The sequence below is a fragment of the Lactuca serriola genome, chromosome 8, assembly GCF_051521515.1.
Source record: "Lactuca serriola cultivar US96UC23 chromosome 8, Lser_US96UC23_V15, whole genome shotgun sequence".
NCBI lineage: Eukaryota > Viridiplantae > Streptophyta > Magnoliopsida > Asterales > Asteraceae > Lactuca > Lactuca serriola.
Window position 1 is genome coordinate 229,821,515 of NC_136415.1, and position 144,179 is coordinate 229,965,693.

The 144,179-nt window shown below is 37.3% G+C and overlaps 1 protein-coding gene across 1 annotated transcript; it reads right to left on the minus strand.

The window, feature by feature from the left end:
• Positions 1-47,892: 47,892 nt before the first annotated feature.
• Positions 47,893-48,733, minus strand: LOC145071388 (uncharacterized). The gene has a single exon (XM_079018285.1). The coding sequence runs from the start codon at positions 48,390-48,392 to the stop codon at positions 47,958-47,960; it is 435 nt and encodes a 144-aa protein (XP_078874411.1). The 5' UTR covers positions 48,393-48,733; the 3' UTR covers positions 47,893-47,957.
• Between the last annotated feature and the right edge of the window lie 95,446 nt (positions 48,734-144,179).

The following is a 144,179-nucleotide window of genomic DNA, read 5'->3' on the forward strand; positions in this document are numbered from 1 at the left end:
GGGAAGAAGATGATACTCAGGTGGGTTTTTTTGGTTTGAGAGAGAGAGAGAGAGAGAGGTCCTATATTTTTTTATTAATAAAACTTTAAATTAAATAGAAAAAAACATATATATATATATATATATATATATATATCAGAAGGGTATTTTAGTCTTTTCAGTTACCGAAGGACCATAATCCCAAGCAAACTACCTCAAAATGACCACCAATCCAAAAAAGTCATGGTTTAGACTAAAACCCCAAAAATATGCATACCACAGGGACCATTTTTGCAATTTTGTCTAATTAAATGGGTTGCATCATGTTTGGTGACTCATTGACAATTTTAAAAAAATTATTGATATTGAGAAAGAAAGATGTGAAAACAATGTAAGAGAAAATATGTTATGATTATTATCCTCCCAAAAGCTACCATCGATAAGGCAAGATATAACCAGCTAACACTAAGTTAATAACATAATTTTATCTTGTACATTTATATGTAAAAGAATAGAAAACCATCTCAATAATATTTAATGTTACTATCAATTAATAATAAAAAGGGAAAATGACATAGCATTCCTACAATGTTTTGCACATTATTCAGTCTCTTATGTTACTTATGTGCCTTTTAAGAGAACAAAGTTATTAATGTCTTTTTTTTAAGTGCATACATTTAGTAGCCAATTTCAGTCCCTGTTACGCAACATTTTGCCATTTCAAAGTCAATTTGAGAATGTAAACGTCAAAATCACGGAATTCCAATTTTGCAATCGATATTATCAGTCCTAATTTTGAGGTTATTAGTTCTGATTATCAGTGTACTTTTGATTACTTGTTGGTGTCTTCACTAAGAGGAAAGAAGGAAGTTGATGAAAATGAGATTATCATTTCTGAATTTGCAAAAAACCAAAAAAATCCAAAGGAAATTCGGTCCTAACATACATCAAATTACAGCTTGTAAACAATCATGCCAAAAAAAACCACACTAAGCAGTAAGCAAATCATCAACTTCCGATTTTTGGTTACCATCTCCTTCAAGCAAATCTTCACGCCTCAGTTTTGGAATACCACTTCCCACAAGGTTTGATTTTGGACTTCAATAGCATGCTCATGATTTCCAGCCACATCAACCCAGGAAAGAAAGCCACTCCTAGATCCTTGCAAATTTCAATATCATCAATTAGCAAAATTATGTTATAATTGAAAAAAAAAAGTTTCTTGAGAATGGAGTACCACATTCGGGAAATAATTGTATTTCCTACCAGTATTCTTCTTAGTGGTGGAAGTCCTTATGATAGAAAGATCAACTATATAAGTTCGTTTAAGTAAAGTGGTTTCATCTTTCTTAGTTATAGTGAAAAATTTTATTTTAGTATCTTTCATTTTCGCTTCTTTTGAATCAGATTGTTTTTCTTTGTTTTTATTCTTAATGAATTATTTCTTAACTTTCTTAGGGTTAGTAGTTGATTTCTTGGTTTGAGTTTCAGAATATGAGACTAACTTTCCCTTTCCCTTGACGTCTTTGGGTGAAGCTTTTGTGGGTTGAGAATAATGAGATTTTGGTGTCTTAATGGCCTTCTTTGTGAGAAAAGGTTTTTGACAAAAGTTCCCTTTGGGTCTCTGTGGACTGCTGGAATGACAGTACGAACATTTACTAGGATTCTCATGCAGACGAGATTCCGCATTAGAAGATTTTTCTGTACGAACATATCTGGAATTTTGGGATTGCCAAAATTGCTTCCTTTCATTGAGATTACTCTGATATCTCCGATTTCTTATACGTTTTTGCTCTGCAAGTTGTTTAGAGGACTTGTGAATATTCACTTTGGGTTTCGCTTTTCTTGCATGATATTCGTCCTTTTGGGGTTCGCTTGAATCTTCCTTTGTTCCACTTGGACTTCCTTTCTCATAGCTGGAACGGTTTTTCAGTGGTTCTACCACATATCTTCCCTTCACTCTCCATGAGGTTCTTTCAAATAGACCCTTCGTTTCGTCTGCATTGTAAGTCCCTAATTTGCCTGTGTCAGTCAGATCCGTTTGATGGTGCGGAATCCCAATCAAACGGATGATGTCAGATAAAATAAAAGAGAAGGAGAAGAAGAATTAATATGAATCTTGTATGTATTGATATGAATTATGATCCGGATACAAGAGATTCACACACACATAAAAGCTCCTGTTTCTCTCTGGCCGTAAACTACTTCGTGTTCATCAATCTCTACTCCTCACCCTAACACCTCTATTTATACTAGGGAACATGGGCCAGAAACAAATGGGTCGTAAATGAGTTTACGGCCGTAAGGTGTTTACGGCCGTAAACTAGACCATAAATTAATAAAATATTACATAAAAATAATTGCCTAGAAAAGTAAAGTATATACCATATTTTGACCCAACAATCTCCCGCTTGGTTTATAGCTTTCTTTTCTTAATGACCCAACAAGCTCCCCCTAAAAAGTAGCTGGCTCTTCTTGTCAATCTTCAATGAGAGCTTGGCTTCAGCTTTAACCTTCGATTTCTTCACAGCATCAGGATGAACATATGAATCTTCAATAATTGACTTCATCTTGAGCGGTTGGGTTTTTCTTCAGAATTTGACATTGAATGCACGTTTGGTGAGGAGGCTTGATGTACTGATTCTTGAAAGATAGCGCTTTCAGCTTGAGAATCTTCAGAGAGAACATCAGAGACAACAAATCTTTTGGATCACTTCAGCAGGTACAAAGATAGCAGCGGACTGATTGAGGAGGCTTCAATACAATCCGTCACATATTCTTCAGTTTAAGCTTCACCTTGCTTCTGGGGTTGAAAGATTGAATGTCGAAAGAATAATCTTCATTTCTTGCTCCTTTGAATGATAATTCTTCGATGCTCACGGACGAGGCTTTGGCTCAGAAATCTTCAACACAAACTCCATGAGTCTTATCTATACCTGAAATCACTTTTCAAGACAAAACAAAACTAAAAGAAAACTTAGCACACAAATTAAAATAGAAACAAAAAATATTTTTGGATTTTTGATTTTTTTTTTTGATTTTTCTTTGATTTTTGAATTATTTTTGATTTTTTTTAATTTTTTTAATTTTTAATTCTCCCATAATATTTAAATTTGAAGAAACTATCACAAATTTAACAAAAATAAAATTGATATCTAACTTTAAGAGTGATTTGGGATCAAAGTTTTTAGACAACCTTTATCCACTTGTCGGTACCTTCCATATTCACATCTTTGTCTGGTCGATCGTCGGTATTGTGGTCCACTTAAACACGAAAAATTTGTGACAGATTTAGGACATACTATTTGTTACAAGACAGGTGAACTTAAGTTCCTAAAAAAATTATATCTGATCCTAATTTCTTAGATATTATATCTTAAGGACCATTCATCTGACGACGACCAGGGATATTGTTGTCCACCTAAATTGAGCAGCGAGATCTATAGACAATCTGTATGAGTTCAATTTTAAGTGTACTGGAACGTGTTTCCCGCTTCCTGATATGCCCCAGCCATCAAGAACTTCCAGAGTACTCCTTACACCGGGTGAGCAGACAACCATTCAGAGAGAGAAGAGATTCAGAATTCTATTGCTAACTACTTCAGAGGGGTTGAGAAGAAGAAGGTTGCATATGCTGTGTACCAGGTCAGATTAGAAGTCGCGCAAAGGAGACAACATATGGCTAACAGATGAGAAGTATTTCACACATATATATATCCTGTAGAGAAATAGAGTTGCATATGTTGTGTACCAGGTCGGATTGGAAGTCGCGCAAAGGAGACAACATATGACTAACAGACGGAAAGAAAGAAAATGATATTCTACAGACCTAATTTATCGGAATTTACCAGTCGCCCCATCCAACTGGAATTAAGGACAGAATCCGCACATCAAGGAAAAGTTAAACCATGATTCCAAGTACGGGTTCATTTAGTGTGACGAGTAGATTCCCATATATATCTACCTGCTCAACCTATCCGAGCGTCATATTGTCAGGCTGAATGTATCTAACTAGGTCAAGATTTGTCAAGTCTATAAATTTCCTAAGTTCAACTCTCCCTAGTCATGTCCATTTTAAAAATTTTCATGCCTACCGACGCATCAAACCAGAGCATACACCCTTCAACTTCAGGTACATTACGCAGACTCAGGTTGCCTGTTATCACTTGATAATATCACTTCCCAAAACATCTCCCTCAAACACATTTCATTTACAGCATATATTTTTTATTTTCTGATTTTCTGATGTTTTTGGATTTTTGAAAATTTTCTAATTTTTGTTTTGTTTTTTATTTCTCCCCCTAAATTTGTGCATAGGAGAGAAACAAAAGTTAATGCGCAAATTTAAACTATCCTAAAACAAAAATTTGTCTTTAAAGCGAATCAGCTTAAGAAAAAAACAGGAGTATAGAGAAGAAAACGCAAACCGTAAGCCACCGATTGAATCTGCATTTAGAAGGTCTGAGAATAGCACGCATAATCTCAGAACAGATCCGAAAATTCTTCATGTCATTAAGCACTAACCCCATGTGATCACTTCTTTTCTTCCCTTCCCGCAAAGGACACATACTCTCAAGCAAAAGTCTGAATGTTGTACAGTTGAGAGATGTCCCCAATCATATGTCAGGAGCAGCCATTACCAACAAACCGAAGTCTGATGATATGCCTCCATAGCTGCTCCGACACAGAGCGGGATCAGTTGGTCTTTGGAACCCAGTCCATTTTGAAACTGGGTCGACCTTTGTCATCCTTGCACGGTACTCTCTCCCATGACATGTCCTGCGTATCACAAACAGAAGATGTAGAAACGTTACAAGAATTAGGAGATTTGGGAGAGTGAGCCTTTGGAACCCATTTGTAGTTGGGTTTAACCCATTTCTTTTTCGATCCTATGGGTGCCTCGGCACTTGATTTGGAACTTGAAGCCGTCTGCCTAGATGACTTTGACCTAACCGGTCTTGGTTTCATAGGAGCATCTCTTGGATTGGACTTCTTGGCCGACATTTCCTTCTTTCCCTTGGGATTCAGATTCTTGGCCTTGGGAGTTGGATGCTTGGCCTTGGGAATTTGATTCTCGGCCTTCTGCGCGTTCTAATCGCTATTGTCTGAAAGTGACCTTGAGGGGTTTCTTTTGGCGTATCTCCCTCTTGGTGCGTTCTGCCAGCCTTGTGCATAGTAAGGAACGTATTCGCGATTTGGACAGTTTCTGGCAATGTGTCCAGGTGTTCCATAGTGAAAACAAGTCCTTTTCTTCACTGGGAAATTGTTTCTTCCTGCCCCTGGTGGCGTATCTTTGCCTTGTTTCTTATTGTTCCCACATGCACACTTGCGACAGGCACTCTGTTGGGCTGGAATTGGAGGCCTGTATTTACCAACAGCAGGTTTGTTAGAAGCAACAAATTTAGAGTTCAAGGGGTCGTTTGTTTGTTTAGAAGAACTCTCCTTGTTCTCATCCTCTGCTACTTTACCTGCACAAGAAGTAGCAACATTAGTATCTTCAATATTAATAACTCCTCCTGACACAAATCCAGCTCGTTTGCCATATTGAAGATGTGGCTCCCTGTCAATTTCTTTCTTTGTCATAGGGATGGATGTGTAGTTATGATTGAAAGGAGGAGGTACACTATCATACCCTAGACCCTTGTTTTGATTTCTTTTAAACTACATGCTTTGGTCTATCATATTTGCAACCACCTCACTTGAGAAATCATATTTTCTAACATCAAGTTTGGCGGTTTCAAACTTTCCTTTCAAAGATTCAACTTCAGCCACTAGCTCAGCATTTTGTTTGACTACATAATCATAGTTTTCACATTTGTTACTGTAGTATTCCTGAAGTTTCCTAAAGTCCTTGGTTTTTGCTTCTAACTCAGCCTTCAGGGGTTTCTGTCCTTTCCTGAGTTGATATCCTTCATATCTCAGGTCCTCAACTTCTCTTTTAAATACATCAATTTGTTCTCGAAGAAACTTAATCGTATCTTCACATGATTGAGAACATGAAACTTCACACGAATGAGAGCATGACACTTCATTGATCGGAAGGTTTACAGAACTCTTTAAAGCGTCAACCTCTTCAATTACTTCAGCAATACTAAGACGATTGAGATCTTTTGTCTTCTTGATGACAGCTACGTTCATATCCCACGATTTCGGAAGTGAATTTAGCAGCTTTTTGTTTATCTCTGATTTGGACAAGAAGATCCCGGCTATATTCATCTCAGTAGTGAGTGTAGTAAATCTCTGTAATTGAGTTTCGAGGGTTTCTCCAGGGATAAAATCGAAAAAGTTGAAATTTTGTCTTAACGTCTCCTGACGACTCTCTTTCATGTTTTCAAATTCCCTCGTAGACCTTAAAATCGATTAAAAAAAAATACAACTAGAAGCTAAAATAAAACTTAAAAATCGAATTTAAAATGCCTTTTTTTAAGTCAACCTTAAAATTCAAATTTTAAAAATTAAACTCAAAAGTCAAACTTGAAAAGTCAAACCGAAAAGTTAAATTCGAAATTTTAAAGGTTAAACGAAAAAGTCAACGTTTAAAATCAAAGGTCAAACTTGAAAGACAAAACCAAAATTTTAAATAAAAAATCAAAAATCAAAAATAAAAGTTTAAAAAATAATTTTTTTTTTATTTTTTATTATATTATTATTATTACTATTAATTTTAATTAATTTTATTATTTATTATTTTATTATAATTTTTTTTTTTATTTTGAATGAAAAAGGAATTTAAAAATAAAAGAAATTGAGTTTTTGGGTTAAATTTGTCAAAATTTCGAAAGTTTTGTGCGAATGGTAGTGGTTAAGTTTAATATTTCGGAGATAAGGAACAAAGTCGTTGCTGGTGGAGTTGGTAAAGGCGCTGTGTTGCTGAACCGGATGTCGTGGGATCGACCCTTGCAGCCTTCAAAGCCGTCGTTATTTTTATGAAGCGCACGCAGGAGCCGCAATTCACTGAGCCGAGCCGTGATCCGAGCCGAAGCCTTCAAAGCCGTCGTTATTTTTATGAAGCGCACGCAGGAGCCGCAATTCACTGAGCCGAGCCGTGATCCGAGCCGAAATCCGAGCCGAGCCGCAAATACCGGAAACCCTAGCCGTAAACGCAAACGCCGCCGCCGGCCGTGAACTGATTCCGGCAGTAAGCTCCAGCCGAAAACCCTTCAACACTTACGTGAAAAACAGCGATTTTTCGACTTTAAAGCTCCAAAACTCAATCAAAAACCTTTTTTTTATGAAAAACACAAAGAAGAAACCCCCCCTTATTTTTTCGAGATCTATCCAAAAACGCAAAAATATTTCGAAAATAAGATCAAATATTGCACCAAAATAGAGTTTACGGCCCAAGAATCTAGACTTCACGGTTGAAGAAATTGACTAGTTTGCGGCCGTGAACTCGGTGTTTACAGCCGTAAGCTTGGACCGTAAACACAGAATATTAGATTTTTGGATGAAACAATAAATCCTTTTGACTGATACAACTTGGCTCTGATACCAATTATAAGTCCCTAAATCTGCCTGTGTATCAGTCAGATCCGTTTGATGGTGCGGAATCCCAATCAAACCGATGATGTCAGATAAAATAGAAGAGAAGGAGAAGAAGAATTAATATGAATCTTGTATGTATTGATATGAATTATGATCCGGATACAAGAGATTCACACACACATAAAAGCTCCTGTTTCTCTCTGGCCGAAAACTCTCTACTGTTCATCAATCTCTACTCCTCACCCTAACACCTTTATTTATACTTGAATATGGGCCGGAAACAAATGGGCCGTAAATGAGTTTACGGCCGTAAGGTGTTTACGGCCGTAAACTCAGCCGTAAACTAGGCCATAAATTCATAAAATATTACACAAAAATATAATTGTCCAGAAAAATAAAGTATAAACCATATTTTGACCTAACATGCATTATCTATTGGAGCGGACCAAAAATAATCATCGCAACCCTCTTTGTTGTCTTTGTTGACGATGGATGTTAGTTCTACAATTTGAGTGTTGTCCAGTCCTTTAGTAGCGAATACTTGATTAGGAGTAGTTTGTACTTTGTGAAAGACGGTTGCCTTCGCTTTCAATGTTTTTGGTTTATTTTGAGAAATACATGCGAATTCAACCAAATTTTTAGAAATCAAATCTTTCATAAGTTCAGGTTCATTTTTAAGAAACTCTGAGCAATCAACCTCATCTTCTACAGAAATTTCGCTCATATCACTGTCCTCATCGAATGCAGATGTGCTTTCAATATTTATCTTATTTTCTGAACTCAATTTGGCACTCAATGAGTCGAATTTCTGTATAGTGTCAGATTTGATTTGCTTCTTATCGTTTTTCATCTAAAAGCTGTTTTAACATGTTTTTGTGGTCTTCGGACTTAATGTATGGTTCAATTCATTCCGGTCCAACTCTGTATGCATCAAAAGTTTCGTCTGACGAAACTATGGATTTTCATTTGTAACAGTCGACGTCTATCTTATCTTCCTTTAATTCAAGAAATGGTAAGATCAACTTGTGAATTTTCTCACCAATTCCACAATCAAGGTGCAACTGAGTAATGTTAACATAAATCCTTTTAACAATTAAACAGAAAATGTTACGTTGTTTCAAAAGCATCAAATTGTCTCGTTGCAAATAAATTAATTGATCCCTAGACTTAGATAACTCCGACTCGATCTTCTCGATCCACATTCTCCGCTCATCGCTTTTCGACGAAACCTTACTGATTTGATCAGTTAGGTTAGAGTTTGTCAATCGAGTTCTTTTTAAACTGTCGCTAGTGTTTGAAAAAGTAAATTTTACGTCGTTTATGTTTACCTTGTTGATCAGCTGTTCACACTCATTGATTTGTTCGGGAACTGGTCTTGCGGTGAAGCAACTGTCATCCCTTCTTTCACTCCCAGCAGAATTCTCCTGCATTTGTGAACCCATCATTCGTCACCATCAAACACGTTCCTGCAAACTGCGAACTCTCCTCTTTCACAACGAACGCCCTTCCATGAGTAGGCTTATGAACCTCATCTTCCTTCGAGTCTGTTGACTAGATTTCAACTCCTCCAAACTCGTTTTCAGCAACATTTTCCTGCACAATCAAAGCAGCCATAGAGTTATCGGTAACCTTTTTCTTCTTGATCTCCTCTAACTTTCGCATGTAGTAGGCCTCGTCATCTTCTCCTTCTTTCTTTTCATTTAACCTTCTTAGCATGCATTCGTTGGCCAAATGAATTTTGCCATGTCAATAGTTGCAGTCATAGCCAGAATCACCCACAAGTTTCTTTTCCTTCTTTTCATCCTCCTTTTGAGAAGCGCTTTTGTTCTCCTCTTTCACCCTTTCGGAGCTGTAGTTGCCCTGCCAGTTTCGATTCTTGTTTGATGGGAATTTCTTCCTTGCGAACCTCTTGGGATTTGAGACCATTAAAGCAAACTTCTCATTTGTAAGAACATACTCAGAATGATCAGACTCAGACTCTTCCTTTGCAACAGTCTTGCCTTTCGCGACAAGAGCTAGAGACCCCATACTAGAAACAACTTTCGCTTCTTTTGACACCTTGCTTTCATGTGCCTTAAGAATTCCAACCAGCTTGGCTAAAGATTAGCTTTTAAACTGCTCGTGCGCTTTGAATGTAGAAACAACTGCCATCCACTCAGATCTAACCCCATTCATAAAAGTAACCTTTTGCTTGATCACCTCTCGTCCAATACCATGTTTCGTCATCCTGTTGAGAAGATGATTGTAGTGATTGAATTTCTGGCTCAGATTCTCTTCTGGCTTCTACGCGAAAGCACCAAACTCTGAAAGCATAAGTGTTTGTGTAGAATGCTCAAGATCCGCATCAGTGGAGTAAAGTTCCTTGAGCCTTTCTCAGATAGTTTTCGCAATATCACATGAGATAACCAAACGGAAGGTATCGGCCTGTAAAGCGAATCCGATGATCCTCGTCACTTTGACATTGCTAATTAGTTTCTCTTTCTCGTCCTAAGGAACATCCTTCATGTCAAGAAGCATCTAGTTGTATTCTTTCTGAGTTTTGATAGTTCTTTTGGTTTCGGTATGAATGAACGGACTAAGAGTAATGGCTTCCCATATTATATAACCATTATCGTCTGAACCAAGAACATAATCTTCAAAGTGAAGAGCCAAACTTCATATTCATGAGGGAAAAGAATTGGGATCGTTGTAGTTGAGCCAATATTGCTTGAGATGTTAAAGGAGTTAATGTGAGAATCGCCGTGCTGCATGATGTTGATTTCTTTGATACTTGTTATGAATTAGATGTGTAAACTAAAACATATAATAGGGTAATATAAAGATCACTGTAAGCCTTCAGAAGCACAATAAAGACAACTAAACAAGATTATATTTTAACGGAAACCCTAATAACTCAACAAACAGAAGAGATGCGTATAGATTACACAGTCTCATGCTCTGATACCAATTGTTAGGAATGAATTCCTTAAAGATCGATGAGATTCAAAAAAAGTAAAGTAAGAACACAACGATGATTCAAAGGTGTTGAATGATTAACAGTCACGCCTTAGAAGAACTCTATGAAGAATTGCTGTTGTAGAGGCGTGATTAGGGTTACAAAATAAAACATGAGAGTTAACTAAAATACGATGCATGCAAGCATCTTAAATACTCTAACCCTATTAAATACAGTGGACAGGCCCAAATGTTTACATAAAAGACTTTAATAAAATCCCAATGATGCAACACTATAATCCCAACAAGGACATATTCCAAGAGCAATATAAGCAAGAATGATTCGAGATCATTATATCCTTGATGGAATGTAATCATGATGGAACTTCTATATGTACACGTATTCAGAAAATGAATTCGTACATATACATATTAGAAAATATATGTTTGTAGTTTCCTAAGGATTTGGCCACTAACATGGTTCTCAACTCACTTTCGAATTCGTACCACCAGTTCAATATGATCTATAATATAACCAATCTGGAAAAGACCTTGATAGAGCTTCATGCCATGTTGAAAACTATCAACGCAAGTATGCTTAAGAGTAGAGGCCCCACCACTTCTGCTCCCGTCTTGGCCATTGGCCACAGTCATCCTGCTAATAAGAAGAATGTTTCTCATCCCTAGGGAAAAGGAAAAGACCACGGAAGGAATGTACAACCAAGGTCTTAAGAGAAAGGTCGATTCTGACATAACTCCAGCCACTGACCTGGAAGAAGCCATATTCTACTACTAAGAGAAATTATATTAGAAACATAACTTCCCAAAGTACATTGAAGAATTGAATAAGAACAAGGCTAAAGGCTTTGGCACTTCATGTATTTTTATGATTGATATCCATAGTATGTCAACTTCCAACTCTTGGGTTCATCATACTCGATGTGGTACTCACATTTGTTCGGATATGCAGGTACAAAAGGAAAGTAGAAATCTGAAGCATTGAGAGCTCAACTTGATCATGGTAAATAGATGCACTGAACTTGTTACAAGTATTAAGGATTATGAGTGCATGCTAACTAGTGGTGTTTCATTTAATTTATTAAATTGTTGCTATTTGTCTAATATGGATCAGAAAAGTATTTCATTTATGCATTGTACAAGGATGGATTTTGTTTTTTCGTTTGATAATAATAACGGTGAAATTATAGTTTACAAAAGTAGCTATTTTATGTTAAAGTTATTATTTTCAATGATATATATATATATATATATATATATATATATATATATATATATATATATATATATATATGAAAGTGTTGTTTGTGTTGGAAAATCTAATAATCTAATGTCCTAATGTTAAATGTTGATTCTTCCAAGGGAATAATGAATAAATCATGTTCATGGCATTGTCTCCTTGGCCGTATAAACAAGAAATGCATCGCCAAGCTCCAAAAGGATGGGATCTTGAAATCATTTGACATAGAGCTAGATGATGTATGGGAGTCTTGCTTACTTGGGAATATGACAAAGACGCCATTCATAGGTAGTTATAAAAAAAGGCAAAAACATGTTAGACATCAACCATATAAATATGCGTGACAGTTCTAATCTACCACAAGCCATGGTGAACGATACTTTGTGACTTTCACTGAAGATCTAATTAGATATGGCTATATATCTATTTAATCAAGCATAAGTTAGGAACCTTTGAAGTGTTCAAAGAATTTCAAGATTCTTCGCTCCGATAGGAACGGAGAATATTTATGTCTTGAGTTCATCAATCATCTAAAGGACTGTGGAATGGTTTCACAATCCCTCCCCTATAATGCTAAAAATTAATGTTGTTGTTGAGAAATGAAATTGAATGCTATTAGATATGGTTCAATCTATGATGAGTCAAGCTATAGTGCTACATTTCCAATAAGTTTTTAGGGTTATTCCCTAGAAACAACAACCGACATATTAAACCTCGTTCTAACTAACAAGGTTGCTAAGACATACTCTGAAATATTGAGTGGGAAACCTCCCTCTCTTACATATTTAAAATTATGGGTTGGAAAGTTTCCATTCGTTGTAAGAGTATTGATAAACTAGAACCTAGATCAGAGAAATGTCACTTCATGTTATCCACATAAGTGTTTTGGATACTTGTTCCACAAGCTTTCCGAGAACAAAGTGTTTGTAGCGAAGAGGCATCTTCCTTGAGAGGGAGCTAATATCCAAAGAAGCTAGTAGGAGCCAAATAGATCTTGAAGAAATTTAAGTGTCAAATGAAGAAGAACCTGTAGTTGATTCTAGCACTCAACCCGAGGTTAAACAACCTGATAAAGAAACTAACATAACTCCAAATCCTCTTATTCATAGATCCAATAGAGTTCGTCTTCTTCCTGATTTATATGGTTTCCATATTGCCATAGAAGGAGACATATTAATCGGTAATCATACACTAGTTGGTATGGATGAGCCATCCAACTATAAGGAATCAATGTTAGGCTCATAGGCTACCTAATGGAAGGAGAGAGAGAGAGAGAGAGAGAGAGAGAGATTCAGTCCATGTATGACAACCAAGTTTAGAATTAGTTGATCCTAGACTCAACCTTAAAGCCCTTGGGTACAAGTGGATCTTTAAGAAGAAGAACAACGACATGGACGGGGATGCGCACATTCAAGGCTATGTTGGTTGTGAAGGATTATACTCAAAATCAAGGAATTGATTATGAACAAACCTTATCACAAGTAGATAAGATCAAGTCTATTAGGATACTACTTTCCATAGCTTCCTTCTACGACTATGATGTATGACAAATGGATGTTGAAACTACTTTCCTTAATGAAAAACTAACAAATGATGTGTATATGGCACAACCTGAGAGTTTTAAAGATCCTTAGTATCCTACAAGAGTGTGTAATCTTGAGGGGTCCCTCTATGGACTCAAATAATCATTCCACAGATAGAATCTTTTCTTTCATGAGAAGGTCAAAGAGTTTGGTTTTTCTAGAAGTGAAGATGAGACGTATGTGTATGTGGAAACTAGTAGGAGTACTGTAGTTTTTCTGGTGTTGTATGTCGAGGATATACTCCTTATAGGGAATCTTATCCCAACATTGCAAAGTGTAAAAGACTTGGCTTGGGAAATGTTTCTTAATGAAGGACCTAGCAGATATGACTTATATATTATTTATAAGGATCTATAGGGATAGATCAAAGCTTCTAATAGGAATTAGCCAAAGTAAATGAAAGATCATGTATGCCCAAGAGTCATTATAGAATGATATTGTTAATAATATATGATCCTATAGGGTCACGCCATATAGAAAGTTACTGTCAATTGATTATTTATTAGTAAAATTTGATTATTAATAAATATATCAACACTTGTATTTAATTGGAAAATTATTATTTCATGGAAATAATATTTTACAACTTATGAAATATATCATAAAGTATGATTATTTATAAGTTATATTTATATATCTTAATAAACTAATTCAATTTATACAAAATCTAGTTTTATATAAAATAAGATATTTATATATTCATATTTATATCTTTACAAGCTAGTTACAATTTATGTAAAAGGTAGTTTTATATAAAATAAGATATTTATATATAACTAGTTATATATATATATATATATATATATATATATATATTGGGAATTCTTTATAAATATGATTAATTTTTATAAAGATAACATGTATGTGTATATAAACTAGCCATGAGACATTATTTGTCTTCTTTTGTGCATTCCTTTTACAAAAAGTAAGAGGAGACCAAACATGGTCTTCTTTTGAATTATTTAATCAATTCTACCATGATTGTAAGAAGCATATCCCATGTTCCTTTTGCTTTATGGTCTCCCTTTGCTTTTTAGCCATTATATAATGGATGGAATGGAAGGCATTAGAATCAAGTTCTAGCATGATCTTATTCTTCATTTTGGCTATGTAAACCGAGAGCAAAGTGCTCCCAAAGGGCTACCAACTTTTCAGAATTTGAAGGCTTCCCTCTCCTCCATTCTCTGTCATTTTGATGTCAAAGAATGTCCCTTTGTTGCTTCACCTTTGAACATATATTTGGTATATATTTCAAAGGCTTATGAACAACAAATTACAAGTTAATACTAGCATGTTTTGATGGTTCTACTCTTTCTTGGTGGATACTTCTAGAGAACTCTTGTTTTAGAGTTTCATGTCACACATCATCAACTTCCAACCTCCTATGAGGATCAAAGTCTTCAAAGGTTGTTATGCTTTCCCTTCTATGGTTGTTTTAATCTTTCTAACTCTTGCAAAATGATCCTTGATGGGTAAAATAGTTTTAGTTTTATTCAACATGTTAAAGCTTCCATTTGTCATTTTTACCAGTTGTGAAACCAAATTTTTGAATAGAAATCCAACATTTAATTCTTGAATAAGATCTTGGAAATGTTCAAGATTCAAGATTCCAAGAAGGGTTTCTACCCATGCAATATGGAATAAAATTGATTAAAGATCAATGTCCTAGTACTACTGATGAAGTAGACAAACTAAGTCGATTCTCATGTGTGTATACTATATAAGCGATCATGTATGCCATTATATGTACTAGACATAATGTCTCATATGCTTTGATTATGGTGAGTCGATATTAGTACAACCCTGATGGTAGGCATTGGACATCGGTAAAGAATATATTTAAGTATTAAAGGAGAAAAAGATATGTTCTTAGTCTATGGAGGTGAAGAAGATTTGAAAGTAACTAGTTATTGTAAGGTCACACCTTATGATCTGATGAGTTAAACACAATTACACGCTGACCACCAACGCCAACATCATCTCCAAAATGATCAACGTCAACGTGAAGTCCATGATCTTAGTGATCTTTGTATATTAGGAATATATCTTTGTATATTATGTAGTTATACTATGTAAATATAATATAGATAACATATCCGATATCTTAGTGATAAGGATTTATTTATATGTAGATTAGATGCAATATCTTGATTAAACAGATTCTATAGATTAATTTAGTATATATACACACACACACACAACATTAGGGTGAAACCCTAAAGCAAACGACTTGGTGTCGTCATGTCTTGGTGACTATCTTTGTGACAACCCATTTTCTTGGTAAAAATAAACCCTTTATTGGTGAAAAAAAAATCGTGATTATCCGTGTTCTTCTTTTTCTATTTAATCTTTACTTTGTTTGTTTGTCCGTTGTTTCTCATACTTAAATGTATCTAATCGATTCAAATCTTCAATTATGTTGATGTAAGTTTCCACACTGACAGAAATGACTTGTGTTCATAGTCAGGATGGGTGTTCTTGATCAACGGAGGAGCGGTAACTTGGAGAAGCTCCAAGCAGAAGACAGTGGCAGACTCTACGTTCGAGTTTGAGTATTTAGCTTCCAGTGAAGCTACGAAATAGGCTACATGGTTGCATAACTTCCTAGGTGATCTTGGCGCCATTCCAAGCATCAAGGATCATATGGAAATCTTCTTTTATAATCAAGGTATAGTCGTATTGACTAAAGAAACTAAGGATCATGGAAGTAAAAAACATATACGTCAGGAAATACCACTACGTCATAAAGCCATTATCAAGACCCAAGCATGATATCATACTATATCACTAGTGATATGGTTTGAAATTTTAGTTAATACTTTTATTAGTCTTAAAACATATAAAAATATGAATTGTAACCAATTTGGTGTTTATTTTGTGGTGGATTAATAAAAAGCTAGCGTTGCTACCATTCTTGTGTTCGTTTATTTTTTTTGTTTCACTTTTGCATGTTCATAACCCACCTCCCAAGTTTTAATTTCGTCAAGCCTCTACAATCAGTCATACTCTTGGAAGTAAGTAGTGATTTAAGATTGCCATGAATGTTAGTGGATTGTTCATAGAGATTGGACATAGCATAGAAATTGTGCTAACATTCATGAGTACTTAATAAAGATTTAAGTATTGGAACAACCCGCACTTAGATATTACTTCATGGATCCTATCACGAGTAATTCTAAGAGTATAATATCTCTTATTCTTCAAACCGAGATGCATGTGAGGTTTTTATAAACTTGTTGTGCGTTGGTCTGCTCCAACATTATCCTTAATTAGTAGTAATAAAGGGAACGTTCATGTATGATATGGTGAGTGAACAAAAACCATGTATTCAAAGTTTGTTTGTTCCTTTTATCTTAATAGGAGAAGCGATATCTACGGGCCCTTCGATGGTTTGGTGCTGACATCTAATGTGCTTTGTCGGGTCATGACTGAAATTGATGTGTTCAATCTAGTAGTCAGATACAGTCATCACAAATCTTTGTCGGCAAATATAATTTTGAAAACTAAGATCGATCTTATCCATTTTTCAGGTTCATACATATATCTAATAACTGACCACTTATCTAAGGACCGAATCTTGATTAGATTAGAGTTTGGTAGTTACATTGGATGACACACTCTCTATTGATAATTAGGGAAGTAATGGACCACATATAGTTAATAAATTATCCAAGTGGGAGACTGCTGGACCACATATAGTTAATGAATGGTCCATGTGGGAGGCTACTGGATTGAGTGACCAATGTCATTAACTAATTTATAATATTTTAATAATAGTAGGATCTCTTTGGGTTGCCTTCATAACCCAATTAAGCAATAAGGAATTAGGAGAAAATAATTTATTAAATTATTATGATCTAATAAATTATTGGAAATTATTTTTGAATTAATTAAATGGTTTTAGTTAATTAAATGGGTTGAATATTACATAATTCATTAGTAATTAATAGAATATTAAAGAACCTCCTAGAATAAAGAAGAGATTTCTTTATCTAAGGATAAAAAGATATGGACTGATTTAAATAACGATAAGGAATATCCTTGGAGATTTGAAGTAAACTGGAAACTATAAATAAACTGTTAGAGTGGGGTTCAAACCCTGATACTTCCTTGCCTCTCAGTTTTTCATCTGACTCTCCCCTCTCACTTATATCTACGAAATCAATAACCCTTCTAGTGTTATTGTGATTTTAGAAATACACCCTCTCTCCTAAAGTTCCCTTTTTCCTATTGATGTTTTAGGTATGATTCTACTATAGGGATTCCTAGTTTGGGTCCTTGTTGTCCTTGTAATTTTGGCTGTCTTCAGATCTCAATCGAGAAACTAAGAAGAAAAAGAGCTTAGTAAGTTTCTTATTTAAAGTATATTACTATTACAGACTTGTAAAACCTAGACCCTTAGGATGTTGTACACATAGGGTTGAAATTATTTAATCTTCTGCATAAACTAGTGTGTATAGATTGTATCAATTCCCAACAATTAAAACATAATAGTAGATAATGATCTTTAAACACTAACATTGATAAATCAATGAAATTAATTCAATCACCAAATCCCATCTCCATACGAATAAAACTATCTCATACCTATCAATATTTCTCTTGTCAAATTTTTGTATCTAAGAAAAATAAAAACAAACAATAACTTGAATTTAAGACAAATATGGGAATTATTTCAACCCAAATTCAAAACCAAATAATAATACTTAAATCGAAACAGTTGTTGGTTTTTGGTTTAGCTCGATTAGTAGTACGAGGCTCACCAAGGCTTTGTGTGGATGGTGCTTGGCACACAACTACAAAGAGGGAATCAGAGCTTGTGGAATGAGAGGGTGTCGTCCACCTGTGTTCATAAATATGGAGCTGTCGGTGCTGATTCCTAAAGTAAACAAAGATGGGAAGAATATTAATAGGAAAGATAGATATGGTTAGAAGGCGATGACAATGGTGATTAACAACACAATTTAGCAAGAGAAAGATGATAGAATGGAGAGAGGATGGATTCCTGGGAAAGAAATGGGGGGGGGTGAAATGTCCTATTTTTCACAACCAAAATTTTTCATTTTTATTAAGGTAAAACTTCCGAATTTAGAAAAACCGTTTATTCCAAATTACAGTTATCAAAAATCAGAGTATCATAGAAAATGCGAAATCCTCAATGCTGTTGACGAGTGTGTATAGTCCTTCTTTCTCCTTCCTATAGCCATCGATGATACCTGAAACAATAAATAATTGGGTAAGAATAAATATTAGTGAGTTTCCCCCAAAATACCACAGATAACTAAACAAATAAATGAGCAATGGTCCTAACCAATCATCGGGCTAGAATACCCAACTATACCGGGTCTGTTGGGCTTACCACCTCAACCCAACCGCTCATCCCAAGCCTCTGTGCCTACGGATTATAGATGGACCACACTAGGTATCGTAGCCTTCAACATAAATTAGGACCACCTCAACCCATCCAAACACAACATGTCGACATGTAAACAATCAAGGGTCAAGTAGGCACATAATACAGGCAAAAACTCAATCATACAACTCACTACTACCTACTATACTCTCACATCATACAGTCTCGCTACCAACTAAACTCCATGAAATGCATAACCATAAGTAACCATAAGTGAGATAGCCACCCGAAGAGATGATCCTACTCTAGAGCCACAACCAAACAAGGAACAGGCAAGAAAGCCTAGATCAAGAGTTCTCAGGCTATCCTACATGACTACAGACAGTTTCTTGGGCACTCCACTAGATGATAACTAACAAGTACAAATGACACACAGATCTAACAAATCAACACAACCTAACGTCATACTCGATACTAGGATACCGGTCTAACAGATTACTACAACATAGCAACATACTAAATATCAACAATCTAAGTAATGCATGATCGTATATAATCAGAGGTGAGATAGGCAACCGGACAGGTGATCCTACTCTAGAATCACAACTAAACAAGGAACAGGTAAAAGAGCCTAGATCAAGAGTCCATAATCTATCCTACATGAGTACGTATATTCCCTAGACATTCCTCTACTAAAAGATAATCAAAACTAGTGGGACGACATTAGTGCCTTCGACCCACAAGTACAGTGAGGCGAAACTCACCTCGATATGCATGTACGTCACCACCATAGTAACAAAGAACTCTACTAGCTTCAACTCACTTCCAATCACCTACAGAAAGATACTTGAGTCAATCCCTAACCACAGGTCATAGTTACTTGCAACAGTGACTACTTCACATGAAATGACGATTAGGGTTCCACATGAAATGACTATTAGGGTTAAGTAAGGACACTTAACCCATTAATGACTTAACCAACTAAGAGTAGGGTTGATTAAGGTTTGACCTAGTCATTCTCGGGTATAATAATAATCCAAGCAACAGCCCAAATACGTGCTCTGATCATTGTCCAAATTAGGGTTTCCCGATTCTAGGATTTCCCACATAAAATCATGACTAGGGTTAGTGTTCCACACTTAACCCATTAAGGACTTAATTCATTAAGTCCAATACTGTATTAAGTTAATACTTAATCATAGGGCATTATCGAGTAAACTTAAAGTCCAATTAACAGTTCAACAAGGGTCCTAACAAATCTTCAAAACTAGGGTTTTCTTGACATTAGGTTTTTCTAAACCCCAGTTAGGGTTTCCAATCCAAACATGTGCCACTCGGTCTAAGGTTAGATGCTTAGGTTATTTATTATTGAGTAAGTCGGACACCACCCGCTGCTACCTCAGGCAATGGTGGTTGGCGGCGGTTGATGGCAGCAGCCACCCACTCGCGGCGATGGTGGTGGTTTTGAGTTAGAATCCGACCAAATAACTCCCACTACAACAACCATGCAGAAAACCACTCATACACATAATATTACACACACAACCACCTTACACGATGACTGGTGGTGGCAGGATTTGGCAACAAAGCAATAGCCACCATGGTTGGCTACCATGGTGGTTTTCTTCGTTATATCGGCCAACCAAGACGCACACATACACACACACGCCTCACAACTTGTAGCATCAAAACACAAAAACACACACGTGTGAAAAACACAAACATCACCGCTACCAACTTCTTGGAGGAGAAAGACAGTCGGAGGAACAATAAAAGGGACAGCCGCTCGGAGCAGCGGTAGCGGTGGCGATGCTATCAATTGGCAATATCGGTGGCATGGCAGAAAGCTATTTAGAGAAGAGAAAGGTTGAGCGACCCCAACCAAGAACACAACATCATCCACGAGCTTTCGTTCTTCCAATCTCCCCACTGTTACGATGTCGACCTCGTCTTCGCCGGCAGCAGTAGCGGCGGTGGTTGCTCGGTGGTTCAAGACTATGACAAAGGTGATGGAGGCGGTTGGAGATTGGAGGGATAATGTGGAGGCTGAGAAGGTATTAGGGTTAGGGTTTGTTTAAATGAAAGGTCAAGGGAGGGGTGTCGGGTTTTAGTCTCGACTCCTACTTTCAAACTTAAACTCGTTTTTCCACTTTTAGCCCCCCTGCCACAAACATTTTCAGATTAAGTCCATTAATTACCAAACATCCCCCCAGCTTCCATAATTCTATTCATAACTAGTCTGAAAGTTACACTTCAACCCTCGATTTCCATAATTTATAACATCTAACTCCTTGAGGCTAACACTTTCATAAATTATTACAAATTTAGGACTACAATGATATATATATATATATATATATATATACATCTTGGTGTTTTAGGGTTTATTTATTTACTGTTTTATTTATTTATTTTGTTTATATAAATGGGATGTTACAGGAGAGAGAGAGAGAGAGAGAGAGAGAGAGGTCTCATGTTATTTTCTATTATTAACAAGGTATAAATAAATAAAAGAGAAAAGAAAAAGGGTATTGGAAAGGGTAAAAAAATCTTTTTATATGGATAAGGGACGGACATTGTAATTTCTTTAAACCATAGGTATGCGAATTGACAACTTTTCAAATTATGGACAAAAAATGTGAATTTTACCAAAATACAAGGACCAAAGTTCTAATTAACTCTTTTATTTATATACTAAATTTATAATTAGACAATTGATTAAGTGATTCGATGGGTAAAGTGATAATCAACATGTTGTATGTTGTGTGTTTTGACAACCACATTTGTTAATTTAATATTCAAACTTGTTGATGTTTTAAATGTGATTTATTGAATATAGAATTTGCAAAAAGAAGGTTTTAAAGTTGAAATTATAAAATTCCATCAAACAATTTTGATGACGATCGAAGAAAACCTTCTAGATAAAATCCTTAATCAAGACATAAACAAAATCTTTATCTCAGTGAATGACAGAAGGATCACAATCTTCAAATGGAAGTAAGGTCTTTTTCTTATTTTATTTTGCATTCAAAAGATTTTACATTGTTATATAGAAATTAAAAAGAAATGCATATAATTTTATAATTTGTTCGCTTTGCTACTTTAGGGGTCCAAATTTAGTAACTCATATAGGGCCCCGTAAAATGTTAGAGGCGGGCATGTGCGCATATGAAACAATTGAACTGTATCAATATGGCGTGCATTAGCACCATACACCAAACAAACATCAATAGTTCCATTCAACTGTCGCAAGAACCACTTGACCACTTCCCAATGAGCTTTTCCCCGATTGCCTCTAACCACCAAAGAAGTACCAACAAGTTCAGACTGATCACAATAGAATGACCGCAAGACTTTCTCAAAGTTATGAGAAATGTAAAACCGTCCTGCTCTTCTATAACTCCAAATCTCCATCCTTGTTATCTTCCTTTCAGCTCCTAAATCGTTCATCACAAACTCATTCTCCAGAAGATTCTTCAAGTTGTCTTTCCTGGCATCAACATCACTAGACACTTCTTCTAGGGGTTGAACAAGGGATTCATCATTTCTATGTTGTTCCATGCCACCATGTCGTTCCCCATTTATCACAAAAATGTTTGGGGTTTCTGATTCAAACTCCACCTTCTGGCTAGCATCCTGATCATTCATCGCAAGACTTGTACCACCTCCTCTCTGGTTACACATAGTAGATTCAAAGGTCACATCTCTGCTAATAAAGAATTTTGGAGTTTGATCTTCTATACACCACAGACGATGACCTTTCCCTCTAGATGCACATTCTAGAAATATGCACTTCATTTCCCTACACTCCAGTTTACCATCATCCACACGAGCATAAGTAGAGCATCCAAACATTCATAAAAAGTTTTCTTAGAGGGTTTCCAGACCACACTTCTTGAGGACTCTTAAAATCAATTGAAGTTGAGGGAGATCTATTTTCCAGATAGCAAGAAATGTTGACTGCTTTTGCCCAAAATTGCTTTGATAAACCAGCTGATAATCGCATGCACTGAGCATGCTCCACCAGTGTTTGGTTCATCCGTTCTACCAATCCGCTTTGTTGTGGTGTTAGTCGTACAGTGTGATGCCTCACTGTACCTTCTGTATTTCAAAAGTTGTCAAACGAAGCCTTGCAGAACTCCAACCCATTTTCTGTTCTGAGTGAACTGACATGGTTCCCGATATGTTTCTCAACCATCGTCTTCCACTCCTTGAGCTGCCAAAACACTTCATCTTGGTCCTTTTTCTTCAGAAAGTACACCGAAGTCTTCCTTGAGTAATCATCAATAAAAGTCACAAAGTATTGACATCAACCATGAGACTCCACATGAGAAGAACGCCATATATATGAATGAACACACTCGAGAATCTCCTTGCTTAAGTGTTGAACCTAACTAAACTTCACCCTGCTTTATATCTCTTGAACACGAGCTTTACCAGCTTCAGCTTTTCCAGTTGCATCTCCGCTCGCTCTGGCCATCGGTCTGAGGGTCGTATGTTGTATTGAAATACAACTGAGTACCCAAGTCCTCATTAAACTTCCTCTAGAACATGGAGGTGAAACGATCATCTCGGTCAGAGACTACCGAAACTGGCACTCCGTGCCGAATACCACCTCCTAGACATAAGTATCAGCTAACTTCTTTGTGGATATGCTGCCTGCAATCGGTATGAAATGTGCAATGTCGGTTATTGTATCTATAATGAACCAGATAGAATTAACACCATGTGTCGTCCTTGGCAATTTCGTGATGAAATTAATAGTGATCTCCTCCCACTTCCACATAGGAATGGGTAACGGTTGCACCCTGCCTTGGGGTCTCTGATGCTCGCCCTTGACTTTCCTGCAAGTTAGGCATTGCTCAACAAACCAAGCTATCTCCCTTTTCATACATGGTCATCAATAACTCAACCTCAAATCATTGTACATCTTCGTGGCCCCCGGATGGATAGAAAAATTTGACTTATGCACCTCTTCTAGTACCGTATGTCTCACCCCACCTAATGTCTTGACCCAAACCATACCACATTGAGTCAAAAATCCATGACTATCCCTGATAAACAAGGGAAATTGCCCCCCCTGATCCGCTTGACCTTCCAATTCTCCTTTTTCAAAACCTCCACTTGAGCTTCCTTGATCAAATCCATCAGAGGCGAGGTGGGAACCATCCTCAAGAAAACATCTCTGACAGGAGTACACACCGCCTTGCGGCTCAAAGCATTAGCTACCACAATGGCCTTCCCAAGGTGGTACATAATCTCACAATCACAATCTTTTACCACGTCTAACCACCTCCATTGTTGCATGTTCAAATTTGGCTGGTCCATCAAATATCGCAATGTGGTCGGTGTAGATAGTACACTAGACCCCATACAAGTGCCTCCAGATCTTGAGGGCAAAAACAACGGCCCCTAATTCCAAATCATGAGTGAGGTAGTTCGCCTCATGAGGCTTCGTCTGCCTTGAAGTGTAAGCAATCACATGCCCCCTCTGCATAAGAATAGCTCCCAAACCCGTAAAAGAGGCATCATAGTAAATCACAAAATCATCCAAACCCTCAGGGAGTGCAAGAATCGGAGCCTCACACAATCTATGCCTCAGAGTCTCAAAAGCCAAATGCTTATCAGGCCCTTACCGAAAGGTCACATTCTTCTTTGTTAAACGGGTCAATGACACAACAACCTTGGAGAAATCCAGAATAATTCTCCGATGGTACCCCGCGAGACCTAAGAAACTCCGAATCTCCGAAGTGGTCCTCGGGACCTCCCAATGCATCATAACCTCGATCTTGGTCGGGTTGACCAAGATTCCTTTTTGGTTGACAATGTGCCCCAAAAACTATACCTTACATAACCAAAACTCACATTTGGAGAATTTGGCATACAACCTCTCTCTCCTTAGCATCTCCAACAACTCTCGTAAATGCTCCTCGTGCTACTCCTTGGTCTTGGAGTAGATCCAGAATATCATCAATGAAAATAATCATAGACTGATCCAACATCACCCTGCAGACATGGTTCATGAGATCCATGAATATTGCTTGTGCATTGATGAGCCCGAAAGGCATCACCACAAACTCGTAATGACCATAACCAGTTCTGAATTCTGTCTTCTGCACATCCTCATCCCAGACTCTGATCTGGTGGTATCCTAACCGCAAATCAATCTTGGAAAACCAAGATGCATCTTTAAACTGGTTAAACGAATCATCAATCTTTGGGAGTGGGTAACGGTTCTTCACCGTTAGCTTATTCAATTCCTGATAGTCAATGCACATCTTGTGTGACCCATCTTTCTTCTTCACAAATAGGATCGATGCTCCCAACGAAGAACTGCTCAGACGAATAAAACCCTTGTCTAGCATCTCCTACAGCTTCATAGACAACTTTGCATCTCAGGTGGTGACAGGCAATACGATGCTTTAGCTATCAGAGCCACACTAGGTACCAAATCAATCTGAAACTTGACCTGCCTCTTGGGAGGCACTCCGGGAAACTCCTCGGGAAAGAAATCAGGAAAATTTCGCAGCATAGGTACCCTTCTCAACTCTGTGGCCTCAACCCGCGTGTCATAAACATAAGCTAAGAACCCATAACAACTCTACTGCAGATATCTCCTGACCCTCGTAGCAGAACAGAGAGCTGGCCCATGAAAAGCTCTCTCACCAGTAATAACCAATTCTCCCCCCACTTGGGGTTCAAACTCTCACCAGCTACCGCTCACAATCAATTACGGCCCCATTGGGGCTCAACCAATCCATCCTGATGGTAACATTCGATCCTATCAAGGGAATCGACACCAATTCAATAGAGAACCTCTCGCTAAACATGTTCAGGACACACCCATGGAAAACCCTTGAAGCAATCATGGTATGGTCATTCTCAATCTCTACCTCTAGAGAGGAATCCAAATTCATCAGAGTGTCTCGAAACTTCTTGCTAAGTGCATGAGATACAAAGGATCGGGTAGCCCCCGAATCGAACAGAACGTGCCCAGTGAAACCATTGACCAAAAGGTCCCTATACAAGATCAATATAAACATAAGCATAAACAAGGAAAGCGATAAAAGATAGGGTTAGAACACATACCGGTAACTACATCCGGAGCTGTACGGGCCTCTTCGGTGGTCAGCTAAAAAACCCTGCTCTTCACCACAAGAGCCTCCGCCTTGCCCCGACGGCCATCGATAATCCTCAGGGTGGCTGGTGCAGATGTCACCACTGCTTTCCCAGACAACCTCGGACAATCATCCTTTTTATGGCCGGTCTAATTGCAATGAAAGCAAATCAGAGCCCTCTTGGGTCAATCCTTGCTCATGTGACCCGACTGGCCACAACTGAAACATCATGAACCTGCTGATCGGCAAGCTCCACTATGCGGCTTGCCATACTTGGCGCATTGGCCCCGACCCTGCTGGCCTCTACAGCGGGTATCGGAGATCTTGGGTCTCTTAGCCTGACCAACAGCTGTCTGAACCTGCTCCGGCTTTCGCTCCGTCTGGAGCTCCAACTCAATCTCCCGCTCGTGGAATTCTCGATCATATCATTCAGGGTCTTGCACCCCGAGAAACTCACAAACTCCCTGATATCATCCCTCGGAATTTCCTGATATCACTTTTTCCTCATCTCCTCACCCACAGGGTACTGCGAGACCAACAATGCTCTCTCCCTAAATTTTGCGGTAATCTCCGCCACAGTCTCTATAGTCTGGCGAAGGTCCTGAAACTCCCTCGCCAGATGTTGCACCTTGATAGCTGGTGCAAACTCCCTCAGAAACCTCTGAACAAAGTCTTCCCATGTCATCATAGCCATTGATGTTGTCCCTACTGCTCGGGTAACCTCTTCCCACTAGTAATGCACTTTGTCCCTCAGCAGGCAGGATGTGAATCCCAACATTGCCCCCCTCAGGGCAAAAGCTCATACATTGAGCATTCTTTATGTCAGCGATCCAACGACAGTTATTGATGGGGTCCTTTGTTGGATTAGGTGTCTAAGTTCATAACTATTTCTGGAATGTACTTGACCCGGTTAGCATGGTCTATTTGGGTTGCATGGCCTTGCAACACTTAGATAGACTAAATGAGAGAAAGGACACTTAAGGTTTATTAATATATTATAAGTTCTAATATATTAATAATATTATTTAATTAGTATTGATCAAAGAAGTAATTTGGAATTAATTAACTGATCAAAAAGAAACTAATTAAATATATGGGGTTGACTGTGTAAATCATCTATTCTTGTATAGTGAGCTAATGATCCATGGTTTGTATGGATTAGGTTAAAACCCATAAGGTGCTCCATGGATAGTCCATGGAGGTTACAAACCCATGGATCATGGAATATGGAAAGCCATGAAAATTAGGGTTTCCATGGTGTAACCCTACTTGTGTCACAACTATATAAAGACCCCTTGACTAGCAAAATCGGACTACTACAAGAAAGTACAAGAGGGCTAGCCGAATTTTGAATGTTAGTGAACTTCTCTCAAGGTTATTCCAAGTGTCTTGGTGTTGTGTGAGACATTTGAGGCATCACACTTGAGGTGCTAGGCTCACAAGGCTCACAAGGTTCAAGTTCCCCATGCTATGCTAGATAGGTTAAGAACCTTGGAAATCAAATTTGCATGTATCTTAGTAAAACATAGATCCAAGGTTTCTAGGGTTTCTAAGGTTGCATGTACACCTTAGGAGTGTTAGAATGCTCAAAACCCTTCAGTGGTATCAGAGCCCAGGTTTGTTTTCTTGATACTTGATGCAAACTTGTTGGAAAAATTCAAAAATGTGCAATCTGCTGAGTGAACTCGCCGAGTCCATGGGGGGACTCGACGAGTTCATGTGAAAAATCATCCTACTCGTCGAGTAGGTCCGTGCACTCGAAGAGTAGGGGCCCCAGAATGCAGATTTTCGTGTTTTGCTGCTGGAAATGGACTAGAAACATTACCCTAAACTGTTTTGGTGTTATAAAACTTGTTTTAAATGGTGTAATGGTTATGCTAATCCATTTTCAAAAGCTATTATAAAATTTTCAAGTTTTATATGGTTTATTTATGATTCTTGAAATTGTTGATAAATGTTCATAAACTTATGAGTTTAGAAGATCATAGGAATTATTTGTAACTTGATTTTTAGTTTGATTCTTGATCATTATTTGTTTTAATGGAATCCATAATTTGTCCTCAAGTTATGGATTACCAAAAGTCACTCTTTTAAAGTCAATTATGAAACGCATCGGTTACATAAAATGAAAAGTATCTCATTTTAATAAACCATTAACTCATAAGTTATGAAAGATGAAAAGTTTTGAAAGTTACAAAACTTACCCTCAAGTTTTGGAACATGTAAAGTCATTTTAAAAAACTTTAGTTCCAACCCCTAGAAATTTAAAAGTTAAAATTCAACCCTTATACTTTATAATATTATAAGTTTAATAATAATTATATATGTATAAGAACAAGTCGTTTTACCGTTAGTAGGCCTCATTCAAGAAGCCAATCTATAAGGGGGTATAAGGTTACCACCTATTAAATGGTAGCTTAATGGGTGTCCACTCTCACCCACCACTTCCTTGACCAGTGGAGGGTTGTTAGCCGAACGGGTAGGACAAGGACTTTAAATCCTCATTAAAAGTATGATGAATGTAAAGTAACTAAATGTTTTTATAAATTCCCAATCTTGGTTACTTTAGGAAAATGTGAATAAGGTGCTAAGCCATGAAATTACACTTTTCAATTTGCTTAAGTCGTTAGTGGAGCGTATGTGGTTAACCGGTACACTAACCTGGACTTAACAAGGTAGGAAAAGGGTGGCTTAAGGTTTATCATAGGTCGGTGGAGCGCGTGTGGTTAACCGGCACATCGATTGAGTAATAAACATTAAGAGTACCAAGTAATTTGCATGGTTACTTCACACCTTGTTTTGTTATCCTCGGCATCCCAGTTACAAAACACGAAGGGAACACTCGAGATTGAAACATGCCATTGAAAAGTTCAATGAATCTCAAAGAATCTAGGAGTTTCAAAACCAATTAAAAAACCTATAATTTACTTCGTTTTTCATGGTGGAAACTGATGAATCGTCATTCACCTACCTTCAAATATTTTATAGCTTGGATTACGGCATCCCTCTTCTAAGTTATAAACTATTGTGTTGGGTCGTAGCCTTAATATTACATCTGGGTGTCTTATTAAAGACTATCTTTATGTCTAATCTAAACTTGTCTTTCTTCCTTTTTATATGTCTTCCAACAATGCTGCTTCTGGCTCAAACCCTACCGGCTCCTTCTCTATCATGAACCTTTGTGGGAGAGTCATCTTTAATGGATCCAACTTTATGGATTGGATCAGGAACATCAGGATGGTCATGAGGACAAGGAATATGTCCTCGACAAGGAGCTTAAGGAATTTGATTCGTCTGCTACTCCTGAGGAGATCGCTGAATACCAGGCACATGAGAGAGATGCTACCAAAGTGGCATGTATCATGTTGGCCATAATGACAACCAACCTCAAAAGTCCTATGAGGACTACTACCCTTTTGAGATGCACCAGGACTTGATGGACCGCTACCATCAGAGTGCTCGTCAAGAGTGGTATGAAATCATCTCATCCGTGATAGCAACCCGGATGAAGGATGGTGAAACCATCACAGGCCACATGCAGAAAATGAAAAGGTATGTGGACCATTTGCTGAAACTGAATGTGAACTTTCCCGAGGAGTTGGCAATGGACATCATTTTGCACTCCTTACCTTCGTGTTATGATAAATTCCAAATGACATACCTCACGAACAAGGAGGAAGTTACACTCAGCAAACTTCAAGGACTCTTGAAGACCGCCGAAAGTGGTCTTAAGAGTAAGTCGGTTGTTACTACTCCTACTCCTACCACGGCCCCTATCTTGGCAATCGGGGAAGGCAAAGGAAAGAAAAGGAAGAGCCCTTCGAATGGTACCAATGGAAAGTCCCTTGATAGCTCCTCTTCAAGTGGAACGAAGAAAGGATTCATCACTCCTTCTGCCAACCCTAAAGAGGTTGGATGCTTCTATTGCCATGAAAAGTCGCACTGGAAGCGAAACTGCCCGAAGTACCTGCAAGACGTTAACGATGGGAAAGTAAAACCCAACCATGCAGGTATTTACACTATATTGTCTAATAACTTACCCCATTCTAATTCTTAGGTCCTTGATACAGGTTGTGGCATTCACATATGTACTGATTTGCAGGGACTTAGAAGAAGTGATAATGTGGAGCATGGGAAGATAAACTTGATCGTAGAGAATATGAAAGCTTCACCTGTCACCAAGATTGGAGTTTATTCTTTGTTTCTAAGTAGTGGGTTAGTGTTAGATTTGAATAAGCTTTGTTACTCGTCCGAAATGGCGAGAAATATTATTTCCTTTCATGGTTTGTACAAACAAGGTTTTACCTTTTCGTTTGATAATGAATGTGGTGGTATTAATGCTTTCTTTAATAATGTTCTTTATTTTAAAGCATTACCTTGTGATGGTATGTATGAAACTGTTTCGGTTATATATAACCTAGGAAATAATGGGTTGTGTATCGATTCTTCCACTAACTTGGATAAAGCATCACTATGACATTGTCGTCTTGGACATGTAAGCAAGAAACACATAGGCCAACTCCAAAAGGATAGAGTCTTGGAGTCATTTGACCTAAAGTCGGATGATAGTTCTGAATCTTGTTTGCTTGGGAAAATCACAAAGTCACCTTTCACTGGTTCTTGTGCTAGGGGTGAGGGATTGTTGGATCTCATACACACTGATGTGTGTGGACCCTTCCGAAACCGCCACAAGGGATGCTAACCGCTTCTATGTGACTTTTATTGATGATTTTAGCAGATATGGATATGTCTACTAAATCAAGCATAAGTCAGAAACCTTTGAAAAGTTCAAGGAATTTAAACAGGAAATGGAGAATCAGTTGGGCAGGTTAAGATGCTTTGATCCGATCGAGGTGGTGAGTATATTAGTACAGAGTTCCTTGACTATCTTAAGGAATGTGGGATTGTCTCACATTGACACCTCCTAGGACACCACATCTTAATGGTGTGGCTTAAAGGCGCAATCGAACCTTGTTGGATATGGTTCATTCCATGATGAGTCAAGCTTCACTACCAATCTCATTTTGGGGGTATGCCTTAAAGATTGCCGCCCATATCCTTAATCTAGTCCCTACCAAAAAGGTTGCCAAAACACCTCACGAGATGTGGATGGGAAAAGTTCCCAATGTGGACTACGTTAAGATTCGAGGTTGCGAAGCTTTCGTGAGGTGCGAGACTCACAATAAGCTCGAACCTCGAAGTGAGAGGTGTATTTTCATCGGCTACCCACAGAAATCCTTTGGTTACATCTTCTACAGACCCAATGATAATGTGGTCTTTGTAGCAAGGAGAGGAGTCTTTCACGAGAGAGAGTTCAAAAGCCAAGGAAACAGTGGGAGGCAAATTGAACTTGAAGAAAATCAAGAGTCAAGTGATGAAGGAACCTCAAACCCTAGCAATCAACCTGAGGAGGAAACTCCCATTGATCCGACGGGAGAGTCTGTACCTCTGAGGCGTTCCCCGAGAGTTCTAAATGCACCTGAGCATTACTATGGTTTCCATATTACTGCGGAAGGTGATACACTTATCAGTGATAGTACACTGGTAAGTTTGGATGAACCTAACAGCTACATGTAAGCCATGGCAAGCCACGAGTCTACTAAATGGAAAGAGGCTATGGACAGCGAGATACAGTACATGTATGACAATCAAGTTTGGAACTTGGTTGAAAATGTCCCAGGTCGTAAGACAGTCAGGTGCAAATCGATTTCCATGAAGAATATCGACATGGATGGTAATGTACACTTATAAGGTGCGACTGGTTGCAAAGGGCTTTTCTCAAAATCCCGGAGTTGATTATGATGAGACCTTTTCACCAGTAATGAAGATTAAGTCTATTAGGGTTATGCTAGCCATTGCTGCATTTCACGATTATGAAATATGGCAAATGGATGTCAAAACCGCTTTCCTTAATGGAAAGTTTGCTAAGGATGTTTACATGAGTCAGCCAGATGGTTTTGTCAGTGCAGAGTACCTTAATAGAGTGTGTATGCTTGAGAAATCCATCTATGGATTGAAACAAGCACCTCGCAGATGGAATCTTTGTTTCGATGAGAAAGTCAAAGAGTTTGGTTTTTCGAGGAGCGAAGATGAGTCCTGTGTATATGTCAAGGCTAGTGGGAGTATAGTTAGCTTTTTGGTATTGTATGTAGATGACATACTACTCATAGGAAATGACATCCCAACTCTGTAGGAAGTGAAGTCCTGGCTTGGGAAGTGTTTCGCTATGAAGGACCTTGGAGAAGCTGTCTATATCCAATGGATAAGGATTTTGAGAGACAAGAGTAAAAGACTAATTGGAATTAGTCAGAGTACCTACCCGGAGAAGGTGTTGAGTAGGTTCAACATGCAAAATTCCAAGAAAGGAGAGTTATCGATCTATAGTAACGCCAAATTGAGTAAGACTCAGAGCCCGAGTATAGAGGATGAGATAGAAAAGATGAGTCGAGTACCGTATGCTTTCGCTGCAGGCTCGATCATGTATGCTATGACTTGTATTCGTCCTGATGTGGCCTTTGCGTTGAGCATGGTCAGCAGATATCTGGGGAACCCTGGCAAGGGTCACTGGACTACGGTAAAGAACATTCTCAAGTACCTACAAAGGACTAAGGACTGGGTCCTTACCCTCGGTGGGAGTGATGACTTGAGAGTATTAGGGTATAGTGATGCCAGCTTCCAGACTGATAGGGATAATTTCCACTCTTAGTCAGGCTAGGTCTTTACCTTAAACGAAGGAGCAATTTCTTGGAAAAGTTCCAAGCAGGAGATAGTGGCTGATTCAACTTGTGAATCAGAGTATATAGCGACAAGCGAGGCAGTAAAGGAGGCTATATGGCTAAATAACTTCATTGGAGACCTTGGAGTTGTACCAACTATAAAGGAGCCTATAGAGATTTTTTATGATAGTGAAAGTGAAATTGCCTTAGCCAAGGAACCAAGGGATCACGGGAGATCCAAAAACATCAACATAAAATACCATTTCATCAGACATCAAATAGAAGAAGGACTCCTTGTGGAAAAGAGGGTATCATCGGATGAGAACCCAAAATATCCCCTCACGAAGGGACTGGGTAGGGTTAAGCATCTCCAGCATGCGAGGTGCATAAGGCTGAAGGATGATATTAGTTTTAGTAGTTAGATATCTCGGAAATGTGTAAAGTGTAATTGACATTTGATGATGAATAAAGTTGTTGTTTATTTATGAGTAAAGCATTTCTATCTTTTGTCAATCGTTTACTATCGTTTCATTTTTCATGTTTTGACTTCCAGAGTAATTATGTTACGCTATTTCATATTATTCAAATTCTCCACAGTCGGTCATATGTTGGAAGTAGATATGAATCAAGACTGTCATGTAGTTGGTTGTAGATGTTTAAGATGTTGGACATAGCAAAGTGTTGCTACAACACTCATAAGTGCTCATAAGTTATGAGTATTGGATTCAACCCACGCTCACTTGTATCACTTCATGGAATTTATCTCGAGTGATCGTGAGACGGTAATATCATATAAGAATTCAAACCTAGAGATATGATTTGTTGCCTATGAGTTGGTTATACATTGATTGTACGAAAACGCATTAGTAACTCGATGTTATAAAATGTGCCTTTGTGTATGATTCAACAAGCAGTAGAACAAGCATATGAGTCGAAGTTTATCTATTCCTTCTTGGATTAGAAGCGATATATGGACCCCTCGATGATTTTTTTTGACCTATGTACCGGGCCCGGTCAGAACTAAATTGATGTGTTTGATTAAGTTCTATGTCAAACAAATCGGAAATTGGGAAAAAAACTACTGGACAATAAGTAAGACTATGTGACATGTATTTGTCCGGCTGATATATAGAATAGAGGATTATATGATCACTTATCTTAAATGACGGATCATCATCATCTCAGTTCCGCGAGACCTTGAAAGAGCTACGATTGCTGATCGGTTCTTGAAGTCATTCTTGCAGTTATAGTTATTAGACTTATCCAAGTGGGAGACTGTTGGATTAGGTGTCTAAGTTCATTACTATTTCTGGAATGTACTTGACCCAATTAGCATGGTCCATTTGGGTTGCATGGCATTGCAACACTTGGATAGACTAAATGAGAGAAATGACACTTAAGGTTTATTAATATATCATAAGTTCTAATATATTAATAATATTATTTAATTAGTATTGATCAAATAATTAATTTGGAATTAATTAAGTGATCAAAAAGAGACTAATTAAATAATGGGGTTGATTGTGTAAATCATCTATTCGTGTATAGTGGGCTAATGATCCATGGTTTGTATGGATTGGGTTAAAACCCATAAGGTACTCCATGGATAGTCCATGGAGGTTACAAACCCATGGATCATGGAATATGGAAAGCCATGACGATTAGGGTTTACATGGTGTAACCCTACTTGTGTCACAACTATATAAAGTCCCCTTGACTAGTGAAATCGGACTATTACAAGCAAATACTAGAGGGCTAGCCGAATTTTGAGTGTTAGTGAACTTCTTGTAAGGTTATTCCAAGTGTTGTGGTGTTGTGTGAGACATTTGAGGCATCACACTTGAGGTGCTAGGCTCACAAGCTTCTCAAGGAATCCAAGCAACAAGAAAGGTATGTTTTTCTTACTAGCTTTATGATTCAAGTAGCCCATGCTATGCTAGATAGGTTAAGAACGTTGGAAATCAAATTTGCATGTATCTTAATAAAACATAGATCCAAGGTTTCTAGGGTTGCATGTACACCTTAGGGGTGTTAGAATGCTCAAAACCCTTCATCCTTAACTTCAAAGAACTTTGGTGCTCTACACGCCTTAAACTCCCTATATGAGGGAGTTCACGCCCCAATTTGCCATGAAGCAATATTGGCTCGAAAGGTCGTGAGTTGCTCCTCCAGGAGCTCCAAAATCCCCTACTTAACGGTACCAAAAAACACAGGGTAGCATTAAGAATACCGTGAGTAACCTCGACTGCAATAAACTCACGCAGCCTCTCATCAATCGGTTATGAGCCAGAGCCAAAACTTGATTCTGATCTAGAGTCAGATTCTGTATGTTTGACTTTCGTTTGGCCCATAAAACTAACTTCGAATCCAAGAAGGAATAGATAAACTTCGACTCATACGATTGTTCTACTCCTTGTTGAATTATACACAATGGCACGTTTTATAACATCGAGTTACAAAAGCGTTTTCGTACAATCAATGTATAGCCAACTCATAGGCAACAAGTCATATCTCTATGTTTGAAGACTTATATGATATTACCGTCTCACGATCACTCGAGATAAATTCCATGAAGTGATACCGGTGAGCGTGGGTTGAATCCAATACTCAGAACTTATGATCACTCATGAGTGTTGTAGCAACACTGTTCTATGCCCAACAACTTAGACATCTACAACCAACTACATGACAGTCTTGATTCATATCTACTTCTAACATATGACCCACTGTGGAGAGTTTAAATAATATGATATACCATAACATAATTATTCTGGAAATCAAAACATGCAAAATGAAACGATAGTAAACGATTGACAAAAGATAGAAACACTTTACTCATAAATAAACACAAATTTTATTCATCATCAAATGTCAATTACACTTTACACATTTCAAAGCTATCTAACTACTAAAACTAATATCATCCTTCAGCCCTATGCGCCTCACATGCTGGAGATGCTTAACCCTAGCCAGTCCCTTCGTGAGGGGATCTGTTGGGCTCTCATCCGATGATACCCTCTTTGCCACGAGGAGTATGTATTCTATTCGATGTCTGATGAAATGGTATTTTCTGTCGATGTGTCTGGATCTCCCGTGATCCCTTGGTTCCTTGGCTAAGGCAACTGCACTTTCACTATCACAGAAAATCTCGATAGGCTCCTTTATAATTGGTACAACTCCAAGGTCTCCAATGAATTCTTTAGCCATATAGCCTCATTCGCTTCCTCGCTTGCTGCTATATACTCTGATTCGCAGTTTGAATCAGCCGCTGTCTCCTGCTTGGAACTTTTCCAAGAAATATCTCCTTCGTTTAAGGTAAAGTGTAACACCCCAATTTTTGAGTCCAAAAATTTCGTTTGTAATTAAGTAAATTATATATTCGTTTACTAAAAACATTGTCAATATTATGTCAACCCATAAACCATCATGAATAAGTCTAGATATCACAACATCGAACAGTAGTATAAATCAGAGTACAATCCCAGAAAACTCAATGCGGAAATCAAATGTGTGTGTGATGCGTTGCTACGCCGCCGACTCCTCCCCCTTGGATGAAGGGGTGCCTGAAACCAAAACTGAAACTGTAAGCACAAAGCTTAGTGAGTTCCCCCATCATACCACATACCATACAATCACATAACATACATACTGTTGGGCAATTCTGGGGTGCCCGACCTACCAATCTCAAGCCATTCTGGGGTGCTGACCTACCCATGTCAAGCCATTATGGGGTGCTGACCTACCCATGTCAGGCCGTTCTGGGGTACCGACTACCCTCTGGTCTATCTCAACCGACATCGGGGACTATTTCACCCCTACCTCTATCATACTATAACAAAATATAATCATACGGTTAGTCATATTTGGGGTACTGACCTACCCTTCGGTCCTAACGACCAAGTCAGGGAAAAGCTATTCCCTGCTACTACCACTAACTTACATAGCATATCTCATAAGCATATCTCATAAGCATATCACATAAGCATATCTCATAAGTATATCACATAAGCATACCAAGATAATTATCACAAAGACAATTATCTACCAATTGCCCTTGTTGGTGGGCCGGCATTGTGGCCTTAGACCCACCCCTACTGGAAGGTATCTCACCTTGATGTCGTGTAGCGTCTGCACTGTCCTCGGTGTGAAAGTTGGTTCTCCTCGACTCCTCAATCCCTACACGACAACCCTTTTAAGTTATCAATTTGTACCCACAACCCCTTCAAGGGTCAAGTTGAATCCAAATCAAAGTCAAAGTCAAAGTCAAAGTCAAAGTCAAAGTCAAACCTTGGTCAAGTCAACTCTTTGGTTTACCAGACTCGCCGAGTTGGTCCGCCAACTTGTCGAGTCCCTTCGTCCACATAATACTACAAACCCATCCCCACTCGTCGAGTCTAGAAAGAGCTTGACGAGTTCACCTTCAACAACACTTCAGTCAATCTTTAACCAACTCGGCGGGTTCTTCCTTGAACTCGTCGAGTTCATCTTTAGCATATGAATGCGTCCAGTCTATGACTCCTCGAGTTGTAAGAAAAACTCGTCGAGTCCATCTTCAAAGACTGGGAGATTGCCTTGGACTCATCGAGTGTGTGCTAGCACTCGTCGAGTCCCATGATTCTCACGTCCCTTAAGAGCCTAAACAACTGAGGAACCATCCACACTATCATCTGGTCCTTCGACAGAAGGGATTTGGTGGTCATTACATCTCGACTCGTCGAGTCCAAAGAATGAATCGCTGAGTTCATCCTTGACCATTACTATACAGTCGATTTAAATGGGTTTTAACACATCAGAACTATAGATCTGGCCTCCTAATTTCCATTTTACACGTAAATTCGAAAGCTTGATGCACATGCATGGGATCTTTGGCTCAAAAAGCCATAACAAATGGTCTAAAAGATGCATGGGGTGTTTATGGCAACAAAGTTGGCATCTTTATGCCATAAATACCCTCAATGGCCCCAGATCTGAAGTCATAACTTCGTATTACACTTCACAACCCAACAATGGCTTAGAAAGCCCTAAATATACCAAGATCCAAGCCCTAAAGATGATTATTTACATGGAAGATCAAGATAGGAGCTTTTTACCATAAATGAGTTGGAAATGGAACAAAATCTCCGGATCTCCAAGCTCCCCCTTGAACTCCCAAGTTCCTTTCCTCTTCTCAAGCTTCACAAACCACCAAAATGCACAAAATGACCTTAGAACACTCAAACAAGGCTAGGATTTCGAGTTAGGGTTTGCTCTGGACGATGGGGGATGAGTTGAGGGGTTATAATGTGTTTAAATAGGGTGCAAACCCTCAATTTTGGGTTTCACTTAAACAGCGTCTACTCGCTGAGTCGGTCTCCCGACTCGTCGAGTAGACTACTTAAACTTCCCACGGATCACGACTCTACTCGACGATTTGGTCCTCCAACTCGTCGAGTCCTAGAGAAAAACATAGTAAATACTTGAATTAAAGGCATACCTGAAATTGGGTGTTACATAAAGACCCAGCCTGACTGAGAGCGGAAATTATCCCTATCAGTCTAAAAGCTAGCATCACTATACCTTAATACTCTCAAGTCATCACTCCGACCGAGGGTAAGGACCCAGTCCTTAGTCCTCCGTAGGTACTTGAGAATGTTCTTTACTGCAGTCCAATGAGCCTTGCCAGGGTTCTCCTGATATCTGCTGACCATGCTTAATGCAAAGGCCACATCAGGATGAGTACAAGTCATAGCATATGCGATCGAGCCTACAACGGAAGCATATGGTACTCGACTCATCTCTGCTATCTCAGCCTCTGTACTCGGGCTCTGAGTCTTACTCAGTCTAGCGTTACTCTAGATCGGTAACTCTCCTTTCTTGGAATTCTGCATGCTGAACCTATTCAGCACCTTCTCCAAGTAGGTACTTTGACTAAGTCCTATTAGTCCTTTACTCCTTTCTCTCAAAATTCTTATCCCTAGGATATAGGCAACTTCTCCAAGTTCCTTCATAGCGAAACACTTCCAAAGCCAGGACTTCACTTCCTGCTGAGTTGGGATGTCATTTCCTATGAGTAGTATGTCATCCACATACAATACCAAAAAGTTCACTATGCTCCCACTAGCCTTGACATATACACAAGATTCATCTTCACTCCTCGAAAAGCCAAACTCTTTGACTTTCTCATCGAAACAAAGATTCCATCTGCGAGGTGCTTGCTTTAATCCATAGATGGATTTCTCAAGCTTACACACTCTATTAAGGTACTATGTACTGACAAAACCCTCTGGCTGCCTCATGTAAACATCCTCAGCCAACATTCCATTAAGGAAAGTGGTTTTGACATCCATTGCCATATTTCATAATCATGAAATGAAGCAATGGCTAACATAACCCTAATAGACTTAATCTTCGCTACTGGTGAAAATGTCTCATCATAATCAACTCCCGGAGTTTGAGAAAAGCCCTTTGCAACCAGCCGCGCCTTATAAGTGTGTACATTACCATCTATGTGGGTGTTCTTCTTGAAGATCCATTTGCACCCGACTGTCTTATGACCTGGTACATTGTCAACCAAGTTCCAAACTTGATTTTCATACATGGATTGTATCTTGTTGTCCATAGCCTCTTTACATTTAGCAGCCTCAGGGCCTGTCATGGCTTTCGTATAGCTGTTAGGTTCATCGAGACTTACCAGTGTGCTATCACTAATAAGTGTATCACCTTCCGCAGTAATTTGGAAACCATAGTAATTCTTAGGTGCATTCCTAACCCTCGTGGAATGCCTCAGAGGTACAGACTCTTATGTCGGATCAACAGGAGTTTCCTCCTCATGTTGATTGCTAGGGTTTGAGGCTCCTTCACCACTTGACTCTTGAATTTCTTCAAGGTCATTTTGCCTCCCACTATTTCCTTGGCTCATGAACTCTCTCTCGCGAAAGACTCCTCTCCTTGCTACAAAGACCACATTATCACTAGGTCTGTAGAAGGGTAACCAAAGGATCTCTGTGGGTAGCCGATGAAAATACACCTCTCACTTTGAGGTTCGAGCTTATCATGAGACTCGCACCTCACAAAAGCCTCGCAACCCCAAATCTCGATGTGGTCCAGATTGGGAACATTTTCGGTCCACATCTCATGAGGTGTTTTGGCAACCTTCTTTGTAGGGACTAGATTAAGAATATGGGCGGCAGTCTCTAAGGCATACCCCCAAAAAGAGATTGGTAGCGAAGCTCGACTCATCATGGAACAAACCATATCTAACAAGGTTCGATTGAGCCTCTCAGCCACACCATTAAGCTGTGGTGTCCTGGGAGGTGTCAATTGTGAGATAATCCCACATTCCTTAAGATAGTCAAGGAACTCTGTACTAAGATACTCACCAACTCGATCGGATCGAAGCATCTTAATGTTCCTGCCTAACTGATTCTCCACTTCCTGTTTGAACTCTTTGAATCTGTTAAAGGTCTCTGACTTATGCTTGATTAAGTAGACATATCCATATCTACTAAAATCATCAATAAAAGTCACATAGAAGCGATTAGCATCTCTTGTGGCGGTTCTGAAGGGTCAACACACATCAATATGAGTGAGGTCCAACAAACCCTCACCCCTAGCACAAGTACTAGTGAAGGGTGACTTTGTCATTTTCCCAAGCAAACAAGATTCACAAATATTATCTGACTTTAGGTCAAATGACTCCAAGACTCCATCCTTTTGGAGTTCTCCTATGCGTTTCTTGCTTACATGTCCAAGACGAAAATGCCAGAATGATGCTTTATCCAAACTAGCGGAAGAATCGATACACAACACATTATTTCCTAGGTTATCTACAACCGACACAGTTTCATATACACCATCACAAGGTAAAACCTTGTTTGTACAAACCATTAAAGGAAATAATATTTCTCGCCATTTCAGACGAGTAACAACACTTATTCAAATCTAACACTAATCCACTACTTAGCAACAAAGAATAAAATCCAATCTTGGTGACAGGTGAAGCTTTCCTATTCCCCATGATCAAGTTTATCTTCCCATGCTCCACATTTTCACTTCTTCTTAGTCCCTACAAATCAGTACATATGTGAATACCATAACTTGTATTAAGGACCTAAGAATTAGAATGAGGTGAATTATTAGAAAATATAGTGTATATACCTGCATGGTTGGGTTTCACTTTCCCATCCTTCACATCTTTCAGGTACTTTGGGCAGTTTCGCTTCCAATGCAACTTTTCATGGCAATGGAAGCATCCAGCCTCTTTAGGGTTGGCGGAAGGAGTGACGAAACCTTTCTTGGTTCCACTTGAAGAGGATCCATCAAGGGACATTCCCTTGGTACCCTTTGAAGGGCTCTTCCTCTTTTTTCCTTTGCCTTGCCCGATTACCAAGACAGGGGCCGCGGTAGGAGTAGGAGTGGTAACAACCGATTTACTCTTCAGACCACTTTCTACAGTCTTCAAGAGTCCTTCAAGTTTGCTAAGTGTAACTTCCTCCTTGTTCATGTGATATGTCATACGGAATTGATCATAACACGAAGATAAGGAGTGCAAAATGATGTCAATTGCCAACTCCTTGGGGAAGTTCACATTCAGTTTCAACAAACGGTCCACATACCTTTGCATTTTCTGCATGTGGCCCGTTATGGGTTCACCATCCTTCATCCGGGTTGTTATCATAGAGGAGATGATTTCATATCGATCTTGACGAGCATTCTGATGGTAGCGGTCCATCAAATCCTGGTGCATCTCAAAAGGATAGTAGTCATCATAGGACTTTTGGAGCTTGATTGTCATTGTGGCCAACATGATACATGCCACTTTGGTAGCATCTCTCTCATGTGCCTGGTATTCAGCGATCTCCTCAGGAGTAGCAGACGACTCAAGTTCCTTAAGCTCCTTATCGAGGACATATTCCTTGTCCTCATAACGAGTGACCATCCTGTTGTTCCTAATCCAATCCATAAAGTTGGATCCATCAAAGATGACTCTCCCATAAAGGTTCATAAGAGAGAAGGAGTCGGTAGGGTTTGAGCCAGAAGCAGCATTATTGGAAGACATATAAAAAGGAAGAAAGACAAGTTTAGATTAGATATAAAGATAGTCCTTAATAAGACACCCAGATGTAATATTAAGGCTAGGACCCAACTCAATAGTTTATAACTTAGAAGAGGGATGCCGTAATCCAAGCTATAAAATATTTGAAGGTAGGTGAATGACAATTCATCAGTTTCCACCTTGAAAAACGAAGTAAATTATAGGTTTTTTAATTGGTTTTGAAACTCCTAGATTCTTTGAGATTCATTGAACTTTTCAATGGCATGTTTCAATCTTGAGTGTTCCCTTATTGTTTTGTAACTGGGATGCCGAGGATCACAAAACAAGGTGTGAAGTAACCATGAAAATTACTTGGTACTCTTAATGTTTATTACTCAATCGATGTGTCGGTTAACCACATGCGCTCCACCAACCTATGATAAACCTTAAGTCACCCTTTGCCTACCTTGTTAAGTCCAGGTTAGTGTACCGGTTAACCACATACGCTCCACTAATGACTTAAGCAAAGTGAAAAGTGTAATTTCATGGCTTAGCACCTTATTCATATTTTCCTAAAGTAACCAAGATTGGGAATGTATAAAAAAATTTAGTTACTTTACATTCATCATACTTTTAATGAGGATTTAAAGTCCTTGTCCTACCCATTCGGCTAACAAACCTCCACCGGTCAAGGAAGCAGTGGGTGAGAGTGGACACCCATTAAGCTGCAAGTTAATAGGCAGTAACCTTATACCCCCTTATAGATCGGCTTCGTGAATGAGGCCTACTAACGGTAAAACGACTTGTTCTTATACATATATATATATATATATATATATATATATATTATTAAACTTATAATATTATAAAGTGTAAGAGTTGAATTTTAACTTTTAAAATTCTAGGGGTTGGAACTAAAGTTTTTAAAGTAACTTTACGTGTTCCAAAACTTGAGGGCAAGTTTTGTAGCTTTCAAAACTTTTCATCTTTCATAACTTATGAGTTAATGGTTTATTAAAATGAGATACTTTTCATTTTATGTAACTTATGTGTTTCTTTAATGGACTTTAAAAGAATGACTTTTGGTAATCCATAACTTGAGGACAAATTATGGATTCCATTAAAACACATAATGATCAAGAATTAAACTAACAAGCAAGTTACAAATAATTCCTTTTATCTTCTAAACTCATAAGTTCATGAACATGCATATCAACAATTTCAAGAATCATAAATAAACTATATAAAACTTGAAATTTTGATAATAGCCATTCAAAAATGGATTAGCATAACCATTACACCATCTAAAACAAGTTTTACAAGACCAAAACAGTTTAAGGTAATGTTTCTAGTCCATTTCCAGCAGCAAAACTTGAAAATCTGCATTCTGGGGCTCCTACTCGTCGAGTGCACAAACCTACTCGATGAGTAGGATGAATTAACTCATGGACTCGTCGAGTCCCCCCATGGACTCGGCGAGTTCATGTTGCAGAATGCAGAAAACTGAGTTTTTTCAACAAGTTTGCATCAAGTATCAAATAAACAAGCCTAGGCTCTGATACCACTGAAGGGTTTTGAGCATTCTAACACTCCTAAGGTGTACATGCAACCCTAGAAACCTTGGATCTATGTTTTTCTAAGATACATGCAAAATTGTTTTCCAAGGTTCTTAACCTATCTACCATAGCATGGGGAAATTTTAAATATAAATGCTAGAAGAAGAACATACCTTTTGTTGTTTGGATTCCATGAGAACCTTGTGAGCCTAGCACCTCGAGTGTGATGCCTCAAATGTCTCACACAACACCACAACACTTGTAATAACCTTGAGAGAAGTTCACTAACACCTCAAAATCGGCTAGCCCTTTTTCTTGCTTGTACAAGTGCCGATTTTGCTAGTCTAGGGGTCTTTATATAGTTGTGGCACAAGTAGGGTTACACCATGTAAACCCTAATTGTCATGGCTTTCCATATTCCATGATCCATGGGTTTGTAACCTCCATGGACTATCCATGGAGCACCTTATGGGTTTTAGCCCAATCCATACAAACCATGGATCATTAGCCCACTATACAAGAATTGATGATTTATACAATCAACCTCATATATTTAATTAGTCTCTTTTTGATCATTTAATTAATTCTTTGATCAATACTAATTAAATAATATTATTAATATATTAGAACTTATAATATATTAATAATCCTTAAGTGTCCTTTCTCTCATTTAGTCTATCCAAGTTTTGCAATGCCATGCAACCCAAATGGACCATGCTAACCGGGTCAAGTACATTCCAGGAATAGTTATGAACTTAGACACCTAATCCAACACCAACAACACAATAATGCACTCTGATGGTGTGCCTAGGGCAGCACAACAGAACCGCGTCCAAGCCCTAGAGCCGGCACACCAGCCAGACTCAGCCCAGCAGGCTCAGCGCCTGCTGGCGCCCCCGGGAGCGAAACGGACAGGCGGAAGGCTCGCGCCCGCCAAGTAACGCTCCTTGCTCTAAGACAAAAGATACGGTCAGGAGACAAAGGGCAGGATCAAAGCATTACCATCGGAGCCAATGAGAGCGCTCTAGCAGTTGAGGGAGCACGACCCTCCAATCAGCGCCTCTGACCTTGTCTCCTCCAAAAGTGATCATGTCTGGTACGGACCAGGCAGGAGCGCTAGGTATAAAAGGATGTGCACAAAATACCAGCGAGGTAAGCTCTCTAACCAATCCTGAGAGAACAAACACAAACCCTAAAGTCATCCTAACTTGACCGTCGGAGCGTTCTCCCGGGAAGAGGCTGACGGCCCTTGTTCTTTGTGATCTTGTAGTTATAATCAGGCAACCAAGAAGATCTCATCCCAGAGTCATAAGCAAGGTCTCATCCGAGACAAGTTTCCATCACACTCCAAAGCCCAAAATGGCCCAAGTTATGCAACAAACAGTCCAAGCCCCAAAACATAACTAAGGCCCAAAAGTGAATGGTCCAAACTCCAACAATTGGTCCTTACATTGTGACTAGTTCATGGTCACGTCGTAAGCACCAACTCGACCCAGTCCTGACTCAGCGGGTCAACTCATCCTCTCAATACGATTTCGATTCTTGTCACATCGCGACCACACCCTGAGTCACATATTGACCTAATCCGGACAAATAGTCGGGAAGGTAAGTATTCTCTCGACGCGACAGGCTTAATCCTCACGTTGTGAGACTTGTACTAACCAGCTTTGAGCATTAAGCTCTTATTCCTTACAAATATATCTTGGGAATTTTCATAGGGTCTTCTATTACCCAAAGGATGATAAAAATCTTAGCTTTTTAAGTCATGCATGTCCAATGCATGACTCAAGCTCTTATTAGGCCAAAAGTGGGAAAAATGAGATCTAGACTCATGATTGGAGTCTCAAACTATACCAAAACTCAAATCCACAGAATATATTATAAAGAATGGCTCAATGATCCATAAAGTTGCCAACTTTATGGATCCCAACCTTGCAGTCCAATACAAACATGCAAAAAGAAGCATATAACTTAGATCTAGCATGCAATAGGTAGAAAGGTCCAAGCTTTAAGACTTACAATGGTCCAAAAGCTCCCAAAGATTGCAAGGTAGAAGCCAAAACGCCAAAAAGTTGCTCAACCAAGGTCTTCTTCCACTTCAAAGAGTAATTAGTCACCAAAGAATGCTTCAAGGATCAAAAAAATGACTAAGGACTTCTAGAGGGTCGAGATTAGGGTTTTCAAGAGGCAAAAGAGTGCAGGAGGCTAAGGATGGGCAACCCTAGTCCTCTCTTTCCATTAAATACCCGAAATATTAGGGTTTTGTCATCAAGCCTAACTCACATCATGATCATTCAAAGTCTCACGTCGTGATAATCAAAATTACGGGTCAAATAGTCAATGGCATTCACGACATGACCTTTATGTTTCACGTTGTGACCTTCAACCAAACCTAAAAAAATTCAAAAAATTAAATACCTCCATGATCAGAGTGTTACAATCCGACCTCCTTATATTTTCACCAATTCATGAACTTCTATGTAATGGTCATACACAAGCAAACACATAATTGATTATTCATGATAATTAGCTATATAAGATATATCTAGGATCATTATCTATGATCAATATAAATTACCAAGCAAAATTATAATCAAATTATGCTTCTAACACAGCTAAATTTGTTACATTTATTACTTTTTGTAAGATGCTATTAATCCCGACTTTAATAGTTTAATGATCATAAACTACTAGGCAATGAAGTTCATTCAATTCAAATCATCATTAAACTACACTTAACTTGAATTAAAGCAACAGAGATGTAAACTTTAACATGCTAGGTAATGATAATCAAACACATGCATTAACCAACTTCATAAAATCCATATATAAGCTAGAACTGACACATAGTATTAGGGTTCATCTACATTAAACGAAAGACTAATGATTAGCTACCCATAGCAGAAAATAAGCACACAATCACATAAGATTTAGACATGTTTAATCAATTGCAAACCGAATGTAATGTGTATTCTTCAAAATCTTTATCTTCAATCCATCTCCTCTTCAATAGATGTTTTTCACATTTTTTTGACCTCTGAACTCGATTATCTCTCCAGAATATCCAATTCAACCTCTTAAAATCGAATATGTAAAGGAGTATTTATAGTTTCCTTAAATCACATCTTAAGTCGTGAGAGATGGGGTCTAACATCGTGAGATCAATAGATATTCTAAATACACAAGGAAACCCGCTTCCTATGTAGTTATCTTCTAAAATAATCATTCTCATGTTGTGAGCTTATAGTACTCATGTCGTGAGCTATATTACAAGGCCACAATTTTAGAATCTTGTAATTGCAGTTGTTCGCATTTCAAATCCCTTTTGGAGCGAGCACACTTTCGCATCCAATCGCCTTTCACTCCGATTCTTACATTGGTTTCGATCTTCCTGTCACATTGATATTTATTTTCACATCCAATCGCAGTGATATTCATTTCCGCATCCAATCGTTGTGATATTCATTTTCGCATTGAATCGAATCGACGCTCCTTCCATTCACATCCTATCTCCTTCTATTCACATTCATTCGCATCTATGTTCCACATTTACAGCTTCAGTCCTCCAGATTCCAAGTTTTGTTCGTTTTGACCCTTTTTCTTCAAGAGTGTTCCGTTTAACTCCAAAATAGAATTTAAACATTACAAGTACCAAATATCTTCATTATTAACTAAAATGTAGCATAAGTGTATTAAAATAAAGCATAAATATATGAATACATATGACAATATCAGATGTTCATATTACATCCTTATGAACTAATTTGGACAGTTGACATTACATCCTGATGAGCTGACAACTCCGAGCATCTTCTATATGGTCATTGAACTGTTTTTCAACTAGCCCATATGATAGGTGTTTCAGTTTGAGCTTGGACCTAATCAATCTTTCATATACTGTCGTAACTCATTCCTTTGACGTCGGAATTTCATTAAACAACGAGATCGGTCCTAAAACATCAAACCATTTCTCTAGTGATGTGAATAAACTATTGTAGAAAAAGTTAATGGCTTATAAGGGTAAAGTTTAGGTTTTGTTCATTGGTGAAAACAATAAAAGAGAAAATGAACTTGAATAACCCACCTAACTGATAAGTTACCATGATTTTTGTCGACAAACCTATAAAGTAGTTATTATCGATTAAAAGATGGTGCAAGATAAAAAAAAATCGATATTTAATTAGTAAAATTATGCTCGGTAATTGGCTATAAAAACACAATGAAATAAGTGTTTGATGATTTGTAAAAAACAAATTAGTCAATGAACATTTTTATAATTCCGATGATTTTGTGAATAATAAAAAAAGAATATAGCACTATTTTTGTAATTTGGATTCAATTTCAATAAAGCAACGATATGTTTCAATTATAAGTTTTTTTTTTTTTTTTTAACTATTAATATATACATGAAAAAGATTTTCACGCTATAAGCCTATAAATATAATACTAGTTCTTTTATGATAAACATTTTGAGGCCCTAACTATAACCAAGCCCTAGAATGTTGTACAAAGTTGTCTATTAATTGGGCCGGGCCTTTAAAAAAATCCAAACTTGTTCTTTAGTTCCTTTGCTAAGATCCACTTTCCTTTAGCCCAATACTTATCACAACCCACATACGATATGGATTTGAATCCGTCTCTTTTACAAAACTTTTGCCCAAAACTTCCCTATAAGTAATTCAAGCCTGCTGTCTTTAGATATCAACCCTAAAAACGAATTCTTTCATTCACACAAACTTCATTTTAAAATTTGAAGACATCTCCTTACAAAATTCTCATGAAAGAAAACATATATGATAAATGGTCGTTTCAAACCCACACAAAATTTTGGTCCTAATCAGCCATGCACTCTCGTTTCCCAACAATATCAAATTATCAATACTTAATTCAACATGTATTATAGTTTCTTGACATTAAGGATTTTATAAATTTCACCATTACTACAATAAATGTAGAAACATTCTAATCGTACTTTTCTCTCCAAGAATACACCAAAAAAGACAACCAAGAAGTCGCAAGGAGAGTATCGCCAACGACTTGCTTAGGCCAATCGCTAGCCAAATCTTCAAGTTTCCTCTCAAAATAAATTCTCCACAGAGCCATTGACAAGTGAAGAATCACACACCCTTTCGCGAAAAAGCTTTGAAACTCTCGATCTTTAACGAATGCAACCATGAAATAGATCAATCCAATGCCACAAAGAAGCAATCCCACGAAAGAATGAGAAGTCTGTATCAACAGCTGATCATGTGGCGTCGATCCGGATAGTTTCCGAGCAGTCTCGATTCCATGGCCGAAAACCGAGATCTCATTTAGGTAAAACATGATCAAGCCACCGCATGATATGGCGATTGAGGAATGGAGAAGACAGATTATGAAGAAACCAGATGATTCCATCGATCGGAAACAAATACCCAGGTTCCTGATCTTCAAATTGGGGGAAAATTGTTGGAGAAACTGCTGGGTTTATCAATGTTGACTAGAATCGTGTTGATGGGAGATGAAGATGGAGAATACGATACATGGCGATAAAAGGAAATCTGGGGTTAATTGTGGAAACATGTACAATGTATATTAGTATATAGAAGGAGATGATAAACCCTAGATTTTGATTTTGGGTTGTTTGTGATGTGATCTGATCTGAAATAGGGATTGGAGAAAGGAATTGGATGTATCGATGCGAAGATGATGGGGGATGGGAGTCGTGTTGGAAGGCGTGCATTGAAAATCACTAAATTGGGTCGGCGCTCTGTCGTCTATTATATTTTCTACCAACTTGCACAAAATGGTCTTCCAATGCTATGATAATATTCAAATTTTAAAATAGTCTTCCAATGCTCCGATAATATTCAATTTTTATATACTACTAAAAATAATATAGGGATAATGATTTAAAAAGGTAATATATATATATAGTCACTGACTTCTTTTTCGTTCACATTTACCTTTTCAACTTGCTAAACCGTACATATTTAGTCCTTATGACCGACAACTCCAAAGTAATATATTTCTCATTTTGTATACATGTAGTCATTAATATTTTTGTACATATTTAGTAATTAATATATTTTTTGTCGCAAAATAAGTCACTTTTGTTTTTATATTCATTCAGTACTTATTAATGATTTCTTTAGTTTTTTCTCACGACATCTGATGTGGGATAGCCATATGGTGGTGGGATAGGTTGAGGTGGTCCTGCTATATGTTGTTGGTTAAGATACTTGATGCGGGCCGACTATAAGCTGTAGGCATGGAGGTTCGAGAATAGCGGTTGGGTTAAGGCGACATGCCAACAAACCCTGGGTATTCCAGTCCGATGACTGATTGCACATGTTGCATGTTGGCATTCCAGTTCGATGACTATTTGGGCCAAGATATTTCAATCTGATGAGTGTGGACCCATTATGCATGATAATACGTCTGTTATATTGGGTATTTTAGGGAAAACCCACTAAACTTTGTGCTTACCCAGTTGTTTATGTTTTCAGGTTCTATCGTTGATTGTGGAAAGGCAATGCATGACTGTACACACTCATCAACAATATTGACGATTCCACGTTTCTTATATTACTCTGATTTTCGATAAATGGATTTTGAAATCAACGTTTTTTTCTTAATAATGGATTTACAATTATGGAGTTTTACCTAATTTAAAAATGACATTTTTTGTTGTGAAAATGAGATATTACACATAAACATCAACGGCCCCATATACTTCATCAATGATTGTTCCACGTAAGATGTCGTGAGAAAAACCTAAAAAAAATATTCATAAGTATTGAATGTGTACAAAAATAAAAATGACTTATTTTGAAACAAAAAATATTAAGGACTAAATTGTATACAAAAATATTAAGGACTAAATTGTGTACAAAAATATTAAGGACTAAATATGTACAAAATGAGAAATATATTACCCTATTAAGTGATTTTTCCCCGCTAACCTGGAGTAACTGATCATAAGGACTGAATATGTACAATTTAACAAGTTGAAAGGGTAAATGTGGACGAAAAAAAAAACTCAGTGACCAAATGTGTACAAACCGAAAAATATATTACCCTTTTAAGTCATTATCCCTATAATATATGTTAATTTTAAAAATAATATTAAATATGACGGTTTATGTATTTAAAAACTTTAAATTTAAAACAAAATAAAAACAATAATGTATTATTAAATTTAAAATATATTTTTTTTTATTTTAAACAAATAATTCAAATAAATAAATAAAAGAAACTAATGAACTTTAAATTTAAAAATTTAAAATTAGAAGATAAATATATTAATGAAATTGATATCCATTTATTATTATATTTATTGTATTTTTATATTAAAATATTATATGTAATTAAATAAAATAGGAAAACCGATAAAATGACATTTGAAAAAAGTTAATTCAAAATAAAATAAAATGACATTTGACAAATTAAATAAGAGTGTGACACGTGACAAAAAAATATCCATTTATTAGAGTATATATTCATTAAACTATGCTTATTTGAGAAGAAATATATAATTAAACAAGTTTAAAAGATTTATATTATAAGTTAGGAAGTTGAGTAATATAAGACCAATGAAAGTGGCTAGGATAGAGGCCACATGATTCCTGTCACATCATCACAAACACCGTTCCTCTATTGTGGTTGAGTGCAATGGAGGCCGCACTACGATACCCCAATGAAGCGTTCATCTCTTTCGATTTCCATTCCAATTGACCGTTAACGGTCAGATTTAAAAAAAAACGTTTTTTTTTTCTTTTTATTTTTAACATTTAACCATTCCTATTTAAACCTTTTACATCTTTACATTTTTTTTTTATCTTTCGACTATATTTCCTCTCAAAAAAATTAAAAAATATCGTCTGATTCTTCTAGATTTTTTTAATGTGATGTTTTTTTAATGTGACGTAATGTAATGTTTTTTTTTAATTAATGACATTTTATTTTTGATTAAAAATAAAAATTTTAATTTTTTTTTAAAAAAGGTTGAGTGTGACACCACTCATTGGGTGTGACATGAAACCAGACTTTTGTTGTAAATGATAATGTGTCGCCTACGTGGCACTGATGTTTTATAAGGGAGTGGGACACCACTCCCCCGGCCTAATAAATATAAATGTCTTGATTGACAAATTTATTTATTTGTTTGTTTTTGTAAAATAATCATAATGTATGTAACAATGTATAGTTGAAATCATGAAAAAACATTTTGGAGTATGTTTTTTTAAATATAAATTAATAGTTGGTTATTTGTGGTGTGCCTATTTTTATGTTTAATTATGATTAATTGTAACATTGTTAAAATCACGATCTTGATTGTAGGATCATACAATCATATGATAAATCTCATGCATGAAAAAAAAATCAGATCGTATTTATTGTAGGATCACAAGTAAGATAGTAGAATTTATATGTTTTTTGAAGAAAAAAAAGATTGTGCTTGAAAAACATATAAAATGAAATTATTTGAAAACCATTTAATCTATTGCAAAAAAATAATAATTACATAAACAATATTTAAATAACAATATAAGTCTAACGAGCCCTTATTTTTTCTTTGTGCCCTATACAATCTCTGCAAATCTCCTTCAATATGGCTTGGCCTAAGTTTTGGTTGAACCTTCTCTCCTCACAGGTTTGCCAGCGATCAACCTCTCACGAACCAACATATGGATACTCCACAATCAGTTTTATTGCTAGACAATTCTGCTATGTCTTTACTGTTGTATTAAGTATCTAAGGTCATAGCTAAATTAATATAATCTTAGTGAATAGAAAAAATTAAAGCCCTTTTCGGTTGCCCTTATAACCAAGAAAATAGTTAGGATTGATATTTAGGGAGATAAATAAAATGTTTATTAATATATAATATGATTATTATATTAATTAAAAATAGTTAATAATTAGCTAAGAATTAATCAGAATTAATTTGAATTAATTTTAGGTTAATAAGAATTAATTAAGGGTGCAAGTGTTGAACTGTTATTGTTTAATAATTGATCAATGAATGCAATTATAGAACCTCCTCCCTATGAACGGTTTTGAGGAGGGTTTGGAAGAGTTTTGGAAGCCTCCATCAAACAAGGAAACAATATTTGAATCAGATTAAAATACTATTATTTTTGTAGCGCCTGTAGATTCGGGCTAGTCAATTTAGAGACGATAAGCGTCAAAAATGAGTTTTTTTATAGATGATTATTTAGAATAAATAGTATTAACTAATTTGTAGTATATGTCACAAGGTTTCTGTATATATAAAGAACATTAAAATCCAAGTTATAACGAAGAAGTTATAACCTGTAGAAGTTTCGCGACAAAACCGGAACGACACCGGGAATCGTAAAAAGTGAGTTTATGATAAAGTACTTTCTAGCCTTGGGGTCTAAACTAAAGTTATAGAGTAGGTCTCCACCTACGTGTGGATATAAAGAACGTCAAAAATGGAGCTCGTATGCAAAAGTTATGGCCTTCCGAAGGTACAACTGTCTAAGAGCATGACATGTATCAGAAACCCTAATCTGACTTGACTCACGACGTGAGCATTAATTCTAACGACGTGAGGAGTCAAATGAATACTAATCAATCCTAGAAAACACATGGGAAGTCTGCAAGATGACTCTTGGAATCTCACGACGTGAGCATATCATTCTCACGACGTAAGAAGTTGTCCGGACATCATTTGGAGCTATAAACACATATGGCAAGTCTACCAGATGATACAGCCATGGGTCACCACGTAAGCATTGGTTCTCACAATGTGAGAGGCCAAAATTCAGCCTATAAATAGCCATTTCGACCCTAAGCTTCTTTACACCAAAACCTCTTTCCTCTCTTTCTCTTTCTCTCCCTCTCTCTCTCTCTCTCTCTCTCTTGTTTGCTGAAACCATTTCCCTTACCGAGCCTGATAACGGCGAACTGCTGACCGTTGCTAGTTATATTCTATCCAATCATGCTTCTAATGTGAGTGCACAATTACTTTGATCTTACACATAAATATGAAGTATTCAATATAAATTATGTGCTATGTGTGCACATTATCTAGATACTTGCTATCTATGTTGGATGAACAATTCTATATGTTGGGTTTTGAGCATTCTAAGACTCCTAAGTGTACATGCAACCCTAAATACATTGGATCTATGTTTTCTCTATTATACATGCAAATATGAATATTCCAAGTTATTACCCTATCTAGCATACAATCTTTGATACTTAGGTAAAAAAATAGATAAAATACATACCTTGTAGATGTAGCTTGTCTTCATGAAGCTTGAGTGCCTAGTGCCCCAAGTGTGACACCTCAAATGGTTCACACAACATCAAATGCACATAGAATAACTTAGAGAGAAATGATACACTTCATGAAAATTGGCTAGCCTTTTCTATCACATAAAGTGGCCGATTTTCCCAAGAATAAGATCTTTATATAGTGTGACAATTAGGGTAAACCCTAATTGTCATGGCTTTCCATTTCCTTGGATCCATGGATTCAAATACACCATGGAGCATCCTATGGGTTTTAGCCCAACTTGATAATCCATGGAGTCTTAGCCCACTATAAAAGTATGGATGATTTACACAATCAACCCATATATTTAATTAGTCTTTTTTTGATCACTTAATTAATTCTAGATTAATTCTTGATCAATACTAATTAAATAATCTTATTAATATATTAGAACTTATAATATATTACCAAACCTTAAGTGTTAATTCTCTCATTTTAGTCAATCCAAATGCATGATGCCATGCAACCCAAATGGACCATGCTGGGTCGGGTCAAGTCTTACCAATTATAGTTATGGACTTAGACATTAATCCAACAGTCTCCCACTTGGATAAGTCTAAAACTATTATTGCGTAGGACTTCAGGAACCGATCAGTAATTGTAGCTCTCAAAAACTTCTGTTGAACTCTGACCTTATCGATGAACTCTGACCTTTGTCAATGACCTGTCCATTAGATAAGGGATCATATATTCCTCCATTCTAGATATCATATGGACTGGGACATGGATTATAAATCATTCTCTCTGTCCATTTTTTGTTTCGCGATTTCCGATTTATGATGACTGACTGATTGAACAGATCAAATAAATCTTGGCTTAGCCAAGCACTCACATGTATCATCATTAAATCATCGAGGGGCCCACATATATCGCTTTTATCCCAAAGGTAAAAAGAATGGATAAACTTCGACTAATATGGCTTGTTCTACTACTTGTTGAATCATACAGAAAGGCACGTTTTATGACATCGAGTTACCAATGTGGTTTCGTGCAATCAATGTATAACCAACTCATAGTAACAACTAATATATCTAGGTTTGAAGAATATAAGATATTATCATCTAATGATCACTCGTGATAAAATCCATAAAGTGATTCCAATGAGCGCGGGTTGAATCCAATACTCAAAACTTATGAGCACTCATGAGTGTTGTAGCACCACTTTGTCCAACATCTTAGACCTCTACAAGCCAACCCATGACAGTCTTGATTCATATCTACTTCCAACATATGACCAACTGTGGATGGTTTGAATAACTTAGTCATTCGGGAAGAATGACCTAGTTTATTCTGGAAGTCAAAACATACAAAATGAAACACAAGAATAATTGAATATGATATGGTATCAAAACCTATGAATATAAATAAAACACCTTTTATTTATCACCATACTGATTACTCATTATTCATTGTTTCAATTTTATCAACTTTATACTTGAATTAAAAACACTAGTTGTCCCATGCTCCAAGCATGTACATTATGTTTTTCTAAACAATAGCTTTGCCATACACCAAGTATGCACTCTATGTTTGTCTATGATCCTTACTTTGTGAAATAAACCTATTGAGCAAACTTTCAATGATTCTAATTTCACACTCCCAAATCGAAATCTGTTAGATTTTAAACTTAAAAGCACTACCCTCCTGCAATGAATGTGTACAAAGTCACAAAGACTTGTCAACAACAATTACAGGGTATTCCAATGAAGACCTACTCCATTGACACAAAGCCTTGTGTTCAAAGTATGCATTGCTTTGAACATGCTTCTTGCACTAAGTTTTTCTAATCTTATAGTGATTGCTTTTATCTATAGAGACAAATCCATATTCCCATTTTGACTATCATTTCTGAACAAGAGTTGCCTCTTTTAAGAATATGTCAATATGGTCCTTCCAAAAATTAACAACATACTTCCAACTGTCCCTGAGCAACCAATCTTTGGTAAACCTTAGATTGTCCTCGACAATTGCTTAATCATTTTAGTCATATCCAATTCTAGATCTTTTCCCTCTTAATGCCCCAGACATTTGAAAAATTTAGAAAGGAAAAATATTATAGCACATGTAATCGATCTTGTACCCAAAACAAATGGGACACGATTCATGATGTCTCATATAAAAACATGATTCTAGACCAGTCTTTTGCTACAATATTTTTTATTTGCTATGTTCTCAAAAGTTGACTATGAAGAGGGATGCCGTAATCATAATCGAATTTTGAGAACGCAATGTATAGAATTTTCTTAAGTTGAACCAAACCAACATAAAATATATATATATATATATATATACACTTGACTAAGATGATTAAAATCTCAATCTAAACCTTTTAGAATTTAAATGAAGTATAATTTCCTCTCCCTTAAGTATAGCAAAACAACTTTTTTCCCAATTGAAACTTTTTCTTTTCTATAATTAACATTGCTAACTTGCAACCTTTATCATAATTATCATGCTCCAACTAACATGATGAGTATTAGCAATAACACTTATGCTCCTACTAGCTTTGACATATACTCAAAAATCAGCTGAACTTCTAGAAATCTATACTTTATTGACTTTCTTACCAAAGTTCAGATTTCTGAGACGAGATTGCCTTGATAAGACTTTATCAAAATCATACACCTTATCTTAGATAGCTCACAGGTGTGTCTAAACAATTTCAGAACTATGAAAAGGGATGTCATAATCATATTCCCAGTTGTTTGGACCTTTGCTATCTGCTTCAAATCTACTTGGTGGAAGTGTTTCCTCACCATCATTTTCATGAATCGGAGAGAAACCTTATAACCCTTAGATTTTATGGTGTATGTGTTCTCATCCATGTGAATTGTCAAAACCATAGTCACAAGACAAGGATAATGAAAAATCCAAACACAAATGGACTGAACTCAATCTTAATTTCTTGCCACCTGACAGCTCAAGGGCCTGCCATTGCTTCCAAGTTGTTATGCAACCAATTACGAACTCTAAGAACTCATATGCAAAGCCAACTGTTACTGGAATGGGCACAGAAATTGAAATATGTCAACACGATTGGTTATAAACCTCACGTCGTGTGCTAGTGTTAAACTACATGTTTTTATTCTTGATTAGATCTTGAAATTCTTTTCAGGATCTTTAAGACTCCCACTGTCCTCTTGACATATAAGTCTATCTTGCCAAATATTCAAGAGATAGTGCAGATTCTTTATCAAGACAAACACTTCACACAATTGGCCTGAGTTGGTCTTTTTTTTTATCCAAAACATCACAACTTACCAATTTCAAATGTACAAGAGTAGGACACACTTTACTCTTACATTTGACTAGTGTTAATAAACCGTCCTTTAAGATATGTCACTCAAGTTACAATCTTGGAGTATGATTCTAAGAATTCTTTTTGGAATGAGGTATGGATCATCTTCTTGAGAAACTCTTATCCTTCTGCCTAATTTGATTCTTCTCATTCGTTCTGCCATACTTCGAAAATTTTCCAATGTATCAGAATTACACTTAAGCTTATAAGTGTAACCATATTTACTAAATTTTAGTAAATCATGACGAATAGTCTTATAGATCTTTTGTGGTAGACTTGATCAGTGCACAAGAATGTGTACTCGATCCCTTAGTCCTTCACTTGACTCACATATAAATGTGAACAATTAACTAGTCTTAATTTTCCAAAGCTGAAAGTTCTCATTCATCATACTATACAACTTGTATGATTCCAAGTTTCTATCGAACTGAAAACATGGGTGATGACAAGCTTTCCTTATTTGGTAAATTTAGACACTACCATAAATGAAAGAATCAAATTCATATTGCTAGAAACATACAAACATCATGTTTTCATAAATGCCATTGCAAGGAGATATAAAATAATGTAAAACAAAACTTTTTATTTATTTGTAAAATGCGGAAATTTTTTTTCCTTACAATGCAACTTTAAATGAAACTATACTATTACATGTTTCCTAGAAATCTATCATAACTCCTAAGAGTAGCTCAAGAATCCGATCTTCAATCAAGCGATAGAAATCCATCTTCGCGATCAGATTCAACATACTCTTTCTTTAAGTTTCCTTCACTTTTTGCTTTTGATTCTTAAAACATCAACATATGACCCAATCACATCATGTAATAAGAATCTCAGAATAGAAACTTAACAGAGTTAGATAGTGGACTTTACCTGAAGTAGAGTCAAACTTATTGACTTTAACATCGTTAGGTAAAATTGGCAGCTTCTCAACTAATGCCCCTTCCTTTGGCAAGAGCAACATATGGACTCTTTGGAATGGTACATGAGACTATCGCAGACTTAACCTTTCTCTTTACCATTTGGTCAACCTAGTTGACTATGGTCAATCCCTTTCCATTGGGAAGAGAATGCTTTTTCTGGATTTCCAGTGTCACCATTGTCAATGTCCATAAAGTTTTGGGAAGTTGATCTACTAATCAAATTTGCTTTACCAAAGCTCCAAATCATTGTTGATACAGCAGTACCAAGCAAATAGATAAGATCATTAAGGGTCATTTCATAGTCTATTTCAAAGTAGTCCCAAAGGTAACTCACTATGTGACTTAGAAAGTGAATGAACATCAAACTTTCTTAAGACTTTGACACCCAACTCTCCTGGCTTGTCCATATGTGACTTCATCTCCAAGATGTGAGCACACATAGACTTTGCTTGCCAATAGGTCTTGAGTGACCTTGAACTTGTGGGTTAGGGAGAATAATTGGAGGAGATGAAGGAAGTGAAGTTCCAAGAGATTTGGGAAGATCATAGATGTCGAAATTAGATATCTTTTGGGAGATATTCAAGATAGATGATTTAAAGTCCTTAATATAACACCCAATATGAAATATTAAGGCTAGGACCCAACACAATATTTTTATAACTTGGAAGAGGGATGCCGTAATCCAAGCTATAGAATATTTGAAGGTAGGTGAATGACGATTCACCAATTTCCACCACGAAAACGAAATAATTTAATTAGGTTTTACTTGGATTTGAAACTCCTAGATCTTTTGAGATTCATTGAATTGTTCAATGGCATATTTTAATCTCGAGTGTGCCCTTTAGGTTTTGTGACTGGGATGCCGAGGATCACAAAACAAGGTGTGAAGTAACCACGCCAATTACTTGGTACTCTTAAGTGTTTACCACTCAATAGATGCGTCGGTTAACCACACACGCTCCATCGATACTATGATAAACATTAAATTACCCTTTGCCTACCTTGTTAAATATGAGTTTGTATGCCGGTTAACCACACATGCTCCACTAACCGACTAAAACAAAGTGCAAAGTGTAATTTCATGGATCAGCATCAAATTCACATTTTCCTAAGTAACTAAGATGTCATACCCCAAAACCGAGAACGGCGGAATACGTTCTGGGGTGGAGGATGTCATGTACAATATCATAACAATTGCATAATAGTAAAAACAAGCGACAACAACCACTGTATTTATATAGTAAGTTTAATTACAAACGTGTTCTGTAAAGTTTAATAGACACCAAAAGTATAAAAAAAATAAAAGATGGGTCTTGTATGTGCTCCATCTTCTCCAAAAGCTGCACCAGTACCTGTCTATCTTTGACCTGAGGATACAAGTTATTTTGAAAACGAGTATCAGCATAAAGCTGGTGAATTCACAAGAATTTAGTGTCGTTGTTTGTGTAAAAGAGTTTTACGAACATATAATATAAAAACTAAAACTTATGTTTGTGAGCAGTAGAAATCCCTAGAAAATCCTATATTTTCCAGAAATGTACATTTGTAAGTTAAATCCTTTGAGTGTTTAAAAGTATTATCATTGAAACCTTCAGTTATAAAAGTACAGTAATAAATCTCATTTGAGTAACATAGCTGAAGAAATGTTATGCCTGCTAACAGTAGTAGCGGTGCAACTTCAGTTAGTAATAGGTATTTAATTACTTCGGGATATTAGCTTAGACTTTAAGTCTTAGTGTATTAATTTGGATATAGGTGTAACCCTTCATGTAACCAAATCTATGATAATAGACAACCTGATGACCTTCCCGGTCATACGTAGTGTAGTGATGTAGTGCCACCCCTGGGCCTGGTCGGCTCAGACTGTAGTTAACAGTCGGGATGTAATAACGTCCGTCATGTATAGATCTATACACGTAGTGTTGCTTCCCTTCACGGAAGCCCTGGTCACATGGTGTAAGCGCGGTAGAGTGCCTTATAGCGGGATAGTGTGTTATACTCTGGATTAGTGTATTCTCTTGTGTTATAGTATAGTAGACTTTTAGTATAGTTCATAGAGTGTTGCCTTATACGTGTATTAACTTGTAATAATAGCAGTTATAGTGTGTGTAATAGTAGTAGAGGTAACGATCAGTAGTCTTAACTATACCTATTATAGTTAAGTAGAGTGTATGATTTCATGCCTTTGAATAACAAAGGTATTGTATAAGACGAAGACTTTCGTATCTAACACAAATATATATGATATATAACTAAGAAATCAACGACAGTCGGACGGACAACAGATACCCTAAGACCACATCAAACAAGAATAGGAAATAAGGCTAGCTATCGGTCCTAAGTCCTTTAAGTCTTACTTATATAAATATATTAGTGTAGATATATTTTAAAAGAAAAGTAGTTTAAACATAGTTTTGAAAATGGTTTATCAACAATTAAATCTTAAAAATGCATTTGATAATTAATTAAAACAATTTTGTTGGTGAGTAGCTAAAAGTGTAGAAAAATCCCTTTTTGATGATAAATTGTGAGTCAAATATGATTTGATAATAAAAATTGTAGCATTATACTTGTACCCCCCCTAAAACATGTAAAAACATTTAAAAAGGTTCATTAACGGGTATGAACTCACCTGCAATGAGTAGATCGGGTGGATGTGTCGGATGAGCGTTTGGTGTCAAGTAGAGACTTGTACACCCTTTAAGACCCTAGTAACATATGAAGAGATATGTTTACAAGTAATTAGTGATTTAAACTCTAGTTATACACATATAGACATCCTAATGTGATTAAAAGGCTTATGGTTGAGTGCTAGAAGACTAATGGGTTGCAAGGAAAGAGTATAAGACCTCACCATGGAGTTTACTCTTCTAAAACTCACCTTGAGTGAGTTTATGGTTGGGGGACCATTTCCTCCATGAGTTTACGGCCGTAAACTCATGGAAGAAGTGGGTTTGAGTGCTAAAAGGGTTCATACACAACTAGGGGTAGTTGTAGGGCTTAATCCGAGGCTTAAGGGGGTGTTTAGGGTTAAAGGAGGGTAGTCCCTTGGAGTTTACGGTCCAAGGACCACTCCTTGGGAGTTTATGGCTGTAAACCCCATGGTTTACGATAGTAAACTCTGGGACACCGTCCATTCTTTGATTTCGAGGTCCTTGGCTCATTTCTAACAATTTCTAGTGAGGGGAATAAGGCTTTTTAGGGGTTTAAAGGGTCATTTGGCATACTTTGAGGGAGTTTACGGTCTAAGCATATGCTTGGGCCGTAAACTCTAGTTTACCCTTCAAATGATGACGTTTAGGTGTTCCAAGTCCGAAATAGTAAGTCCCTAAGTCATATCTAAGCCTAAAATGTGGTTTGGAAGTGTTTTGGGCTTGATTTGCATGCTTAGAGGGAGTTTACGGTCTAAGTATATGCTTGGACTGTAAACCCTCTTTCAAGCCCTCAAACTTAAGGATTTATGGCTCAAACACTTCAAGGTTTAACCCAAAATTAGTTTCTAAGCCAAAAGGAGAGATTTAGGGCATTTTGGGCAAGTTTTTAGGGGTTTACGGCCTAAGGTTGCTCTTACGCCGTAAACTCCTTTTCTATGGCCTTCTTGAATGATTTTTGTGCTATATCAACATACAATGGGTTGTAGAACAAGTTAGGGTAAGGGAACTTACGTTTTGGAGGTGGAAACTTGCGGTTTTTGGAGAAAAACGACCTTGAGGAGAGAGAGTAGAGAGAGAAAGAGTGTCTAGTGTTGGTAAAGAGTCCAAAGGAGTGTCCACTCACCCTTATATAGGGATTGAGTGTTGTACCCGATATACAACTACCCGATACTTATGTTTAACGAGGTTTAAAGTTTTTTCCCGGTTAAAAGGTCGTAATTAAAAATAAACTTTTTCCAGTTAAATGGAAAGATAATTTACGCGTTTTTATTTATTTGATTATGACGATAATAACATAACATGAAAATAAAATAAAACATTTATTTATTTGTCGACCCGAAATTAACAGAACTTTTATAAAATAGAAACGGAAACGGGTTATAACGACGGAATAAATTTTGGGTTGTCACATCATCCCCCCGTTATGGAAATTTCGTCCCGAAATTTAGAGTTCAAGCAACTAAGTTATTACAGTACTACTAAGCAAAGAGATGGGGATATTTGAGTTTCATTTGATCCTCGCGCTCCCAAGTGAACTTCGGTCCTTGTTTGGTGTTCCATCGAACCTTAATAATTTGGATGTGGCTTTGTTTCGTTCGTTTGACCTCCCGATCCATAATCTCCGCAGGCTCTTCCACGAATTTGAGGCTCTCATTGACTTCGATCTCGTCGAGTGGGATTACGAGAGTCTCGTCGGACAGGCATTTCTTCAAGTTTGAGACATGGAAGGTAGGATGCATGTTACTTAGCTCGCGGGGTAGGTTGAGTTTGTAAGCTACGGGGACGATTCTAGCGAGAATCCCAAAAGGCCCTATGTAGCTTGGGTTCAGCTTTCCACGCTTTCCAAAGCGTATCGTGCCCTTCCAGGGTGAGACTTTCAAAAGGACTCGGTCTCCCACCTGGAATTCCAAAGGTTTTCTTCGTTTGTCTGCGTAGCTTTTCTGTCGATCCCTAGCGGCTTTTAATTGTTCGCGAATCTGTACAATCTTTTCGGTCGTTTCTCGAATGATCTCCGGACCCGTGAGGGTGCTTTCAGGAAATCGTCCTTTAGCTAACTGAGTGTCACCCACCTCAGCCCAGCACAGAGGGGATCTGCACTTCCGACCGTAGAGGGCTTCAAATGGAGCTGCCTTGATGCTTGTATGATAACTATTGTTGTAGGAAAACTCCACAAGGGGTAAGTGTGTATCCCATGCTTTACCAAAGTCAATCGCACAGGATCACAACATATCCTCTAAGGTTTGGATCGTCCTCTCACTTTGCTCGTCAGTCTGTGGATGGTAGGCTGTACTCATGTCCAGCCTCGTCCCTAATGCTTTTTGCAGTGATTGCCAAAATCCCAAAGTAAACCTTCTTTCTCTATCATAGATAATAGATACAGGGACACCATGCAGTCGTACTATTTCCTTAATGTATGTTCTTGTGAGTTTCTCCATCTTGTCTATTTCTTTGATGGGTAGGAAGTGTGTGGACTTGGTCAGTCTATCAACGATGACCCATATGGTATCTAGCCCACCCGTTGTCTTGGGTAGCTTAGTTATGAAATCCATAGTGATCCGCTCCCACTTCCACTCCGGTATCTCCGGTTGTTGGAGAAGACCTGATGGCTTCTGATATTCGACCTTGACCTTTGCGCAAGTAAGGCACTTACTCACGAAGGAAGCAATCTCTGCTTTCATGTTAGGCCACCAGTATAGCTTTTTGAGATCCAGATACATCTTATCTGAATCTGGGTGAACGGAGTATCGAGTGTTGTGTGCTTCCTTCATGACCAAGTCTCTGAAACCACCGTGGCGCAGAGTCCAGATTAGGTCCATGACATAATAGGCTCCGTCACCCTTGACCTCTAAGTTCTTATCCATTCCACGCAGGGGATTCTCCCGCCACATTCTCAGGCTTTAAGGCTTCGAGCTGAGCCTCCTTAATCTGTGCGGATAGATGCGATTGGATAGTCATTGTTAATGAATTGACCCTTCGACCAAAATACTCTTTTCTACTTAGGGCGTCTACTACCACATTGGTTTTCCCCGGGTGATAGCGAATCTCGCAGTCGTAATCATTGAGTAGTTTGACCCACCGTCATTGTCTCATATTGAGCTCCTTCTGGTTCAATATGTGTTGGAGGCTTTTATGATCAGTGTATATTATGCTCTTCGTTCCATACAGGTAATGTCTCCAGATCTTTAGAGCGAATACAACCGCCCCTAACTCGAGGTCGTGAGTGGTGTAGTTAACCTCATGTGTCTTCAGTTGCCTTGAGGCATAGGCGATGACCTTACCTCGTTGCATCAAGACACAACCGAGCCCTTGGTTCGATGCATCGCAGTATACCACGGAATCTTCTGTCCCTTCGGGAAGGAATAATACCAGTGCGGTGCATAGAGCTCGCTTTAGGGTCTGGAATGCCTTCTCCTGTTTCTCTTCCCAGTCAAATGTTACGCCTTTCTGTGTCAATGTGGTAAGAGGTTTCGCAATCCGGGAGAAGTTCTGAATGAATCTGCGGTAGTAGCCAGCGAGGCCCAGAAATTGACGAATTTCTGTAGGCGTCTTCGGTGCTGACCAGTTCTCGATAGCTTTAATCTTGGATGGGTCCACGTGGATTCCTTCCTTACTAACCACGTGTCCTAAGAATTCAACTCTTCGGATCCAAAATTTGCACTTAGAGAACTTTGCGTATAACTTCTCCGATCGTAGGGTTTCTAGGACTCGTCGTAGATGATTCCTATGTTCTTCCTTGCTCCGAGAGTAGACGAGTATATCATCAATAAAGACGATGAAGAACTGATCTAAGTATGGATGACACACCCTATTCATCAAGTCCATGAACACTGCGGGTGTGTTAGTCAGTCCAAAGGGCATCACTACGAACTCGTAATGTTCGTAACGAGTTCGGAAGGTTGTCTTCGGAACATCCTCCTCAAGCACTCGTAACTGGTGATACCCGGACCTAAGATCAATCTTGGAAAAGTAATTCGCCCCTTGTAGTTGGTCGAATAGGTCGTCTATACGTGGAAGAGGGTAGCGATTTTTGACCGTGAGTTTGTTAAGCTCCCTATAATCGATGCACATACGAAACGATCTGTCTTTCTTCTTCACGAACAAGACCGGAGCTCCCCAGGGTGAGAAGCTCGGTCTTATAAAGCCCTTGCTGAGCAGCTTGTTAAGTTGGCCGGATAGTTCTTGCATCTCTGCAGGCGCTAAACGATAGGGCGACTTAGCTACGGGGGTAGCTCCTGGGACTAGGTCGATTCTGAACTCAACCTAACGTTTGGGAGGTAAACCTGGAAGCTCCTCTGGAAAGACATCAGGGAAATCACATACAACAGGGATGTCTTTTGGATTTCTCGCTTTCTGGCTTGTGTCGACGATGTGTGCAAGGAAGGCGCGATATTCCTTACGCAAGTATTTCTGGGCTTGAATACTCGAGATGATACGAAGGCTCGTACCGGGTTTGTCTCCGTAGATCAACAGAGCTTTGTTATTCGGTGGATTTAGGCGGATGGCTTTGTCGAAGCACAGGATATCGGCGTGATGAAGACTCAACCAGTCCATGCCAACAATGACATCAAAACTCTTGATCGAGACGGGTATGAGATCGATTGGGAATGAATGATCGTCTAATGTGAGGGTACAACCTATGTAAATTTCGTTAGAGCTTTCGGTCTTTCCGTTAGCCATTTCTACGACAAATGTTTCTTTTAGTGGTTGCAGGGATTGCTTAAGTAAGTGTTTAAAGTTTTGGTTTATGAAGCTTCTTTCTGCACCACTATCGAATAACACACATGCATAAGAGTTGTTGAGAAGGAACGTACCCGTGACTACTACGGGATCCGCTATTGCTTCGTTGTGGCCAATAGCGAGTAGTCTTCCTATTCCTCCCACATTCCCAGCCTTTGTACAGTTTTTCTTGAAATGGCCAGCTTCGCCGTAGCCATAGCAGGCCTGGCTCACTCCCGAACTGGGGACTTGAGAGATAGGTTTGGGTTGCGATCTGCAAAGTCGGACGGTGTGGCCCTTCCGGCCGCAGTTGATGAAGTGTAATTCACGGCAGGGGCTGTTGCGATGGAAAGGGCACTTGGGGCACTTGGGCAGGTTCCCAACATAAGTTTTTGCTAGTACCGGGGTAGCAGGAGTGGTGGCAGCATGGAAAGCCACGATTTCTTGGTCTTTGGAGGAGGTTTGAGTTTTCTTGCCCTTCTTCTGATCCCAGCGCTTCCTCTTTTTGTCAGTTGATTTGGGTGGTGTCGTGGCAGTTGTGGTTGCTGTTGCTGGAGTGGAAGGAGTTTCATGATCAATCAACCTGTGGGCCAACTCCTTGGCACTAACAAAGGTTGCAGGATCTGAAGATAGAACATTTCCTTGATACGGGGGCACTAAACCCCAGATGTATTGTTCGATTTTCTTGCTCTCAGAAGGAATCGTGTTAGGGCACATAGCTACCAGGTCGCAGAACCTGGCCGTATAAGCCACTATGTCTGTTCCCTTCATCTTGAGGTTCCAAAGTTCCTCTTTAAGCTTCTGAACCTCACCTCTAGGGCAATACTCCTTTCTCAGTAGGTCCTTTAGTGTGTCCCAGCCCATTGTGTGACAACCCGAAGTTTGCTCCATCGCCGAAACCCGTTTCCGTCCATAAAATTCATCTTTTTCGAATTGTTTTCGTTTAAGCTTTTAAATTGGGTCATTATTTTTGAGACTTCTATTATGACTTAATTGGTATCCAAACATGTTAGAAACTCATGAAAACATCCCAAATTATTTTTTAGAAAATTATTAGTTACGACCACGTTGAGTTACGACAAATTAATCGGGTACGACCAAAAGCTCCATTTAACGTCGATATCGGGTAGAATTTCTCCGGGCCATTATCTCAACCCCTATATAGGGGATTGAGTGACATAATTTTGAAGCTTTTTCTCTCTCTTAAAATACTTTCTCTCACTACTCTCTCTCTAAAAACTCGAGTTTGATCCAAAAACCCCCTTTCAAGCTTCAATTTGGTAAGTAATCTATCCTAGCTTGTTATTAAGCTGTCTTATCATGAAAATATATGTTTGAATCACCCAAAACACTCAAGAACATATGTCTAAGGTTTAAGAACCCTTCCAAAACCGGGAACACCCCTAAAGAGGGTTTTGAAGCCCCAAAACCCTTCCAAATCACTTCTAGTGCTTAGTTATGGCTTAGAAACTTGCATGCATGAGCTTAGGACCCCAAAATCTCACCAATTGAGGTATGGACATGAGTTTATTGCCCAAGAACATTCATGGACCGTAGACCCTCATTCATGGACCATAAACACCCTTTTAGGGTGTTAAATTGCCCTTAAACACCTCCAAAGGCTTCCATGAGCTTCCATGAGTGCATAGAACCTTATATTCCTTCATAAGATGCACCAAAACACACACAAATGATTCACACTTGAGTTTATGGCCCAAGAACATTCTTGGACCATAAACACCCCTCCTTAGACCATAAAAACCCCCAAAGGGTGTTAAAATGCATTTAACACCTTGTATGGCTTGGAATTGGACTTAGAACTTTGTATGCTTAACCTACAACCACTAAAACCCATGAATCATGGACAAACATGAGTTTATGGTTATAAACTCATGTGTTTAAGGTAGTAAACTCCCGAAGAACATCTTCATAAACCGTAAACTCCTTATCCAAGGTCATTTCAAGTCCCGATCACTTCCTAAGCCATGGAATCAACCCTAGAACCTTCCCGTGTGCATTGTAAGACCATTTGGCATCCAAGAACACACCGCCCATCAGTATATGGCCATAAAATCATGGGTATATGATCATTGGACCGTAAAATCCCTTAAGGGCTTATTCTTGAAGAGTAAACTCCATAATCAGGCCCTACACACCCTTAGATGCCACCCGGGTCACTCCAAACACTTGAATTGAAGTGTTTTCGCACCTCGGAATGTTTATTCATTTTAAAGTAGTATATCAAGGCCTAATTAGATACATTTTATGTATCTCTTCATATTACATAGGAATCTTGTGCGTTTGCAATCCCCGAACTGACGTTTAGCATCCTAGCCGACACATTCCTCGTCCGGTGAGTTCATACCCCTACTATTTTTCTGTGCTTTTCAAATGTTTTCAGGGGGGAATACAAGAAAAAGTACAAGGAAATCTTGTACTCAAACTTATTATTTAAGTTCAAATGTTTATATTCTGTATGTTTTTAATATCGAAAATTGTGTTAACCAATAATTTGAATTGCAGAGTTAGCTTTCAGACTAATCATAGATTTCTTGATAAAGTGTTATAATCTATGTTATATTTCATAATTTATGAATAATTCATACTAATCAGCAATTAGGATTAATAATATGAATACGAATATGAATACGAATACGAATACGAATACGAATACGAAAGTATAGTTAGAAACAGAGCGAATACGAAAGTACAATTAGAAACAAAGCGAATACGAAAGTATAGTTAGAAGCAGAGCGAATACGAAAGTACATTTAGAAATAGAGCGAATACGAAAGTACAGTTAGAAACAGAGCGAATATAAAAGTACAGTTAGAAACAGAGCAAATACAAAAGTACAGTTAGAAACAGAGCGAATACGAAAGTATAGTTAGAAACAGAGCAAATACGAAAGTACAGTTAGAAACCGAGCGAATACGAAAGTACAGTTAGGAATAGAATACGAATACGAATACGAATACAAATACGAATATGAATACGAATACGAATACTAAAGCACGCCTTTGGATACATTCGAGCGTAGGACAACTAGGATATCAGAATACCTAACTAATACGACAAGTATGATAGATACTTGTACATTGCATTTGGGTTCAATAACTAAACTTTAATTTTAGGAAAATAAGGGTTTTTCCTGGGATAACTGAACTGTTCTTAACTAGACCGTGTAACTAATGGATAACTAAACTTTACTTTTATGGAAAATAAGGGTTTTTCCTGGGATAACAAACTGTACATAACCGGATCGTATAATAAATGGATAACTCAACTATATTTATAAGAAAATATGGGATTTTCTTGGATAACAAACTTTTTCGGAGAACCAAAGGAAACTTGTACATTTTCAGAAAACAAACCTCTTATGAACTCACCAGCTTTATGCTGATTTTCAAACTGCTTGTATACTCATGTCCACATTAGGCAGGTACCCAACGATCCTTTTGGCAAAGACGGAGTACGTAGAAGACACGTCTTTACTTTTGTTCATATGATATATATATATATATATATATATATATATATATATATATATATATATATATATATGTATAACACATGTAACTCTTTGTTTTCAGACAATGTAAATGTATCTATGTAATGTAAAGTTTTGTGTTTACTATGCTTACTATGTACATTGGTTGCGATATTCATGACGTCCTCTGCCCCGGAACGTTTCCGCCTTGGTTTTGGGGTGTGACAGATTGGTATCAGAGCCCTTGTTTATAGTGAACTAGTATACCAAACCTTACATGGTATAAGACTATAAACACTAAGGGGCCTATGTGCTCTGAACTAAAAGTATACCTTAAAATATAAGTATTTTCAAAAGTATACAAGTATACCTAACCGTCGAAATCCGTAACTACAAGTAGAACAAAACATAAGTAAATGGGTGTTGTACGTTGCAGTTAAACCTGGGCAGTTATGTAGTCGTGTCTAGGACCAATATAGCTTGGCCAACTATATTCATTCGAGACACGACCAACATGTTCTTGGGAGTGACTGTGGTATGCGACATGCCTAAAACTTACCCAATACCCAAACAACGAGCCATCGTCACATCGAATCATGAAATACTATGGGAGTATTTCTCGAGCCAAATCCATTATAGAAGATCTCATTCAAGCGTTGCTCCTTAATCATCCCTTTAGCGATAGTTTAGTTGCTTTGATAACTCTTTCCTGCCTTATCGCTTAATAGAATTCTATGTGTATCTTAATGAGATATCCCCGGTCCCTGTCGTGTGAAATTTTGCAAAAATTGTGGCCAAGAGGGTCACCTTGCGCAAAGTTGCAAAACGCCAACCAATCAAGTCTCCACAGCAGGTATCAGTCAGGCCTGCTACGGTTGCAGCGAAGTCGGGCGTTATAAGAGAAACTGCCCCAAGACAGCAACAGCTAGCAACACTGGAAGAGTCCTAGTTATTGGACAATGTGAGTCAGCCGCCGATCCCACCGTTGCCACAAGTATATTCCTCTTCGACAACCCTTATGCTTGCAATCCTTTTCAATTCTAGTACTGAAAGTTAATCTGTTAACTATTCATTCGCACATCTTCATAAACATAGTCCTCTACTAGTAACCGAAATGTTTACCGTCAAGATAGCTAACAGTGAGAAAGAGAGCATTAGCGATAAAATTAGTTCCTAGCCTATGTGATCAATGAGAAACAGGAAGTTAAATACCTTGAGAGCGTCCCTGAAGTTTGCAATTTTTCCTGATGTCTTTTCCGAAGAGCTCACAGGAATTTCCTTCGGACGCCAAGTAGAGTTTTGCATCAACCCAATTCCCGGAGCAAACCCTATAGCCAAATCTCCGCATCGATAGGCTCCATCAGAGATGCAGAAGTTACCCAGTCAGCTTCGAGTTCACAAGAGTGATGCTCCAAAACAACATTCAAGATTCGATATGGTCACTACGAGGATGTAGTGACGCCCTTCGGTCTAACCATTTTCTTTGGTCACGTAATAAGCGAAGAAGTCATGATACATTTTGAAATGCATAAAACTTAACCCTAAGTACATAGAACTTTTCAAAATCCTCATTAGGATCGATCCGTAGCCTACAAACTCCGACTACCCTCAGAACTTAGCAGCATCCATCCGGTATTCCACGTCTCTGTCCTTAAGAAGTGCCTATTCGACGAAACCCTAGTAATCCCTTGATGAGACCGAAATCAACAAAAGTATGAACCTCATCAGAGAACCAATCGAAACCATAGATCGAAGGATTAAACATACGAAACAAAGCTGTATCCCAATAAGTGAAGGATCCGAATTCACTTGAGAGCGTGAAGATCCGATGAAACAGAAGTATCCGTATCTCTTACCAAATCCTTGATTCATATCTAAAGTTTAAATTTCGGGACGAAATTCCCTCTAACGGGGGGATAATGTGACAACCCGAAGTTTGCTCCATCGCCGTAACCCGTTTCCGTCCATAAAATTCATCTTTTTCGAATTGTTTCCGTTTAAACTTTTAAATTAAGTCATTATTTTTGAGACTTCTATTATGACTTAATTGGTATCCAAACATGTTAGAAACTCATGAAAACATCCCAAATTATTATTTAGAAAATTATTAGTTACGACCACATTGAGTTACGGCAAATTAATTGGGTACGACCAAAAGCTCCATTTAACGTCGGTATCGGGTAGAATTTCTCCGGGCCATAAACTCAACCCCTATATAAGGGATTGACTGACATCATTTTGAAGATTTTTCTCTCTCTTAAAATACTTTCTCTCACTACTCTCTCTCTAAAAACTCGAGTTTGATCCAAAAACCCCCTTTCAAGCTTCAATTTGGTAAGTAATCTATCCTAGCTTGTTATTAAGCTGTCTTATCATGAAAATATATGTTTGAATCACCCAAAACACTCAAGAACATATGTCTAAGGTTTAAGAACCCTTCCAAAACCGGGAACACCCCTAAAGAGGGTTTTGAAGCCCCAAAACCCTTCCAAATCACTTCTAGTGCTTAGTTATGGCTTAGAAACTTGCATGCATGAGCTTAGGACCCCAAAATCTCACCAATTGAGGTATGGACATGAGTTTATGGCCCAAGAACATTCATGGACCGTAGACCCTCATTCATGGACCATAAACACCCTTTTAAGGTGTTAAATTGCCCTTAAACACCTCCAAAGGCTTCCATGAGCTTCCATGAGTGCATAGAACCTTATATTCCTTCATGAGATGCACCAAAACACACACAAATGATTCACACTTGAGTTTACGGCCCAAGAACATTCTTGGACCGTAAACACCCCTCCTTAGACCATAAACACCCCCAAAGGGTGTTAAAATGCCTTTAACACCTTGTATGGCTTGGAATTGGACTTAGAACTTTGTATGCTTAACCTACAACCACTAAAACCCATGAATCATGGACAAACATGAGTTTATGGTTATAAAATCATGTGTTTAAGGTAGTAAAATCCCCAAGAACATCTTCATAAACCGTAAACTCCTTATCCAAGGTCATTTCAAGTCCCGATCACTTCCTAAGCCATGGAATCAACCCTAGAACCTTCCCGTGTGCATTGTAAGACCATTTGGCATCCAAGAACACACCACCCATGAGTTTACGGTTGTAAACTCATGGGAATATGATCATTGGACCATAAACTCCCTTAAGGGCTTATTCTTGAAGAGTAAACTCCATAATCAGGCCCTACACACCCTTAGATGCCACCCGGGTCACTCCAAACACTTGAATTGAAGTGTTTTTGCACCTCGGAATGTTTATTCATTTTAAAGTAGTATATCAAGGCCTAATTAGATACATTTTATGTATCTCTTCATATTACATAGGAATCTTGTGCGTTTGCAATCCCCGAACTGACGTTTAGCATCCTAGCCGACACATTCCTCGTCCGGTGAGTTCATACCCCTACTATTTTTCTGTGCTTTTCAAATGTTTTCAGGGGGGAATACAAGAAAAAGTACAAGGAAATCTTGTACTCAAACTTATTATTTAAGTTCAAATGTTTATATTCTGTATGTTTTTAATATCGAAAACTATGTTAACCAATAATTCGAATTGGAGAGTTAGCTTTCAGACTAATCATAGATTTCTTGATAAAGTGTTATAATCTATGTTATATTTCATAATTTACGAATAATTCATACTAATCATCAATTAGGATTAATACTAATAGAATACGAATAAAAATACGAATACGAATACGAATACGAATACGAATACGAAAGTATAGTTAGAAACAGAGCGAATACGAAAGTACAATTAGAAATAGAGCGAATACGAAAGTATAGTTAGAAACAGAGCGAATACGAAAGTACAGTTAGAAATAGAGCGAATACGAAAGTACAGTTAGAAACAGAGCAAATACGAAAGTATAGTTAGAAACAGAGCGAATACGAAAGTATAGTTAGAAACAGAGCAAATATGAAAGTACAGTTCGAAACAGAGCGAATACGAAAGTATGATAAATACTTGTACATTACATTTGGATTCAAGAACTAAACTTTACTTGTAGGAAAATAAGGGTTTTTCCTGGGATAACTGAACCGTTCTTAACTAGACCGTGTAACTAATGGATAACTAAACTTTACTTTTAAGGAAAATAAGGGTTTTTCCTAGGATAACAAACTGTACATAACCGGATCGTATAATAAACGGATAACTCAACTATACATATAAGAAAATATGGGATTTTCTTGGATAACAAACTTTTTCGGAAAACCAAAGGAAACTTGTACATTTTCAGAAAACAAACCTCTTATGAACTCACCAGCTTTATGCTTATTTTCAAATTGCTTGTATTCTCAGGTCCACATGAGACAGGTACCCAGCTATCCTTTTGGCAAATACGGAGTACGTAGAAGACACGTCTTTACTTTTTTTTTATATGATATATATATATATATATATATATATATATATATATATATATATATATATATTTGTATAACACATGTAACTCTTGTTTTCAGACAATGTAAATGTATCTATGTAATGTAAAGTTTTGTGTTTACTATGCTTACTATGTACATTGGTTGCGATATTCATGACGTCCTCCGCCCCGGAACGTTTCCGCCATTGGTTTCGGGATGTGACACATGGAATTGGTTGTTACTAAAGAGAGTGAACTGACGTGGCCATTCCACCATGTCAGGGCCCTTTCAGTGAAGGTGGCAGCAGTGAACTTGATTTTGCTTTCTTCGGGGCATGATCACATTTCAAAAACAGCGTCTGCTCTTTCGATCCATTGGGACAGAGCAAGGATTCCTCCGGTCGTATTGAAAAATGTGGGTTTATAGTTCATGAAATCTTTATAAGTACACCCCTGTGTACGTGAGGGAATTTCACCATGTCTGGAGTTGGTGCCCATTCCGGCTCCACTAGCATCGCCAGAATTCATTTGGGCCATGGCTGTCGTCACAGCTGTTTGAAACAACACTGGATCAAACTGCGGAGGAGGAGGTGGTGGAGGTGGAGTTTGAGTCGCTGGTCTGCCTCTGTTTGGGCGCTTGTGAGGAGGCATCTTTTACTGATAGTTCATAGAGATGATGAGAATAGTAAGAGTCTATTGCAAGCATAATAAGAGTGTTTCATGGACTAAATCATCATAGCCCAATAATCAGAGAGAGAGAAAGAGTCATAGCAATAGAGTAGTTAACTGCCAATTTACTGGTATTAATGATGTAATACAAGTTCGGGAAAAGTGACCTAACAGTAAGTCTTACATCAAACCATAAAGAAAATGTTGGCAGTCCAGAGGCCTAATTAGAGTACTTTCAAAGTTAGGAATGTTTACAGACAAGTGCTCTACTAAGCATAGAAAAGAAAAGGCTAGTCCTTAAACAAAAGAGTGAGATGTTTCGACATCTTCTACTGGCGACGGGTACCCATGGGGCGAACCCTCAGATCAGCTAGTTGGCGCATCAATTCCTGAAGATGTCGTTCATGAGACCTCTGACGTGCTCGGAGTTCCCTAACTTCGGCTCGGGATGCAGCTAGCTGTTGCTGCAGAGCCTCGTTGGTCCTCCTCGTCCTATCCATATCTTCTTCAAGTTGGCGGATGCGAACAATGTTGAGATTTGAGTTGGCATCCACTTGTACAACTCGGCCAATGGCTGCTTGACCTTGCTCGACGTTCCTGGCAATCCTTCAGACCATGATAGGCAGAACTCGGTCCGCTGATTCTCCCTAACTATACCTATTATAGTTAAGTAGAGTGTATGATTTCATGCTTTTGAATAACAAAGGTATTGTATAAGACGAAGACTTTCATATCTAACACAAATATATATGATATATAACTAAGAAATCAACGATAGTCGGACGGACAACAGATACCCTAAGACCACATCAAACAAGAATAGGAAATAAGGCTAGCTATCGGTCCTAAGTCCTTCAAGTCTTACTGATATAAATATATTAGTGTAGATATATTTTAAAATAAAATTAGTTTAAACACAGTTTTGAAAATGGTTTATCAAAAATTAAATCTTAAAAATGCATTTGATAATTAATTAAAACAGTTTTATTGGTGAGTAGCTAAAAGTGTAGAAAAATCCCTTTTTGATGATAAATTGTTAATCAAATATGATTTGATAATAAAAATTGTAGCATTATACTTGTATCCCCCCTAAAACATGTAAAAACATTTAAAAAGGTTCATTAACGGGTATGAACTCACCTACAATGAGTAGATCGGGTGGATGTGTCGGATGAGCGTTTGGTGTCAAGTAGAGACTTGTACACCCTTTATGACCCTAGTAACATATGAAGAGATATGTTTACAAGTAATTAGTGATTTAAACTCTAGTTATACACATATAGGCATCCTAATGTGATTAAAAGCCTTATGGTTGAGTGCTAGAAGACTAATGGGTTGCAAGGAAAGAGTATAAGACCTCACCATGGAGTTTACTCTTCTAAAACTCACCTTGAGTGAGTTTATGGTTGGGGGACCATTTCCTCCATGAGTTTACGGCCGTAAACTCATGGAAGAAGTGGGTTTGAGTGCTAAAAGGGTTCATACACAACTAGGGGTAGTTGTAGGGCTTAATCCGAGGCTTAAGGGGGTGTTTAGGGTTAAAGGAGGGTAGTCCCTTGGAGTTTACGGTCCAAGGACCACTCCTTGGGAGTTTATGGCTGTAAACCCCATGGTTTACGATAGTAAACTCTGGGACACCGTCCATTCTTTGATTTCGAGGTCCTTGGCTCATTTCTAACAATTTCTAGTGAGGGGAATAAGGCTTTTTAGGGGTTTAAAGGGTCATTTGGCATACTTTGAGGGAGTTTACGGTCTAAGCATATGCTTGGGCCGTAAACTCTAGTTTACCCTTCAAATGATGACGTTTAGGTGTTCCAAGTCCGAAATAGTAAGTCCCTAAGTCATATCTAAGCCTAAAATGTGGTTTGGAAGTGTTTTGGGCTTGATTTGCATGCTTAGAGGGAGTTTACGGTCTAAGCATATGCTTGGACTGTAAACCCTCTTTCAAGCCCTCAAACTTAAGGATTTATGGCTCAAACACTTCAAGGTTTAACCCAAAATTAGTTTCTAAGCCAAAAGGAGAGATTTAGGGCATTTTGGGAAAGTTTTTAGGGGTTTACGGCCTAAGGATGCTCTTACGCCGTAAACTCCTTTTCTATGGCCTTCTTGAATGATTTTTGTGCTATATCAACATACAATGGGTTGTAGAACAAGTTAGGGTAAGGGAACTTACGTTTTGGAGGTGGAAACTTGTGGTTTTTAAAGAAAAACGCCCTTGAGGAGAGAGAGTAGAGAGAGAAAGAGTGTCTAGTGTTGGTAAAAAGTCCAAAGGAGTGTCCACTCACCCTTATATAGGGCTTGAGTGTTGTACCCGGTATACAACTACCCGATACTTATGTGTAACGAGGTTTAAAGTTTTTACTCGGTTAAATGTTCGTAATTAAAAATAAACTTTTTCCAATTAAATGGAAAGATAATTTATGTGTTTTTATTTATTTGATTACGACGATAATAACATAACATGAAAATAAAATAAAACATTTATTTATTTGTCGACCCCAAATTAACGAAACTTTTATAAAATAGAATATTCTATTAACGGAAATGGGTTATAACGACGGAATAAATTTTGGGTTGTCACATAAGATTGGGTATTACTAAGAGTTTAGTTAATTAGTATTTATCATTAATACTTTTAATGAAGGGAGAATTATAGTCCTTGTCCTACCCGTTCGGCTAACGACCCTCCACCAGTCAAGGAAGCGGTGGGTGAGAGTGGACACCCATTAAACTGCCATTTTATAGGCAGTAACCTTATACCTCCCTTATAGATCGGCTTCGTGAATGAGGTCTACTAATGGTAAGGCGAATTACTCTTATACATACATACATATATATATATGTATATATATATATATATATATATATATATATATATATATATATTATTGACTTATAATATTATAAAGTATAAGGGTTGAATTTTAACTTTTAAAATTCTAAGGGTTTAACTTGGAATTAAAGTATTCATAAGTGAAAACTTTTCAAATTCCAAAACTTGAGGGCAAGTTTTGAAACTATTCAAAACTATTTAATTCCATAACCTATGTGTTTAAAGTAGTTTTAATTAAGAAAACTCATCAAGTTCCATAATTTGAGGACAAGTTATGGAAGACTTTCAACCATTAAAGAATGTAACTCTTCTTCTTTTGTAACTTATGGAACTAATTAAGGTTACACATTTTTATTATTTAATGAAGAGACTCTTGAACCTACATAACTCGAGGACAAGTTATGGAGTCATAAAACCATTTAATGAGGACAAGACTCTTCATTTTGTAACCTTTGCCAACTTTTATGAGTTTTAAGAAACTTAAATGTGACCTTTCATGTAACATGAGGACAAGTTACACAAAGATAATTCACATCAAATTTTTTCATGTAATTAGCATAACTCTTAAACTAATACAAAACATGAATCCATTGACAATTATCTTTGAAATTGGATTAGTATGAACATTACCACATCAAAAACAAGTTTATAAGTCCAAAAACATCTTAGGCTAATGTTCTTAGTCTAATTCTAGCCAAAACAATCGAATATATGTTATCAGGGGGTCCAACTCGTCGAGTGCATAAACCAACTCGGCGAGTTGGATGCTTTTTGCCTTGGACTCGTCGAGTCCCTTCATGGACTCAGCGAGTCTGCTAAGCAGGCAACAACAAAATTCGATTTTTCAGCCAATTTTGCAGATATAATAAGAAAACAAGGCTTGGCTCTGATACCACTGTTGGGTTTTGAGCATTTTAACACTCCTAAGTGTACATGCAACCCTAAATACCTTGGATCTATATTTTCTCTATTACACATGCAAATATGAATATTCCAAGGTATTACCCTATCTAGCATACAATCTTTGATACTTGGGTAATAAAATAGATAGAATACATATCTTATAGATGTAGCTTGTCTTGATGAAGCTTCAGTGCCTAGTGCCCCAAGTGTGACACCTCAAATGGTTCACACAACATCAAATGCACATGGAATAACTTAGAGAGAAATGATACACTTCATGAAAATCGGCCAGCCCTTTCTATCACACATAGTGGCCGATTTTTCCTAAGAATAACATCTTTATATAGTGTGACGATTAGGGTAAACCCTAATTGTCATGGCTTTCCATTTCCTTGGATCCATGGATTGAAATACACCATGGAGCATCCATGGAGCATGCTATGGGTTTTAGCCCAACTTGATAATCCATGGAGTCTTAGCCCCCTATAAAAGTATGGATGATTTACACAACCAACCCATATATTTAATTAGTCTTCTTTTGATCACTTAATTATTTCTAGATTAATTCTTGATCAATACTAATTAAATAATCTTATTAATATATTTGAACTTAAAGTATATTACCAAACCTTAAGTGTTATTTCTCTCATTTTAGTCAATCCAAATGCATGATGCCATGCAACCCAAATGGACCATTCTGGGTCGGGTCAAGTCTTACCAATTATAGTTATGGACTTAGACATTAATCCAACACTATACATGTTTTAAGTTGTTTAAACTGTATATGTATTTTATATCTACAAATATGTTGGGTTAAACATGGGTAGATGAATTAGATGATGTGTGATTAAATAAAAATTGATGAGAGGTCTCGATGTTTAAGATGATCTAATCATCTAGCAGAGTATAGACAATGACCACAAACTGTTATAGACAGTCCACTGGAACATTAGCAGGCTCATAACCTATATGTGTTTTTGAACTAGGTGTTCATTAGGTATTTTAGAACTAAGTGTTCACTAGGTGTTTTTGAACTAGATGTTCATTAGCTATTTTTGAACTAATTGTTCACTAGGTGTTTTTGAACTAGTTGTTTATTATGTATTTTTAAGCTAAGTGTTCACTTGGTGTTTTTGAACTAGATGTTCCTTAAGTATTTTTGAACTAAGTGTTTACCAGGTATTTTTGAACTACGTGTTTACCAGATGTTTTGAACTACGTGTTCACCAGTTGTAATTTAATAACCCTGATAGCTATGGACTTAGTGCTTGTCAGATAAACCCTGGCAGTGATGGACTCCATGCCTATTCCTTAGGAAGATCCTTAGGAATGAATGAATGAAGGACATATGATTCTTAGGATAGATCTTTAAGAATAAAGAAGATAATGGGGATGGGTAATTGGGTTTATTTTTTGATGATTAAACATAATAATTATATTGTTGTAGGTTGAAAATCCTATATGCTCAACAGGTTTCCCAACCTGACCCACTCAGCTTATTTGTATCACAGGTGTCGATACGAAGCTACATTACACTGAGAGATTAAAAGAGATGTGAATCATTAGTGTAAATGAATGTCAGGTTTGTTTATGCCTATGTTTCTGTATTGACAATGATATCCCAAATTTTTATGTAAACAAAATACATTTCTTTAGAAATACTTTGATAATATGTTTATCATGTTTTTCTAAGAACAAATTCTGCAACACTTCTCTTTGAAAGATTACTCTGATTTTATTATAAAAACATCAACGAAATCGGTCTTTTCTGGTCTTAAAATTGGGGATGTCATAATTTAATATTCACATCTAGGGTTTTAGGGTTATCTGGCATCTATAAAAAAGGACTGTAACCCTTTGAAAGCCGGTACCTTGCCATATGCAAGAAGAAATTATTTTTCTCCATCTCCCTTTCTCCATATTTCGATCCTAGCGTTTCCTAGGGTTTGGGTGTGATACATTAGAAGCTTCCGCATTATTGAAGCTTGCTTTCCAAGGTTTTCTCCAAGAGTTTTTCTTACATCATTCGATTATTTCACAAGGTCTGATTCTAATCTAATAATTTTTGATTTAATAGGTTATATGTTGTTTTGTAAAGCATGTTTCTATAACTAGAGAAAATGCCATAGTATGCTAGGTTGCATGACCCCATAAGAGTTTATGTTAATTTCTGTTGTGCAAATCCTTTTGTAGTAACCTAGAAAACCCATCAGTGGTATCAGAGCCTATGATTTTCTGTTATCAGTGCATATTATGAAACTGGAAATTGATACCTAAAGAAACCAAAAAAACTTGTCAACCGTAGGTCGCATCGCGCCTGTAGGCAGGAGCAACGCTCTTTTGGCTGCAATAGGGTTCGGGATTTAATTGCCTTTTTTGAATGGTAGGATAATTATCAGTCATTAATTGTTATTTTAATTGATTAAAATCTGAACCTTAAGACTAGATAATTGTGAAACCCTAATTCGAAAATTGAAGAAGTATAAAAGGAAACTAAAATTATTTAATTGTAAGATAATTAAGATAATGGATAATCTTAAAAGATTTAATACAAATTAATTAAAAGATAAATATTAAATCTAAATTGGTTTAAATGACTATTTAACTAAAATTTAATTAAGTTAATTGAATTTAAACCTTGTATTATTAAAAGGTTTTAAAATACACAGACACAGACACACACACATATATATATATATATATATATATATATATATATATATATATATAAGAGTTATAATACTATATGTAAGACACTAAGTCAGTCAAACTAAGAGTAAGCCTCATTCATAAAAGTATGTTATAAGAGAGGTATAAGGAGATAACCTATAAAATTTACCGTCCTATGGGTGTCTTTTTCAGTCATCGCTTTTTTGTGTAATAAATGGTTGTTAGCCGAAAGGGTTATGATAGGAAACTAATCACATTATAATTATAGTATGAAGTATTAGACCATTCTTTAAAATCTCACTCTAGTTACTATAGGAAAAATGTGAAATTGTATGATAATTCATGAAAATGCACATTGTTTCTTTGTGTGTCGTTAGTGGAGTGTGCGTGGTTAACCGATACATTAATTTGGGACTATAAATCTAAAATGATGGTACACAATCCAAAATCCAATAATCCATGATTTTTCAATGACAAAACCAAAATCCAATCATCCATGATTTTTCAATAATGTACAAAACACGGAGATAGTAATGACCTCCGAACAACATTTCTACTCTAGGTTTGAGGTTTTCGATCCAAACACCTAACCTTATGACTATGGTTCAGCCCCAAATGAAAAGAAAATATCTATACGTCTAAAATACATTGAATGAGGAAGAAATAATATCTAGATTGTCGAGATTGAAGGCTCCATACAAGCCTTTCACCAAAAATGATTTCAACAACCCTAAAACTTCTGTTATGATCGACGATCTGTAATTCAAGTTTTAGAACTTGAAATTGAAATTCAGATGATCAAAACTAAAAGATCTTGCGTGCTTAAGAGTCATTATAAAATGATATTGCTAATAACATATGATCCTATAGGGTCACACCTTATATCAAGTTACCACTAATTGATTATGTATTAGTATAATTTGATTATTAATAAATAATTAAATATCAACACTTGTATTTTATTGGAAAACAATTTTTTGGGAAATAATGTTTTACTAACGTATTGGAATTATTGTTCCTAGGAAATAATAATAAAGAGAATAAAACTAGTGAATTATCATATTTTATGATTATTTATGTCATGTATAAATAAGTGGATTCTTTGAGTAAACACTTAGTATATGTAACTGTTGCTACGTCGGGTGTTGTAATTGATTCTCCGGGAGTTGCTCTAGTTCATATGTCTATCGGGTGTACGTCATGGTTGAATTCCGACTATAAAACCTAGGTAACAACAAGAAACAAGACCGTTAAACTTGCCTCAGGTAGTGTTCCCCGGGAGCAAGCTCTGATAATCAAGTTAGATTGCTAGTGTAAAGCAAGTCAACTCCACCAAACGAGATGCACTACTAAAAAAATATCCTTTAAAGACACACATTGCATGTCGTAAAAGCCCCAGATGATACGCAAATGCGTGTCGTAAAATAGCCTTTAAAGACAAACAATTGGGCTATTAAGTTGACGACCGAAAAACCAAAACTCAAAATAGGTACAAAAAATGAAAAACAAAATCTGTTTTGGACAAAAAATTGCAAATATTAAGATTAAAAAAATAGTATAAATCGAAGGGTAAAATTGTGACAACCCGTTATTTTCAAATCTATAAAAGTCAACAAAAGTCAACCAAAGTCAAAACATGTCAAATAAAAGTCAAATTTATTGATTTGTTAATTGATTAAAGTTAAATTATTGATTTTGATTTGAATAAACATTAATTAAAAAGTGTTGCAAAAATTAAAGGAAAAAAGCCATGAACTGAGAAATCTTGCATACGGAACCTCCCCAACGAAAACGTGAGTAGCTTCTTAATCTTCCAGACCGAAAAAACTCGGTTTAGCCTTCACCTCGCACCGAAAACTCTTTTCCGCCGTAAATCCCTCGCACCGGAAACGATTCTGACAGAAAATTCGCATAAGCCTAACCGAAAACCTCCTCGGTGGGTTTTCCTCTTTTTGGCCGAAAACGAAAATATCTAGATATTTATTTAAGTTAAATCCCCTCAACTTTTTCTTCACATATATATGAATGAAAGAAAACATACACTCATTCTTGCACCCTTCACATAGAAATCAATCCAAATACTCTCAAAAACACAACTGAAAACTCCTCTTTTTCTCTCAAATATCATGCGAAATATGCATGAATCTTCTTATGATCATACTAAAATCTTCAAGTGTTCTTTACATCTTCTGAGTACACCTTCTAATCTCGTTAATTCACATCCAAAAACACCCAAATCTATTTAGATTCAACCAAAAACACTTCAATCTCCTTATTTTTCACGAAGAACACAAAGAACACCAAGAACATGAAGAACACCAAGAGCATGAAGAACACCAAGAACACCTACAAACTATTCTATAGCTTATTGTAAGTTTTCTTACAATAATTAAGTTTTGTTTAAAACTTTAACTTAGTATTTAAATTATTATTATTTAATTTAAGTATGATAACATGTGTAAATATCGTCAGGATACAATAAATTATACACGTTCTAGCTTGGGGATTCATGGTGACTAAGTTGTATCCAACCAAAAACACGTATACGAAGTGAGTTCATACCCCTGCGTTTTTATTATTTTTCACTTTTTTAGAGGGTGGGGGTAGAAGTCTAACACAAGAATATTGTGTTTATAAATAAATAATTTTTAAATATTTCTAAAGCGATTTTAAATGTTTTGTAAACTCTTTTTAACTTATATCTTATATTTTGCCAAAATCATATATATATATATATATATATATATATATATATATATATATATATATATATATAAGATTTAAAGAGCTAATAATTCACTTTATTTCATTTTTCTTGTTTAGATGTGGGCTTAGGGTAGAACTATTTGTCCGGATATCGTTTCGATTTTAATTATATATATATATATATATATATATATATATATATATATATATATATATATGAATGTAAAAGTTACTCCAATAAGATTCTAATCCTCTTTGTAACATGTCGAGTAAAGGGGGTACTTTCATGAATATTACATATCGACCAAAACACTCACATAAATTATAATAGGTATAATTTATGGAATTTTCATAGTATTTTTACTAGTCAAGTATACAAAGGTTAACAATATACTCCCATACATATAGTTTATATTAAAAGGGTACAAATGCAAAGTACCAGATTTTACTGATGGAGTATAAATGCAAAGTACTGGTTTATACTACTAGGGTACAAATACAAAGTACCAGTTTATACTAAAGGGGTACAAATGCAAAGTGTCAGATTTTACTAACGGAGTACAAATGTAAAGTACTGGTTTATACTGACGAGGTACAAATACAAAGTACCGGTTTATACAAAAGTGGTACAAATGCAAAGTACCGGTTTATAACAAAGAGAAAACAACAATATATTTACGAATAATGTATTATCAAATAATTTTATTTGATTATTAGCCTTACTTATGAGTTTCATAGTGTATTATAAAATAATTACGAATAATGTATTATCAAATAATTTATTTACTAAGAAAATATTAGATTTCTGAAAGATACATTAATGTTTTCAATAACAAAGAACATATCTTTTCCAACAAAATACTTATAAACTCACCAACTATAATGTTGACACTCTTTCAAACAACTTGTATTCTCAGGAAAGTTAGTAGACATGTATTCTCTCAGATGTTTCGAAGACGGAGCATAGTAGCATCTCGTCTTATCTTTTGCTAGAGTATTAATGTAAAACAAGTAATGTTTTGAATACAATGTGAATACTATGTTATCAATACAATGGTTGTTGTTACTTTGATTACTATTATACAATTGTTGTGATACTTAAACCTGACGTTCTCCGCCACCGAAGATTTCCGCCGTTCCGGTTTGGGGGTGTGATAGATTTGTATCAGAGCATTGTTTATAGTGAACTCAGTATATCAACCTATAATAGATATACAACTATAAATACAATGGGTCCGAAGTGCTCTGACTAAAAGTATACTTTTAAATATAAGTATTTTATGAGAAGTATACGAACATGCATACATACTAGAACAAGTTTCACAAGAACAAAACAAAAGTATTTAGATGTTGAACACTACCGTCAAACCTTGACAATTATGTAATCATATCTGTGATATATATAGCCTAATCAACTATATTTATTTGAGATCGACCAACACGTGTTTGGGAGTGATAGTGGTGTTGCAACAAGTCTAAAACTTACCAACTCTATATACAAAGGAATACTAGCACCAAACATAAAGTTTAAAATACTATCAGAGTATTTTATATTACTATACAATAACTACAAGTCCAAAAATTTATCAACTTTATATACCAAAAACTCTAGAATCAAACATATAATTAAAATACTATAGGAGTATTTTAAGTACAATAACTAACTTATGTGAAAACTAAAAGACCTTTACTGGTAAGTCTATAATCATTAAGTGTATACGTTAATGTTATATACAATTGAGATGTTATAAACTTAGAATTTGTGATTTTCACTCTACTTCCCGTTCCTTGTTTGGTTGTGGTTTTAGAGTAGGATCACTTATTCGAAGGTCTATTTGATCTTTAATTGTATATAATCTGTACACAATAAGTGATTATAGAAAGACCCAGTAAGGATCATTTTCGTAAAAAAAATATTTAATTTTAATAATAATGTTTTTATTAATCTCGTAGATTCCTTAGACACTCCAATTCTCGCACGAACAACATAGGTAGATGTAACCACTTTACTAAAATAAACAGTAGAGGAGTTGAGGAAGAACCAAGAGAGGGTTCTTAAGGAGGATTCCGAGAAAGAACCGAACGAAGAGAAAGGCACTCGGGAGATCGTTAATGAACCTTACCCTATCTGGAACAAATTAGAAAGCACTCTATACATCACACTAGTAATTTATAAACTGATATAACTTAGTGAGTTAGTGATTACACTACTTGCACTATGTGTTAAGTTTAATGTACCTTTCATCAAACCTAATAATAGTACAATCAAGAGAGACACTCCCTTTCAAAACTTGTGCGACCCAATCAACTTAAGATTTCAATAACTATACTCTAGTTTGTTAAACTTAACATTTGTATAAAACCTATTTCTACTCATTACCAAGAATGCATCTTAGGGATGCAGGTCGAAACATTGAGAATCATACAACAAAATGAGAAATTTATATGTATATATAAATAGATAAATTACAACTAGCAATGACCATAAGTACTTACGATTTCCTTTCACATCATATAACAGAATCATGTCTTCACATGAAAATAACCGGCCTACCGACTAAACCCCAATTCTACTGTAACAGCCTGAAATCCAGGTACCCTTTTATTTAGCCCTTCATCTTTAATTGTTGTCATTTTAGGGCTTTTATGTTGGGCGAGTACGTTGGGCGTACAAGGAGTACACTGCGCGTACTCGCGCACTTCATTTATACGCATCCCCCCTCGGGTATGCTGGGTGTACTCAAGGTTACGCTGGGCGTAACTGGTCCAGACCCAAAAACCCTAATTTTTGGTGGTTGGCTATAAAAGGAATGAGATGGCTTGACTCCTCAGCCACCATCCCTCAGAAAGAAACCCTAAGAGAGTGTTCCTTCGTTCCTAGCCCTTTTGTGAGTGTTCTAAGCTTGGTGGTGTCATTTCAAGGTAGCAAAGGAGAAGAAGAGTCCATTGTGAAGGCCAAAAGCTGGTGTTCAAGTGTAGATCCGGGCTTAGCAAAGGTTGGAGCTTCTTTCTAAGGTAAAAAGTTCGGATCTTGACTTGTAGATCTTGTGGTATGCTTTATGGACCATTTTCTAAGGTTTTGGTCCCAAAGGTGGTGACTTTATGAGCAAGTGGTCTCCATTAGCTTAGATCCATTGGGTGGAGACCCCGACTATTGAGTTGGTGATGTACGCCCCGCGTACATCAGTCTGTACGCCCCGCGTATTGAACATGTTGACTTTTGCTGACTTTTAGGGTTTAGGTCAACATGTGGACTTTGAGTCAAGGGAGGGTAAAATGGTCCTTTACCCCTCTGAGGAATGTTAATAAGGGGTAAAGTCTAGTGGTGGAAGTCTATATTAATTAAAATGATATTCTTTATGATTAGGCAAGGTTGAGTCTTCATTTGGGATTCGGAGATAGCGAGCACGAGAGATTCTAGACTTTCCACGAGGTGAGTTTTCTCACTATACTGTACCCGGAAGGGTTTTATTGTGCGACTGGAAGGTCGGATATGTTATGAGTTGTATGCATCGTATATGATAAGTTAATCGTTTATATGTGCTATGTATGCTATGCTTGATATGGGCCGGAAGGCATTATGTTATGGGCCGGAAGGCATCGTGATGAGGACCGTAAGGTAGGACCGGAAGGTTTACCGAGTTGGGACGGAAGTTCCCTGAGACACATGGACCGGAAGGTCAGGGCCTGGAAAGGCGTATGTGCGTAAGAAGTATTTTGGGGAACTCACTAAGCATTTATGCTTACAGTTGTTGGTTATGTGTTTCAGGTACTAGTGAGGACCGTGGGAAGGCGCCGACGTGATCTGTACACACTGATGGAGGATTTATGATCTTGGGATTTATATGATTTGTATTATGATATGATACATTGGATCTTTATGACTTGTTTCGGATGAAAACATGTTTTTAAGAAATGAAAAATTTGTTTTGAAAATTTACGTTGTTACAAGGTGGTATCAGAGCCATGGTTTGAGGGATTCGGATGCACCTTCGGTCGTAACTGAACTCAAACCGAGGATTTGAGGAATTTTTCAATTAATAAAGGCATAAAATTTTTTTATAAGAGATTTTGTAATAACCAAAGGAGAAGCAGTGTGTATGGTCAGCCAGCGCCCGAACAGTAAAATCCCCAAAATACCCTTACAATATGTGTATAAGATATGTTGCGATATGTTATGCATGCTAGAGTGGAATAGGTATTCATATTAGGACTAGAGTGGCCTGATTAGTGATCCCTTAGTCTAGGGGAAATCTGCTGCTATGAGATGCTTTGAGAGCGAGTAGGTAATCGGTGCATAGCAAGAATAGAGTACTCGTGATCCGGGGTCCAAGGAGGAGGACTTGGGGTGAACGCTGATGCGGTGTAGTCAGTAGTATAGGGCCCGTACTACTAAAGACACCGGATCAGTGGGCAGTCCAAGTAATAATCCTTTGGGTATCGGAGGTCGAGTAGGGTTGCGTTATCGAGTGCGAGTATGCTCGATTGGGTCTCTGGTATTTTTATGTTGTATTTCAGAGGCATCATGGTTGGGACACACCACAGACCTGAGACGAACGGTCTGAGTGACGAGGAGATTCGTCAGATGATCCACGATGAGGTGGTTGCGGCAATCCGGGCCGAGATTCCGGAGATGTTTGGGTCTATCAAGACCACGCTGTTGGAGACTTTTGATGAACGGTCCGCCGCGGTGACTGAGGCCGCAGCCGCTGCAGCTACGGCAGTTATGGCTGCTGCCAGGCCTCAGGGAGGTGACTCGGTGCTGTTCCGAGAGTTTAGCAACCCGAAGCCACCCGAGTTTGATGGGACGCAGGATCCGATCGCTGCGATGAGATGGATTGCTGACATTGAGGGATGCTTCAATCCTTATTCATGTCCGTAGCATCTGAGGGTACGGTTCGCTTTGAACCAGCTCCGCTTGGGAGCGAAGGATTGGTGGAAGGTCGTGACGGCGAACTTCACTCTTGCAGAGATTTCAGCGGTGACATGGGAGAGGTTCACCACCATGTTCAGAGACGAGTATATTCCCCCGGTGGAGAGGGAGCGGTTGGTTCAGGATTTCTTGACCCTCAAGCAGGGTAATGATTCGGTTACTGTGGTCACACGGAAGTTTCATGAGAGGGCGATGTTCTGCCCTGAGCAGGTGGCTACTGAGCAGGCTCGGATGAGACGGTATCTGGGTATTCCGAGGAGGGACATCCGGGAGTTCGTGTCGAACTCGACGTACTAGAAATTTGTTGAGCTCCAAGAAAATGCCAGGAAGAGGGAGATTGAGTTGGAGACTCAGGCCAGGGAGGAAGCCGAGTCTCAGAGGATGGATCGGTGGCCGGCTCAGTCTCAACTGGTAGCCAAGCGGACCAAGTCCGCTGATTCGAGGACTGGAGGCCAGAAAGGCGGCACTTGCGGGAAGTGCGGCAAGGGTCATGAGGGGACCTGTCGATCGGGTGCTTGCTACAAATGTGGCAAGGAGGGGCATATTGCCAGGGATTGCCCCAAGGGATTTATGGTGTGCTTCCATTGCAACCAGACCGGCCATCGGAAGGCCGAGTGCCCTCAGCTACCCTAGGGATCAGCGCAGGGATCTGCGCCGGCTGCTAGGATTACTGAGACTTGACCAGCGCAGGGATCAATAGTTTAAATGATTTTAAATGCTTTAATGGGGGGGGGATACAAGTAGAAACAAACATGTTATTGAATCATTGATATGTATTTTATAACTTTGTTTTTCATTTAACAGATTTCACATGCTACAAAATGTGATGCATGAAATGGTTTTACATCTTAAAAACACATTGTTACCAAATGTTTTACCTTTGAAATGTTTATCAAAATGACATCAAGTCATTGTTAATTATTGTTCAAAACCCATAAGATGTCTTACAAAACCATTTTTCATTCTTGAACTAAACTATGCATATACACTTATATTCTTATATATGTATTGATGATATAGTTTACATCTTTCATTTAGTTTCCCACACCCTTGAGTAGTAAGAGTGTATAAACCTACATGATCAACCAGTTATATTACATTAAATTATCATAGGGATAATTTGAAGATATTAAACATTACTTCTATTACAAGGAATCACAAAAGAGTCAGTTCATTCATGAGTCTATACTAGTACATTACCTGATACATGAGTACTTACAGATGTTTACCTGATACATGAATATGTTTACATATACTTACCTGTTACATGGACACATATACATGAATACCATACAGGAACACTTTTACATAGGTGCATTATCCTGTATTCACTTACCTGGATACTTGTACTTAGGACTACGAGGATGATTTATTAGTACTTACTGTGTAAATTGTCTTTCCTATCTCGGTTCAATGGGATAGCTAGGCGGGACTTACCATTCCGAACCCCACTGATTAGCACCAGTGGTCGATGACCATCTACGGAGGTCTAAGGTTACTACTTATATTTGGTAGATCGATTGGGACTAACCCTTCCACCCACCTGCTGCTGCTACAGAGGACAATTGGACAATCTTCGGATGTTCATTAGGTTATACCTTTCGCTTATTGTGATGATTGTGTTACTCCTAGTACCTAACGATGACACTTACATTAATACTTGTTTTGGACAATCTTCAGATGTTCATTAGGTTACATATTTCGCTTAATGCGATGTTGTGTTAGTCCTAGTACCCAGTGACAACACTTATAGTAGTACATTTTCCTATTTACTTTATTTTGTGATACATTCACATAAACGATTAGTTAGACTAAGCACTTTTAGTACTAGTCAATACAAAGGAAAAACTATCATTTTACAAACAAAACATTCAGGTCTTGGTAGAAGACTACATCTCAAACTGACAGAAAATAAGGGATTTTCTAGGGTTTTTCATACATACATCAACATTTTCATTTAACGTTTTACATGGCCTTCATAACAGATTTTCACAAACAAGGCAATGACACTTATATACTTATGAATTCACCAGCTTTAAAGCTGATACTCGCTTTCAAAATAACTTGTATTCTCAGGTCATCAGTAGACAGGTACGGAGGCCAGGTTTTGAGAAGACGGAGCAGACAAGTCTCGTCTTTTATTTTGATTGTATATTTTTGGTGTCTCACTACAATGAAAGAACACATATGTATTAAAACTTTACTTATAATGCAATGGATGATGTTGTTGCTTGTTTATTATATTACACTGTTGTGATACTGTACATGACGTCCTCCACCCCTGAAAGTTTCCGCCGTTCGTGGTTTTGGGGTGTGACACCGATGAACTCCCTCCACCGTTTGGAGCCCTAAAAGCCCCATCTTTGAACGTCCTCCCCGCAGACCATTCAGAGCGAAAGGTCTAGGATTCGGAATTGAAATCGGGCTCGCATTCTTTCATTGGAATTGACTGGATTCGGTTTTACTGGAGATCTTCACAACATCTTCCGGTTTTGGACTCGACAAATTATTTCCGCCATCAGTGGTCGAAGATACTATTGGAGATACTAGAGAAACGAATTGGGATGCAGACATCGATGGTAATTAAAAAGGGATAAATTAGGTTAAAATCAACTAGCATAATTATAGGAAAGTATTTAGGGAAGTTGTTTATAAAATTACCTAATTACCCTTATTTATTTATTTAATTATTTTTTTTCTATTTTAAATTTTGATTGGCCCACATTTATGCATACAATAACACAATACCTAGCTTAAACACCTGAACCTATCTCATATATATATATATATATATATATATATATATATGAATATAAAAGTTACTCCAATAAGATTCATATACTCTTTGTAACATGTCAAGCAAAGGGGGTTAGTTTCAAGAATATTACATATCCAACAAAACACTCATATAAATTATAATAGGTATAATTTATGGAACTTTCATAATATTTTTACTAGTCAAGTATACAAAGGTTAACTATATACTCTCGTACAAATACTTTATACTAAAGGGGTATAAATACATAGTACCGTATTTTACTAATGGAGTACAAATACAAAGTACTGGTTTATACTAGTGGGGTACAAATAAAAAGCACCGGTTTATACTAAAGGGGTACAAATGCAAAGTACCAGATTTTACTAACGGAGTACAAATGAAAAGTACTGGTTTATGCTAATGGGGTACAAATACAAAGTACCGGTTTATAGTAAAGGGGTACAAATGCAATGTACCGGTTTATAACAAAGGGAAAACAATGATATATTTACGAATAATGTATTATCAAATAATTTTATTTGATTATCAACCTTACTTACAGGATTTCATAGTAAATGTACTTTCAATGGTTTTATTTAAATAATAAAACCATATTACCTTATTTACCAGTACAAAATTTCCAGACTTACTTTTAGTCACATGGAAAGTAAAACATTACCTTATTTATTAATATGGTACGAACAAGAGGTCCAATAAACATATATCGAACTTCCACTTTACTAAAGTCTATGATTACTTAATGTATACATCAAGATTATATATAATAAAGATCCGATAGACAGTGGAATGTGTAACTTCTGCCCTTCTTTCTGTTCCTTGTTTGGTTGTGGACTTAGGGTAGAATCACCCAATCGACTGTTTGTTTGATTTTAATCATTTATAATTAGTATACATTAAGAAATCATAGGAGGTAACAGTACAGGTCATTCCAAATGCATGAATAAGAACCTTGAGTCACAAGAGTTTTAACTATAAGAAACTAATACTTTTTAGTCTCAAAGTACAAAGACTATGATTTATTTACTAAGAAAATATTGGATTTTCTGGAAGATACATTAATGTTTTCAATAACAAAGAACATATCTTTTCCAACAAAATACTTATGAAGTCACCAACTTTAACGTTGACAATCTTTAAAACCACTTGTATTCTCAAGAAAGTTAGTAGACATGTATTCTCTCAGACGTTTCGAAGACGGAGCATAGTAGCATCTCGTCTTATCTTTTGCTAGAGTATTAATGTAAAACAAATAATGTTTTGAATACGATGTAAATACTATGTTATCAATACAATGGTTGTTGTTTCTTTGACTACTGTTATACAATTTTTGTGATACTTAAACTTGACGTCCTCCACCCCCGAACGTTTCCGCCGTTCCGGTTTGGGGGTGTGACAAAAATGGTAATGCAACGTCTCGTTAAGTTGTCGAAAACTTATTAAAAAATATAATAAATTAAAGTTTACATTGATGAAATATATATTACATATTGGAAATATGTATGATGATAAGTCTATAACCGTTTGTTACTTCATCAACATTCTAAGCCGATTAATCATTGTAACATTAAAAAGATTTACTCGTTATAATCCAAAGTGAACTTACATCATGAGTAAATTCATCTATGTGATCTTACTGTTTGGTTTCTCTAATCCATTCAACAAAGCTGCAAAAAAATAATTATTTCATACTGACAATTATTTACTTAAAAAAACAAAAGTACACATGATCTGGTTAAGGTAGCTTAAATACTTGATAAATTTATCAATAAAAAGATGTTACCATGTCTTCTTTGGCTCTTTCCACTTCGTTGCAGTAGAACATTAAGTCTAGCCATTCCCTCATCAAGTATAAGATTACACTCACGAGAAGAAATCACAATTATATACCAGAGCATACTTTTCATAGTCATTTCTAAGAGTCCGCATCAGAATCTGATAGGACCTGGTTCCTGTATGAAATGATATCCAAACACCCAATGGGATTGAAATAAAAGGAAAGGTAAATTACGCTAATCATCCCTCATGTATATGTCCAAATGCACGTTTAGTCCGTATTTTAAAAAATTAACTCGGACCGTCCCTCGTTCGATTTAACATGGTGCGTTTCATCCCTGAAAGACAATTTTGTTGTGAACTTAGCCCTTGCCAAATTTAAAGGACCATTATACCCTTGTGTTTTTATATTTCAACGAATTTATTATTTATATTATCATTTTCAATTAAATAATAATAATAAATGCCCCATGCCCTTCACTTTCCCCAACCCATCCACCTTTCACTGTTACTGATTGGAGAGAAGCATAAAAACACACACATACAGTCACTGGCCACCCTTCGACGAACCTTCCCCACCGTTTTACTACGTTACTGATCAAGAAAATAAAAATACAATAGACATAGACTTGATGAGAGGGAAAGTGGAGACCTACAACTCGCTGATGGTTTTGGGTGGATGTCAAAGTGTATGTCGTTGGTGGGTTAACGACAATAGGAAAAGAGTGAGTATGAGAAGGAAGAAGGAGTGGTGAGTTTGCCAGAGAAAGAAGAATGACAAGGAGCATCAATGAGGAATTGAAGAGGAAAGCCTACGACGACTAAGGTTTTGGGTGGTTGTTAGAGTGTAGATCTGTCTCTGACCTCCTTTACCTCCAAGAACATAGGGTTTCATGAACACGATTATCACCATCGATTAGGATTTCAAACCGACTAAAGCTGTCGATCTCCTTTTTCATCTATACGCAACATTAGTCTCCATCAGCTAGGGTATTGAGATCGATGATTTCTAACATATTTTTTGGTCGATTATTGATAGATGTGTAGATCGATCCCGACCTCCATCGTCACCTGGACAATGTCATCAGAGATGCAGAGGGTGATAGAACTAGCAGGTGGTATAAGATGGCGATTGTGGTTTGGTTCAATGATCTAGGTCTACGAAGGAGGTGAGAAGGGAGGAGAAGGGAAGTGGTGTACTATGATTTAAGGGTGATAGAAAGAGGGAGCTGATTGTTTCCGGTGATGCTTATTGCTAAATATGGTGTCAATCTTGAAGGTAGTGGTGGTGGCTAATGGATGTTGTGGTGTCGGTATATGGGAAAGGGTGGGGATATTTGTTTTATGTATATATTTTTTTATTTAAACAGATAAAAAAAATGGAAAAAAATTATTAAGGACAAAATAGTCATTTCATGTCCATAGGGACTAAGCGTACAAGAAAAAACAAACCCAATGACGATTCGAGTTAATTTTTGAAAATAAAGACTAAACATGCTTTCTGACATATGCACGAGAGACAATTGGTGTAATTTACCCTAAAAGGAACACCAAAACACTCTATGGTAATTTTTGTGGTCAAATGGTCCATATGCATGTCTAAATGGTAATTTTTTTATGTCAAATTATTCAAAAAAAGTTTTAGCTAATATGAACATTTTTAATCGAAATGTTCAAGATATGTCTTAGTCACAATGATAACTTTTTTCCATCAAAATTGCATTTTTTTTGTCAACATGGTCAAGATCTGATATAGTTAAAATGTTTATCGTTTTTCAAAAAGTTCATATTGTACGGTCTAAATGATCATTTTTTTGCAGTAAAAAGAGATAATTTTTTCCTATCAAAATGATCATTTTTTGCTGTTAAAAATTTCTACTTATGGTCTAGTCAAAAAGGTCATTTTTGCTATAAAAAAGATCATTTTTTTGTAACAAAGAATAATTTTGCCGTCAAAATGGGCAAGTTATGGTCTAGTAACAATGATCATTTTTTGTTGTCAAAATGATCAGTTTTTGTTATAACAAAGAACAATTGTGCTGTCAAAATGGTCATTTCTTGTTGTCTAAATGGTAATTTTTTGCTCTTAAAATGGTCCACTTGTGGTCTAGTAAAAAGGTCATGTTTCGCTATCAAAAAGACCATTTTTTGTTGTAACAAAGAACAATTTTGCTGTCAAAATTGGCAAGTTATGGTCTAGTAACAATGGTCATTTTTTATTGTTAAAATGATAACTTTTTGGTGTCAGAATGTTAATTATTTTCTGTCAAATATTAAAGATATTTTGTACTAAAAATGGTCGTTTTTTAGTTATTACAAAGCTACTAGATGATGATAATAATAAAAAACATATTAATTATCAAGAAAATGATTATGCTAATAATATAGACATAAATTCAACAAGTACCTGATGCAACTTACTCTACAAGGATTTATTAGGTCCTTTGGCATTGGCAAGAGGGAAAAAGAACCCTTCGTAGATATTCCTTTGTTTTTTCCTTGCATGAATGACAAGACCAACTGGCATATATTTCATCTCTCTTTCTCTCTCTGCTTCTAGTGGGACAACACATGTTGGATATACAAGTTTACCACAACATGAACACTGGAAAATTTTCTTTCTATGCTACCTACATACATAAATACATGAAAAGATAGATTAAATTGTATTCAAGAGCATGTTAACATATTAGCAACAAAGATAGGCAGACACATATACTACTTTTGTAATACATATGTTACATATGTGAAATTCATCATTTGATTCCATGGATTCACACTTAGAATAAGCTACTTGATTGAAAATTCGAACCTCAAAAGCATGCCCATATTTTATAAGCATAGGTTAGCCAATATGGATGTATAAATCATTTCATAGATAAATTGTATTATTCTAGAAATTTTAGACAGACATATTGTATCTCTCACTACCAGAAAATACATTATTTCAAATTAGAAAACTTAGGATGCGTTTGGTAACCCTAACAATTTATGTTTCTTGTCTTCATTTGTAATAATAATGTAAACAAACTTGTGCCTTCTTATTAAAAAAAACACACTCTTTTTCCAAAAAAAATTTGTTTAAATTTTGATAATGATTTTTTTTTTTATTTTATTTATTTTATTTATTTATTTATTTATTTTTATTTAGAAGCTTAACTTCGTTAAAGTCAAAGTCACATAAATTTTTTATTAAACCATGAAAACATCAAAATCGGGTTTATAATTTTTAACTGTCATTTAAAAAAATATTATTAACATATTTCGGTTTTTTGAAAATTTAGACATATCCTAACCATTGTTGTATGTACCTTTATGCTTTTGAAAATATTTAAATGAAAAAAAATAAAAAACAAATTTATTGTCAAACAAATTGTGATTTATGCTTATAGCAAGAAGTTACAACATGATTGATTCAAGTGGGTTTAGCTGTTGCAGTATTATTTTCATACTATAAACCGACTTAAAATAGTACACAACTAGTTTTCATATCTTTAAATTTATGAAATCAAAGTATAGTATGAGTTTGTAAAAGTTTTCCACGATGCCCCTGTTATGTACCTACTTTTGTATCAATGGGTAACAACTATAATGTAAGTTAGTAATTGAAAATAGGAAAGTTTAAACTACCCTTACTAGGATTCTATGTCATTTTTGTTACATCAATACTAAACACTAACTTTTTTTTACCATCTATAAAACCTTTTATAATATATAGATGATAGATAAAAAAAGACCCAAAAAATGATCCCAAATAATTAGGAAAAACAACATTTAAACATAAATATTAAATCATTATATGATTCTTCACATATATAACAAGAAGATGAGTACTAGTGTTTCAGACTTGTTAATATTTTGACATTGGTAGAAGGAGGGAAGTAATTGGATCAATTCATGAACTTTCATTTTGGCAAAAAAAAAAAAACGTATTAATTTCATCATTTTTTTTAGCTTAGTAAGCTTATTTACATTTTAATGAATATATTGAAAATGAATTTGTTACTTTCTTTCAGATTGATCGAAAACTACCTCAATAGATCTGGAACTAAAATTACCTTGCAATAGAGGATGTTGACTAATGTCTTCTTTCATAATCATCAGCTATGCAGGTAAAAAACTACAAAAGAGTAAATTTCTAGTGAGGGCTCATAAATTCAAGGCTATGAAGAACATTAAATATGTATATTTTCAAAGCACAACACATTCACTTGGTCTTGTGTACATCAGGTGATGTTATAAGGTATGATTTAGGTGATATAGTTCTTTCAAGCATTTCGTCGAACACTTGGAGTGCATAGCTCCTCTCCTTCCTTGTCTGATTTATTTATTGGAATTATCACCACTTAGAGAGCATATAAGTCAATTCTTCTTTTCAAAACATATAATTCAACATATAAGTAAACATATAGGGGTAGGAATACAAACTTAAGACTAAAAATGAAAACAAAATGACGAACCCCATCTCTCTTTGCAATCTTGAATTGGCTCAATAGCTAGAAAAAATAAAGAATTAAAAATGATCAAAAGCTACCTTAATAGCTTATTTACATTTTGATGATTAGATTAAAAATGAATTTGTTACTTTCTTTCAGATTGATCAAAATAACCATGCGATAGAGGAAGTTGACTAGTTATATTTATATACATCACATATAAGAGACTATATAACATTAGTTTAATTAGTTGGTTCTTGATTTTAAGAAGTTATTCTTGTAGTCTAGTTGTATATATTAATAATTCGATATGTATTGCATGTTGTAACATCCATAAAATTCATGAAAATTTAAAACCAATATTTATTACAAAATGTTTTCAAAATAGTTTCATATCATAGTATCCCATATATCAAAATCATAAAATATGAGGTGGTGTACGATCAAGCCTTCTCCTTCCCACGATCATTCAAAGTACCTGAAACAAAATCCAAAACTGTAAGCCTGAAGCTTAGTGAGTTCCCTCAAAATACCAACACCATACAAGCCATAACCATATAATAACAAACCAACAACATGCATATAGAGACTACAGTATGACTGGACCGCCCTCACTTGGCTTTCAGTCTATCCGGCCCACTCTCAGGACCTTCAGCATGTCTGGTCCGCCCTCCCGGGCCTTCAGCTTGTCTGGACCGTTCTCCGGGCCTTCGGCCTGAATGATACGCCCTAATGGGTCTACAGTCTATCTGGTCTGCCCTAGGTTTGTTGGCCTAGAGCACGAAGCAGGACTGCGTCAACCCAACCACATATATATAATCAACACATAAATATCATATGCTAACTAGCTTGCATACACAGTCAAACCGATCTTACAGATCACTAATCATATCATCATCCTATATATACTATGATACCGACTTAACGGGTCACTAACATAACATCATCCTATATAATAGGATACCGACTTAACAGTTCACTAACATAACATCATCCTATATACCAGGATACCGACCTAACAAGTCTCTAACATAGCATCATCCTATATACCAGGATACCGACCTAATAGGTAACTAAGCATATCATCATGCCATAACCAGGATAACAATCCAAAAAGGGCCAACATTGATGCCTTCGACCCTGTTAGTATAGTGAGGACAACTCACCTCACAAGTAGTGCTGAAATCAAGAAGATCAAACTCTAACTCTCGGCTCCAAACTCAACTTCCTGCAACCATCATATAACTGATTCCATTAAAATCTCAAATTACCAAAATACCCTTATAAGTCAAACTTGGTCATCCCTTGGTCAAAGTCAAAGTCAATTGTCACACCTTGAACCGGAATGACGGAAACGTCCGAGGGCGGATGACTTCATATTGTAATATCATAACAAGTGTATATAAATGAAACATAGACATCATCATCACCGTACATAAAATATAACAACATTCATGGTTTACATCATTGTATTTGTACATACATTACATCCCAAAAATATCATGTGTATGGTGAAAACAAAAATACAACCAACATCCAAATTCCACAGTTACCAACCTATTTAGTGAGTTCCTAAGAATACAAGTTATTTTGAAAAGCGGCAACATATAAAATGTTGGTGAGTTCATAAGCATGTTTATATGAAAACTTTGCATTGGTTTGTGAACTCCAGAAAATCCGATATTTTCTAAAATAAATAGTTTTTGAGTTTTGTTTAAAATCTTGTATTATAGCATCTGTATCATTGTTGATAGAGTATAGAGGGTGTTTCCCAGAAAATCATGTATTTTGTAATTTATAAAATAAAATGTGGTCTTTACCCTAAGAGTCGAGTGGTGGACTTAAACGTAAAATTGTGAATGTATGGTTCTTACTTTGTAACATGAGTAGAGTATGTGTATTTCGTAAATTTATTGTGTTGTTATTCTCTATGTGAGTCGTTATGACAATACTAATATGACGGAGTGCCTGTCTTGACGTTCTTCATTTGTCGGTTTCTGAGAAGACATTTGTCACCTTAGAATGGCCTGTCTAGCTGTAGTGAGCAACTTAGGTGTGGGATGTCAACCCCGTATAGATCTATACATAAATTCCCGCTCTCCCTCTAGGAGACTCTGGTTATAACTACAAGACTTTCGATGTACACTACGTAGGTACGAGTGAAGGAGTGTCTCACAAGAGCTTTAACGAAATTTACGCGAATAGTGTGTTTCATTATTTAACGTTAAAATAACATTACAAGTGTATACTTTTGACTATAAATCATAGATAATAAACATATAATCTTTTTTTTTTTCGAGAGTGTCGAATTGACTTTTGATTTAACCGTTGTTATCAAAACAGTCTATTGTTAACGATATTTTCACGAGAGGCCTAATTTACATAAAATTGACATTAAGGCCCAATTAATATATAGTTTGTCATATGAGGCCCAAATGAAGTAGCTTTGTCTTATAAGATCCAAATTTTACCCGAATGGTTATAAGTGGCCCATTTTATCAAGGATGACCTTAAGTGGCCCAATATTAACCAAAAAGTCAATAATATGTCATTATTACCATAAATGTCGAAAATGGCCCAATAATACCAAAGTTGTTGAATTGGGCCCATTTTTACTAAAATTCTCATTTGAGGCCCATTTTTGCAAAAATGTTAAAAAATGGCCCATGTTTGTTAAATAATCCATTTTCGGCCCTTTTCAAATAAAAAGCTCATGTTTCTCCCAAGTTTATTAAATAATTCACTTTCGACCCATAAAAATCCCAAAATATGACCCACGTTTATGAAGAAACCCACTTTCGGCCCATTTTAATTAGAAATGTCATAAATGATCCATTTTGAAATAAAATGACTATTTTAGCCCATAAATACCGAAAATGACATAAAAGACCCACTTTTACTCTATTGACAGATATGGTCCCTTTTAAAGTTTTTTTTAGTTTTATAGTGAGTATTTAAGCAGACTTAGCATTTTTAACCAAACACAAAAGTTACATAAGGTAAGTTATTCCAACAACTTCAAGACTTGGGTAAATCTCAAACTTATGGAGCTTTTAGCATAATATCCCAACATATCAACACATAGATCATACAAAACATACACATGCAAGCATACATACTAAGATTTTACACAAATCTAACTTGTATTCCCACCCCCCCTCCAAAAGATAGTAAATCATGAAAACAAGGGGTATGAAGATCACCTTGGGCTTTTTCAGTTTGAAGGGGAAAAATGGAGTGAGTTTTCGGCCTTAGCTTGCTTCTTTGAAGAGATTGGTGGAGTTTTGGTGTTCTAGGATCAGAATCAAGAAAAAAATGAGGTGGTTACGAGGTATGATCTTAGCATAAAAATGGAATTAAAAAATTTGGATGTGAAATGGACTTACCAAGTGATGATCTTTTGAAGAATCCTTCTTAACACCCACTTATACTTCACGATTTTGAAGAGAAAAGGAAAGAATTTCTTGGAGTAGACAGATATGCGAGAGTTATGTGTGAGTTTTAATGAGAAATAAGAGAGGTGGTGGTGTTATTGTTAGTAAATAGAGGGAGAGAGGAGATAGGTAATTAAGAGGTTATTACTTGATGGTTATGTATAGTACTCCTAGATGTATGGCGGGCAAATTGCATTGGTTTCCACCATGCAAAAGTGAGGTGTCACCTAAAGTCAACAACCACCTCAGTTTGTTTGTTGTTTGTTATTGTTGTTCTTGTTTTATTTATTTTTATTTTTTTATTATTTTTTTTCATAATTGGCTAATTTGGATTTAGAGAGAGGAGAAAAAGAAATGAATGTTGGGCTCGGGTTTGAAGTCTAACCGAGAACCCTTAGGCCCAATAAGGTTTTCGGTTTTAATAGCCCAAAGTAAATGGTTCTCGGCCTAATAAATGATCCATGAAGGGTATTGGCCCAATTAAGACTTAAAATAATTCCTCCTGGAGCAATAAGGCCCATTAGGAGGTTTATGACCCAATGCTATGCTGATGAAGAGTTTTTGGCCCAACCATGACCCAAATAAGGGTTCTCGGCCCATAACATGGTTAACTAGGGATTTTGGCCCAAAAGGGCCCAATAAGAGAGTTTTGGTCCATTAAGGGGTTTGGACCAGGAGAGTTTGGGTTAAGGCCCGAAGTCGAGTGATTATAGCTTATCAGATTAGGTATAGAGCTTTTACGAGGAAGTTTCTACTATATTCAAGTTTTGGATGTATATACAAATATATCATTGAAGTCTAGTTCACATTTAAACATAGCGTTACATAGTTACACAAAGAACTATCTTGTACATGGATAGGAATCCTAGCCCTGAAATGCTAGTTGTGACATCAATGATCAAGGTCAACAGTCCATGTTGACCCAACTCGTCGAGTTCATCCACTGACTCGTCGAGTTCCTTCAGAATTTGGAAACCAAAAACTAGGGCCAACTCACCGAGTTACTTGAGTAACTCATCGAGTTCCTTCAAAACCTCAAAACCAAAATCTAGAGTCGTCTCACCGAGTTACCTGAGTAACTCGTCGAGCTCTTCAGTGTCTAGAAGATCGGGAAAACCCTCATCGACTCGCCGAGTCATCTCACCCACTCGCCGACTTCACTCTAAATCCAGAAGGAGAGTAAACCATACCCAACTCGTCGAGTTGGCTTATGTAACTTTTCTAGTTCCTTCATCCTTTTTCTCATTCAGACGCTTTTAAGCGAAATCAAGGCTCCAAACTGTAGATCTATCCTCCTAGGGTGTAGTTATCATGTAAACTTGGTAACTTTACGTGCATGCAAGGCTTTAAGAGACTAAAATACCCAAAACTAGTCTTAGGAAGAGGTTTAGGGCATGAAGAAGGGCCAAAACTTGCTAAAGTCGGGAACTTTATGTCCATAAGGGCCTAGAGGAGTCCAGATCTGAACTCCTCACTTCAAAACGTTCTCAATACCCGAAATGATTTAAAAATGAGCTAGAAATGACCCTAAGCTATTAAGTGGAGAGATCTAACAAGAAAATGAGCAAGGTAATGACTTTTTACCTTCAAATGAATGCCAAAACGAAGTAGATGCTGGATCTACAAGCTCCTTCTTGTTCCAACTTCTAAATCTTCAAGTCTCTTCAACAAATGCACCAAACAAATATTCTTTAGCCTCACACACACTTTAAATAAGAGGTTAGCTCGATTAGGGTTTGTTTATGGGCGTGAAGGTGGTAAGGGAGGTTGGAAGGAGGACTTAAGGTCCTTTAAATAGGGCGAAAACCCTAAAAATTAGGGTTTTCATGCATAGCCTCAACTCATCGAGTTGGGTCCTTCAACTCGTCAAGTTGGTTTAATAAACCACGCGGCCTGATCCGTTTCTGCACTACGAGTTGGGGCAACCAACTCGTCGAGTAGGTCTAAAAATGTGAATATAAAAGCTTCAAATTAATACCTAGGAGTTGGGATGTTATACATGTACTTGACATATAGTTTCCCAAACACTGACAAGTTCTAAACCAATAGCTGTAAGATGCAATAGTAAAATCAAGTTGTTTTCATAGATGAGAAGTAGATGCAGGAAAAAATCAGAGGCATAAAAGAGAAATCGATGATACTAGATGAAGAGAAAAATCATAAGTTTTTTTTTGCTTGATTGAGAAGATGAAGTCAAGAGATGAATGAGAAATTTCGTGCCCCCTTATTTGTTGAACGACTAAAAAACACGGCAGGGTAAAAGCGCCTTTTTTCATACCTTAGTGCAATTAGACCTATGGCTTGTAAACTTGAGGGGTCTTAGTAGATGGAGTAGGGTGGAGGAGAGGTGGAATAGTGAGCTTGAGGAGTTGATATCTTATGTACCAATGGTAATATATTATTTTCTATTCTTCTATGTTGAGTATGAGGAGATTAATTGATAGGTGTGTAGTTACCGATGTTGTAGCCTGAGGAGTCACAACACCAGTGGGGTGGAAGAGTTATAGTTGCTGAACGACGCTGCAATCAAGAGTAAAGCGATTGGGCTGTAAGTCTCCGGTAAAAAAAGCCCTGGCTTATGTTAGTGATATCTTGATGGGGATTTCTGAACCCACCCATCACTGCCACCGTTGCCGCCCTATTCCTTCCCTCAAGCCACCATCTAGAACCTTTGAGATAAGGAGCAAGAGATATGGAGAAATGGAGATAGATGTGTGAAAAAATCCCTAGTCTTGATTTTGTGCTTTGGGATTCATGGACGCGCATTTTGTTAAAAGAAATATACAAAGACATGTGTACACGACATGCGTACTATGATGGGTTCCTTCCATGTTTGTAATTTTTTTGTTGGACATTAATTTTAGGGCACAAAAAATGTGTGTCCTCTAGTCTTCAAATTTGGAAAGCTGGAATTATTTTTAAGACACACAAAAAATGTGTATCGTAAATTAGTGCGTGTCACTAAAGGGTTGTTTTCTAGTAGTGGGAGTTGGGATATGCACTTCTTGTTTATATATCCAAGGAGACAATGCCATATTTTTGGTTCAAAATTTGTTTGATCCTTTTGGTGTTAACATGATAAAGGGACTTATTGTTTGAAGGGTCTTCTATGTTCAATTCATAATTTCCATTTGTTGGTCTAGCCTCAAAATAGAATATTCCATCCAAGAAGGAATGAACATTATCATCAAAAAATTGAAAATTAAAAGCAAATTTTCTTAAATGGTAAATTGATACAATAAAAGTAATCAAACACACATTGTTTAAATGTAAATATAACCCGGATTGTAAATATAAATCAAAATGTCCTATTGCTTGGAGTGCAACGTATACTCCTTTGTCCACATGCAATACCATCTCATCTGTCTTCAGTTCCCTGCTCTTTTGAAACCCTTTGAAACGAATCACATACATGAGTTACACAACCAGTATCAAATACCCAAGTATTTGATGAAAAATTAAATAGTGTCATTTCAATCATGAAAATGGATATACCTGAAGTGCGTTACCCGACGTTCTTGTTCTTCAACTCAGTAAGGTACTTAGGACAATTACTTTTCATATTTCCCACAAAACCACACTGAAAGAATGTGTCATCTTTAGCAACCTTTTCCTTCTTTTTGGGTGGTGGGTTTTGGGGAGCTTTCTTCCCTTTTCCCTTGGTAGCTTGTGGCTTCCCTTTATAGTTCTTGGCTTGTTTATTCTTCTTAAATTGTTCCTCCCAGATCATGAACACTTGGAGGTTTTCCTTGGGATGCTTTTCTTTGCAGTTTTTGTTGGATTTGATGTCTAAGCCCATAACTATAACTATGATGTACTTGAGCCGATTGTAACATGGTCCTTTTGGGTTGCCTTCACCAGTGCAATTTGATAGGATGGACTTTTGAGAATAAGGTTACTTATGATTTATTAATAAATTACAAGTATAATATATTACTATGAAATCATAGTATTATTTAATTAGTATTGATCAACAATAAATTTAAAATTAATTTTGTGGTTAAAAGAGACTAATTAAATATATGGGGTTGATTATGTAAATCAATGATTCTTATAGTGTGGGACAATGATCCATTATTATGTAGATGGGCTAAAGCAATGAAATAACCTATGGATAGTCCATGGAGGTTAAACCCATGGAGCATAAGAATGTGAAAGGTCATTAGGGTTTGCAAAGATGTAACCCTAGCACTATAAATAGAACCCCTCATGGACAAAATCGTTTGCCCCTTCATTCCAAGAGTGTGATACACGATTTTTTACTAGCTAACCTATTCTCTCAAGTCTCCTCTTGAATATGGTGTTTGTGAACCATTAGAGGCATCACACTTGAGGTGCTAAAGCTTCAAAGGCCAAGAACTACAAGTCCTTCATAAAGGTATGTCATCTAACTAGTTGTATTGTTCATTTAAAAATTTGTATGCTAGTTAGGACAATGCTTTGCAAAAATGAAAATGCATATATAACTTGAGAAAACATAGATCCAAAGCATTTAGGATTGCATGTGCACCATAGGAGTGTTATAGTGCTCAAAACCTAACAGTGGTATTAGAGCCTAAGATTGTTTTCTATTATATTTGATGCTTACTTGTTTTTCAAAGCTGAAAAAGTTGAAATTTTGGCCTCTGACTGGTGAAATCAACGAGTCCATGAAAAAACTCGACGATCCCACTCAGTAATAGAGCAACTCGCCGAGTTCAGTTCATGCACTCGAGGAGTTGAAGGCTCTGTTAGCAGAATTTCGAGTTTCTTTGCCTAGATGGGATTGGGTACACTACCGCAAACTGTTTTGGTTCATTAAAAAATGGTTTTTATGATATGGTAGTGCTTATACTCATCCAACCACAAGATAATTTTCAATGTTTTAAAATAATTGTTGGTTTTATATGATAAACAAAATAGCTTTCAAATTGTTGGCTTGAAATTATCTTGATTATGAGTTTAGTTAGACCATAAATTATGTGATAATTTTAGTTGTTAGAATATTGTCTAAATGATTTTTAATGACCTCCATAATTTGTCCTCAACTTAAGGAAAATGAAAAGTCTCATACATTAAAAATGATATTAACCTCAAAAGTTATGGAAATGAAAGGACAATTGACAAATATTAAGATAATAGGTTAATTATTTGTATTATTTGATATGAGTTGCCTTGCTTATGAGTTAGTTCAGATCATGATTATAAAAAAAATTATATGATCATTTTCCTTGATAAAATTGATATAAATGTTCTTTAATGAGTTCCATAACTTGTCCTGAAAAGTCTTTTCATAAATGTTTTTTATGAACTCCATAACTTGTCCTGAAGTTATGGAAAATCAAGAGTCTTTTTAGTCATATTGCTCCGAGGACCGAAACTCTCCTTTCGGTTGAGGGAACGAAACTACCCTTTCGGTTGATGTTGTTATGAGGACAGAAACTCTCCTTTCGGTTGATGTTGTTCTGAGGACCGAAACTCTCCTTTCGGTTCCTTTCAGGCGTGGGACCGAAACTACCCTTTCGGTTCCTTGATTCCTCTTGTAACTTATGCTTCCTTTCGATCCTTACATAGTGAGGATTTTGTTATCTCCAAAACTATTTTCTTTCTGAGAGATTCTTCTTGTATCTCAGATTTCGTTGGTGTTCTCGATCTGCAACCTGTTTTGGATTTCTATGGATGTTAGCCTTTTTCTTTGAAGCACGAGCATTGTTGTCGCTCTTTGTTGAGGATGTTTCACTGGTGGTTTGCGCTAGTTCGCCAATGATGTTTTGGTTCCACTTGTGCTTGGCACATCATATCTTGCAGGCTCATTTAGTGATTCTGGCATGTATCTACCTTTCAATCTCCATGAGGTCTTCTGAGACAGGCCTTTCGTCTCATCAGCATTATCTATTGGTTCTGACCAGAAGAATTCGTCACATCCGGCTGCATTATCTTCTTCCACCATAGCTGTCAATTCTGCGGTTTGTTGTGGAGTGACACCTGGGACCATGTAGACTTGATTTGGAGTGGTTTGTACTTTTTGATACAAAACAACTTTTACTTTGAGAGTTTTGGTCTTGTCTGTTGACGAGCGAGCGAACTCAACAAAATTTTCAGAAATCAAATTTTTACGTGTTTCAGGATCGCTCTTGCCAATTCTGGACAGTCCACCAAATCTTCTACAAAAATTTCACTCATATCATCATCCTCATTAAGTTCAGATGTATTTTCAACATTAATTTTATTTTCTGAACTGAATTTGGCATTCAACGAGTCAAATTTTTGTACAGTTTTGGTTCTTAACTTCAATCTATCATTCTCATCTAACAAATTTTTGAGCATGTCCTTATGGTCTTTAGACTTTATGTAGGACTCAGTTTTGTCAAGGCCGATTTTGTATGCAGGTGAGATCTCATCAGAAGAAACAAAGCTTTCACAGTTGTAAGCTTCATCATTGATTTCATCCTCCTTTAACTCAAGGAAGGGTTAAATCATGCGATGTATCTTCTTTCCTATTTCACAATCGAGATGCAACTGAGTGATATTAAAATAAAGTCTTTTAGGAATCAAACAAAAAACATTCCGTTGTTTCAAAACTTTAAGATTGTCTCGTCGTAAATAAATTAATTCATCCTTTGACCTAATCAACTCTTTCTCCTTCTGCTCAATCCACATCCTCCTTTCCTCACTCTTTGACGATATCCTGCTAATTTGATCATTCAGGTTAGATTTTGTGACACGGGTTTGGGAAAGACTACTGCTTATACTTGAGAATTTAGTTTTTAAGTTATTTAACCCTTTCATAGTTAGTAACAGGCATATTTAGAGAAGCAAGAATATTTTGTACCTTCTTGATCAACTCATCACAATTGTTGATCTGTGTACTGACAGGTTTCGCAGTAAAACACCTGTCCTCTCGCTCCTTCTCGCCTTCTATCCCACCATCAGTTGTATATCCTCTCATTTGAGAAACATCTTCGGTCACCATTAAACACCTTGCTGCACCAGGTTCTTCATTCACCAGCATTACCTTTCCGTGAGTGGGTTTTCTGACTTCTTCATCCTCTGAATCTGTGGACCATACTTCTACACCACCAAATTCATCACGATTGTTTGTATCCTGTATAATCAAAGCATTCATAGTAATACTGTTAGCAGCAAACTTTCTTTTCTTGATTTCCTCCAGTCGTCTTAGGAGGATCGCTTCCTCATCGTCATCATCTATCTTTTCTGCTTTCTTTTTCAGCATGCAGTCTTTTGCAAAATGGTTCTTGCCTCCACAATAATGGCAATCAAATCCTGAGTCTCCACCAACTTTAACTTCTTTCTTTGACTCTTCAGACTTCGACCCCATCTTCGGTTCCTCCTTATCCTTTTCAGTGATGTAACTTCCCTGCCAGTTTCGGTTCTTATTGGCTGAGAACTTTCTTTTGATGAACTTTCTAGGATTAGACACCATTAGGGCATACTCTTGATCAATTAGATCGTAATCGACAAGATCTAATTCCTCTTCTTCTTCAACAGAGCTTTTTCCTTTAGAAACAAGGGCTAACGAACCCAAACTAGAAACCACACTCGTTTCCTTCGAAAGTTCACTTTCATCGGATTTCAAAATTCCCACCAGTTTTGCCAGAGATTACGATTTAAACTGTTCATGTGCTTTGACAGTGGATACAACAGCCATCCATTCAGATCTTAGACCGTTCATGAAAGTAACCTTCTGTTCAATAATCTTCCTTTCGATCCCATGCTTTATCATCTTACTTAAGAGATGATTAAAGCGATCAAAAGCCTGAACCAGTTTCTCTTCGGGCTTTTGTTTGAAATCACCAAATTCAGAAAGCAAAAGAGTTTGAATCGAGTGTTCCAGATCTTCATCAGTGGAATACAGTTCTTTTAGCCTGTCCCATATCTCTTTAGCAGTAGCGCACGAACTTACCAAATGAAACGTATCTGACTGCAGAGCAAACCTAATCATCCTCAAGGCCTTTATGTTGAATTGAAACTTTTCCTTCTCGTCTTGAGGAATATCTTTTACATCGTTAACAAGCTGATTGTACTCCTTCTGAGTTTTGACAATCTTTGAGGTGCTTGAGTGAGAAAATGGGCCAACAGTGATTGCTTCCCAGATCAAGTACCCATTATTCTCCGATCCAATCACATAATCTTCAAAGTGATGCGTCCAAACTTCATAATCTTGAGTATACAAGATTGGAATTCTTGTCGTAGAATCAATGCTGTTGGATATGTTGATTGGATTGGTTTGAGAATCATCCATGGACATTGTAATGACGTTTGATCGATTACCTGTTTAAGATCAGACTTGTAATTTATTGTTAGAGTTAGATCGACGATTAATGAGCTATGTCAATATGGAATGACGGATCAATTAATATCAATCAATGCGGAATAAAAACCCTAATAACTTCTTCGACAAAAGAGATACGTATGAATTACACAGTCTCCTGCTCTGATACCAATTGATGAGAATAAATCTCAGATCGATTAGATCTTTCACAGGTAAAACTATGAAGATCAAACAAGACAAACACAATAATAATATGAACACATAATTGAATCAATGTTGTGCTTATGATTCAAATATAGTCATGCCTCAGCAGAGAAAAATAATGAAAGCCTTAACTACAAAGACTGCATGCATGCAGCTTAAATACTAAACCCTAGAACAAAAAATGCACGGTTGGACAGGCCCAAACCGACAATCAAAACTAGGCTAAGGACCGAGCCCATGACGCAACATAATAATCCCAACAAAGGGACTTTTTATAAAAGCAACATTAAGCTCATAAGTTATTAAATTGAAGAGTTTGGAAAAGTTCCAAAATTTTCCCTCAAGTTTTGGAATTTGTAAAGTCTCATTAATGAAACTTTAATTCCAAACCCTAAAGTTTTAAAAGTTAAAATTCAACCCTTATAATTTATAATATTATAAGTTTAATAATACATACATACACACACACACACACACACACATATATATATATAAGTACAACACAAGTCAGTCTTACCGTTAGTAGGCCTCATTCACGAAGTCAGTCTATAAGGGGGGGGGGGTATAAGGTTATTGCCTATAAAATGACGGTTTAATGGGTGTCCACTCTCACCCACCGCTTCCTTGACTGGTGGATGGTAGTTAGCCGAACGGTTAGGATAGGACATTAATTCTCCCTCATTAAAAGTATAATGATAAAAAAATAATCCAACTAAACCTTTATTAAATTCCTAATCTTAGTTACTTTAGGAAAAATGTGTAAATGGTGCTAATCCATGAAATTGCACTTTGCACCTTGTTAAGTCGTTAGTGGAGCGTTTGTGGTTAACTGACACACTAATTTGGGACTGACAATGTGTGGCAAAGGGTATCTTGATGTTTGTCATAGAACGATGGCGCGTGTGTGGTTAACTGGCACATTGATTAGGTGATCTGTAACATTAGGTGTACCAATTTAATTTGCATGGTTATTCACACCTTGTTTGTGATCCTCAGCATCCCAGTCACAAACTTGAAGGGCACAATTGAGATTTAAACATGTCATTGAAAAGTTCAATGAATCTCAAAGGATCTAGGAATTTCAAATCCAATTAAAACTTAATAATCTATTTCGTCTTTCATGGTGGAAATTGGTAAATCGTCATTTACCTACCTTCAAATATTTTATAATTGGATTATGGCATCCCTCTTCGCAATTATAAAACATTTTGTTGGGTCCTAGCCTTAATATTTCGTTTTGGGTGTTATATTAAAGACTTAAATCTACTAACTTGAATTTCTCCCATTATAGATGTCTAGGTCAGACAACTATGGTGTTACCGAATCTGTTGGAAAAGGCTTTCCACATGAAGATGATATTCCACAATATCATACTTCACTTCCTCCACCTCCTCCAATTATTCTCCCTGACCCACAAGCTCGAAGACATGAAAAGTTCAAGGTCACTCAAAGCCCTACTTGCAATGAAACATCAAGATGGAAAGTCTATATGTGCTCATGTATCGGACATGAAGTTGCATATTGATAGGCTAGGAATTTTGGGTGTCATGTTCCCGAGGAAGTTGGTTATTGACTTGGTTCTTTAGTTACTTCCAAGTCATATAGTAAGCTTGTTAAAGACTACTACGTGACAATTCATGACATGAGCCTTATTGATCTTGCCTATTTGCTAATTGCTGCTGAATAAACAATGATTTGGCGTAATGATCAAGCAAATATGATTGGAAGATCAACTTCCCAAGATGCCATGAACATAGGGAATGACATTGATAGTCCAGAAATGATTCCTTCTCCTAAAGGAAAGGAATTGGCCATGGTCAAAACCTTTGATCACAAGAGAAAGGCCGGTTCTGGGATTGTCTCATGTGTCAATGCAAAAGAAGCCATTTGTTGCTACTGCCATTTGAAGGGACATTGGAAGCGAAGCTCCCTAGACTACTTGAAAGATCTAAGAAAAGTTAGACTCAAAAAGTTTGACTTAGCTTCAGGTAAGTCGATTATCTAACTCTATTAAGTTCCTCTTGGTAAATTCTTAATTCATGATGTGATAAGATTACATTTTGATGTTTTGTAGGATCAAAGGAAGCTTAAAGGAAAAGCATGCTGATTTTGATCATGAGGAGATGGATTTCGATCACATGGTTCGATGATTGATTGTTAAGCTGCTGCTTAAGAGTCGTGATAGATTGCTTAGAAATTTGTAACACCATAGTTTTCATTTGTAATTGCTTTGGAAGGAAAAGTTTTTCCACACATTTTTATAAATAAAGAATTTTTTTTATTTTATCCTGTTTTATATCTCCTTGCAATGGCATATATGAAAATTGATGTTTGTAATTTTTTAAGCAATATGGATTTGATTCTTTCATTTGTGGTAGTGTCTAAATTTACCAAATAAGGAAAGATTTTCATCACCTAAGTTTCAATTGGACAGAAACTTGGAATCGTTCAACTTGTATTGTGTGATGTATGAGAACCTTCATCTTTATGAAATTAAGACTAATTACCTGCTCACATGTAAATGTGAGTCAAGTGAAGGACTAAGGGATCGAGTACACATTCTTGTGCATTGGTGAAGTCCACCACAAAAAACAATAGGACTATTCGTTATGGTTTACTAAAGTTAGTAAATATGGTTATGCTTACAAGATTAAGTATAATTCTGAGTCATTAAAATGTCTGAATAATAAGAACAATCAAATTTCGTAGAAAGATAAAAGTTTCTCCAATCTGAAAAGATGGGAGAGTACTAGAGTATCGTGTTCTATGATCATCTAAATGATAATGAAAATCATATCACAATTTGATTCTCTAGGGACGCCTTAGTGCATTTGTTTGGCTGATAAGAGGAATCAGGAACTGTTGAAATGGTTAAATCAATTAAGATGAATCATACTTCATTCCATAATCAAACCTTAGAGTCATACTCCAAGATTGTATATTGAGTGACATATCAGCAAATGTAGAGTAAAATATTTTCCTACTCTTGTACATTTGAAATTGGTAAGTTGTAATGTTTTGGAACTAATCAAGAGTCAAACATATTGTTAATCACTAGCCCACGACTTGAGGTTTGTAATCTATCATGTTGACATATTCTTATTTTTGTGCCCATTCCAGTTGGTTGACTATGCATGTCAGTTTTATGAGTTCTCAATTGTTTGCATTACATCCTAGAAGCAATGGTAGGACCTTATGCTACCAAGTGGCAAGGAATTAAGATAAGATAGGTTCAATCCATATGAGTTTGGATATCTCACTAACCTTGTCTTAAGATTATGGTTATGACAAATTAACATGGATAGGAACACATACACCATAAAAATCTAAGTGTCATAAGGTTTCTCTCCAATTCATGAAAATGATAATGATGAAACGCTGAAACGCTTTAACTATGTGGATTTTAAAATCGTTAGAAATTGTGATATTTGCATTCTCAAATTCGATTATGACTACGACATCCCTCTTCATAATTCGAATTGTGAGAAAGGGAAAAGGTCAAAACATTAGAGACTTATTGCTGTAAGTTCTAAAATTTGTTTAGACACACATATGAGCTTTATAATTAAAGGTGTGCGAGCTTGGATAAAGGCTTATCGGAGCATCTCGTGTCAAAAATCTGAACTTTGGTAAGAAAGTCAATAAAGTATTGATTTCTAGAAGTCCAGCTGATTTCTGGATTTATGTCACAACTAATGGGAGCATAAATGTTATGAAAGTAACAAAATAATTATTATGCTAGTGGGAACATAACTATTATGGTATGTGTTGCAAGTTAGCAATGTTAATTATAGAAAACAAAGTTTTCAATTTGCAAAGTTGCAGGGTTGAAAAGTTGTTTTGCTATAATTAAGGGAGAAGAACTTATACTTCATTTCAATTCTAAAAGTTTAGATTGATATTTTAATCAAATTTAGTCAAGGATTTATATGAATTCCATGTTGAAATGCTTCAACATTGGAAATTCTATATATGAAAATATTATAGCAAAAAACTGGTCAAATATCATGTCTTTATGTAAGACACTATGAATCGTATCCCATATGGTATAGGATTGATTAGATATGCTATAATATTCATGTCTTCTAATTTTCCAAATTCCTAGGGAATTAAGAGGGAAAAAGGAATAGAACCGGATATGACTAAAGTAGTTAAACAATTGTTAAGAACAATCTAAGGTTGGCCAAGGATTGGTTGCTTATGGATAGTTGGAAGTATAGTAATGGATGGACCATATTGACATTATTATGAATAGACATGATTCTATTAAAAATGAGTTTCATATGGCTAATATGGAAATGTTTCCATAATGGGAGTTAGATATCAAAAAATCTGTGTGAGAAATTTAGAAACTCTTATGCAAGAAGGATGTTGAAAGGAACGTGCTTTAAATATGAGACTTTGGATCTATGGAATTGTCTTGTAACAATCTCCAATGGAAAGTTTTGTAATTGACAAAGTCCCCGTGACTTGTGTACTTAATCATTACAAAAGGATCACTGCATATAATCTAACAAATTATAGTAAGTGGCAAGAACGTGGTGTTCTTACACTTACAATAAGGATTTGGAATTCTGAAATGAGTATCGTTGGAAATGTTTACAATTGATCAATTTCACAAAGTAAGGACTATATGTAAAAATAGTATGCATGCTTGGAGCATGGGATAACTATTGTTTGTAATTCAAGTATTAGTTGATAAATCGAAACAATATACAATGAATAATGAGTAATCAATATGGTGATTAATAAAAGGTGTTTTATTTACTCTCACAATCTAACAACCCGTCATTTCAGGTCCTTGAAATTCGAGTCTTGTAACCTCTTTGAAAAGGTAATTAGAATATCATCGAAAAATGAAGTACTCAAAGGCTCTGTTTGGAGTACGCTATGTAATAGATATCGTCTTAAGGTTTCCAAGCATATAAAGAACACATAAATCTGAGTTATAACAAAGAAGTTATGACCATTCTAAGTTTTTTCGACAAAAACCGGCAATACGAAGTTACGTAAAAACTCGAATCGGAGATCGAGCGACTTTTGGCCGGAATGACCTAAACGAGAATCAAAGGTCTCGACAATGGTATTTCAGCGGTAAAAAGTCTGACAAAATCCGATGTCAGATAAAGAAGTTATGAATTTTTAAAGAAATTCCTTAATCACGTCATTTTAATAAATATATAATAAAAATACTTTCATAATTTGCCAATGGAGTCTAAACGAAAGTTGTAGATCGTAGTCTCACCTTCGCGAGGATATAAAGAACGTAGAAAACGGAGTTCGTATGAAGGAGATATGAATTTTAGAAGTTTATTTAAAATAAATATAAATTTAAATATAAACCCCCGGTATTATCCGAAGAACGAGTCAGCGGTCCGATCCTTCGTACGCCCCGCGTACTCAAATCAAGGGCTCCGAACTGTCCACGTCGCTCCGACGTTTCTTCCGAGGATGCGGTAAGCCATGACGTCTCGTACGCCCTGCATACGAGCGTACGCCCCGCGTACGTGAGGCTTCTAGGCCCTATAAAAGGGGTGCGAGGGTGCCGGCCAAAATTGCTAATTTCCTTCCTTTCTCGCGCCGAAGCTCTGCGTTTCAACCCTCGGAGTCATCCCAAAGGCCCGGTTTTCATATCCAAGGTGGAGAGAAAGTTTTACACTCCCGAGATTCCCGAGAATCTCGAGAAAAATCCGTTTCCCGAGACGAAACTCTGCCCGATTTTCTGCTCGCTTTCTTCAAACTTTCAAGTGAGTTCATACCCCTGCAAACACTCTTTAAATACATTTTTAAATGCTTTTTATACTCTTCTAGGGGGGATACAAGTAAACACACAACTAAAATCGTGTGAAACATCGATCTTTTGATATACTTTTCATACTGTTGTTTTAACTATCTTATGAAGTTATTATCATGCAAAACACCTCACAACACAACTTTACCCTCTTGGGATACAATATGTTTATAAATAGAAATATGTTTTATTTATACGTTTACATACAAATACATCATATCAAGGGTAACATTCTTTACTAAATCATTTTATGCATTCAAAGAACTTATGATTTATGCTTTGTCAAACATTGTGAAAAAGGATAAACTTTGCATACAAAACTACTACTTTAATACAAACTTAGTTGAGAATCCGTGAGACGTATACATCTTCAAATACTACCTTTTTGCGAAAAGGTATCGCTATAAGTCCTGTCTATAACCAGAGTCTCCCGTTCGGAGAACGTGTCAAATGTGTATAGATCTATACGGGAAGTCATGATCCCGCTCCCTGACTGTTAGCTACAGTCCTTCCTTTGGGGTGACAGTTTGTCATAACGCTACGACGCCTGAAGAACGTCGCTACAGGCATATTATGTTTAGTATGGTTATAAAACTCACCGGATATACAATTATTATGGTATTATGCTTTTATGAATGAGTAGCTATTAAAATTATTCTTCATCTAACAAGTGCGATCTTCGTATAACTTTACTATGTAAAACTATGACACAACTTTTTGAGCACGTCGGTTGCTTGCGATTTTCGGTCTTGGAGACTGCCAGTTATGATAGGAAAATAAGGGTTTTTCCTGTACACAAACCAAACAACTAATAGGAAAATAAGGGATTTTTCCTGGTGCAATTACTTACAACTTATAACACGAACATTCATATGCATTTCATACCTTTATAAGAAAATAAGGGTTTTTCTTGGAAAACACAACAATTCAGATCTCAACCATTAGGGAAAATATGGGATTTTCTGGATCTAATACATTCATTTTCAACACAATGAATCACAACTCTTTACATTTGAAACACTACGTTTTCTGGAAAACATACACGAACTTTCGAATGGCGTACATTTTCTCAAAACACTACTCATGAACTCACCAACTTAATTGTTGACACTTTTTCTTTGAAATAACTTGTATTCTCAGGGAGCCGCTAAGCAGATTTGCAAACCAACTTTTGGAGATTAACGTGCCGACGTTAATTACTTCTTTTGAAAGACGTTTATGTATTTAACTTTTGAACATGTAACGAATACAATTATGTAAACATTTTGGAAACTTTAATATATATGGTGGTGTGTACTTTCCTTTCTATGAACTGTTATGATACTGAATATGACGTCCTCCGCCCCCGAACGTTTTCGCCGTTCTGGTTTGGGGGTGTGACACACAAGTTTTGGGGCCATATAGGATTAGTATTATTCATATGTTTAACTTTGCATGTTTTGACTTCCCGAATAATAAGATTATTCAAACTATCCACAGTCGATCATATGTTGGAAGTAGGTATGAAAGAAGTACTTTTGAAATAAGATTTGAATGTTAGATCTAACCGTGCTCACCTGAATTACTTCATGGAATTTATCACGAGTAATTGTGAGACGGTAATATCATATAGTCTTCTAACCAAGATATATGGGTAGTTGACTATGAGTTGGTTGTGCATTGATGGCACGAAAACGCATCAGTAACTTGATGTTATAAAACATGTCATTACGCATGATTTGATGGGTAGTTAGTAGAAGCATATAATGTCTAATTTTATCCGTTCCCTTTTATCCTAAGAGGATTAAAAGCGATATCTTGGGCCACTCGATGATTCTTTTTTGACTATGTGCCGGTCCCGGTCAGAACTAAATTGATGTGTTCAGTTATGTTCTATGTCAGAAAAATCAGATATTGAGAAACAAATTGTAGGGCAATAAGTATGACTATGTTCCATGTATTTGTCCGTGTAGATATCTTGAGAACAGACGAATATATGATACATATCTGAAGGACTAGTCACTGACTAGGTTAGAGTTTGATAGTGGCTTTTGAAAGCTTACGATTGCTAAGTCGAATCCTAATGGCACATTGGCAGCTATAGTTATTAGACTTATCCAAGTGGGAGATTATTGGATTTGGTGTCTAAGCCCATGACTATAACTGTGATGTACTTGACCAGATGTATCATGGTCCTTTTGGGTTGCCTTCACTAGTGCAATTTGATAGGATGGACTTTTGAGAATAAGGTTATTTATGATTTATTAATAAATTACAAGTATAATATATTAATATGAAATCATATTATTATTTAATTAGTATTGATTAAGAATTAATTTTGTAGTCAAAAGAGACTAATTAAATATATGGGGTTAAGTATGTAAATTAATGATTCTTATAGTGTGGGCCAATGATCCTTGTTTATGTAGATGGACTAAACCAATGAAATAACCCATGGATAGTCCATGGAGGTTAAACCCATGGAGCATAAGAATGTGAAAGGTCATTAGAGTTTGCAAAGATGTAACCCTAGCACTATAAATAAAATCCTTCATGGCCAAAATCGTTTGCCCCTTCATTCCAAGAGAGTGTTACACAATTTTGTGCTAGCTAACCTATTCTCTCAAGTCTCATCTTGCATATGGTGTTTCTGAACAATTAGAGGCATCGTACTTGAGGTACTTAAGCTTCAAAAGCCAGGAACTACAAGTCCTTCATAAAGGTATGTCATCTAACTAGTTGTATTGTTCATTTAACAATTTGTATGTAGTTAGGACAATGCTTTGGAAAAATTGAAAATGCATGTATAATTAGTGAAAACATAGATCCAAAGCATTTCGGGTTGCATGTGCACCGTAGGAGTGTTATAGTGCTCAAAACCCAACAGTTTTCACCATCTTTTGCAACTCAGAGATAGGTTTATCTGTAACACTCGTGTTTCTAACCTAGGCATTTATATTGAGGTGATAGTCTAGGTTAACCTTTGTAACTCATTTTGAAGAAATGAAAAGGAATTATGTGAATATTATGTGAATTATGTGTTTTATGCTAAATTATTAGGGTTTAATTAATTAAGAATAAAAATAAGCGTCAAAATTAAATTGTGATATAATCCCGATATCTTTATATAAAGTTGTAGTGGTCGAAACAAGGATTTCGGGGATATAAAGAATACTAAAATCCGAATTATGACGAAGAAGTTATGACCTTTCGAAGTTTCGTGACAAAACTGACACAGTGCTGAATGTTGTAAAAAGTGAGTTTTTGATAAACTACTTTTTAGCCTTAGTGATCTAAACGAAACTCGTAGTATTCATTAAACCGATAAGTTTGATAAAAAGAACGCCCAAATCTGACTTCATATGAGGAAGTTATGTGTGACAACCCGATATTTCAACTCTTTGTAATGGCCTAATAAGTCAAGTATTGTAACCACTTTTGAGTTAAAGAAATTAACTTTGATAATAAAATGTCCAAAAAGTTTCTATTTAACTACCTACTATGTTTAATATCATTAAACCGGGATCGTACGTAAAAAGAATGCCCAAATCTGGCTTCGTATATTGAAGTTAAGATTTTTCCAAGTTCGGCTTAGCAGCAGACAGCTAAAAACTCGAATCGGAGATTGAGCAACTTTTGGCCGGAATGACCTAAACGAGAATCGAAGATCTCGACAATGGTATTTCAGCGGTGAAAAGTCTGGCAAAAACAGACGTCAGATAAAGAAGTTATGAATTTTTAAAGAAATTCCTTAATCACGTCATTTTTTAAATAAATAATAAAAATAATTTTGGAATTTGCCAACGAAGTCTAAACAAAAGTTGTAGAGCGTAGTCTCACCTACGCGTGGATATAAAGACCATTGAAAACGGAGTTCGTATGAAGAAGATATGATTTTTTGAAGTTTATTAAATAATTTATATATAAATTTAAATCAAAATTCTAGTAATATCCGAAGGAGGAGTCAGCGTCCTCATCCGGGTTACGCGTTGCGTAGCCTCGTACGCCCCGCGTACCCGAAGGCCTTGGTCTCGGTCCGTCCACGTCGCCCCTATTCGAACGTACCCGATCCATCCCATCCGAGCTCCGGGGCAGTCGAAGACTCGCTCATCCATGACGCACGGGTACGCGCTGCGTACGCCCGTACGCCCCGCGTACCGAGGCCTCTCAGCCCCTATAAATAGTGGTGCGAGGGTTCCGGAAAAATCACCCCATTTCTCTCATTTCTCTCACGATCTTGCCTCGTTTTCCGCGCCCGCACTACCCCGAAGATCTGGTCTTTTTGCTCAAGTCCCGAGGGTCGATTTTACTCCCGAGATTCCCGAGAATCCCGAGAAAAATCCATTTCCCAAGACGAAACTCTGCCCGGTTTTCCATCTCGCTATCTTCAAACTTTCAAGTGAGTTCATACCCCTTTATTAACCCTTTTTAATTATTTCAAATGCTTTTATATGCTTTCTAAGGGGGGGGGGGGGGGGGGGAATACAAGTAAAACACACGACTACTATCGGGTGTTATATATAAAGATTTTTATACATTTTTATTAAGTAGAATCATATGTGATTTATAAACTTTATAGGGAACTCTTGTATACAAAATATATTACAATGGAATCCTATCTTTAAAAATATAAATTGTTGTAATGCATGTATAAACTAAACATTTTCTTAGATTATATGTATACTTGTCTATCTTAGGCTCTACAAAAATCTATACAGTTATAAAAAGTGATTCCTTTTGTAGGCATTTTTCTAAACAAACAAGTCACACTTTTCGAAAGCTATAATAGGTCTAGTTTTACGAGGATATGGCTAACTTTTACATACTAGAAACATGATTTTCAAGAAGTCACTTTCATATACAAGAACAAACGAACATTTTAACACGTAAATCTGTTTTTATACCACGGTTTTGTGAGACATAAACTTCGCGTACGTTCGAGTACACATTTCAAGTCTTGTATTATATACCAGAATCCCTTGGAGGGGGAGCATGGTGTTTGTGTATAGATCTATACGGGTTTGACAACCCGCGCCCTGACTGTTAGCTACAGTCCACCATTTGGGGTGACAAACATCATAACATTCCAACGCCTGAAGAACGTTCTGTATAGGCATTCCAAGTCAATAGTATGGTTATAAAACTCACATGGGGTATTAAAAATGCATTGATTTACAAGGTTTTCAAACACATTGGTTATTTTACACTTACATACATTTTAGAAACAAACATTGGTCTTGAGAGAAGGCTACTTTTATACTAGTAGAAAATATAGAATTTTCTAAACACAAACAAACAAGGACAAAACATTTCATTTCATACAAACATTGTCATTTAAATACTTATGAAACTCACCAGCTTAAATGCTGATCTAATCTTTCAAAATTACTTGTATGTCCTAGGAAACCAGTAATTTCAGGTATCATTATGCTTTTGATGAAGGGATGCTGCGGCACCAGTTTAATCTCATATTTTGACATCATATTGTAATTGGTTTTTGAACATGTAACTTTTGACAAATGTAAACTTTCGATTATATATGTGATGGTTGTATTGCTTTCTTTACTATGTATTCATTTGTTACGTTACCACATGAAGTTATCCGCCCCCGAACATTTCCGCCGTTCAGGTTTGGGGGTGTGACAGATTGGTATCAGAGCAATGTTTATAGTGAACTAAGTATATCGAACCACATAAGATATACAAACTATAAATGCTTAAGGGACTAACACTCTCTGACAAAACATTTTTCTTTTTTTTTTTTTTTTTTTTTTTTTTTTTTTTTTACGCTTAAGCAGCGTTACGTTTAACTTAAATTGATAGTTCATTTAAGTACAATTACATGCATACAACAAATTATTTTCATGATATCTAACTATACAACAAGTATTTAGACAAGTTGACACTACGATTAAGCCTCGATATATGTAATCAGATTTTGGACAAATATAGCGTGATCAACTATATTTACCTGAGATTGGACCAACGTATATCGAGGAATGATCGTAGTAAGCAACAAGTCAAAACTTACCAAACCGTTACTAGAATCAAACACAAGAATTTAAATACTATAGGAGTATTTGCTACCTAAACTAGTTTAACTTACATGTTTTGCAAGTTTCAACTTTATTCAACTCTTATAACCCTATTTCTCGTACAGTCAAATGGCTGGATTTCACCACCCCGACGACCCCTACTTTCCCAACCAAAGCAACGGAGGATGGGTCGAAGATGATCCCGAAGAGGACAAGGAACCCATAGAAGTGGATGATGACTCCGGTATCGACTCAGAACCGAAAGTGATCGATCCACCACCCGTTCAACCTCCCGTCTTCGTAAGGAACTTTCAAGGACCGAATCCCGTCTGGGGAAGTCACCTCCATCATTGGAGCCAACAACAAGACATACGCCCTCCCTACGACATGTGCTGGGACTTCTATGATGTCCGCGGCGGAGGTTCAGCTGATCGGGCACTCCCGGTAATGGTGGGTAAGCTAGCCAATCAGTCCTATCAGTCCGGAGTTCAAGCTAGCCGACTCCCGGATGTCAACGTAGAAGTGCAGGTTCACACTTCTGACATCCATAGGCTGGACAAGATACAAGACAATGCTCAACTCCAAACCGAGGCATTCCAAGTGCAAATGATTGCAGCCCTAGCTGAACTGAGGGAACAACAAGCCGCTTTTGATAGGCTTCTAATGGAGTCGAAGCAATCAGATGCAGAGTCAAGCTCCAAGCGCAACCTACGTCGCAAGTAGTGCTTGTCAAATACTCAAATTTTGTTATAGCTTAGGACCTCGGCTAAAAGTCTTTAAATTTCTCGAACTTTGTAACCGGAGACCCTTATAGGGGTCAAATTTTCATGATCGTTGTATCAACTTTTATATTAATATAAGTGACACTATTATTACTACGTTGAGTATTTCGTTCAAACCTTGAAAAGTCTTTGAGAAACCAAATACTTGTTTCATACTTTCAGTCTTACAAATAACTTTCAAGACTCATACTAGCATCTGTTGTTGAACTATAGCAGTTTAGTTCATGAGACACATTAATTTTCTATTCTATGGAATTCTTATCTTTACCTTTTCAAACTATAGTTGAAGGATGCCTCCGCGTAGGAATCTAAGGCGAAGCAACGGTGGGGAAGCACCTGTACCACCACCACCTCCACCACCTCCACCACCTCAATTTGATGCTGTTATATTCCAAGCAGCAGTCACCGCAGCGGTAGCAGCTGCCATGTCACAAATCAATAACTCGAGTACTAATGGCTCGGGATCTGGCACACACCCATCCAACCATGGCGAGAGTCATGGACCACCCCGAGAATGCACCTATAAGGACTTTACTAATGCCAAGCCCCGAATGTTTTATGGATCTGGTGGTGTGTTAGCCCTGAGACAGTGGATTGAAAGGATAGAGTCAGTCTTTGAAATCTGCTCCTGTCCCGAGCACAGCAAAGTCAAATTTGCAACTTTCACCCTCATTGATAGAGATTTAACTTGGTGGAATGGCCACGTTAAAGTACTTACCCTGATTGTGTCAAACTCCATAAGCTGGGAGAGCCTAAAAGCCATGATGATGAGAGAATACTGCCCACGGGGAGAGATTCAAAAGCTCGAACACGAACTATGGACTCTCGGCATGGTTGGTACCGACATCGCAACTTATACCAACCGATTCTGCGATCTGGCAATCCTTTGCCCATATATGATTGCTCCTGAGAGCAGGAAAATAGAAAGATACATCTGGGGACTGACGCCCCAAATACGATCAAGCGTGTTAGCTTCCAAACCTGACACCTTTGAAAGTGCTAAGGAACTGGCACAATCTCTGATTGATTACGGAGGTCATCAGAACTCAACCATTTCTGCATCAGAACCACAGAAAGGAAACAACAACAACAACAACAACAACAGGAAGAGAGTATGGAATAAAGGGAAGGGTGGGTCTTCCCAAGAATCCGCAAAGAAACAACTGGTTTCAGTGAACGCTTCCACTGTACTTACTACAGTCCCTACAAATCCCTACCCCACAAAGCCTTATGTAGGTAACCTTCCAAAGTGCACCAAATGCACTTACCACCACCATGGACCTTGTCGGGAAATGCAGTGCGCCAACTGCAACAGAAAGGGACACACAACTCGTTTCTGCAAGGACCCCTCAAAACCGATCACTCAAGTTCCCAGTGCGGGTGTAGGCCAGACTTGCTACGGTTGTGGCGAGGTGGGTCACTACAAGAGGAACTGCCCTAAGGCAGCAGGCACCGGCGGTGTGGGACGAGTTTTGGCGATAGGCCACGACGAAGCTGTAGCTGACCCAACTGTAGTTGCTGGTACGTTCCTTCTCGATAATTCGTATGCATGCATATTATTCGATAGTGGAGCGGAGAGAAGCTTCGTGAGTCAAAACTTTATTCATTTACTTAAACCTAAACCTAGCAAGTTAGAAAAATCATTCACTGTAGAGATGGCCAATGGAAAAACCGAAAACACTAACTGCATATACATGGGCTGTACGTTAACTTTAGACGGCCATTCTTTTCCAATCAATCTCATGCCGATCCAAATTAAAAGTTTCGACGTCATAGTCGGCATGGATTGGTTGAGTCTTCTTCGCGCCGACATCATGTGCTTTGAGAAAGCAGTCCGTCTTAATCTCCCTAACAACGAAACATTAGTTATCTACGGCGACAAATCAAGTACAAACCTTCGCATCATTTCGTGCATCCAAGCTCGAAAGTGCTTGCGGAAGGATTGTCGAGCATTCCTAGCGCACATCGTTGATACAAGTCAAGAACTAAAGGACATCAAGAACATTTCCGTAGTACGCGACTTTCCCGATATCTTTCCAGAAGAACTACCAGGATTACCACCACAATGCCAGGTCGAATTCAGAATCGACTTAGTTCCAGGGGCTACCCCAGTAGCGAAGTCACCTTATCGTCTCGCACCAGCAGAGATGCAGGAACTTTCCAGTCAGCTTAATGAACTCCTTCAAAAAGGATTCATAAGACCAAGTTTCTCACCTTGGGGAGCACCGGTCCTGTTTGTAAAGAAGAAGGACGGATCGTTCCGTATGTGCATCGACTATAGAGAGCTGAACAAACTTACTGTCAAGAACCGTTATCCTCTACCCCGTATTGACGACCTATTCGATCAACTTCAAGGAGCAAACTACTTCTCAAAGATAGATCTACGATCCGGATATCACCAATTACGAGTTCTAGAGGGGGATATTCCAAAGACAGCTTTTCGAACTCGTTATGGACACTACGAATTTGTAGTGATGCCGTTTGGATTAACCAATGCACCAACAGTATTTATGGACCTAATGAATAGGGTATGCCGTCCTTACTTGGATCAGTTCGTCATCGTCTTTATCGATGATATACTTGTCTACTCCCGAAGTGAGGAAGAGCAAAGTCAGCACCTACGAAAAGTCCTAGAAACACTGCGAACGGAGTAACTCTATGCGAAGTTATCTACATGCGAATTTTGGATTCGAAGAGTCGAATTTTTAGGCCACGTTGTTAGCGAGAAAGGTATACACGTGGACCCCTCCAAAATTAAGGCCATTGAGAACTGGTCGGCACCAAAGACACCTACAGAAATTCGTCAATTTCTAGGTCTCGCTGGCTACTATCGCAGATTCATAAAGAACTTCTCTAGCATTGCGAAACCTCTTACTACATTAACCCAGAAAGGCGTGGCCTTTGGCTGGGAAGCGAAACAAGAGAAGGCATTCCAGACGCTAAAACAGGCCTTGTGCACCGCACCGATACTATCCCTCCCCGAAGGGATAGAAGACTTCGTAGTGTATTGCGATGCGTCAAATCAAGGACTTGGTTGTGTTCTTATGCAGAGAGGGAAGGTTATTGCTTATGCCTCCCGACAGCTTAAGACACACGAAGTGAACTATACGACATACGATCTTGAGTTAGGAGTAGTGGTATTTGCTCTGAAGATCTGGAGACACTACTTATACGGAACAAAGAGCACTATTTTCACCGATCACAAGAGCCTTCAACACATTTTCGATTAGAAGGAACTCAACATGCGACAACGACGATGGGTTGAGTTACTAAATGACTATGAATGCGAAATTCGTTATCATCCTAGCAAGGCCAACGTGGTAGCTGACGCCCTCAGTCGAAAGGAATACACTGGTCAGAGGGTCAAATCTTTGACTATGACTATCCATTCCCACTTATCCACACAAATTAAGGCGGCACAAATGGAAGCTTTGCAACCTGAAAATGTGGCGGGTGAATCCCTGCGAGGAATGGAAAAGAATCTAGAAGTCAAGGGTGGCGGAGCCTACTATCTCATGGACCGAATCTGGACCCCGAAACATGGTGGTTTCAGAAACGTAGTCATGACCGAAGCACACAACTCAAGATATTCCGTTCAACCAGGTTCAGATAAAATGTATCTGGATCTTAACAAACTGTACTGGTGGCCTAACATGAAAGCAGAAATTGCTACCTTCGTAAGTAAATGCCTTACTTGCGCTAAGGTTAAGGTCGAGTATCAGAAACCATCAGGATTACTAGAACAACCGGAGATACCAGAATGGAAATGGGAACGGATTACCATGGACTTCATAACCAAGTTACCCAAGACGACGAGTGGACTCGATACCATATGGGTCATCGTCGACAGATTAACCAAATTCACACATTTCCTACCCATCAAGGAGACTGACAAAATGGAAAAGCTTACAAGAACTTACTTAAGGGAAGTAGTGCGACTGCATGGTGTTTCAATATCCATTATCTCCGATAGAGATACTAGATTCACTTCAAGATTCTGACAGTCACTACAAAGTTCCCTGGGGACTAGGCTAGACATGAGTACAACCTACCACCCACAAACAGACGGGCAAAGTGAGAGAACGATACAAACTTTAGAAGATATGCTAAGAGCCTGTGTGATTGACTTTGGAAAGGCATGGGATATCCATTTACCCCTTGTCGAATTTTCATACAACAATAATTATCATACAAGCATAAAGGTTGCTCCGTTTGAAGCCCTCTATGGTCGAAAGTGCAGATCCCCTCTGTGTTGGACTGAAGTTGGTGATACCCAGTTAGCTAGAGGAAGAGTTCCTGAAAGCACTCTCACCGGTCTGTAAATCATACGAGAAACGACAGAGAAGATCGTTCAGATTCGTGAATGATTGAAAGCCTCTAGAGACCGACAGAAAAGCTACGCTGACCAAAGGAGGAAACCTTTGGAATTCCAGGTAGGAGACCACGTTTTATTAAAGGTCTCACCGTGGAAGGGTTTAATACGCTTTGGAAAGTGTGGGAAACTAAATCCAAGATACATAGGGCCTTTCGAGATTATTGCCAGAATCGGCCCTGTGGCTTACAAGCTTAACCTACCATGTGAACTTAGTAACATACATCCAACCTTCCACGTCTCAAAATTGAAAAAGTGTCTGTCCGATGAGACTCTTGTTATTCCACTCGATGAGATTGAGATCAACGGGAGCCTCAACTTTGTGGAAGAACCAGTAGAAATCATGGACCGAGAGGTCAAGCAAACAAAACAAAGTCGCATACCCATCGTGAAGGTTCGCTGGAACGCCAAGCGGGGACCTGAATTCACATGGGAACGCGAAGATCAGATGAAACAAAAGTACCATCATCTTTTTCATGTTCACTAGTATCTTTACTACTTTAAATTTCAGGACGAAATTCCCTCTAACGGGGGGATGATGTGACAACCCGATATTTCAACTCTTTGTAATGGCCTAATAAGACAAGTATTGTAACCACTTTTGAGTTAAAGAAATTAACTTTGATAATAAAATGTCCAAAAAGTTTCTATTTAACTACCTACTATGTTTAATATCATTAAACCGGGATCGTACGTAAAAAGAATGCCCAAATCCGGCTTCGTATATTGAAGTTAAGATTTTTCTAAGTTCGGCTTAGCAGCAGACAGCTAAAAACTCGAATCGGAGATCGAGCGACTTTTGGCCGGAATGAACTAAACGAGAATCGAAGGTCTCGACAATGGTATTTCAGCAGTGAAAAGTCAGGCAAAAACCGACGTCAGATAAAGAAGTTATGAATTTTTAAAGAAATTCGTTAATCACGTCATTTTTTAAATAAATAATAAAAATAATTTCGGAATTTGCCAACGGAGTCTAAACGAAAGTTGTAGAGCGTAGTCTCACCTACGCGTGGATATAAAGACCATTGAAAACGGAGTTCGTATGAAGAAGATATGATTTTTTGAATTTTATTAAATAATTTATATATAAATTTAAATCAAAATTCTAGTAATATCCTAAGGAGGAGTCAGCGTCCTCATCCGGGTTATGCGCTGCGTAGCCTCGTACGCCCCGCGTACCCGAAGGCCTTGGTCTCGGTCCGTCCACGTCGCCCCTATTCGAACCTACCCGATCCATCCCATCCAAGCTCCGGGGCAGTCGAGGACTCACTCATGCATGACGCACGGGTACGCGCTGCGTACGCCCGTACGCCCCGCGTACCGAGGCCTCTCAGCCCCTATAAGTAGTGGTGCGAGGGTTCCGGAAAAATCACCCCATTTCTCTCATTTCTCTCACGATCTTGCCTCGTTTTCCGTGCCCGCACTACAACGAAGATCTGGTCTTTTTGCTCAAGTCCCGAGGGTCGATTTTACTCCCAAGATTCCCGAGAAAAATCCATTTCCCAAGACGAAACTCTGCCCGGTTTTCCATCTCGCTATCTTCAAACTTTCAAGTGAGTTCATACCCCTTTATTAACCCTTTTTAATTATTTCAAATGCTTTTATCTGCTTTCTAAGGGGGGGGGGGAATACAAGTAAAACACACGACTACTATCGGGTGTTATATATAAAGATTTTTATACACTTTTATTAAGTAGAATCATATGTGATTTATAAACTTTATAGGGAACTCTTGTATACAAAATATATTACAATGGAATCCTATCTTTAAAAATATAAATTGTTGTAATGCATGTATAAACTAAACATTTTCTTAGATTATATGTATACTTGTCTATCTTAGGCTCTACAAAAATCTATACAGTTATAAAAAGTGATTCCTTTTGTAGGCATTTTTCAAAACAAACAAGTCACACTTTTAGAATACTATAATAGGTCTAGTTTTACGAGGATATGGCTAACTTTTACATACTAGAAACATGATTTTCAAGAAGTCACTTTCATATACAAGAACAAACGAACATTTTAACACGTAAATCTGTTTTTATACCATGGTTTTGTGAGACATAAACTTCGCGTACGTTCGAGTACACATTTCAAGTCCTGTATTATATAACAGAATCCCTTGGAGGGGGAGCATGGTGTTTGTGTATAGATCTATATGGGCTTGACAACCCGCGCCCTGACTGTTAGCTACAGTCCACCATTTGGGGTGACAAACATCATAACATTCCAACGCCTGAAGAACGTTGTGTATAGGCATTCCAAGTCAATAGTATGGTTATAAAACTCTCATGGGGTATTAAAAATGCATTGATTTACAAGGTTTTCAAACACATTGGTTATTTTACACTTACATACATTTTAGAAACAAACATTGGTCTTGAGAGAAGGCTACTTTTATACTAGTAGAAAATATAGGATTTTCTAAACACAAACAAACAAGGACAAAACATTTCATTTCATACAAACATTGTCATTTAAATACTTATGAAACTCACCAGCTTAAATGCTGATCTAATCTTTCAAAATTACTTGCATGTCCCAGGAAACCAGTAATTTCAGGTATCATTATGCTTTTGATGAAGGGATGCTGCGGCGCCAGTTTAATCTCATATTTTGACATCATATTGTAATTGGTTTTTGAACATGTAACTTTTGACAAATGTAAACTTTCGATTATATATGTGATGGTTGTATTGCTTTCTTTACTATGTATTCATTTGTTACGTTACCACATGAAGTTATCCGCCCCCGAACATTTCCGCCGTTCAGGTTTGGGGGTGTGACATTATGATTTTTCGAAGTTTCAGCTTAGCAATAGACAACTAAAAACTCGAATTTTAGATCGAGTGGCTTTTAGCCGGCACAACCTTAACGATAAATGAAGGTCTCGTCATAGGAGCACAACGGTAAAAAGTCTGACGAAAACAGACGTCGGATGAAGAAGTTATGAATTTTGAACGGATTTCTTGTCCCGGTCTATTAAAAATAATAATATAAAAATTAAATTCAAAATTAGCCGACGAAATCTAAACGAAAGTTGTAGAGCATAATGTTACCTACGCATGCATATAAAGAACGTCAAAAACGGAGCTCATATGCGAAAGTTATGGATTTTAGAAGTTTGGTGCGAAGAACGAGAAAAGTCCCTGAAACTGAGGAATTTCACACATGTGGACTTCGGCCACGTGTCCTCGCTTCGCATCCGACACTTGTCCAGAAATTTGCTGAGTCACCGAAACCACCTGGCGAGGCATGTCATGATCTTCTCGAGTCCTAGGTTCGGTCCAGTAGAAATGCGACGCGTGCCTCTTCCCTCGTGTGTCCGAACCCTCGCAGGTGCCACGAACCTCCTCATTGGATCCGGACTTCGGTCCAATCACAAGCTGCCAGCGAGGCCTTCGCACTCGCAGCCCACTTGCGAGCCATCCTCCCTGCGAGCCCTCGGATCTGCGACGCATGGCTTCTTTCTAGCCATCCGATCAGAAGCCTCGCCCTTATAAATAGAAGGGTGCGAGTCCTCCCGGGTATATTTTGGAATTTTGTCATTTTTAGCCCCTAAACCCATATTTCTTTCATCTTAACATCCCCCAAAGGCCCGATATCAATTATAAGCCTCGAAATACTCCACGGAGTGCCCGAGAAGCCCGAAAATTTATCTTTTCGGTTTCGAAGCCCGACCTTTGCAGAGCCCAGTTTCTCAATAAAACTCCCGGTTTTATTAGAAATGATCATTTTAGGAAACGAATTGTTGACCGATTATCATCAAATCATGTGAGTGTATAGTCACCTTCATCTTACACCTAGATATGAAGTATTTTATATCAAATACGTGCTACGTATAATTATATTAATTGTTTAACTAAGGTGACTATTGAATTGACGTTTTATACAAGTTTTAAACTGTATATGTATTTTTATCTACAAATATGTTGGGTAAAACATGGGTAGATAGTGATGTGTGACAAAATAAAAGTGATGAGAGGCCTCTATGTGTTTTGAGATCCAGTCATCTAGTGGAGTTTGGATGACGACCACAGAATTTCTAGACAGTCCAGTGGGAAACATTAGCAGAACCGCAACCTGTAGGTGTTAATGAACTAAGAGTGTTCATTCACTGTACTCCATCCCCCTCATGGTTGCCTTTAAGACATGTATGGCTGAGGAAACCCTTTAGTAGTAGTGTCCATCCCGATGATATTCTTTAGGCTAGGTCTCTTGTGATAAGTGTTTAGGGACGTAAAGTGAGGATAACGGGAACAGGTAATCAGGGTTATTGTTGATTGACGAACTTAGTAAGTTTATTATTATTGTGGGTTGAAAACCCTATATGCTCACCAGGCTCCCAAGCCTAACCCACTCAGCTTTTTATGTTACAGGTAGTGGACCTCGAGCATAGTCGGAGGACGATGAGGGATTTTTGGATTATGGGCCAGTAATTGTAAATATCTGTTGAAAGGCTTATAATGTCGTGTTTATGCTTTTGATATGTATCGGAACATGACATCCCGATGTTTTGATATGAAATGAAACTATACATTTCTAAAAGAAGGTTTTGATAAACTTTTATCATGTTTTGTTTTGGGAACAAATTCCGCAAGATCTTTTAAAAAAAGATTTCTCTTATTTTATTTTAAAAAGCATAAATTAAATCGGTCTTTTCTGGCCGAGAAATTAGGGGATGCCACAATTGGTATCAGAGCATTAGTTAAGCAAACTAATAAATTGTAGGATTTCTAAACATAAACTTAGAATGCTAAGTGATGATTGTGAGATGAGTGTCTACCATATTTTAGACACGAGCACTAGTTTATTTTAGGAAAGATGCCTAAAATGCCCTTATGTGCTAAATGATATGTGTTTTTTCCATGTGTGCCATTATTTGTTCGGATCTATGGTCTGTTTCCAACCGGACCTGGAAACCTTATGTGTGTAGGATTCTAAGCGTATGATTACGAGATTAGAACTAACATGTAAACATTTCGGAGTGATAAGGGAATTAAAATATCTAACAAGGATATAGACCTAAATTCGCCTTATTTGGTATATAGATTGTAATGGAATGAACTCGTAGTGGAGCTGCAAATGTGAACGAAAACAGGGATCAACAACCTCAACCTCAAGTAGTTGAGTAAGTACCTGTTGTAGGAGCTGCACCTGAGCCAATGACGATGGCTGGGGTACAGGCAATGATGCAGATGATGTTAGATTGCCAGATGGAGGAGACAAGGCAATTACTACAACAACATAGGGAAGAGAGTACGATGACTTTTGAACAGCCTGTATTGAATGAAGGGTAATCAGTAGGACGGAACTACAGTGGGACTCTTGGTCAAGCCAACCCACCGATAGTTAGACAAAACAACCAGGATGGAGGAGTTGATGGACGTGGATGCAAATACAAAGATTTCATGGCATCTAAAATGTCGTGTCTATCTGGAAGTCCAAAACCGGTGGAAGTCATGAATTGGATCTCCGAAATGGAGACGATGTTTGAAAGTTGTGAGTGCAACAACAAACAAAAGACCGCACTTGCAATTCCTCTGTTAAGGTCTGGTGTGTTGAGCTGGTGGAAGTTACCAGCTGATTCGATGCCCAAGGGAGAAACTAGTAAGATGTCTTAGGAAGATTTTGTGGTACAACTGAAATTGCAGTACTACTTTGAGCAGGATCTTCTAGAAATCAATAATGAGTTCCAGAATTTAAAGAAGGGAAAGATGAGCGTTACTGAATACGCTGCTAGTTTTATGGAAAAGATGAAGCTTGTTCCTCATCTAGTTCCAACTGAACTCTCTAAGGTCATCAAGTTTGCCCTCGGATTACCAGCGGACTTTGGTCTGATGGTTAAGCAAGCAACCACTTTGAAAGCCGCCATCTGGGCTGCTAAGAATATTGAGGTTCAGATCAGAGAGAAGGGTCTGGAGTGGGCGGAACTTGGTGAAAAGAGAAAATTTGAAGGAACTTCAGGTTCCAGCAAGAAAAGCAAATTTTCTAAGTCCAAGATGTTTGGAGGAGGAGGAGGTGAAGTGAAATGGTGTGAGAAATGCAAGAAAAAGCACTATGGGAAATGTAGTGAGGAGGTGACTCGCTTCAAATGTGGAAAGACTGGGCATTATGCCAACGTGTGTCTGTCCGACAAGAGGGTATGTTTTCAGTGCCATGAAGTTGAGCATGTTCTTAAAGACTATCCAAAGAGGAAGGATGCAGCAAAGCCCAATCTACCACCAAAGCCGAAGGCAAGAGCCTTTCAGATGACACTTGAAGCTGCAAAAGAAGAAGTCGATGTCGCTTCAGGTACCTTTCTCGTAAACGAATTGCCTGCCCAAATTTTGTTTGATTTTGGAGCCAATTACTCCTTTATATCGCATGAATTTGGTAGAAAGCTAGCTTTGCCTGTAGATAGGCTAGTTAATGCTTTAATAGTCGAGATTGCTAGTGGCAAGTTTGTACTTGTTAGCCATCGTATGAAAAACATCCTCATTGACTGGGATGGGAATAAGCTCCACAAGGAATTATTGCCTATCGAGTTAAATGGATTCGAGATAGTATTAGGAATGGATTGTCTTAGTGCCAATGGTGCCAAAGTATTGTGTAGGAAGAAGACATTAAAAGTAAAGCCGCCAGGGAAAGAGTCGTTTATGGTGTATGGAGACAAACGCAGAGTAAATTCTGGAATCATTTCCTTAATGAAAGCCAGAAAGTGTTTGGCCAATGGATGTACATCATATCTAGCGTTCATGATCGATGCTAAGATGGAAAAGGAGGAGGTGCAGAATATTCCGGTGGTGTGTGATTATCCGAAAGTCTTTCTCGAAGATCTTCCCAGATTGCCCCTGATTGACAAGTAGAATTTTGTATCGACTTGTTACCAAGAATGACGCCGATAGCAAAAACATCATATCGATTAGCACCAGCAGAGATGAAGGAACGTATGACACAACTTTAGGAGTTATTGGACAAAGGTTTCATTCGAACTAGTTCATCACCCTGGAGAGCCCCTGTGTTCTTTGTAAAGAAGAAAGACGAGAGCATGAGAATGTGCATCGATTACAGAGAGTTGAACAAAGTGACGATAAAGAACAAGTACCCGTTGCCAAGGATCGACGACATGTTCGACCAGTTACAGGGTTCGAGTTATTTCTCGAAGATCGATCTTAGGTCGGGATACCATCAACTAAAGGTGAGAGAGCAGGATATCGAAAAGACTGCGTTTAGAACAAGATATGGACACTATGAATTTCTGGTTATGTCATTCGGATTAACCAATGCCCTAGCAACTTTCATGGATTTGATGAATAGAGTTTGTAAACCTTTCCTAGATAAATACGTGATAGTATTCATAGACGATATCTTGATTTATTCGAAAAGCAAGGAGGAGCATGAAAAGCATCCACGTGAAGTGCTAGAAGTCCTGAAAAAGGAGAAGCTGTACGCAAAGTTCTCTAAATGTGAATTTTGGATTCAAGAAGTCCAATTTTTAGGTCATGTGGTTAACCAAGAAGGAATAATGGTTGACCTAACAAAGATTGAAGTTGTGATGAAATGGGAACAACCAAAAAGCCCTACGGAGATTCGAAGTTTTTTAGGATTAGCTGGATATTACCGAAGATTTATCCAAGGCTTTTCTTCGATTGCTACTCCATTAACAGCTTTGACCCATAAAGGAGCTACTTATGCTTGGAATGAGAAGCATAAGGAAGCCTTTGAGAAGTTGAAGAAGAGATTGTGTGAAGCACTAATTCTTTCATTACCGGAAGGAGTTAATGAATTTGTAGTTTATAGCGATGCATCTGGAGTTGGGTTAGGTTGTGTTCTGACCCAAAGTGATAAAGTGATCGCGTATGCATCGAGGCAATTGAAGGAGCATGAAAAGAACTACCCCACTCATGATCTGGAGTTGGCAACGGTAGTATTTGCCTTAAAGATATGGAGGCATTATCTTTATGGCACAAAGTGTAAACTTTTCACTAATCATAAGAGTCTTCAATATCTCTTTAATCAGAAGGAATTGAACATGAGGCAACGACGCTGGCTAGACTTACTCAAGGACTACGACTGTGTGATACTTTACCACCCTAGTAAAGCAAATGCTGTTGCTGATGCTCTCAGTCGGAAGGTAAACCTTGAAAAGAAAAGTTCAAGAGCGTTGAGAATTGAAGTTGTCTCGACAATTGTGGAAAGCATAAAGAAAGCTCAAGAGGAAGCTTTAGAGAAAAATGACCGAAAGGAAGAACGTTTGGGAAAAACGTTAGTATTCGGTATAGACAACCAAGGGTTGAAGGTATTCCAAGATAGGATTTGGGTACCTAAGACGGGCGTAGTAAGAGATCTTCTGATGGAAGAAGCTCACAAGACCATGTACTCGATTCATCCTGGCAGTACAAAAATGTATAGGGATCTAAAATCCTATTATTGGTGGCCGACGATGAGGCTCGATGTTTCTAAGTATGTGGCAGAGTGTGTAACTTAGGCTAGGGTTAAGGCACAACATCAGAAACCGTATGGGAGTTTAGAACCTTTACCCGTACCCATCGGTAAATGGGAAAGCATCACCATGGATTTTGTGACTAAACTACCCAAAACAAGGAACGGTCACGACATGATTTGGGTGGTCGTTGATCGCTTCACTAAGAGTATGCATTTCATAGCTGCCAACGAGAAATGGTCAATGGATAAACTTATGAATTCTTACGTGAAGGAAATTGTGAGGCTTCACGGTGTTCCGTTAACGATTGTATCCGATCGTGACAGCCGTTTTACCTCAAGATTTTGGAGGAGTCTACAAGAGGAATTAGGTACCAAGTTGTGTTTGAGTACAACTTACCATCCGGAAACCGATGGTCAGAGCGAACGAACGATTCAAACATTGGAGGATATGCTGAGAGCATGTACCCTAGAATTCCAAGGTAACTGAGATGAACACTTACCTCTAGTAGAATTCTCCTATAATAATAGTTTCCACTCAAGCATTAATATGGAACCTTATCACGCTTTGTATGGGGAAAATTGTCGAACGCCATCATGTTGGCTGGAAGCTGGGGAAAAGCAGTTTATGGGACCTGAAATAGTCCATCAGACTGTTGAAAAGTTGAAAGTGATAAGGGAAAGAATGTTAGCTGCTCAAGATCGACAAAAGAGTTATGCTGAAATGAAAAGACAACCGATAACCTTTGAAGTTGGAGATTCGGTTTTACTTAATGTCTTGCCGTGGAAGGGACTTATAATATTTGGTAAAAGGGGAAAGTTGAGTCCAAGGTTTATTAGACTGTTCAAAGTTCTTCAGAATATCGGGAATCAAGCTTACAATCTAGAATTACCGGAAGAACTGGAGGGTATTCATAACACCTTTCATGTGTGTTACTTGATAAAGTTCATGGGAGATGTACCCAACATAATTCCGATTTCTAAGTTAAGGTTGGATGAAAACAAGAGGCTGATTGAAGAACCTGAGGCAATCGTTGACTGTAAGACTAAGAAGTTGCGATGCAAGATGGTCGATTTAGTGCTTGTGTGTTGGAAACATACGAATGGGCCAAATCTCACTTGGGAAACGAAGAGTGACATGATGAGTCACTACCTGCATTTGTTTGGTGATATATGATTCCGGGGACAGAATCATCCTAAGGGGGAGAGAATTGTAACACTCGTGTTTCTAGCCTAGGCATTTATATTGAGGTGATAGTCTAGGTTAACCTTTGTAACTCATTTTGAATAATTGAAAAGGAATTATGTGAATATTATGTGAATTATGTGTTTTATGCTTAATTATTAGGGTTTAATTAATTAAGAATAAAAATAAGCATCAAAATTAAAGTGTGAGATAAGCCCGATATCTTTACATAAAGTTGTGCTGGTCGAAACAAGGATTTTGGGGATATAAAGAATACCAAAATCCGAGTTATAAGGAAGAAGTTATGACCTGTCGAAGTTTCCCGATAAAACCGACACGCTACTGAATGTCTTAAAAAGTGAGTTTTTGATAAACTACTTTTTAGCGTTAGTGATCTAAACGAAACTCGTAGTATTCGTTAAACCGAGAAGTTTGATAAAAAGAACACCCAAATCTGACTGCGTATGAGGAAGTTATGATTTTTCGAAGTTTCAGCTTAGCAGTAGACAACTAAAAACTCGAATTTTAGATCGAGTGATTTTTAGCCGACACAATGTAGACGAGAATCGAAGGTATCGTCATTAGTAGCAAAATGGTAAAAAGTCTGACGAAAACGGACGTCGGATGAAGAAGTTATGAATTTTTAACAGATTTCTTGTCCCGGTCTGTTAAAAATAATAATATAAAAATTAAATTCAAAATTAGTCGACGATGTCTAAACGAAAGTTGTAGAGTGTAATTCTACCTATGCGTGCATATAAAGAACGTCAAAAACGGAGCTCGTATGCGAAAGTTATGGATTTTAGAAGTTTTGGTGCCAAAAACGAGAAAAATCCCCAAAACCAAGGAATTTCGCACACGTGGACTTCGGCCACGTGTCCTCGCTTCACATCCGACGCGTGTCCAGAAATTTGCTGAGTCACCAAAGCCACCTAGCGAGGTGTGTCATGATCTTCTCGAGTCTGAGGTTCGGTCCAGTAGAAATGTGACGCGTGCCTCTTCCCTCGTGCGTCCGAACCCTCGCAGGTGCCACGAACCCCCTCATCGGATCCAGACTTCGGTCCAATCACAAGCTGCCAGCGAGGCCTTCGCAAGTGCATCCTCCCTGTGAGCCCTCGGACCTACGACGTGTGGCTTCTTTCTAGTCGTCCGATCAGAAGCCTCACCCTTATAAATAGAAGTGTGCGAGTCCTCCCGGGTATATTTTGGACTTTTGTCATTTTTAGCCCCTAAACCCATATTTCTTTCATCTTAACATCCCCCAAAGCCCCGATATCAATTATATGCCTCGAAATACTCCACGAAGTGCCAGAGAAGCCCGAAAATTTATCTTTTCGGTTTCGAAGCCCGACCTTTGCAGAGCCCAGTTTCTCAATAAAACTCTCGGTTTTATTAGAAACGATCATTTTAGGAAACGAATTGTTGACCGATTATCATCAAATCATGTGAGTGTATAGTCACCTTCATCGTACACCTAGATATGAAGTATTTTATATCAAATACGTGCTACGTATAATTATATTAATTGTTTAACTGAGGTGACTATTGAATTGACGTTTTATACAAGTTTTAAACTGTATATGTATTTTTATCTACAAATATGTTGGGTAAAACATGGGTAGATAGTGATGTGTGATAAAATAAAAGTGATGAGAGGCCTCTATGTGTTTTGAGATCCAGTCATCTAGCGGAGTTTGGATGACGACCATAGACTTACTAGATAGTCCAATGGGAAACATTAGCAGGCCCGCAACCTGTAGGTGTTAATGAACTAAGAGTGTTCATTCACTGTACTCCATCCCCCTCATGGTTGCCTTTAGGACATGTATGGCTGAGGAAACCCCTTAGCAGTAGTGTCCATCCCGATGATATTCTTTAGGCTAGGTGCCTTGTGATAAGTGTTTAGGTACGTAAAGTGAGGATAACGGGAACGGGTAATCAGGGTTATTGTTGATTGATGAACTTAGTAAGTTTATTATTATTGTAGGTTGAAAACCCTATATGCTCACCAGGGTTCCAAGCTTGACCCACTCAACTTTTTATGTTACAGGTAGTGGACCCCGAGCATAGTCGGAGGTCGATGAGGAATTTTTGGATTATAGGCCAGTAGATGTAAATTATTGTTGAAAGGCTTATAATGTCTTGTTTATGCTTTTGATCTGTATCAGAACATGACAACCCGAGGTTTTGATATGAAATGAAACTATACATTTCTTAAAGAAGGTTTTGATAAACTTTTATCATGTTTTGTTTTGGGAACAAATTCCGCAACATCTTTTAAAAAAAGATTTTCCTGAATTTATTTTTAAAAAGCATAAATTAAATCGGTGTTTTCTGGCCGAGAAATTAGGGGATGTCACATTATCCCACCATTTCATGTTGTAGTTCATGATGAAAGTTCTATAAGGCTTGGGCAATTAGTTCAAAATTAAGTTTGTAGCCAAGTCTAGTGTATATGGAGAGCCCAATCTCTCCATGTAATCAAGATAACTTTTCATCTTGAGTACATGAGTACTCGAACATGAGTACTCACGTTTCCCGTATCATCGATTTTCAATCCATAAAGGGCTCGAATAGTTTCAAACCTCTTAGTCCTAGCTTGCTGACTAAACATCTCCTTGAGATGTTCAATCATGTCAAATGAAGTAAAGAGTTTCAGATCTCTCTCACGATCAAGAATCATAATGGAAAGCATAAGGCATGATACATCAATTTAATCATTTATATGCTTAAGGTATGCATCATGTGCAAACTTTAGGAGAGCACGTGGTTCATCAGGATTTTATTTTTCAAGAAAATATTCTTTCTTTTCTTGTTTCAAAACGATTCTCAAATTTCTATGCCAATTCAAAAAGTTGGAGTGGTTCAATTTTTCTTTGTTGAATATCGATAGAATGTTCATAGGGTGATGGTGTGTTTTAGTAGTTGGTGGAGTCATCTACAAAATTTTAAAAAAGTTTTTTTTTTATTATTTACTTTTTTAAAAATAATATCCTTTTGTTTCCAAAATTTTTTATTTATTTAAATTCTAGGATCCAAGTTACAAATTAAATAAATGGTTAGGAGACCTTTATCCCACTTGCTAAATTACACCACTTGTAATTCCTCGATGTATTAGACCCTTAAGAACCCATTTGTTAATTTGACCTGTTTTGGTCTCATCTATGCCTTAGAACATTCTTGCTTAGCTGACCTTTATCACAAAAGGTTTTTAATCAAGTCATCCAAGAGGTTTCCAATCAAGTCATCCAAGTACAGAAACTTGTTCAATTGGCCCATAATTTGGTTATAGAAATCGGAAAAATACTTTAACCACCAAAAATAACACAAATGGTTAGGTATCCTTTATCACATAAGCATTATACAAATGATGTGCAAACGTTTCTAAAGTTGGATGGCATAGACTTGCCTGTCGAAAATTGGATTTGCATATTTGACTATTCTATTTTAAAACATGTGATTTCATGATAATTGTATGCCTAATTAATCATGATATTAATTTTCAAATATAAAACCCAGTTTTTATATTTTGATCAGTTCAATTTAATTGATGCCATCCAATATTAAGTTTGAGTTTGAGCCATGTGGAACCTTTTAATATTGTTTAATATAACTTCCTTTCATTAAAAAAATACTTGGAGTTCGTATATGTTTCAAAATCACAATTTTTGGACTTCTATTTTACTATTTCAAAATTTTCCGTAATTAACGTTATTTTAATAAAACCGGTTTTTATTTTTAAGCATTACCTTGTTACAATTTATGTCCAACTTTTAAATTTTGAAAACCAAACTACATGTGATGTTTATTTTGAGCAAAAAATAGTTTGAATTTGTGAAAAGCTAAAGTATCACTGACGACACAAAATATTTACTTGAAAAATACGCAACACAAGCATGCATTTAACATAAACAAGCCTTAATCTAGTTAACACTTTTGTGACCCAAAAAAAACGTGTTAAGTCATTCGTAAGGGACAATGATAGCAAATAATACAAGTTGTTGTTCATGTTATCTTCAATCTCCCACTAGCAATAGCAATCAACTTTGTTACAATTTTATAAGATTTTATTATAAAGGTTATACACATTTATAAAAACCATACAAAATCGTGCCCCCCACTTTTAGTCTTCAAAAAATATAGTCTAAAACTAATCTATTACATAAAAAATGAAGAGAATAAAAACAAGCTACTTTTATTATATACTTTTATGAATAAAAGAATATTACAAAGCATTTTCAAACAAATCATACAAACACCAATACAAATGGTCCAAGGATTGTATATGCACTCTAAAATACCTATAAACATAAAACAACCTTTGTTTTTCTAAAAAAACTTTAAGTGACAAAAAACGAATGTACGTTTTTGTCACAAAAAAAAATAACAATTAAAAAGTTTCAAGGAAAATATGTATGAACTTATTTTTATACAAAAAAGGTTATCCATATTCTCAAAAAACTAAGATTTCCATAAATATAAAAATCCAACCAAACTTGCAAGGTGGCTCACTGATACTAATTGTTGAGTTTTAGTTCAAAAATAGTTTTTGTTGAAAGGAAAACATGAGAAACACACTTGAATAAACGTTAGTATAAGTAATATTGCAGAATAAAGTTTAACTCAATGGATCATAAAGCTCAACAATAATAAGTTAAAGGTTAGATAGTTAGGTGCGGAAATATAAGGAAAATGACAACAACTATTATATCAAGTATACACTTAAGTAGATTCTCAACAAGGATTGCAATCAATCCAAGTTAAGGAGTGTGATCAAACTTAGTGATGAAGTCAAAAATGACTTGCTTCGAAAAGAGATTATGATCAGATAAGTTCTGGAGATACTTGAAGATGAGAGAATAAGAAGAGAGTAAGACAAAATATGAGATCCAAGAGATGTAATTTTCATTCAGAAAGAGAACTCTATTTATAGAGTCTCGAAGGTTACAAGTCTTATCTGTTCTAAAGTGGCCATGCAAGGAACACTGGACAAAGCAATGTAAAGACAAAAGATAATAGATAAAACTAAAATAAAGTATTGTGATGATGACTGCGGATGCGGTTGTTGATTTCGGTTTAGATAGTGATTGTAGATCTGGAGGTGGCTTCAGATCTATCAAGTTCAAGAGGGTCACTTATGTGTTTCAACAATTCCCCCCTAAGCAACCTCTTTAACTTCTCATCTGTTGAGCTTTAGAAATTTGATCAACAGCCACCAGAACTTCCTTACTTCAATCAGCCAATTGATTCTTCGAGTGATCTCAAATTTTACTTCCTCGTTGTGTGTTTAGATCTTTGCACCAAAGTCAGTGTGACTTCTAGTTGCCTACGAGTCAGGCGGCGCATGGCTAAGATTAGGACAAAATATTTGACATTGTTGTTCGCCCTTTTGAAAAAAACACCTAACTCTGGAAAGTGCGTTGCACCCAAGGAACATTCTTCATATCCTTCAGTGAAGATAGGTGTGGGCTCAAGTGCAGGAAGATTAACCTTTTGAGCGAAAGCAGGGTGAATGTCCGCATCTAGTTTCGCAAAGTCATATACAGTGCTTTTGAGGTATTCGCATGCCGTTTCAAAGGAAATCTTCATTTTTAAGTGTTTTTCACATTTGAGTTGAAACACCCTTGCAATGAGAAATACCTCTTCCGGATTCATACAAGGAAAGTCGGCCTGAGTTCGGATGTAATCACATTCTCTTCTAGTCAGCGTATATTGGATGAACTCATCCTTCATGAATTTGTGGATCTTGTTGTTTTTGACTTAGGAGGGCTTGTCACATGACCATATGCTCTCAAATTTGGATCCATGTTTTCCATGAAATTTGTTTATTCTTTCAAACTCTGGAGGCAGCCTTTGGTCATCAGGGAGGATTAGATCAAATGGCTCAAAAACAGTGAAGAACATGGCATTCAGGGAAATGGGAATGTGCCAGTAGCCATCCTCCGGAGGCTTAGAATACGTTAGTACTATCCTGTAGTCATCGTCTTGGAGCCTGCGGGTTGCATTCACCCATGAGTTAATAAGGGTTTCATCCATGGTAGTGTCGAACCCATGGTCTCTCCATATTTGCTTTGCGAACTTGGCAGCTTTCCAATCTCACTTTCGTTGTTGCGTTGCAGGTAGTCTTCTTCATGATCTGATGAAATCGTTGGAGCTATGTTTTTTAACTGGGGAGGAGTTTCTTGGAGAGGAGGCGATTTAGGTTCTTCATGCACAATTTGAGTTTATGGAGGAGATTGTGGAGAAGGTACCACATTTTTCTGTTTAGGAGATGGTTGCGGAGAAGGAACTTTTTGTTGAGGACTTGGACCAAATCGGATGGGAGTTTGTAGATGATGATGCGGATGAGATTGTTGATGAGAGACTTGATCCGAATTGCGGTCTTCACTTCCCCCTCTTGAGGAAGGAACACATGGTTCCCCCTCAAGCCATTGTTTAAGACAGTCAATCTTGGCAATGACGTCGTTGAAGTGGGCTCGGATTGTATCACCATGTTACTGATTGTTGGGAATTGCGGTTTTGAAGAGCAGAGTGTGGATTTCCTTTGTTAAGTTCAGAATCTATTGGCCACAGACAGTGGAAGATAAGGATCATCGGAGGCTGTTGATTGTGGATTGAAGAGCAGAAATAGAGGACTCATAGGCATTGTGAGTTTCCACAACAAGCTTTTGAGAATGAGCATTTTGGTCTGCTATGGATGTTAGGAGTTCATTCTTGATGGTGGATACCTTAGTGATGAGTTTCTCTACAGTAGTGATGAGCTGTTCCTGATCAGCCTTTCTGTTTGTATCTACGGCTCGGATACCCATCTCGAACTTGAGAGAGATTCTCTTAGCAGCTAGCCTTTCTCTAGCTTCTTGCGGTGGGGTGGATTTCACAACAGCCAAAATTTGATCAACCTTTGTTTGTAAGCTTAGAAACTCCTTGCGAGATACAACCATTTTCTTTTTCTTGTTTTGTTTAGGTTTGGAGGTGGAATGTTGTGAACCACTGGAAGAATCTTCATCAAAAATCATTATAAAATCATCTGAACCCATAGGTTTATTGACTTCGGTCATGTCTAAGTCATCAAAACCAAATGTAGGAGCATAACTGACTTTAATTGCGGTTCCATCATCTGGAGAGTCTTGATCTTGTGGTGGAGTTGGGATGGACCTTCACCTTTTTAAAGAGCTTAAGCCCTTTGGATTTTTTCAGCCATAGAGATCATCCAATCTTGAACTTTGGAGATGGTGGCCACTGTATTAGCATTATTAATTGCATCAGCCCAATATTTTGCTACTGTCTGAATCTCTTGCTCTTTCTTTTGTTGCTGCTTAGTCTGTTGATGCTAGCGGGCTTGGAATGCCCTACGGAAAGCTTAATATTTTTGAATACAGGACTCAATAGTGGGACGTTCCTGACTCCAAGTATCATAAGTATCATAACCGTCAAATCCTTGATTGCGCACCAGGGTGTCCCCTGGGTTCACGGATCCTTGCACATTGGTGCTCACTATGCCTAAACAACCTGGTTGTAAGGTAAGAAGAGTAGGATTTTCTTAGTTTCCTTGGTCTCCTTGACCCGTAGTCAAGTGTGACCTCAACTCAGTTCTCGATAGGGCTGAAGAAGCACCCTGCAGTTAGGATGGTGTATTGGGTGTTTGGATAACCGAATCAAGTATGGAGCGGAACTCCTGTTCCTGAAAGAAATGAAGGTGGGAAGCCCTGGAGACCTTAGGGCATTTTGAACCAAGTGAAACCATTTGTTATACATTGGGTGTCGAGTCTCCACTTGAGGATAAAACGAACACACCTGTTGTGTCTAAGTAGCTAGAGAGGGTTGAGCCGAATAGGTTTGCGGGAACACCAAGGACTATCGAAGCCTTTTGAGAGGCTACGGTATCAGTCCGGATACACATTTGGCTAGAACTGGGGTTGGTGCTTTGATTCTTGCGGACGAGAGCAGAACCTGAGTCACTATCAGACTCTTCAACATTGATAGGGTGGTTGTGATCAGAAGCTTCATCCGAGGACATAACGATCCTGGACTTGTGTTTTTTCAAGGTTTCGCCTTTCTTTGCTTTGCCACGGGGGGGGGGGGGGGGGGGGTCTTTGATGATACTATCTGCTTCAGACGTCATGCTAGTGGAAGATGAGATTGAGTAGAAGTTGGGGTTGCGGTATTCACTACACGGTGGGGGTCTGTCCAGGCCATTATAGATTGACTTGGAGGAGGCGGGGTAGGAAGGTATGGGTCAATACCTTCCGTAGCCTCAATATGATCTGTGACTTCTTGCGTTTCAAGTCCAACGGATATCAAAATATGAACAGGAAGACAACTAAGTGGTCCAATAAAGATTGATCTTTAGAGGTGGGGTACCTTTTTAGATCTCTGGTGATGAAGAAGTTGATGTCATTTCCCATGCTCAGATGTGCATCGTGGTGGAGATTAGAAATGCATAAGGACCAAAAACGAGCAAAAGTGAGTTCTGTTAGGGCTTTCTTCAGATTCTCTTTGGTAATGTATTGAAGAAGTTATCACACAAGATTGGGCCATAGTTGACGTCGTTGCCAATGAAGATACTCCAAACCAATTCCAGTAGTTTCAGGCCCATATTATCAGTGCCTACGATTTTCCCTGATAGACTGCGTATTATAAAATGGCACACAAACTGCCAAACAACAAGCAACTGATTTTTCTTGAACTCACCAATTCCCTTGAGTTTCTTTTGGTATCCCATCTCATAGTGTGTTGTGATGATGTCATCCACACTTGGAGTGATCAACTTTGTGGCAGGGAGAACACGTAAGTTGATCGCATTCCGGAACTTCTCTTTGGTCAGGATGACCAAGGAATCATCAATTAGATTCAGATGAACTTCATTAAGTTTGTTAAGAGGTCAATATGCAGAGAATGCACATTTGAAGTGAGTCGATAGTGGAACAACGTCTGTGAAGGAGTCAAAGGCTCCAAACAGAGGATGATTTGAGATATACTTGATCACCAGATGGATGGCTTCATTGTCAGAATGATGATCTTCGAAGATTTCCCTAAAATTGCTAGACAAAATTGAAGGCGTTTGGTTTCTTGCTGCAGATTCAGAAAGCGTAAAGCTTTCTTGGGGGTGGGAGGAGATTTATATACCTTCAGATCTGAAATGTTTATTGGATTTACCCTATTTACAGCTGTGAATCGTAAAAACCCTTGGGGTTTAACCATTTGCAGACATGAATAAGGTAAATAAAATAAACTATGTATTATTTT

Coding starts and splice junctions, on each gene's coding strand:
- LOC145071388 (XM_079018285.1), bottom strand. CDS start 48,392: ATGGAATCATCTGGTTTCTTCATAATCTGTCTTCTCCATTCCTCAATC.